The 138214-nt window shown below is 32.2% G+C and overlaps 1 protein-coding gene across 3 annotated transcripts; it reads left to right on the top strand.

Moving 5' to 3' along the window:
* Positions 1 to 38847: 38847 nt before the first annotated feature.
* Positions 38848 to 101676, top strand: LOC124543176 (homeobox protein caupolican). Of its 3 annotated transcripts, none has more exons than XM_047121255.1 (5): positions 38848 to 38982; positions 61049 to 61359; positions 67189 to 67298; positions 98821 to 99122; positions 99273 to 101676. In XM_047121255.1, the coding sequence occupies exons 2-5, from the start codon at positions 61081 to 61083 to the stop codon at positions 99782 to 99784; spliced, it is 1203 nt and encodes a 400-aa protein (XP_046977211.1). In that variant the 5' UTR covers positions 38848 to 38982; positions 61049 to 61080; the 3' UTR covers positions 99785 to 101676. The 3 variants fall into 3 exon arrangements, with proteins under 3 accessions (XP_046977211.1, XP_046977210.1, XP_046977208.1); XM_047121254.1 differs by having other exon boundaries at positions 38849 to 38982; positions 61033 to 61359; positions 98824 to 99122; XM_047121252.1 differs by having other exon boundaries at positions 38849 to 38982; positions 61033 to 61359.
* Positions 101677 to 138214: the final 36538 nt, after the last annotated feature.

The raw sequence follows: 138214 nt of genomic DNA, 5'->3' as shown, positions 1-138214 counted from the left end.
GTTAAATCTTAATAATTTAGTAAATGTCACTGTCAATAATCCTCTTTATTTTTCTTCGACATAACTTCACTTCAAAATAACACTACAACCGATATTTTATGTGAAACTATCGTCCCATAATGACTGGAACAAAAATTGGTTTACTTAATATATAAAGATCTAAAACGATGTAAATGACAACAATGACAATATAAATTACAATTATTAAAAAAAATAATGCTGGAAAATAAATTCTAAATAACTTTGACTTAAAACAACTAAAAAAAAAAAAAATTCACAAAATTACCGAAATATATTCTGACGGACCGGTGAGACAAAAATTGAAACAAATCGAATCTAAGCAACGGAAATAACATTTTCATTCATTCATTCATTCATTATTTATTATTAAGACGAACATTTAAATCAAAATATAAATGGAAGGTAGATAAAATTGTTACTTTTTTAAATGAGATACTAATTGATAGACATGGCTAAGATAACTATGAATTTTTATTATTGTCTAAGAAATGATTTATTATCTTTACGGAGTCAATCAGACACATTCTGTATTCAATTTAACAAGTACCTCTGCACTTAAAACCCGTAACTATACACTTATTTCGAGCCTTGACGGTCCAGTTCAGCATTCTTGATGGAAAGGAAATATCACAACATTTTTAACGTTAACGTGCTTAACGTATATATAATTGAATCTGCATTACAATACTACATAGGTATTTTAAAATGAAGACCCAGAGTCCTGGACTAGAGCCAGACAATTCACTCCAACCAATGATACAAAAAGAAACAATACGAAAGCAACAAGCTTACTCATGGCTCTTTGTCAGCCTGATCAACAACAGCCTGTAAATTTCCCTCTACTTGGCTAAGACCTTCATTTGAGGAGAATATTTGGAACATATCCCACCACGCTATTCCAATGCGGGTTGGTGGAATACACATGTGTTGAAATTTCTATGAAATTAGACATATGCAGGTTTCCTCGCGATGTTTCCTTCACCAGGCAAGACTAAATATTCATGCATATGAATATTTAGTCTTGCCTGATCATCTTGATAGTAGAGCTAAAATCCAATCACACACTCAGTGGGTCTTCTATGACGAGGGGAGAGGCTCCACTTTGCACCATAAAATCTCACTGATTGCATCTAGTAATTAATTGTTTCCTCAAAGAAAACAGCAAATCAAATTGTATTGTTGTCGTCCTTTAAGAGGTCGTGATCAGAAACAACGGCTTTACATTCTTTTCGAGGCATGGGAGCATACACCCTTCCAGATTTAGAGGTGTTATTGAGATTTACTTACAGCCTGATCTAGGCCGTTTGAATCAAGATCCGCAACACAGCCCATAGGCAATAAAAGCAATAAAATTACAAAAAAATAGCAACGATACAACTTTTCAAGGAACAAGGAAAATGGAATATAGTAATGATTCATTATTTAGTGATTAGCAACAAAAGAACAAACAATACGTACATTTATGTAATTGCATAAAGATGATAATATATTTTTTATAAAAAAAAATTGAATATTTTAATAATACAATATGCATATTATATTCAAATGTTACAGTCTCGTTTGTTACACCTAGTACCGACGTTATTGGTTGTAAGAAATCCGTTGTAACAAGCAAAATGGAATTTGAACAACAGTTCAGTGCTTCGGTAAGGAAACTAGTTTAGTTACAAGGGACGTAATGCCTTACATATATTGAGAGTTTAATTGTCTATGTTGTAGAGTAGAGACCGCGTATCGGCAAACGTAGTGAAGGACGTCCTCAGGCACGGTGGAGTGATGATTTGCGCAAGAGCTGTCAGGAGCTGGAAACGAGAAGCCGAAGGAAGATGACAGTGTCGTGGAATTGTAGAGGCCAATATCCAGCAGTGAACGTATGACCTGCTGAAGACTGTCTATGGGTTGTGGACTTCCAATCTGGTGTATCATTTGTCAGTCTGATTATCTATTCATAAATAAATTAAAAACTCCGACGAGATATTATTCGAAATTCGAAAATAGTTCTATAAGTTATAGAACTATTGAAAAAAACTTATAGTTGTAAGTTCGTATTCCGTAAAAACTCAACGGTTACATATGATTTAAAAAAAAGTTGCCTCCTCATATACGTCATTCTTAACATTTCAATATCAAATCAAAATTGAATTTCATGATATGAGTATATTATGTAAAAGTATATTTTTTTATTTATTTGATCAACACAGTTTATAATTAGGTACAATGTGGTGTACGATAGCCGAGAAGTAACGTAGAAGCTGGGTATCATGGTATGGGTATGTTTTGCGGAGGAGTCAGAAAGGTCTTGAGTATAAACCTGGATGGATATAGAGGAAAGGGAAGACTAATAAAACGACAGACGGATTGCGTGAAACCTGATATGGCTGGAAAGGTGTTACTTGTGAGATGACGTCAGAAATAGAAATATTGAAGATCCAACGTGCTGCGCTGATGAAGGATGATGATAGATATTCGAAACTAAGAAATATTAACTAATTTACACGACCAACTCTTCGGCATCTTTGTAATCTAAGATGTTACATCCATTTATAAACTGTAACTCCTATAAGTAAGGCTCACAACAATCTATAACCCGACACAAAGTGATAATTTGACTCAATTTTAAGTGTGACGAGAAATGCAAGGCCTTACTAACATTTATTTGTGAATGTAGGGAATTGTGTTGTGAATAAACTCTACCAAAAATACTAATAATATTTTACCTTGACAAATATATGTATATATAAATGTTGCTAGAACTCAAAAATGACAGCTCCTGTTTAAATAATAGTAACAAAAACATAATTAAAGTTTATTTTTATATTTCATATTGTAGTTAATAACGATGGATGGACTGTGTGAAAGACGATATGGTTAGAAAGAATGTTACTTGTGAGATGTCGTCTGACAGAGAAGTATGGAAGGAGAAGACATGCTGCGCCGACCCCAAATAAAAATGGGAAAAGGGCAGGAGGATGATGATGAGTTAATAAGAAATATGAAAATAGACACCTTTATTGTGTGTATATTATGTAGAAATGGGGAAATTAATAAGGTTTTTTTTTATTCAGTTCACAACTTATTGTCAACTAATTTAAAAACTATTGTTATTATTTTCTTAATAGAATAAAGTGTTTAAGTTGTATATGTATTTTAATAAGGTAAATAATTGTGTATTATTTTATTATTAATCAATATATTATAAATGCGAATGTAACTCTGTTTCTTTGTTGGTGTTCCATTCTGCTACTCTTTACGGCCAAACCACTCAACCTCTAACTCCATGGAAGGTCAGACCTAACTCTTGAAGGCCGCTCCATCCATCTATAGGGGTAAAGGGATCGAAGCCGCTGGCGACTACAAGTATTACACAAATATTATATTAAGAATAAGAGATACAAGCAAGAATATAATATTTCATACATATCATTTTCTATCTATTTTTTCATAAATAAAAAAATAACTTGATGTTATATTGGTTTTCTAGGTGTACTTTCTAGTACATCAAATCACAATTTACTTGAAATAAGTAGGCTTGTTTAAGTATTTTTGAATCACAATATTAAAGGAGTGAATAAGAAATTTACGCTATTTTTTATTTATTTGGAAGGAAGCAAAATTGAACAAGGAAGGCGTTTTTTGCTTTTTTTACTTGTCGACCACCTTCCAAATTCCAATTCACAGCCACAACTTATATATAAATATGATTTAATGATAATTAATTATAAAGTTTTATGCAGTTTGGTGTTCGGTACACGAGTCAGATTTTTGTCCAAAACGTACATAGTGTCTCACGATGTTCATTCGTTACTCGGATTTTCTTACCACTAGTCGTAAGACTACCAAATATTATTAAAATGATATCATTTAGACATAATACGTTACAGTTTTTCATAGAACAAATATTATATTTAAAAAGTTTGACATCTAATAATATAATAAAAATGTTATATTAGAAAGTTATTCCCATTTTCAAAAATAAAATGAATATTAGATAAAGAGCCAAGCGAAGCCGAGAGGCGCGACCTGTTGTAGTGATGTCTCCATTTTAAATAGATCCGAGTATTCCCCATGCATGAGCGTTCATTTGTTTGTCGAGTTCAGTGTATATAAATAATAAAACCACAGGCGGAGTCGTGATGTCCCGTTCTCGGTAATGGAGCCCTGACGCTAAGTTTGTACTGAGACCTAATCAAGATCGCTCTCTCTTTTTATTGGTCAAAGTACATCTCATTTATTGTCATTCCCAGCTTTCGTGAACACTCTACGCTACGCTGGTAAGGTTTCTAAGTTTCAGTCCATTTGTGTTTATGTGTGAGTTTGCATGTGAAATTGTAAATGAGTATGTGTTGCGCTTGTATTAGTGAGCCTCGTAAACACACACTACGATATTTATACTTGTGCCTTGTCTTTTTAATTGATTTATATTTATTCTCAATAACATGTGCATATATTACACGCGGTCCAATAATTTGCGATAATAATCACATTTCATAGGTACAAGGTTAACGATAGAGACAAATGTATTCGTTTAGAACGTTATTCTTAAAATAAATAATAATAAACACGATATAAAAGTTCAAGCAATGCGGCAGCCACACATGCAAAATCAAAATTTACAACCGTAAGAATATCACGCACTTGTGATCGTATCAATACGCAAAGTTGTCAATATTTAAAACTATGTCCAATATTTCAAAGTTCGCTTATAATATGTGACTTATGTTTATAGTAACTACGTGAAAAGTAAGTAGAGTTTTGTAAAGGTATATGTCCCACTGCAGGGCTAAGGTATCCCCTCCATTTGAGGAGATGGTTTGCAGGTAATTCCTCAGTTCTTTAATGTTTTTTGAGATGAGGCTAGATTGAATCCAATAGGCTTTTTTACTCATAATTTCTGTCGACCAACATCTAAAGTCCTATGGAAGAAGTGGACAACGACAATTAATATATAAATTAAATGACAAGAAAAATAAATATAAAGTATAACTATATTTTCATATGTATCGTACATTTAAAACACAAAAGTATGTGACAACCTGCTTCAATGTTCTTAAATACACGCGTGGTAGAATTTCAAAAACTCATTAGGGTGGATCCTACTGAGTTATCATGAGCGTTTGAAATTTCAATCATTGTTTAAAATACAGGCATTCTAATAACTGGACTATACCAAAAATAACCCAAATGCACGCATTTTCTAGTTGAAATTGAAAATTATTATTGAGCCTGAATATAGACAACAATTTCATAGCTCGTCTATTCAGTTTTTCTAGAAGGTTGTATGCGCCATTTCATGTATAATGTAAATCTATAGAATGAAATAATCGAGCTGAGATAGTCCAGTGTATATGCGACCTTAACAGAGGATCCCTGGTTCTATTATAGGTTCTTAGTTTTCACGTTTCATGGTTAATCCTTCACAATTATTAATCCGATCTCATTAGTATTCAATACATACATATTAAATCATGGTTAAGAGAACAGTAGTCTATTCGATCAGTGACACATATAAGAACTGCTAAATAAATCCTTTTTGCTCATCAATGAAGTCATGAAGCCATTAATAATTTCAACAGTATCATATCTAAAAGCATGAAGTACGTTCATTCATTTGAAAAAGTTAATTATCATTCAAGAACGACATACGATTTTCGAAACAATCGTCTGCGTACGTCCTAATGCATATCACTGAACCCGTGCACTCAGCGTCGTACAAACTGTCGATTAAGATTAACCCCATCAATTTTAGATAAGGCCTGCTTATACCGTACCCTGTGTGGTCAGAGATACCTACACTTTGTATCTATGAATGAACCAGTTACTATAAATGGTAATTTAAGCGTTCGATTGGATGGAATCGGGATACTATTTTTTTTTTATTTTAATATTATTTGTTTAAGAACGCTTACGTTCAAGTTTATTTTGTATTCGTACATTTTGCACATTTAAATTTAATTTGATATGGTTATAAACACGTTATTGTATCTTGTGACTGTTTAAAATAGTCTCATTAATTTTCTTATCGTTTCTTTTGAGTAGGTTATACGTTTCGATACGGTTACGATAGTTCAACATTACAACAACAATACAACACCAGCCTGTAAATTCTCACTGCTGGGATAAAGGCATACTCTCCCTTTGAGGAGAAGGTTTGAAACATATTCCACCACGCTGTTCCAATGCGGGTTGGTTCAACATTACTTTGTACTATCTGTGCCTGCGACATAATACGCGTTTGAATATAACAAAAACGTTATTTTTTGGTTTTTATGTTTTAGTATAATATATTAATTATGTATTAGGCGGCTTTTGTGATATTAAGTCGTTGGTATGACGCGACGGTGGAGTGATGGCATGCGCCAGTGACAGTTTTTTGATTATTATTTTATAACAAAAAATATTGAAATAAATGTAACCTAAGTTACTGCTTATGATATCAGCTTTATATCAGTGAAATTTCCGTCAAAATCGGTCAACCGGAACAAACATACAGACAGTTAAAAATTGTACAAAATATTGCTTTGGTACTTAAATAGTTATCAATGTTTATGTTTTCAACTATTAACAGATGTCCTTAAATTTATTTTTCTTTAAATTTCAATTTAATTTAATACTTATGTAATCTGTCACATGCAATAATGTACTGATTTAAATTTTATTCAATGCTTTTATATATTGTTACTTGTTCGTAATTCTGAATAAATAAATTAATATGTTATATTTATACATATACATGTTAGATGTTATTACCCATTCTTTAATTTCGTATATAGTTAAAAATAGTCGTATAAACAAAAAAAAAATACTAAGAACTAATGTTTGATTTCTGCGACAACGTCTGTCAGAGAGGCTTGAAGCGTTACTTCCATTTTGTAGAACGTAGGAATTGTTCATCTGAAAATAGCTGTGAATGTTTGACTGTCACTTAAGATTGACTCAATTCCCCATAATAAACGTGCTTAATATATTCAAAAAGTCTATGTATATTTATGATTCACTCTTTGTAAAATATAAATTCTTGTATCTCTTAGTTTTTAGGAACATAAGAATAACGTAGAACTAAACGGGCTTAAGTGACAAAATAAAACGAGTTGACTCTAGTTTGTCAAAAATGTTTTATTTTTCAGGAGAGGTTACCTTAGTTTAAGGATTGAGATTAAGCCTGCACATTTAGCTTCAATTGTGTACAACGTGGAATAATCTCCAAGTCGTCTCCTACAGGAGAAGAGAAATTTACATGGATATTCCTCGCCCACGGAGGAATTAAAGACCTGTAACTTATTCTTTATATTCTGAAATGTTGCCATACTAATAATACTACTCTCATGCTTCTAATATTATTAAACAGTTACATGTCTTTTTTTCCTTTAAGAATTCTCAAATACATCAAAGATAAGCAAATATGTACTTTAAAATAATCAACCCATGCGATGTGTTCTATACCAGCACCCTTCCGCTGACAATTTCAATCCATAGTGTTCGCTTCGCGTGATCAGAAAAAGTTAGTAGGACTCAACTTCGACTTGTTACCCTAATTTCATTTTAACGTTTTTCGTTTTCTTTCATTTTGCATTCGTTACAGTGATTTATAACGTACCTTTCGAGCCCCGCTTTGTACCGCAACGTGTCTTTGACTATTTTTTGTAACGGTTAGTAATAAAATTGAAAGGTTATTACCCCTGATATTACTGAAGTTTGAATGTCTTTTTGTCCGTGGTATTTCAGCCGCTTATCAGATATATTCAAGATTTAGACATTTGTATATGATTTAATATCAATAAAAATACTTGATTAATTAACGAACGACTATCTATTTACTTTTTTGTTTATTATTATTATTACAAAACTTTTAATGCGCAAGATAAAAGAGATCGACAATATTCGAGTTGATTTTTATGAAAAACAATACATATATAAAAATATAATATATAATTGATGTATTTATGAAGTTTAGAAGGTTGAAAAAAGAGTAACTGTAGAATCCTATTCAGATTGTTTTCGAGATAATCTACGGTCTGAACTGATATTGTTCATTCATGATTCTTTGCTTGGAAAAGTTTTCGTTTGCTAACGGATTTATTAATTTATTTTTGATTTCAGTTGTTTTATCATTATCGCAAGTATAAAATTTTATATAAACTTATAATGTTAAGTGTGCAATATACTGGTTTTAATGTGTCGTTAAAACGTCAACAATTAATTGAAAATGGTTACTGAAATAATGATTTTAAATAAAAATAGATAAGATTCAGCAATTATGTTAAAAGAATGTTAAATCGGTCTTTAACTATAGATAAATTTTTGAGATTGCCCAAAGGGAATCTAAAAACGACAAATCTTAGCGATCTGCCGCAACTCTCCCACGTAAACGGTCCGCCATTATAACGTCGAACATTCTTGCCGAAAGTGGCTGTAAAATTTCTTACTGTTGCCATTTTATTACGCTGCCAACTTCCACTCTAATATGCGGCAAAAAAATGTTTACAAAAAACAGGCGCCACCAAAGAGAATCTCGAGATGAACGGGCGTCGACAAGCTCCAACTCAAATTTTGCATATACTGTTTATACTATTTTCGCGTTAGCCATCATGCAATAAAGTCTACAATAGCGTGCACGCGTTTGAGTTATGGATGCCATTGTTCCACAGTTCGGCAGTCGGATGCTTATATTATCGTGTAGCGTATTTTTTACGTGTACCTTTTGTAGTTTTGGGTTTGTGTTAAAATACACACCTAAGTACCATTAGCTATAAACACAGTCCTTTGTGTCTACCAATGGAAGAAATAAGGGCAATAAAGTGGGAAGATTGAGGTACCGAGCGGATATAACGTTAGTGTGGAGTGCGCTTGTCTTTGCACGGATAATATATAATAGCAAACGATACACATACAATAAACAAGGATGTCTATGATTTGTGTACAGATTATTATTTTCATTCGTGTATTTTAATAAAGGGGAAATGGTCAATCGTTGAATTATGTGAGTTGCAATCAAAATATGGAGATTGTAATGTGCATACATTGACTTTTCACGCAGCAATTAATATAGGCTAGGAAGATATCGTAAGTAGACCTGCATTCGGGGTATTGGCTTGGATGGACTCCACTGACTACTGTACATTATAGCAGCTAATAATGTTCTCAACAGGAATGAAAGCTCATGCCCCGCAGTGGAATATTACATGATAGTTTTCATTCTTTCCCAAAAGTAATACAATCCCAAGTGTTTCCAAGCTACTCATCAGAAGCATACCTCTTTCAATGATAACAGTGATATTAATTTTCATTTTCAATCAATTAAATCATGAATACGAATAATCGATATAAGTTTATTTGTAGTAAAAGAAAAAGGATCATTCTAAATACGTTCATCTCGTTTTCACTCATATAATAATCTGTAAAAAGAATAGACTAACGAAACAGATAGACATAAAACAAATGACAATCCAATAACAAGCGGCAAATATAAATATTTACTCATAAACAATGACGTTTCACACGCAAACGCAACATGAAGTGCAACTTCGAATTGGATACAAAAACTTAAACTAAAACAAACACGAAGAAGCCGATTCTATAGTTCCTTAAATCCGGACAAAGTGGCAGCGCCTACGCAGCCCGAGAGCCCCCCGCCCCGCAGCCCCCGAGTTCACTGTGGCGCCTTATTATGTTAGCTTTGTTTTCAAATTTAATTGGCCCCTCACAGATAAGCTATCTTGATAATAAACGACTACCAATAAACCGGGGTACGGGAACAAGCGACTGCTGAAGATAAGATTACCTCTGAATGACATTTAATAGTAGCGTAGAACATACCTGAATTGATAGCGGTATAGATGTAATTCATATCATCCTACCTGCCTTCATTCCATGGGTACTGTACTCGGTACTGTTTCCCAACTAACTGGCCTGTTTGAAGTCTGAACACATTCATATACCTACAACACACTAAATCAATATGGTTTCTTAAAGTACGTAATAGTGGTCTTTTGTAATTTCAGTTCAGACATTAATTATTGTTTGTATAAATTTCAAGATACTTCGAAATTCAAATTGGATCAAACAAATCGTTGGTCCTTTTTTATTTATTAATATGGCGTATTGTCGTTTATACAATACTTGATCGTTGAAAATTAGATGATGAGTTTAAGATTTCAGATTGTGAAGAAGAGAAGTGCGGTTATGAAACATTTAATTATTCAATTTATATTATACATGCTCCTAACTTTTGCCTTTCTAAAGGGTAGTTCTTCAAACCCAAAAAGATTCCACATCAGCCGATTTTCCCCTTCTTTTTTTGAGTTTTATTTTTTCAATAAAAATAATTTATTGTGTCTTACTTAGGCACTAAAATTCAAAAAACCATAATTAGATGTAATTTTGAATATTCATATAAACACCTACTAATAAAACTAACATTTATTTGATATTATGTCAAAAATAATGATATGTATCAATTAATTATTTTATTTTATCATTAATAAAATATCATAAATCATATTTGTGATTACCCTAGCTGGATATAGTTTGAGTAAAACAACTTACAAATAGCAACATCATTACGAAAATATGAATTACTTTAATATAATGTATTTAAAAGAAAACATTTAGGAAAATTCATCAAAATTATCAAAATAACCAGGTTCACTGTCCCCGCGAAAATGAAAATAATCTCAATTTATACGGCTGTAGTACGGTTTATACGATAAATTTAAAAAGCAACTCAATACGGGAATTCTTAATTAGACAGTAAGTAAAGAGTAGTAAAGAGTAATTTTTAAATTATTCTAAAAAAAATACCAATTATTGATGTTAATTTATAACACACGGAAAAGATTTGTAACTCTTTATTTTATACCAGTGCTTCCTCATTTTCCTTTGTCATAATGAGTTTATTAATTTCAATCAGATTAGCATTTTTATCAAACTTACATTAAAGATTAATGTATAATTAATACATTACAATAAACTAAAAAGGTAAGAAAAAAATATGCCAGTTGATTCGAAAATCGACGATCCCTAAAATTTTTCAGTTGTTTTCTGACTTTACTTTTCATTGATTAAAAGTTTTTGGCAATTTTGACATGTTCGTACGTTACCATTACATTCATTTACATTTTAAAATGTAAAAAAGTTATCACCTTCTCATTATATTTATAATAACATCCAAGCTATACTGATTCCGCGATCTACATATAATAATAAAAACAATACTATTGTTTTATTCATAATTAAATAGGTACATATAAGAAAGAACTGAGATGGCCCAGTGGTTAGAACGCGTGCATCTTAACCGATGATTGCGGGTTCAAACCCAGGCAAGCACCACTATATATTTGTGCGTAATTTGTTTTTATATATCTCGTGCTCGGCGGTGAAAAAAAACATCCTGAGGAAACTTGCACGTGTCTAATTTCATAGAAATTATGTCCTATGTATATTCCACTAACCCGCATTTGTATAGTGTTATGGAAAATGTTCCAAACCTTCACAAAGGGAGATCAGGCTTTAGCCCAGCAGTGGGAAATTTACCGGCCATTGTTGTTGTATAACAAAATCAAACAATGGCTAATATACTATACATTGTTACTTACAGATAAAATATATAAATAAATATAGAATATGCATTTATGCAAGTCTTGGTTTTGCTATGAGTATGAAAACTAGATATGACAAATTCAGGTTAAGTTACTTGAATTCTCAGAAGATATATTAAGACGTTTTTACATACATTTCTCACGAAACTCGATTCTAACTAACGTTTGTTCTTGCTAAGGTTTTTTATTAAAGACCCACCAATACCAAGAAGTTGTGAAACGATTCTTTTTTTAATTAGTTCCTCATTCTAATTAAATTTAAAATAAAGAAACAACCATAGATATTCATTTTTAAATCATAATAGACAAGAATAGTAAATGTTTATTATAGTATGTGAATATTATCTGTGGTAATATAATAATATATTCCATAGTAACTCTGCTTCTTTCGTTTTACTCTTTTACAGCCGAACCCCTGAATTAAATTTTGGACCTCTGAATTAATATAGACTTAGGCTATTTTAACAGACTTCTAAAAAAGGAGATTATCAGTTCGATATGGGTCTATGAAACATTGTTACAACTTAATTATATTTGCGTATGATTGATCCATTAGGTATAAAATCACTTATGATTAATTTCGTGTTTTAATCTTAATTAATTAAGTGTATATTTGTATGTATGCTTGTCCAGGAAATTCTCAAAAAACTAAAAGGCGTATGGAGAAAATCATTTTCAATCTAAGTTAGGTACACTTCAAGTTAGGGTACAGTGTAAGTTTTACTAAAATCGGTCTAGTAGGTTTATAGATATAATTTTTATCTTTAGTTAACTAGCAGTTTCTAATTTTAAAGTCGATTTATTTTTTTCTATATTACTATGTTCTTACAAATTAAATGAGAGCAAAAACTCGAGTGATTATACCTAATAAAAAAAAAAGATTTTCTTGATCATATACATAAATATTTACATATAATACAAACAGCCTGGCTAACGATAATTATTTAAATGTTTAAATCATTGTATATAAAAAACAGAAACACTTATTACGGCTTATTAAATATTACGGTGTAATTAATTATATATTTTATTAGATTCGTTCTTTGAGAAGGTCGCTTCATGGAAACGGGTTCTATGAAACTAATACTACATAATTAAAAAATTGGGTAAGTATATACAAAGAATGAATGAATTTATTTACTTGAAAGTGACTTAACGTGTCACTTCAGTTCACCAGACACTGGTCCTCTGAAAAGTTTATGGTGGAAGATGGAACCTTGTGCCTGTTATTAGACTGGCTGTGAGCTAACGTAAATTTTAGGTACAGGCTTGCAGAAAATTGAACTTTTCTATTGTAGTTTGATAGATTTTTTCATCGACGCGTGCAAGATTCTTTCATCGTCAAGCAAATCGATAAAGTAGACAACGTCACAGTACACGAAAAATCAGTGCATGCACGGGATCGAATCCTCAATCTTCGATTATAAATGTACCTAAATTCACAGCTACGTCAACCTCGTTACTGAAAAATATAATTTTAAGATAATTAAATACAGTAACATGAATAGAGCATCATCATCATTTCAGCCGAAGGACTTCCACTGCTGGACTTAGGCCTCCCCCAAAGATCGCCACAACGCCCGGTTTTGCGGCTAAATAGATCATATGTGTGTAATAATTATCACGTTACAGAAATGACAACAAATCGTAATTTAATTATTATTTTTATTATTTAAATAACATAATATTCTTATGTTAGCAACCATGATATTAATGTTAAGATAATATTTTTAAATCGATTTAAAAAACTAAAGACAATCGTTCGCAAAAAAATGACGCTGTTAATATATTGGTATAAAAAGAATAAATAAATTCGCATTACAAAAAAAATCGATTTCCAAGTTCAATGTAATACTAAATATTCCGTTCGAGTTACATTATGTTTGTTAGATTTCTTAATTTGTATAATTTCATTGCTTCTTCGTTTCATTTAAATCGTAAAGAGGTCGCAGTGTCACCGGTCCGACGATTTCCTGGCCTTAAACAATGCCATCATTAAAATTATCAAGTACATTCGATTGTTACGAATAACTCAATAACATTGGCCTTTTACAAAGAGTTGCACCTTGAACTTGACAGGATTGTTACCGGGACAAAAAGATATCGTATGAAACCTCTTTGTGTGTAAAATTACATATTAAAATAAATATATATGGAGCAAATTGACTTTTGAAAATAAAAGTTATTTTTTTTGTTATTGGTACTAAATGTATCCATATTATGAAGCCTGCGTATTTTAGTGTTCTAAAATAAATCTCAAGAATTTTCATGATAATGCTTGAAATTTTTTCTTGACAAAATTGGACTGTCTGAACTGAAACAGAATCCACTGATCAAAGTTGTTAAGATTTAAAATAATAAAAAAGAAAAGCAGAATGATTTTGACAGCACCTTGTTAAATTCTATATGTAGATAGATAGGTACATAACGACAATACTATTTCATAATTTTTTCTTTAACTCTTAACAGATATTAATATTTCTATAGATTTGCTACATAACTAAACAAGATATTTATCTATATTTTAAAAAAAATCGAAAAGAAAAAATATCACACACATTTAAAACTTATTTGTTCTGCAAACGGTACAAACCTAAAAGAATGATCAACAGGATTGATTAATTAATCTGAAACGAGGGGAGCTCACGCTTTAGGAAACGATTCTTAATTTAAAAATGTTTAACGAACATTTTCTTCTCATCACTTGATATGTAAAAATCTAACACGTTATATGGAATTAAAAATAAAAAAAAATCTTCTGAAAATTATGACGTTTTTCCAATAAGTTTCTTGTGAAGCGTTTTCAACAGATACGTCCAAGTCTTCCAACAATGGCGGATGATGAAGGTGATTATAATGATGACTTGAAATCTGTATGTATATTGAAAATAGTAAGCACTCTAAGGAGCCGAGATAGCCCAGTTGGAACGGGTGCATATTAATCCATGATTTTCGGTTCAAACCCAGGCAAGCACCACTACATATATATATATATATATATATATATATATATATATATATATATATATACATATATGTTCTTAATTTGTGTTTATAATTCATCTCGTGCTCGGCGGTGAAGGAGGACATCTTGAGGAAACCTGCATGTGACTAATTTCATCGAAATTCAGCCACATGTGCATTCCATCAACGCGCATTGGAACAGCGTGGTGGAGTATGTTCCTCTCCTTAATGGAAGAGGAGGCCTTAGCCCAGCAGTGGGTAATTTATAGGCTGTTACCAAGCACTCTAATATTACAATCATATCATTAATGTCATCGGAAATCTTTGAACAATCCCTTGCTCATCAAAGTTGCTTTTGTTTACAATTTAACTAATGGTCCTAAAACAAAATTGAGTGCCTTCAATTGAAATAAATATATCGTTATGAAACTACTCGTACTTTATTCGAGTTCTTTTACGTAATTATTATCTTTACTCAAACAAACATACATAAGTAAATCTCTAATTATCAATAACAAGACATTACAGACGCTTAGCAAATTCGCGTACGAATCGTTAAAATAAAAAACGTTTTACTTAAAGACGACCTCAACACTGACTTTGACCTTTTATTCTAAACACGTGCAAGCTTACTTTAAATTAAAAAAAAAAAACTTAAAAAAGTAGGTTTACACTTTTTTTTATAATTTTGGCAGGTTTACACTTATGCAAGATTATTTTAAATTTCGTTTTCTCTCAAGTAATGAGATCACGTGGTATTCACCAGTAAACCAGTCTAGAGACCCAATGTAAACTTTCCGCGTCTGGTAAAATATATTGAAAAGTTAAGGGTCAGCCCCGCTAACATTTATACTGGGAGTATAACGAATTAAAACATGCTCGCCTGTAATTGGGTAAAAAGTGCGGAGTCGCCTCGTTTAGTTGACGTACATCAAATGCTTCGGAGTTAACTTCGCTAACAAGCCGAGAGTAGTTCCGAACAGGCTTTTTGTGGTCGAGCTGGAAAATACTTGGAACTTCATATACGCAATTTTATATCAACTGCAATAGAGTCCAGCGAAATGTTGATGTGAATAAAAATATCTACGTACATACCGCTATAGTTAGACGCTATTCCATAATTGTAGTGATAACTCGGTGATACAAAGTCAGATATTTATCATCAAAATCACTAATAAAATTGTGTTTTTTAAACAGGACATAGATTGATAGCGAAAAAGATTTGTCGATTTTCTATTGTTCGTAATTCCTCTTACGTCACGTGACAAATGATTTAGATCCTCAAAAAGTACTTCTCGTTTACCCAGTATCATCCAAAGATCAAGATTTTCAACTTCCAAATTGTACAATAGAAAATGACCAATACAAATCTACAGTCAATTAAATAATTCCATACATAATTTATGACCATTAAATAAGACAAAGAAAAGTATTATTACAACGAAGTTCGTATTTGACCGCGTCCAATCGATGTCACCGGCCTAAATATTCAAAAGTGATAATGTTTTAACACACAAACAATGTTATGTACTGTTCCCGGTTAATATTAAGTTGTTATGAGTGCCGAAAGGGTCAGCGATCCGACCCAAATGTAGGGCTGCCATCTACGTAATTAGTTTTGGGATAATATATCTCGGATTATAACCCGGAAACCAAGGCGGTTTCGTCACGATTATAAATTTTAACAGGTTTTATCATTTTATCTAGAAGGGACTATAAACCGGAATACGGTAGGTATTATTTAATTTAATCACCAGCATAGCTTGACATTTGATAATTTTATTCACTCTTTGCCGAGATCTCAGCTCTCATATTACTAAGTACTAGCTAACGGTCAAACAGTAGCCAGCTTATGTCACCATATATTTATACAACTTAAAACATCTAAACCAAATTTAATGAATAATAAAATCATCACTTCATTTAATCTGTGACGTTCAAAAACCGAAAATCTCACTCACAAAAAAAGGTTATCATAAAAAGTATTCAGCACTTCCGTTTCGTATTTCACAATATCTAAACATGGCGACCCTACTTAAACAAAATACTCATTTAAATTTCGAACGATGAAAATTATGAATATTTGCATTGTTATTAATCCAAAGGTATCTATTTAGTGCTGTATAATTTAAAGTTCCTACGAACAATGGTTGTCGGGTAAATTTGCGGTCATCAACATTTAAATTATTTTTAGATGAAGGTAGCCTAGCATATGACACAACCTTTCCCTTTTAAGTAAGGCCCAGTGTAATATAATTGAAGGATTGTATGAAGTGGATTGATTCACTATAATAAACCGACTTAATTTAAATTTATTACATATTTATCCTTTAAATAAACCGCTCAGTGATTTGAACGCATAAATCTTAATCGACGATTCCGAGAATCCCGACAAGAGCTGCATTTTCATGTGCTTAAATTGTGTCTATAATTCATCTCATGTGTATAATGGAAAACCTCATGAAGAAACCTTCATGAGATGAAGCTCTCTCATATGTCTCCACCAATTCACATTGAAGAAGTATGGTGGAGTAAACTCTAAACCTTTTCCTTAAAAATTCTAAACATCTCTATTAGACCAAAACGCCCAACAATTGCAGCCATTTATTAAACTCGTATTACATAATTTAAGTAACGAAAATATTTTGTGCACATCACGATATTTTTATGTAAATAAAAGTAAAGTAAAGTAACAGTCTGTAAATTTCCCACTGCCCGGATAAGGCCTCATCTTCCATAAAGGAGAGGGTTTGGAACATATTCCACCACGCTGTTCCAATGCGGGTTGGTGGAATGCACATGTGGCAGAATTTTGATGAAATTAGACACATGCAGACTCACGATGTTTTCCTTCACCGCGGAGCACTAAGTGAATTATAAACACAAATTAAGCACATATAATTAGTGGTGCTTGCCTGGCTTTGAACTCGCAATCATCGGTAAGGTGCACGCGTTCTAACCACTGCGTCATCTCAGCTCTCTACATTCATATGTATATATCATAGTTTTATTATCTTAAATATATTACAAGCACCGTACATAGCATATAGATGCTATAAAAATATTTATCATTAAACTATGCTTAATGAGAATGATGAAAGAGCAAGATTAAATTTAAAAAAAAAGGTTTTCTATTCGGATTGTAGATGCAAGACAAGATCTATTGAGAAACTCAGTAGTTACACTTTTATACTAATCAATTATGTTACGTCGATTTGTAATGTTATACATATTCATAGTAATAATTAATTATATTTATCTTTTATTTAAATTAACATGTGACTTTAAATTGTAGCCAAAAGAAGCAACAATTAAAATAAATAAATACAATAATACTCTTACAAATGAAACCGAATAAGTGTTGTGATAACATGATTGATTTACATGCTGGTAAGAAGCTGCTAGCAAGCCTTTACTGGGTAAGCTTTCGTGCCTGTGTATCTTTGATTGTAATATATTCTATTGCCAAACAGCAAAACTTGGTATTGTTTTGTTGCGGCTTGAAGGGTGAAAGCCACTACAAACAAGAGGGACATAACGTCTCAGTAATTAAGTTTGGTGGCGTATCAGCGAATATTTCTAATAGCACCAATAGAGATTGGAGATTATTAGTTGCAATCAAGTGTAACATTTTTCAGTTTGTCTAACAGATTTATAGAAAACTCAATTCACTTCTGCAAACGTTATTTACAGCCAGATATTAGCCGGAACATATAAACAGACAGACAAAAATTGTAAAAGAAATATTGTTGTACATGTACCGTGTATAAACTTAAAAAAACGGTCATCTTAATATAACAAACAGACGCTCCAATTTTATTATATGTATAATGGTGTGCTATATAACATTGGCAAATCAATTTTATCCTTTTGAAGTTTTGGCACCATAATTTTATCTCCAAATTCTCGTCATTCATTCTACATTCACCGTGTTCTAATCAATTAATTGTTCAATAATAAGGTTTTATTAAAAGCAAATAAGACTGACAATGCTGGCAGTGGCGGATTTACCAATAGACTAAGTAGGCGAGCCTAGGGTGGCAAATTTAGCCCAAATTTATCTTACAGAAATTAAAAAAAAATCTTATAATTATATGTATACACATTACGTCCGTAATCCTTATACTCGTCACTACATAGCTGGTTGGAAAAATAATCTAGTAACTGACAGAAATATCACCTAGTTTATTATCTTAATGTAATGAGGACGATAGAACGTAAAATCATAAATGTTGCAAAAATAAGTCGGGGCGGCAAAAATTTAATAGCCTACTAGCCGACTAGCGGCAGATTTGTAAATCCGCCATTGAATGCTGGAATCATATTTGACCAGTTCATTATCACAGATGAGATTAATCGTAAAACAAACTCTTAAACTCTACTTTCAAAACTGAAATGGTTGGGTACAACTAGTCCAAAATTTACTTGCATTACTTAGTCGACACAGACAGGTGAATTTAAATAAAATGATAATGTATGATAAGCCCTTAAAGGCTTCAGTTTCCCTAGTTTAGAGAAAGAGGCGCGAATGTATATTATCTACAACGCTGTTTTAGTACAAGTTAAATACCTTATTTAGTTAGGGATAACTTGCATGAAAATAATTGTAAAAATAATTTTATATTACATCACAAATAGTTAGCCTTGAAATTATTTTCAATTAACAACAATCAAACATCAATAATTTTAATACTGAATAAAAATATTTATTGTTAAAATTTATCAAGTAGTAATTAAGATTATCGATATTAGTTAAAGGCGTCTGTGATTAGACAGACAATAAATGATTGTTACACTGAAGTTGGTAGCCTTAAGTGATATCAAAAAGTAATACATACCAGTATAGGTAACATTAACCGCGTATGTAGTTTGTCTTAAATAAAAGTAGCAATTTATGTTTTTAGATCGATATACACATTTTGATTTGAAGTTATTACAATATGAAATACTGAGATTGGCCAAATTCGAACCTTTCATTCATATACACTGCTTATGAATAAAAAAAAACAAAATTTCAATTTTCAATTTCTTCATTGTAGGCTTCTGTGTACATACCAAGTACTCATTTGATATTCTACCGCCAAATAGCAGTACTCGGTATTGTTGTGTTGTGAGTGAGCTAGTGTAACTATAAGCACAAGGGACATAACATCTTATTTATCAAGGTCGGTGGCGTATTGGTGATGTAAGAAGTGGTTAATGGTTTACAGCGCTTGTTATGGGAGCTGGTGACACATAGAGGCTCATTTGCTTGACAACCAATCTATACAATAAAATAAAACTCAACTTCAAATAATGTTATATAATATTTAATAACGAGTACATATAATTATATAAGACATTATTTAACTTTGTAAATTGGCTCCGACTTCCGCTCAACCGCTGTCAAGGTTGCAGTGCGGTACAAGTGTAACAATAGTAAGTAAATAAATAGTTTACATTAGTATGTAATACATTATATTTGTTACAAATAATTATTTAGTTAGAGGAAAAGAAGAAAGTCTAAAGCGACAATATGGTACTTTTGGGATATAAGTTTTAAAGTAAAGTTAGTAAACCTCATTTCCCAAAAGCACCATTTTGGCACTTCAGCCTTTTTACCTTTCCACTGATAATAATATGATAAATATTTATGAGATGTTTTTAACAATCTTGATTTTTAAATGTATTAAGTCCATGGAGGTTTTTTGATGTGGACTCATCGAAAATCTTTTCAGGAGAAGTGTGTTTTGTGTTAGGATTGCCCCAGCATATAGATAAGTGCACAAAAAGTGTTTCAAACTGTACTAATAGTATCGAAAAAAATCTTGATCCACGAAAGAGGTTTTAATTAATTTTCATATATCTACTTGCGTCATAAACCTTTATTTGATTACATTTATTTTTATTTAATATTTTACAAATTTGGATTTTAAAAAAGAATTAAAGAAAGCAAACCTCTTTGTTCTGTTTTTAATATATATTTTTTTGTAATAAACATTGTGAAATTCTCTAGTAGGCTAATATTCAATTCTTCCTACTGGCTTACTTCCTCTGATATAAGATCTACGTGGCTTACACATATTGTGAGGAATAGTGGTTTCACTTGTCAATTATTATCCCACTAAAACCTCATTGAATGCAATCAAATGCATTCCGGTTTGTAAGTAAACACAAGAGAAATGCACTACAGTACAGGCGGCAACTGCAACATGCTGGCGGTACTAATAGGGTATTTTTAAATAAAAATATTATACATTTATCGAAGCTAAAGAGGAACCAGAATGTGTCTCGCAAGCAAGGTAACAACGTTTCGCTGTGAGCCTGAGGCTCCAATAACACTAGCGTAGGCGGAGACTGCACGACTAGACAGCGGACGTCGGAGTGCCTCTTATATACTTACTTATATACCTTATAATGTCTCATATTAAATTTGCAATTCTACAAAACTAGACAAATATCTCATTATTATAAACCCGGTTAGTATTTGTGCCACATTATAATATAATTAGATCCAATATATAAATATATCTCCACAATGATCTGTTTCACTAATTTCTTATAATTTACGAATTTATATTTCTATAAGCAAGTCTACGTCTATATATTACACAAACCTTTGCACAACGATTCAAATGAAAGCTAGTTAAAACCTGATGTAAAGTATACCTCAGTGAATGACTCTGCTACTTCTGTCCAATCTTCAAAGTCCAGGCTTCGATCCAATCCTCTTGAGAACAGAATTATATAGACCAAACTACTCATATGTAGGTGAACTAATATGTAACAGGATTTCGTCTGACACATGTAGCTTTACTTCACACACGATTATAAACTCAAGAAAAAACTTCTGAATCTTTCATAAAATGAGGCTGTATGCTTCTCTGGGACTGAAACGATATCCATACCAAACTTAAGAAGAGGTTTACAGGGTTTTATAATACTAGTATAAATTATATATATTTCTTTGTTTTAATGTACCAAATGCTTTTAAAACTAACAATATCCCAGCAGCATCAAAATCTAAGTTTCAGGATTCAAAATATATAAAATCAAGTATGCATAAATGCGTTCGTTATTTAAATTGAATTCAGCAACATCAAGTTTTATGATTTTGGAAGTTATACAAATTAAAATTACGTTAATTGCAAGCTTTTGTTAACAATGTAGTAACTGTTTGGAAACGCAACGTTATACGGCAATGCGATAGGAGCCTTAGTCGAGGAGTGGGCGTATAACATCGAGTATAGAGAGCGCTAAATACACTAGTTTCGTTTAAGCAGAACGTTGAGTGAATGAGTGAATGAATGACAATGTGATATGCAATTCTTGCTGACCACTTAAATGTGTTGTAGACATCTGATATTGACACCGTATAGCTTATAACAGGACATATTATCTATATCATATAAATGAATACAAAAAATTCGTAAATGTAAAGCAACCTGTTATTTCCTTGCTGATTAAGGCATCCCCTCACGTGGAATAGTTTTAGAGAACATTCCGCCTCGCTGATCCAATGCGGATTGGTGTGTTCATATGTGGCAGAATTTCGTTTTAATTAGACACATGCAGGTTTACTCAAGATTTTCTTTACGAGCAAAATATGAATTATAAACACAAATTAAGCATAAGAAAATCCAGTGGTGCTTACCTGGTTTTGAACCCGCAATCGTCGGTTAAGATATATGTATAAGTTCATTGGCTCATCTCAGCTCTTCTCTTGATTAAAACCTTGGAATATATTTTATCACAGCTAGAACTATAGATGATTCATACTTAATGGTATTCATCTCTGATGAGACTCTGCCATCCGATGGTAAATGGTCACCACCATCACCACAATAGACATTCGCGCTATAAGAAATATTATCCATACATCGCTGATTTTCTCCCAACCGTAGCAACTAAGATATTCCCTTTTAACAGAGGCTGGGATTTTAAGCAGCAGTTCTTTAATTTAAGTTCCTAACAATTACTTGCTCTACCATAAGAAATAAGGTCAAATACTGGAAGTAGATATGGTAAGTTTGTGTGTGAAATCGTTTTTCATACATTTCCCCCAAAAGTATTCCCCAATCAACTTACGTTTGACTGAAAAACAGTGTTTTGTGTTGCTCGAAACATGTGTGTTTAGTATATCTCAATTAACGCCTGGCTAAGCGCACAATGAATTATTTAACATCTATCCTGCTATCTAGACACGTCATGACTAATGTTTTTGTTTTAAAATCTCATTTTTTTTTACACACCAATTATATTCTCGAAAACTTCTAAAGAATCACCGAGCGAAATGTTTTTATATGCAATGCATAAGATAAAATGGCATTCATTTAAATTCAACAAATACATTCGCGTCATTTCAGCGAAACGGTGACGCAAAAAAAAAAAACAACAACCGAAATGGATTGCTGCGTAAAGAGAAATCACTTTAATACCTTCGGAAGTGGTATCGACGGAGCAAAACAACGACAGACAGACAGGGGAACGTTTAATCAGTCTATGTAGCAGACACGAGGGGAATACCTTCTACTAAATGACCAACCCTCTGTTAACCCGGGCCACCGTATCCACAAACAGTATACTCGGTAAGTACCACAAACGATCGAGACATCGAATTGTATAGACACGGCACATTTGTTTACCGAATATATATGTCATTTTATTTGCTGTAAATATTTCACTGCTGGTCATAGGCTTATATAATATATGTGATGAAGGTTTAGGCGCCGTCAATATACACTGTTTTCATACGGTTTTCCTCTTTCGAAGATAAAACTTACTATAAATTATAGTTTGAGTGCTCTATCACCAGCCAATTTTAAGTGTTACGCCACTGAACTGACTCCGATCACAGCTCACAATTTTTTAATAATGATAACTATAATAGGCTCGGTCTTTTGTCGGTCATATATCACATTTCTATTACCCCATTTATCATATATAACGTAGTATTATAACAATCATAATATAATATATTTATAATTGCAATCAATTATACATAATTCTACAAAGATCTTCAGTATCATAATAGTTATATCGAATCGAAATCAATACAAAAATAGTCAAAATATTTAAAAAAAAAACTGCTATTTGTCTACTTTTTGGCAAAATTCAGATTGCGAATTGTATACCAGATAATTTAATCTTGTAAAATGATAATTAAATCGTGCTTCTACGATAGCAACATTAATTATCTGTCTAATTCTAATTTCGCTTTAAATATATAAATTTTAAGTATGCCACATTTAAGTGTCAATAATCCTAAAATATATCAAATAATTACTACCAAAAATAGAATCTTATAACATGATAAAAAAAAAACGAATATTTATTTATCTGATAAATTTGCGTGTTTATATAAAACAAAAAATATACTCGTATTATTCCTTCCTATTATGTTTTCAACACGCGCCAAAAGATTTTTCGTGGTGATTATTTCAATATTATCTGGAAGTTATTTTATTTTTCAATTCACTAAAGAATCTGAGATAAATCATATCATTAAATGACTACAGTAAACTGAACGAGAAATTAACAAATGAAATAAATACTTATTAATAAAAACATAATGTACAGAATACGGATTTGACGTTACATTTTAATATGTATACATTTAATTATTCTAATTCCGTAACTAGCATAGAACGACTATAATAGATTATTTATCTCTGTTTCGATAAATAAATCAGATAAAAAAGATAAGGAAATAATTATCAAGATTTTAAAGATAACATAGAAATCTATTAGCACTTAAGTCATTTGATAAATGTCAAAAAAAAACAACATGCTTTATATATTTTTAACGTGCCTACGTTTTCTTGGAATTCATTTCACTGGTTATTTCGAGTTATTGATTATGTATTTACGCTTAAAACTATCCGTCGATCTGTTTATTTGAGACATTACAATTAAGAGTAAAACAGTGTACACCAAATTTCAATTACAATGTTACTTTATATATACCAGTGGTTAACGTTTCTTAAGGTTCTAAAATCTCTGCAAGCTACCTCACTGGTTGCTCCTGAATTTTGCCTAAATCTATACTACCATCTAAATCTGTAGAGTCTGTATGTACATCCATTTTTTTGTCGAATTTCACAAACATTTCTTTTATGACTGATCAGTTTTCCAATTTCTGAAATTTTCGTCTGTCTGTCTGAATAAAGCTGTCTCTAGAACGGTTGAACCGATGTTAATAAAAATGGGTATACGGTAATTGTGCCCAATAATACTAACTAGCTCAACCAAAGTAACAAATTAACTACGAATCGAACACTCAATTAAAAAAAAAACAACATCAAAGTAATCTAGATAAATGCGATAAAGCCTAATTAAGGCGATGCAAGCAAACACGCTGACAAAAAGTTATTTTCAATTTAAAATAGAATATATTCTAATGACATTAATACATTTAACAACTAATGCTTTTATTGATCATTAAATTACATATTCTAAAAACATACAAGTTTCAATTATAACTAAATGACTGTCCAACACCTTATGTTAATTTATTTATATTAATTATATTTACAAAATCGAATATCGTTTTAAGTTTATTTTATTGAAATTCGTTTTACGTTTCTTTTACCGTTATTTCTAACACGTGTGTTTTATTTTTAATTAACGAACTATCCGTTTAGTCTTTTTCAGACTATCAATATGGCGTGAAAGAAGTATTTAGTGTTTTAATGTTGTCGTTATCGTACATAAACATTTGCATCGAAATGTTAACCATGTGCCCTTGCAATCAATAAACTAGATAATTTGTCCTTCAAACCGAAACATATCCATACGAATTGGTGGTGGTGGTTTGGTGGCATAATACAAGGAATCTACTTCGTTAGGCCTTCCCGTTACAAATTTACCAGAACTATAATATATATGATCAAATGTTTTTGTTTTATTTAAACTGGTGGCTAGCTCAGGAAATTTCGTTTCCAAAAGATTTTTTAGGATTTTCATACGAATATTTTTCTCTTTAAATATATTTTTTGTTAAATTGTAACAATTTAGTCAATTTCAATCAATAATACTCTTTTTGCAATTATATGGCTGAAGCTCTTCTAATTGAGACTACAGCCGATTTTTGATACTTAGCTATTGTCCCATAACAACTGTGGCATAAATTGTCTTACGTATATATTTTTTAATCTTACTTTGTTATAGAGAGTTTGATCAAACTTGATCACACCCTCATTGGAACACACACTAATAATACAAGTTTATACAACGTTTGTTTCTTTACCGATTGAGAAAAAGCAAAAATATACATTTTTCAACCTCATATAAATTTAGATATATAATCTTCGAATTTGAAAATACGCAGTTGAATCAATAAACGTACTTGTCTAACCGTTCGACGGTCTACGGTTCGCCTCCTATGTTGTTACCGTGCCCTCTCCGCCTCCCCGAGCATCACCCGCCCTCCCAGATTCATTTCTGGTTTTCGCTACTCTTTTTTGTCTTAAATTGTTTTTGTAACTTGTCCCCTCCTTCACGGAGAAAATGTTTTTCTACTTATATCAATGATTCCCGTCTCTATCTTTGCTGATAAAATTACGATTTTATTTTCTTAGTTTTTGTTTTGTAAATTACATTTTACTAAATACTATTTTTTATGTTATAGATTCCGTATCAAATGATTAAAACGTCTATTACATATAAAACAATACTTTTTTAAGAACATTAATTATTTATTAGTTTTTAAAGTAAGTATTGTTAATTAATTAATGCGTTATATTACAAATGACACTCGAAGTGTAAAAATGACCGCTTAGTGAGTTTCTTGTCTACTATTTTCATTAAATTAATCTTGTTAATTGTCGATTCAAAATTAAAAAAGCTTTGTTCGGATGTTTAAAGAATATTTCTTATGATTTTTGATAACGCTGCTTTAAATACGCATTTTTCATTATACATCGGTATTAATTTTAAAGTAACATTTGTTAGTATATTTAGTATGTTTTCTTTAAACACAACATTGCTTGCCTTATTTACGCCTCAAGGTAATTGTAAAATTCGTAGTGTTATATTAATCTTTATATTTACACGGAATATGTCTCAATTTTCAAGTATATTATAGATAATCTAATCTCCAATATTGTTAAATAAAAAATATTTAAATTTTCTCGTAAACTCTTTGTATAAATGGTTATAGTTAATTAAAAGATTTTAATTTAATTTATTAAGAACAAAAATTTAACATTGTACTCCTTGTCGGGTTCTATAAGTCTGTGAACTAGTACCAACGTACGTAGACTTTTTTCAATGTAAAGAGTTAAAACGAACAAACGATTTTAATCCTTATCGCAACATATTATGATTGATTTTCCCGTCATAATTGATAATACAATTGTTCTTTAGCACAGAATAGGTATTTAAAAACTAATGTGATACATTAGGTACGGGCATTGTGAGGAGGCAATTAGTACATTAACGTATAATTACAAATTGACGATTAAGTTGCCGTTTTCATACATCACAGATAATTTAAATTACAATAATTTATGCGGGGAAATTTTACTCAAGACCAACTATATCGAAGACGTATGGCGTATCAAACAATGAAAATAAAGGAGGTTTTTTAACTAATTTTATTAAAAAAAAATTACAGTAAACAAAGAAAATTTCAAAATTATCAAATAATGTTTATAATGTTTGTAATACGCAATTTTGTAACGTGTATCCTTATTATTATTTTAGTCAATTTCGCTAATTACATCTAGTACAAGTACAGTCTAGTATTAAGAATCGTACTTCGCAATAAGTTCTGAGTACCTTCTTCCAGAATCACCACACATAATGCTTTCCTATGCTCCACATTTCTTCCTCTTCCATTCATAAATATTATTGTATTTATTATTTGGTACAATATACGTACATAAAAACAAAAACACTGCATTCTTACAATTCTTTAATCACGACCTAATAATTACTATAGATAATTATAATTATTATAATTGAAGCTTGATAAATCATTACCGTTTAATCAATTATACGTTGACCAAATAAAAATGTCAATTTTGTAGCACCAGATATAAGTCTAACAAATAATATTGTATTTATCACGAAACGCTCTACATTCTAAATAATGTACTAAAATCGTAATATTACATTATATATCATATTTAGTATATTATTAGAATCTCGTTCGTTTTCGAAAGGAATCTTCCAGGAGGCTGATGAAAATCTGTTCGCATTCAAGCAGCGTGGAATCATCTCCAATCCTTTCATACAATAAGAGAGCTTTGCCCACCAGTTTTATTAATATGAAGTTTACTTTGTAAGTGTCATTGATTGATATAATTATATTAAATAGTTTCAACTAATTATAAAGTTGCCTAATTAAACGCGAACTTATTCATTTTTGGTTTTGGTCAGAATTTCATCTGACACTTTTGACATATCACTTGACATAATAGTAACAATGATTCTTGCGTTTAAATGTTTAATATCAAAACGCTGTCTCTAGAAATGTTATATTGCTATACTAGTGCCGCCCCTGCTTCGCGCGGTTGCAATGCTGATGCTAAATACACCACAGAATATGTTATTACGACATCACATTAGAAACTTCTAAAACCGTCAGCGTTTTTTTCCTATATTTTTCATGTATTATATACAAAAACCTTCCTCTCGAATCACTCTATCTATTAAAAAAACCGCATCAAAAGCCGTTGTGTGATTTTAAAGATCTAAGCATACATAGGGACAGACAGCGATCAGCGACGTTGTTTTATACTCTGTGATTCAGTGATATATTATATACGTTGACAACTTAATAACAATTTAAAAATAAACTTAATAACTATAAAATAAATAGACATTGATTACTTCTTGAATTAAACTTTATTTTTTATTTTATTTGTAAACATTATCTAATACAAAGCACACTCTACACAGCAACCATTGACAATATTCCAGAAAAATTAACGCAAGTTCAATTTAATATTTGTCTATAGTCTATACCTACTTTATATAGACTCTATCTTTTCGATGTGTGAACGCACACAAATAAACAGCAGCAGCATCTAATGACTTCTATTTATATGAGAGTGTAAGAATTACGTCTATCGTAGTGTGGGTTACATTTAGTTAAAAAACAACGTAAGTGCCAAAGCATAGACATCAGTTCTCTAATGTCTAATGTAACAAAAGGGGTCGTAATTTGATCGTTGTATGTTCATATGTTCCCGTGTAACTCCTAAGCTTATTATAAATTGAATTTAGTGTTTCGTTAGCTTCGTCTTAAATTTTCGCGACGTAAGCTATGTGATATCATAAATAATCTAATATGGCGGATTAGATGTTAACACGCCAAGCAACGAATATCAGACAAATTAGTCGAATTTTGTATCAAATATAAATAGAAAACAAACTACCAAGTATATATAAAAAAGTGGTAAAATATACAGGCATATCAAAACCATAGATCGACATTTGATTCTTACTCGAGCAAAACAATAAATAAAAATAGTATAGTGGTATATTGGTCGAAATCAGACTTTAATCAATTCAATAAAAATACAGAAAAAATTAGGCTCAACTACACAAAAACTTATTGCTATTCGAATTTAAAAAAAAAGACAAAGTTATGTCTAAAATTGCGAAGTTTGTCATGAAGAGCGTTTACAATTTTCATTAGTTTTATGAACGAAAACTAACTATGTTTAAATTTATATTTGAAACAAAAGTAACCCTCTGCAATGCTAATTTCACACTCCATCAACATGATAAAAAAAACGAAAGTATTCTTTTCGCGTAATGATATATACGAGTATTTGTGGGCTAATTGAGCCAAAATTATTTCGTTAATTTTGATTGGACACTGATAAACTAGAACATTGATGAGGCGTTCTTCACCTTCAACTTGATTCAAGACATTCATTCATTCATTCATTCCATGATTACTTCTATGACACCGAGATACATTACAATCATGTATGTTTTGGGATATATTTATTGCACGGAACTTACCAACGGGAATAACTAGTTTTTTTTTCAATGTTCTCGTCGATTCCCTTATTTGTGGTGCTTAGTTGTGTAATGTTAAGTGATCTGGTTTCACTAGCGGCTCCTATCGAGAAATCCTCGATATGTTCCAGGAAGACTGCAGTTCCCATCATCGTAGTGTACTAATTAAAAGTTATAACATTGTAAATAAATAGTAAAGTAAAAAGAAAAGTAACAGCCTGTACATTTCCCACTGCTGAGATAAGGCCTCCTCTTACATTAAGGAGAGGGTTTGGAACATATTCCACCACGCTGTTCCAATGCGGGTTGGTGGAATGCACATGTGGCAGAATTTCGATGAAATTAGATACATGCAGGTTTCCTCACGATGTTTTCCTTCACCACCGAGTACGAGATGAATTATAAACATAAATTAAGCACACATATATATATATATATATTATATGTATAGTGGTGCTTGCCTGGGTTTGAATCCGCAATCATCGGTTAAGATGCACGCGTTCTAACCACTGGGCCGTCTCAGCTCTTGTAAATGAATACCGAACATCTATTAATAAGTATATTATATCAAATACTAGTAATCGCTCGGTGCTTCGCTCGCCTTTAAGGGTTGATTGCCATATGTTAGGCAAGAAAGTAGCCTATGTGCTTTCTTGGAGTCCGAGTTTTCAGCATACCAAATTTCATCAAATTCGATTAAAAGACAAGACAAAAGAGAGACAAACAGAGTTTCTTTCACATTTATAATATTAATATAGATCATTGAGTTATATTCTTTTATATATGTCTAGGTGCTAAAGTATAATAATTTTAGCAAAATAAACTGTGGCGCTTATTAATGTCAAACATTGACCCCCATAACCGCAATGAGCAATGTACATTCCTATGCACATCCAGAGCGTGCTCCGACGAACAAGTCTATTGGCTAGGCGACTAAATCGACTTACCCCGCCGAGTAGGTCCTCGGTATCTGCGCTCACCTTGCTACCAGCAATAATACGAGGTCCGCCCGCGCCCCGCTCAAACAGAACCACATCTCGGTAGCCTCATTTCGTATGCAATTTTATTCATTATTTGTAATCTACTTCAATGGAATAGCTACCCTATATAGTCGAATCACTTTTAGCGTTTACCGTAGGACGTATGTAGATCGACGCTTTCAGTATATTTAGTACGTCTTTGAGACGTTATTAACGCCTGACGTTCGGAAACTCATTTGCCTAAAGCAAATATCGTTGGTCCCTTTTTTATTTTCGAATGCGATCCTTTTAAGATGCCGAGTTTTATCTCGATCTGTCGTTGAGGTAATACCGTGTCTGTAGCGTGCCCACATGTGTGATATTAAAAAAAGATCAAAGACTTTCATTAAAATCATTGAATAATAACGACACTACGTCATCTGCGAGCATTTATCGCTATTAATAATAATATTTGTTTAAAGTATTCATTTGACTTTATAAACTCATAATGACGTCATAATGATATGACGGCCCGACAGGAACGTTTTTATAACGATGTAGAAATAAACTGTTTAAAAATAAAGTTGTTTGTAATTATATTACTTTCTGATCCGAAATGGTTCAATGATAGAATCAAGGGTGCCTTACGAAATATTAAAGATTTTCAACAACGGAAGTCGACAGTGGTAGGTAAGTGTATTACCTCAGAAAGTACGTGCTGCGTTTAGTTCGCGCTTGAAATCTTTCCAGCTGACGGGTTTTACTGTACCATCGGTTTATTAGTATGGGAATCGAAAGAGCACTTCTGCTTGCAACGATCCTCACACACATACTGTGTAATTAGTCTCCCTTGAAAAAGACCACTGTTTCCAAAATAATGAAGTTGAAAGTATTATTTAGGTATAATTATTCGTGTGTACTTAGATTACACACACACATATATATACGTATATATACATATACGTATACGTACTTATTCTCATTTTCCATTGGTTCCGTAATGTGGTGTGTTTAGGGTTTATATATTAAAACATCAATAATTTTGTCCATGGCATGATTTTGAAATTAGCTAATGTAACGGAGTAATATCCTTCTCCTATAATCACCCATCCCTTGGCCGTGTTTTTCGAGTATGTGAGAACCAAGGGAGAGCTCCCAAGAAGAAAGTGTTTTCAAAAGTAGAGGCTAGGTAACAACTCCGCTTTTTTAAATAATACTAGTCGGTCAGGGGTAGACTACCCGTGACCACAAACGCTGTAAAGTGCTCGAAACGTCGGGATGTCAAAAATAATTAATATACGCGATTCAAATCCGTTATAACTAAGTAGTTTCATTTAAATTTGTAATAATCGCGAAAATTTAAGACAACTTTACTCCGCTTTTTACTCTACTAAATACAGTCCATTTATCTCTCCCGTGTACACATAATAAATATAATATATAAATAATTAGTTAATAAATTTATATGTATGATATTGATAAGTGAATATACATACAAAGTTAGAAAATACTGAGAGAGAATATTTAGTATACGCAGGTTCAGAAAGACTGCTTTTTTATATAAGATAGAGTATAATAAAACAAATATATGTTATAAGATTACTGTCTCAAATCCCGACGAACTCCACTGGCTTACTTTGCGTATTTTTTTTCTAAAAATTCGATATTTAAATAAAATACTCATAAAGTGTATTAATTATATATTTTAAATTGACCATACTTTTAAGGAAACAAAGTATTCAACTGGCTATAAATAAACTTACTACGTATAAACTGAAATAATGTTTGATTAATTAATTCACGTTCGATCTTTGAAAATTTAGATACTGAAATCATTAGGGAACTTTTGGAACTATTTTTATCAAACTAATTAAAAGTTTGGACATATATATTTAATTACATATATGGCATATATATTTAATTTACCAAATTCCTCATTTTATTTACATTTCACAAATCTTTTATTAATTAATAAAAGCATTAAATCAAAATTAACTTCCTTTTACCAGAATAAAGCAAAGCCAAAACCGTTAAGATTGTGGCAGCGTGTTCGGTTTTCCCCCCGTAACTCCTAATCTGTAGTATGACAATGAATCAGTACTAGCTAAAAAAATGTTATAATCATCAGTTTTCGCATAAACCGTTTGTATTGTTGTACAGAAAACTAACAATTATAATAGTAAGTTTTTTTATGGCATGTGTTGCGAGCATAAGGGTCACCTGATGGTAAGTGATCACCACCGCCCATAAACATTGATGCCGTAAGAATTATTGACCATTCCTCGCTTTATCGACATCGCCAATGCTCAACCAACTTTGAGAATTGAGACGTTATGTCCCTTGTGTTTGTTACACTAGCTCACTAACCCTTAAAACTGGAAGACAACAATACTTAGTAAAGTACCCTATATTGATAAGTGTACTATGAAAAACTATATTTAACCATATCTGATATTTAAATCAGCTAAATATCCTTTTTCCTTATTACTTATAAAGTTATAAACGCATCTGGTGTAGCGAATTCGAAAGCAATTAGAAAAAATCAATACTCACATAGATTTAAGAGATAAAGTTAATCGGTAACAACTTACAATTTTACACTTATATCCCAGAACATGAACAAGATCAGAAGAGTTATTCTGTAAGAAGAAACTCGAAACTCACCGCAGAACTCGAAAGTGAATTATCAGAATGTAATATGCGACTTGATTTGATACACGTATCAATATGGCGTAACACAAAATCAAAATCAAGTTTATTCAAATAGGCTTTTACAAGCACTTTTGAATCGTCATTTAAAAATTAAGTGAAGCTACCACCGGTTCGGAAAGTAGAATCTACCGAGAAGAACCGGCAAGAAACTCAGTACTTACTCTTTCTCAACATTTAAAAGATACAGTCATGTTATGTTAGTTAAATAGAATTATATTTAACTATATATGTATGCAATATATCTTGCGTGGAATTCAACAGGTATTAACTCCACGCTTTTTTGTCATCTATAAAATCTTGTATCGAATATTATGCTCAGTCGGTTTTCGATATTAGACGGGTGAGATACGAAGTGAATTCTCACAGAAAAGCACTGCATGAGCAAGGGAACACATTATTATTGTACTTTATGTAGGCCCGTGGTTTCCAGGATTACCAACTTGACATCGCAAATAAATTTTAAACATCGAAGGAAAAATCGAACGCTAACCGAAACGAGATAAAAAATTATACATTCGAAAATCATGAATTAAATTCATCCGATAATCACTAAGGTTACTTCGATGTTGTTATATTATTTTCGATTATAATGTTGGTACTGGAAACTGGTTAATGTACTGTGAGATAAGGTTATATTTTTATTTCGTAATCATAATTATGATATTTCTTTGAGTTTACATGTTTAGTTTTTTTTTTTTTTTTGTAGCAATGTAAGGTGCAATGCGTCTCGGGTGCAATGCCACAACTTACATTTGGAAGTTATTTTTATAAGCTGTTTTAATAATTCTGTTTTCTTTTCTGTTTTAATTTAAGAAGTACTTATCGATTATGTAAACAGTTTGATTATTATATTTTATCTAATGTATATTTTTTTACATCAAATAATATTAGAGGTATTTTAATAACTTTTAAAGTTACATTATCAGTTTGGATCATTTTGAAATAATTATATTATATTAAAGTGGGACTAATATACTTTTATTAAAGTAGGACTAAATTGAGTTATGAATTGAAAACTACTCTTTCGAACCAACAGTTTTTTTTCTATTTTTATTTTGTATTATAAGGCACAGAAAAAAGGAACATTTGCAGGATGACTTAATCAAACTCCGTCGTAACAATATTTAAACTTAGACAATATTACAGTTATAAAAGATAGTCTAGTAACATTGATTTTAACAGATATTAATAAATTCTTCTTTATATATCTATTATATCCGTAATATTATAACAAATTATTTTATTAAAAAAATACACTACGTATTTACTAATTAGAAAAAATATAATTTTTTTTTTTAAATAATACTGTGTGAAAAATTAAGCTCCGTACTTTTCTAAATATTGGTATTAGATTTTGACTTTTTGACTGACTTTTTGTAACTTGTCATTTAAATCTTTAGAAAAAATTAAGTCAGTGATTGTTTTTATATTTTAAATATCTACTTTTAAGTAGCATTTTCGTGATTTTATTATTATTTATGAAAATCGATAATTACACAATTTAGGTATCAATCATTTGTCACTCTACCACAAAAAGGCCACTGTTTTTAGTATTCGTTGAGTCCAGAAAGACAATTAAATTAAATTAACAAGAGATAGCAACATTATGGCAACAAACAGCAAAAAGCAACAACAAAAGTAATAGAAATCCCAAAGAATATGTACATAAAACAAATAAAATAAAAATATAATTAATTAAATTATTATATAAAAAAAATCATAATTGTACTTTACATAAGTAATTACGTATCTTATAAAATAAAGCGTTTATCAAACTTCGTAATTTTTAAACACAAATTAACTAAATAATCAGTTAAGCTTAAGACCAAAACCAAAGCAACATTTAAATAAAATATATTCGTAATCTGTATAAATATTTAAAAATCGAACGATTAAGACTCGCCTTTTATAATTTTAAATTGATAAATACCGAAATAGTAATTAAAGGTTATATCAAAATTACCAATATTAGCATAATTTTCTTTACAAAAAATTATCAACATAAGTTAATGAACTCTACGTACAAGAAATCAAATTAGAGAAAATAAGTTCAAGTATCAACTACGGAACCCTTGCTGGAATCTAATAAGATAACTAACAGATTGTTATTATGCGAAAATAATATAAGTATGTACAGCTAATTGTTAAGACTTTTTTAAGAGAGATGATTGAATTACATTATTAATATTTAAATTATTATAAATACTCATACTTAAGGGAGATTAATGTGTTTCTGTATTAATACAGCCAGTGAACTACAGGAACAAGGAACATAACATCTTAGTTCCCAGAGTTGGTGACATATTGACGATGTAAGAATAGTTTAGTTTTCTTACAGCTTCATTGTCTATGGGTAATGGTGATCACTTACCATCAGGTGGCACATATGCTCGTCCGCCAACCTATTCCATAAAAAAAAGAAATAATAAATAAGCCGTATATAAACCACGACTGGGCTAGAAATTCCTTTCGTTTCAAGCGAAGTTTTAAATACTTATTGTTATAATAAGAATTATACAAAAAAAACATTATTTATTTTGCATATGATTCTTTTTTTAAATTTCAAGATGTTTATAGATTTTAAATTCTTATTGTAATATATAGAAGTATTATAGATACTCTCCCGATAACTGTAATAACTGATCTATTTATTATGTAAATAATTATAGTTTTCAAGGTACACGGGGTATTACAACATAGATCCAATCTATAAACCACTTACTATTTCTTGGACCATTTGATCAGTGGCTTTCTTAAAATAAATTAAAAAAAAACACCAACATTGACAAATGCAAAAAAGAAACAAAAAATATATTAAATATAAATACATCAAAAGGAACTTAACAGTATATTTTAATGGAATTGTTTATTATTTTATTAATATTAATTTGCGATCTTTGCATTAACAAGATCTATAAACTCGATAACCGTAAATTTAACTCAAGTTTTTTAATTAATTATATTTACCTAAATTGTAATTATGATCAATTTCAACTTGTTCTGGGATTTGGTTGTAATGTCTTATATACTTAACGGTGTAACTAGCCTTATCTACTAGTCAGTTCATATTTTTATAATTCCAATTATAAATATGTACACTACTGGCAAGACTATTTTAAATTTGAATCTTAATCTTTCAGCTTGAAAAATATTTCTGACAATTCATTTTATTTGTTACGTCATAGTTATATTATCTGTATACGCCGGAAAAAGTTTTGGGTTACATCTGCCAGTCCGCAAATGTTAAAATAAGCCCCTAATTCTTCATAGAATCGACAAAGAGGCCCTTGTTATCTGGCTGAATAATAACTCTATTTGAAAGCGTTAATATAAAAAAAAAAGTTAAAACAATAAAAAATTGATATTCGTAAATTTAAATTTGGAATGTTTTAATTCGATCAAATTAAGAAGTAATTTTGTTAGTTTAACTATTTCGATACGGGCCGCCTTAATTAACTACGTTTGATTTCAAATCGATATTGAAGACTAAAATAACCATAATGAATTAAATGAGCATAATGTATTTATGCTCTGTTCAATGCGCTTAATCCCATCGGAATCAATTAATTCAATCTAAAACTTCAATAGCTGCAGTGCTTACAGATAAAAACCCGTTGAAATTTATAATATTATAGATTACATTTTGTGTATAATTATACAAATATTAGTGTCATCACGTTTTGTGTGTCTCATTAAATGCTGATAATTGAAAGGAGATCGTAAGTATTATTTAAAAAAAAAAAAACATTCCTTTTTTTGTTATGTTTTCAATGTCATTGCAAGGTGGTTGCTGTATTACATACTAATGTGTGTGTTCTAATTGTAAAAAGAATTGAGCGTTTTAATTATAGTTAATTCAAATTAAAATCCGATGGTTTGTTAAGGCTAAAAATAAGAAATGTTGGGAACGTGCGGCGTTGGCGGGAGCTGCGCGTCGAGTGAGCCGGTAGAGCCGCGCGCCGCGCTATCCAATTGGTCGTTCGGCGCGGCCCGCCCAAGGGAGGGGGCCACGCACACAAACAAAACGCTCACCTAAGATAATTTATTTTATGTTATACCGTTTGAATATTTTATATTTGTGTGAGTTTTTTGCGTTCAGTGTGAAATATTCGCGCGATAAGAAAGAAGAGGGGAACAGATCGATCGGGTACGTTGCGCTTTTTATTTCGACACTCAGTTGCCTTATTGTACGAGTTTAATTGTAGTGCATCTTCGGTTAGGTTCTATTAAAGCTTCGTAGTTGACACCCTGTTTATAGTATAATTCGCTCGAGGCTCTCAGCAGCTGACACTCTCGTGACTTTGTAGAGTCGTTCTATGCAATAAATAATGTTGATCTTATTCAGACTATTTAATGGGGACATAAATAATATCAACATATTCATTAATATTTAACTCTTGACAAAAAAACTCCAACAGCCATCATATATTTAGTTTTTAATAGCATTTCACTTACTCATAACATTTAGTATTCAACTTACAAATTGCTAACTTGTTAAAGAATACTGATGATGTATAAGGCTTTGACAAAAAAAGTTTTTATTTCAATATTTTTCAATTCTTAATCGTTATAATTTTAAATGCTATTAAATTGAAACAACGCGGTATACAAAATGCTAAAAGGCTCTCGATTCTGCTACTTTATAACCGTGCTAATAATATTTTATATATGAATATAGCAAACATTGAAACTTATGTGTCGCATTTGTTATTTCGTTGTTTATAGAAATCGTTTCGAGCTGAAACAAAAAATACGGTGCATGTTGTCGAACAAAAATCGAGAATCAAAAGGGTAGTTAGTAGCATTTAAATATAACGGCGTATGCAATACAGATACAGTCGGGACGAACACACTGGGAGACCGTTTAATGCTGTCACCGCTAACACGCTTCAACCAGTAGAGCGACCCGGTAATATAACCCATCGAGTACACAACAGACCACAACAGCGGACTCCACGAGCGCCGTATAGCTATCCTAGTTCAGCGTTATTGGAAAATAAAAATTACAAATGTCGTGGTTACCTTTAATCACATGCAAAGCTATCATTAAGTCGACTACGGCGAAGGCGCTCGTCGTGCGCGTCGTCACTGTTAATTATCACAATATATAAGTATAAAATGAAATAAAAGGGACCGCTCCATACCGACACCGGCGTAAAAAATACGAGAAAAGAAAGAGAAGCTTTTAAAAAAGAAAGGAGTGCATCTACCCCCACCTCCGGTGCCCCCACCGAGCGGGGCCGCCCCTGCGGCGGGCGCCACCCATCGCACCGCAAAAATCGAGAGCGTCGGCTGCGGCGCGGGGTCAAACGGCGACGCGAGCGTGAAAAGAAGGAGCGGTGTGCGAGCAGCGACCGACACACACAGACGCGAGTGTGCGTGTGCGCGCCGAGAGGGACGGCCGAGGCGAGAGAGGGACGGCGGCGCCAATTACTATCACCTGGCGGGCAGCTACCGCATTACCCACTGCCGCCGCGCGCGCGACCACGCGCCGCTCAGCACGCGGTCGCTCCGGAACGCTCCGTGTCGGTCCGCGGCCATCCGCCGGCTCCGGCTGCGACTCGATCGATTCTCTCGACGCCTGAACGCCTGACGCCTGCACCCCGTCCTCGCGTCATGCACCGGACTCGCCCCGGACTAGTGCCCGCGAATATGAAACTGTGAAGTGAGTGCGGACTGTGACGAGAACTTTACGTGTTTATTCAAGTTCAACGATCAATTTTTAAAAGTGAAAAATGACGTCTCAATTCGCCTTCCGAGGATCTCCTCCGAATCAGGTAAATTTCTTTCTCGTGTTTCATACGTTTATTGTATTGTACAATAATTAATATTGTCATGTTTTGCAGAGCGATTTTTTTTTTTTTGAAAAATTTTATTACTATATTTTAATGTTGTGTATAGTTATTTGTTGACAATTTTTATATGACGGTATGCTTACGTAGCTCTCCATTCAGTAAAAATCGGGTTTTATTGGCAATTTTCCAAGACTATTAAAACCCTATTATTGGGTGTTTACGCTGGCCGCGAAACTGCAATAAGAGAAAAATTCTTCCGCGCCGTTTTTTACTTTTTAATCTCAAAACCTTTTAGCATTTTTTTCTTTTAATATTCGGGACGTAAATAAATTTATTTCGAAAGACGATGACAAATGAATACGTAGAGTCAATTTGATAAATAGTTTAAGCATCAAGTTGGTTGTTTTATCCGAGTAGACTGACATGTGTTGCGGAGTCGGGGCGTACACAATCAGTGACTGATTTGATTACAAATGTACGAACTTAATCAACTCTACATAACGTGCCATCCACCAGGACTCTCTTCAAACTATTCGCTATACATAACACACCAAAATCATCTAACATATAATACATTACATATATCTGTGTATTTGTATTTATTTGTAATTTATTTTATTTATCTTAAATAAAATTTTATTCACAAGTTATATTATAAATGTATGTCAGTTGTGCTTACACAGTTTTATTTATATATATTTGTATTTATTTCTTCTCCTTTTATTACAATGCGTAAAACTTTTAATTTTCTTATCGTGTTCACAATATTTTACGATGAAAATATACAGTTTTATAATATCTTACATATATTGTGATTCAATATTTTAAATTCACATTTTAATGATGAATTCATATCATCTAAATAATTATTTTTAATAATTTCATAAATGATAAATACATAATCTTTTAGCTATATCTAATTATATATTTAATACAAGTGTTATAATTAACTTTAATTTTTACTAAACACATTGATAGCTTTATATATTTTTAATGATACGCTTTTAAATAATTTCTAATATTCGATACTCAAATCAAGTCTTGTTTTATCCGTTCAAAAAATTTTAGGAATAAAAACAAAAAATATATTTTAAAATTGTTTTTATAAAACTTTACAAAGACTTATTTTTCTACTTGTATAATTTTAAAGTAATGTCATCTACATGTTATTGCCGTCACAAAATTGCATTTAAATCATGGCTTATTATAAACAATAAATGGTAGCTAAAAAAAGTGTTGTATTGTTTATTAGAAATTTCTTGTACAAAGTAATACTTTAATATAAGAATTATTATTCGCATACAGATTAATATAAATTTTACAGCTTAAATAATACAAAGTTGTGTCCGGTAAAATGGCCTCCTTATAAATGATGTATAATCATAATATGCTTAATTAAATTTGGCTTTTAAATGCAACGTTTGATAGTTGATAGATATTTCATAAGACTACTAAAACTATCACGGTTTGAAAAGTAGAGTTTGCCGAGAAATACCGACAAGAAACCCAATAACATCTAATTTATACGGTTTATAATCGATACAATAAGTAATTGGAATATTTATAGAACGTCTATTTTAGGCTGAGTATCTTAAGTCTTAGCATTACTTGAAAACCATTTAAAAATTTCTGCATCGAGTAAAACGTTCGGATACCTTGACAATACCGATATACTTTTGTGTAACAAATACAGGTACAAAATAATATATAAAATTGTGTTATAAAATGAAGCAGTTTAGGTCTGAGATTTGATCATTATCTCAACCTGTTTAAAATAATTTAAGGACTATTAATATGTATTTTACGATAAGGTTTTTAATAATATTAAAAGTCTGTCCAAAATTTATGAAGACGATATTCTTTTTCAGAAGTAATTAAAAATAATGTCTTTAGTAACTCTTTATTCAGAAATAAATACAATTAATAACAATAAAATTACAATTTATTTACTACCATACTCTTTATTGAAATTTAGATACTATAGAAACAAATCATTTTTTAAATGTAACACACATATGAATATTATAAAAGTCTAATGTAAATTCAAACGGGCACTATAACATTGGATATTAGCCACGTTATACTACGCATTAAAAAAAAAAAGAAAATATGTTTAATTTAGTACAATAATATATAGTACATTTAGTACTATTTTAGATTCATATAAATCCGTTTGACATTTTAGTGTAACAGTTTAACATTAAAATATATGTTATATGTAGAGTCATATATGATAGAGTTTGTATATATGTAACACTAACTGTTCGAAGTTCAAATATCATATTCGAACACCTTGCTATAATTTGAGCAATAGCTAGCTAGTAATTAAAGTCAGTATATTATCCTTATAAACGATTCAATGTCAAATATAAATAAAATTAAAAAGTTTTACAAAGAGCTATTCTTCATATATCATTTTAATGATAATATTACTGTATACACGCTTACTGTTAATTACTCGTGTATATTGTACGTTGAAATAATAAACAGCTATTGAACGAATCGCTATTTTTTTTATTAGCTTGTAAATTGTAAGCAAAGGTAAAATTATATTAGTTACAATTTTGACTAATGTTGCTTTTAAGTTTATTTATACGAAAGCTTAATATCGTAATTTATACTGCTTACTTTAACATCATTTTTATTATCAATTAATTTATCATGAATAAAGATATTGGAATAAATTCATATAAGAATATTCGAAACAAACTTAACTTCAGCTTTTATTTCTGATGTGAAGAAATATTTATAAAACCAAATTATTAAAATACGTAGAAAACAAAATAGTTTAATTTACGGCTTTATAATCTATTACCTTTACAACAATTGTCAAGAATAGATGAAAAATATGTTATTTAAATCGAAACGCACTAAAAAATTTAAAAATAGAAGCCATTCTATAACTGTCAACTTTAATATTAAAATACCCCGGAGCAAGTCAGCGTTACTTATAAGATTTGACGCGAATTGATAAATTCACATAAATCATTGCTTACTCATACTTTATCTTTATAACTTTTTTACCAAATTTTGTAACAATAAAATCCTTTTTTAGAACATTTATAGCTCTAACTATTGAAATGTTTAATTAGCTATTAAGAATCGACGGAATCTAATAAGCACATGAACATATATATTTATTAATTAGCAGTTTTGGGTTCCACGTTTGTATAGCCTTTACAGGATTAAAAATTTATCACCGAGTTTATTGATGAAGTTTCCACATAACATATATTAACATATACTACAAGCAATTCATTATGTATCAATTACCGTTCTTATTAAAATAGTACAGCAAATTATGAAAAGTAAAACACTTATAATTTAAAACAATTGAATCAAATTGATATTATGTAAATATTTTGATATATTCCCTGTTAATGGACATTATAGATTCTAATATAACAAAAAAGGCTTGTATATCAGTATTTCACACAACAATAAATCTATCAAAATTATTGTAAACGTTGTAACTTTTGAATAATAAATAAGGTATATTGATTTAATTTATTGCATTTCTTTTAAACGATAGTTGTTATTTATTTCGATTATTTATTGTTGTCGCTATCCGGATATTTCAACGATTAAGTCATACAAGACAGAGGAACAAATTAATAATCGACAAAGGACATAAAAAGGTAATAAAACCACTCATTTCAAGTCAATAGATTCCGAGTAATACTTCAAAAGCTACGAACTTCTTTATATCACGGACAGCGCATACTTGCGTAGTTATTCCGAGCAGGACTTTTGTTGTCGTATAAATCTACAACAATTTTCTTGTCTCGACCCATTAAAAGAGTTTTTTCGAATCGAGCGCTGTAATTGCGCAGGGTTTGCATAAAAGGGATATAATTAATATACTAGACTTAATTTGGTCTCGAGTAAGCAGTTGGTTTTTGTACTATTACACCGGACATACAAAGGAGCCGCGGTATAAACCACTGTCGAAGTTATTTACTGACTCGTCTAAAGGCCAGCGCAAACATAAGTCAAAACGCATGTAATGTTTTCACATTAATATAAAACTACAATAACACACACATGTATATCTGTTTATGATAACCGTTTTCAATAAATTCATATCAATGACATGTTTTGAAAAAATAATTTAAAAATTTGTAACTCGATTGGTTGGATATCCTTTGTGCGTTTAATATAACACATAATTTAAACTGAAAGATAAAAGTACTAAGTATTCCTGTTTAGTGGAAGAATATTTTATGAGTAGCTTATAGCTATCCGGCTTGCACAAAGCCCTAACAATAAGTAAATTTTTCACTACGTATGTTATATGTATACATGTAATTAACGACCTTGACTTTCTTACAATAAATGATAGCAAAACATACGTCACACACTTTCCTTTAACTATAATATTATATTATACTTGGATAAAATTTATTACAACTCATTTTATACATATTTTAACTAATTTTGTTCTAACTAAGACAAATACAATTAAAAGACTAAATATAAATGCCTCAAACTGTAAACCTGTGTGGGCTTGCAGTCAAAGCAAATTTACCGTACCGAAATAAAAAAGTAATTCTCGAATGAGACCTTAAATTATTATCATCATAACACTCAAAGAGGTTTCACTTTAATCATCAACACTTTGATAACGTAACTGTTCATACATCATGTCACTTGCTGATATAGTGCAGTACGAAGTCTAGTCTCCAGTCTACGCTGTCGTCGTACTGACAGTTTTTGCTTCATATATTTAGCCTATTTGTCGCCGCGGTACTGGACGGGACCGAGCTATGACGTAAGTGGGTTCATTATTTAAAGATCACTCTATCTCTGAGTGCAATCCGTCAATAATATATTAAACAGAGTCAAGTTTATTTGCTCTGCGATATCGGTTTATTAAATTTCGCGGTTGTCATATTAATAACAGAGTTATCTCAGATTTTGCCATATTGGAACGTTGAATGGTAAGTTAATAAAGATAAAATTATGGTGTAGGGGGCCGCGTGCGTGGCGCGCTGTCTAGTTTCGCTATCTCAACGATAAGGGGCCCGAGCGAGGGCCCTCGTTCGGAGGGATTATCCTCATTATTTCTTATTTTCGAGCTTCACTCCGAGTACCTTATGTCGTCACGTTGTGCGGTCAGTCTTATTTCGTCTAGCGTCTAAATGCGCCTAAGCCAGCGATAAAAGCACTCGCACTCAATTATAGAGCCTTTTTAATTTGTAGTCCACCACATAAGCGTGAGCAACGAGATGCTCTCTTATTGTTCTTCTCGTACACTCGAGAGCAATGTAGCTTAATGTACCATCTAAGAACTTTTATTGCTGGGCAATTCATTAGCAGTATTTACTCGCACTGCTATATTTAATATCCCTCACATATGTGTTACGATAACGTTGCCAAATGTTAAGTTATATTTTAACGTTATAACGCCTTAGCATTTTATTTATCGTTACAAAATAATACAAAGAAATAACGATACAGCGTTACGTTTTTATGATGTAATTAGTACCGTCGAGGCGTAAGTAACATGAACCAAAACTAATTAAACATTATTTTCGTTACATAAAAAAAACTTCCACAAAATGGTTGGTATATTGTCCACGCGTATTGAATAACGGTATCGTTATATTCGGATACCTGTAACATGCACGATTATAGATGGAGCCTGAACTCGATGTAGTCTCAATATACTTAGCGTTATAATTTTGTCAAGATATTAAAAACAAAAAACGATTTGAGACTTTGAAAATTGATACGAAATGTTATAAAGACACTTTTATTTCAACGGCCCTGGATAACAGGCTTTTTAGTTTTAACAGTTTCTAATTAAATGTGTGCTAAATTTGGTTTAAACTAGTTTAATGCAGATTCACCCGCATGGATCTAGTTTTCATGTACGACGTAACTACAGTTACATGTAAATAATATATAAATTTAACGAACATTCAGAGTTACTGACGTAAAACAAAGAGTTTACTTATAACATACAAAAGGTTGAACGATAATTATATCTTTTAATCGTTGAATTAACTAAGGGCAAATAAAAAACCTACATACATATAAAAAAAATACCTTTTTGATAAGTCATTGACGGACACCATAATTTTTCCTATCTCTAACGCTTCCGTTTTCGATGAAACTCTACAAAAAATATCACTTAACTTTTGGATATTTTTAACTGATAAAAGTGATATGTGATACGTAGGCACTCATCGCCTGGCAAAGGAGGTCAATTAAATTCTTTTATTACAAGTTAGGGTAATTACCTTTAGCATATCTTATACTTGATTAAAAAAACATGTTATAATTGTTTAATTATCTGTCCCGATCTAAACACAAGGATTTTAAGTTAATCCAATGAAATGATAATGGCTACACTAACTACGCACTCAAATTATTTTTAGATAAATATTTATACAGAACCCACTATTACCTAAAAGTACGGCTATAAAGTATCAAATTTTGTTTAAGAGGCGATATGAGCAGGTATTAACCACCAAAAATTAATACAGTGTTATATCAAACTCGGATGTTATCAGCAATCACGACTCAACTTTATTCGATCAACTGCTAAATCGAAAAGCGACTTGAATTTAACTGATTTTCGATCAAAAATTAATTTGGGAGCGATTCGATCAGTCTGCCTTGCCGAAATGGAAAATTCGAAATTTGAACAGAAATTCAAATGAACCAACGACAAGCGACAGATAATTTAACAACAATAATTAATGGACGGATCAATAAATTTAATTTAACTTTCAGAATATAATATAAACAATTTCAAAAATAGAATTTTGTTAACTTTTTAAAAAACGAACATTTTTAAATTACATATTCCAAAACTAAAACATAACACGTACAATAAAATTACTAATCGAGAGATACAAGTGACATTCAAAGGTAAGAATTATTGTTTTTTTATTAAATATATTAAATAAAAAAGGTTGTATAAGTATGCGTTATACCAACCTCATTGTTCATCTGCTGTCTCACTCTAAAACATATATGTTAGATAAGGAAATATAATGTAACTGATGGTTTCAAGAACTTACTGGCTATAAAAATAATTCAAAGTACTCAGCTTTGGTATGCAATAACTATAACGATATTAAATGTTGAATTAACCACAGAGCACGTAGTATATAAAAAATGTCATATGTACACTGTGTTCCTCATTGCAACTTTAAACGATCTCATAGAAATAAATACTCATAAGGAAAAATATTTTCTTCATTTAAAATATTACGTAAAATATGATATTTTCTTTGAAAAGAAAATGGGTACACGGTTAAAGTCGATCGGTCTAGTGCGTAGCACTTTTGCAATTTTACTTGATCTATGACGTTCACGGTACGTTTTTATTTAAACACCAATTAAGAACAAGAATGGGTTGTAAATTTTTATGCTGCCTACGCTTTAAGAGGACTCAGGATTTGATGGTGTTTATATCGACTTTAGACCTTATAGCGTTCGTAATAAGAGAGTTTGAATGTCGTTAATGTATAATTGTGTCGTACTCTCAAAATAAACCGTAGGTATTGAGTTTTATTTTGATACGATTCTTGTTCTATGGCTATTAATTTGCCTCACTATAGTATTGTACTTTGTAATTATCATTAACTGCCCACACTTTGACTGAGCTTTATTTAAATTTTAACATAAATAACTCACAACACAATGCTCTATCGGTATGTCTGTTAATTACATCACACAAAACTTATTAACAGATTTAGTTCTTTTTAAAGATGGCAATTACTGTTTCTTATCTGTGGTCAAGATAATATATTAGATCAGAAAATGACACTGAAAAACCAGCTCAACTGTAACGTCCTTATCAGTTTATCAATCTTATTCACGGCGGCGAATGTTTGAAAATCGAATGCTCAGGATATTTATAGTACACAAAGGTAGATTTTCAGCAGCGCCTTCTATCTTGCCTTGCTAACTCATTAGCCCCTTGTCCTTACACTGGCTCACTCGCCCTTTCGAACGGGACGATTAATACAAAGTATCCTTGCTTTACAGTGTACTTGGTATTATACAACAATGTTGTAAACATACATAGCTATTTATATGATTTTTTTTTTCAATCGCAAAAATCCTTTTCAAAAGACGGTTTAAAAGTCAACAGATACAAATCATAGTGTAATTAAGCTCAAATGATTGATAAATTACAATGCTATCTCCCCTTCGCTATCACACTAACCAAATATCAACTGGAATTAATGTTTCATTGGAATATCAATCTTACGTCATTGTGATACGTTCTAAAATCGTCAGTTTACAAAACAAGAGGGTAGAAATCCCAACGTTACCTAATGTCTACATTAAACAGCATCGGAGTTTCATGGAGGCATTCATTGTTTCCTAACTGAATTGTTATTTTTATTTATTACGCTTTTATTATTAAATTTTGGCCAAACAACGCTTTTGACACAGCGTCGGATAAAGGACTTCAGATAATTTATTATGTATATAATAGTTTGTTGTACGATATGTTTCCTTTGAGATGTTTTATTCGAAACCTATATTGGATTTATAAAAGTGTATTTACATTCGGTGACCATATTTATAGGAAATCGCGGACACTTGTACTTATTTATTCGAATTTAATTACGTTTAAACGCAAATTACAGTTATTTGGTAAATTGAAACGGCATATAATTAAAATAAAGTACCTTTTATATGCTTTAGTTTCATGTCTATAATTACATGAAATAGAGACATAATTATTTCATCTTGATTCAAGCAAATATAAAGTCATTCGTTAAAGTAACTTGAGCATTAAACACATGACGGTTTCTTGAAACAACGAAGGCATTTCTAAACAAAACTCAAGTGGATCCAGGGCAATAACCAAGTTCGTAATAAGCCATCAAAAATCCTTCATTCCCAGCCGTCTTGACCTCTTTTTCTCACGCACAATTTAACTTTTAGTGTTTGCCATTCGACGGTTCTGAAAAAAAAAATAAGGAATTGTAATTAAGTAAACGTACCTTCCATTGTTCTGTACGAGAGCCTTATTTTTTTATCGTTAATATGTATAAATATAAATGGATTCATTTAAATGTTCCTTTCTCTCCAGAAATTAATACACTCTAATTGCTATTATTGTTCGTTACTATTAATATCACCAATAAAGACAGCAATATTAATAAATAAATATTTATATAAAACGTTACGATGGAAAATAAAAATGATAATGTTATAAAAAACTTATCGATATTTGCATTAGCAGTGTACAAAATTGTTTTACATGTTCCACATATGCGATAACAATGTTCAAACAATTTGAATAATTAGATTCTAATGTGAAAACGATAATCCACGTAAAAACATTGTTTCAAAAATATATCATCGATATTATATAATCGGTATCGAGAGTAATGTATCGAGAAAAATCGCATATTTTTTCGATAGCCGAATGGTATTAACATTAAACCGATATCGAATATCGATTACGATAATGGTCCGTGAACAGGATCTCGGCTACCCCTAATCTGATAGGCTTTCGGGGAATCTTAAATTAATTTCTCCGAAACGAAGCGTGTGCGTAAGAGTGACCGTGTCTCGTTACATCCACGTATTGCGGCGATTCGGGCGCGGGCGCAACCGGATTTATGCATGTGTGCAAGCTATAAGCATTACCTTCATATCCGTATCGCGATTGTAACTCTTACACTTTGAATATAGAGTACATTTTCCTTCGACTGCACTTGTTATGAATTATAAATAGGTACTTAATTTTTTCGCACTCCATACTCGTGTTGTTTTGTTGTTATTATCTCTTAAAAACACATATGTTCTAGACTACTATCAGTTATGTTGTAATAATTTATTTATTAATTAAAAGCGTATTCGAAATGCTTTTACAATTTTTATACGAAGAAAGTAATTTCGAATAACAATATCATGAAAGAAACAATACATTCTTATAAATTGGTTAACTGAAAAGTTTAAACTTAAGAGTTGTCGTAAGATCGTTTGCGGGGAGATAAACTCGTCCGAGTAATCCATAGATCTATCGACGCTCCAGATTCACAATCACCGACAGAATTGAGTCGGGAGACAGTATTATGTGTACTAAAATACACGTGTTTGACAATTAGTGGTGTTGTATCGCCCACGACCCCGCGACATCAGCACTCGTCGAATCATCGCGGCAGCCGCGTTATATACTCTGTTTATACATAACATTGTACACACAGACCGCAATTTATGTTAATGTCATACGCGATAATATATTAATTTCGTATTAATTTTAACAAACTCAATAGCACCGATTTTAATATGATTTACAGGTAGTACAGATAAGATCCCAACTGATATAGTTCTAATCATATAAAATCAACTCCTGCATTTTGTATTACCGCCTGCAATCAAAGTAGGATAGCGAAGATTCTTACGATATGGGAACTTCAAAAGAAATTTAATTAGCCGATTATTGTCTTTATCTGCTACCATTACGTGGTACCTTCAGAGGTGTATCGCCGCTTTGATGAATCTCAGATTATATATCAATCGATAAAATTGAATCGGAGATATATAAGATAATAGTTTTGTTTTAACGATATTTTATCAAATAACATTGCTTACAAGTGCGGTACTCGACTCTGAGAGTGGATTAAATCGACGCATTCGTTACTTGATCGATAATATAATCGATTTAGAATAAATTTCCATTGAATGTAGTGTAGTCTGATACACGTTGAATTATTTAATTTCGGACCTACAAGTGCTTATGTATATTATTAATATTAAAATAAAATAAAGGCGACGGAACGAGAGAGCAAACGAAAAAGCCATTGCGAATATCCGTAACGAATCGCTGCGATTGTACACATCGTATGTTAGTGGCCTTATTGCGTTTGGTATTTGCAGTTATTTTAGTAATAGTGGTCGATTAGTAGGTAACGACAGGGAGCGATAAAGTCTTAGAAATCGCACGGGATGTTTTGAATCGGTAACGCTTTAATGACGGCCATATTCGATGATTCAATATTCGCTAGTGTACATTCAGACATGTGTACGAAACATTGTTTTATTGTAACGTTTCATTTCGTAACTATTAATTTTAAAATAGGAATTAAAACGCATTTGTTAAATCGATTAATTGTTAATATTTAGATTAGATGACGCTATATCGATTTTTTGTGACTGTATTGTACGAAATTCGAATTGATTTACAAAATTTACAACTCGTAAAAATACATAGATAATATTACGTGTATACAAGTTCGTATCGTAAATAACAATGAAAAAAAAAATCATTCGCGTAAAAGTAAATTCTATAATTTTATTCATGAAGCATGTGTTATACAAAAATAGTGATAAGCTAAAATCCAAATTCAAAATTGGAATCGTATAAATATTCAAACAAGATTCCTATTTACTTTTTTTAATCAGATCCAAGTATTGGAATACTGTTACAGATAAATAATCAAACAAATTTTAAATTAGGAATATTAAAATAGATTATTAATTGCAAGTCGAATAACATTTGGCTACACTTAGATTCGAAATTTAAACTATCTATATTTAGTTATAATCCTTAATTTTTAATGTTCATAGATAAAAAAATACCATCTTCATTGTGGTTTAAGTATTTTTAAGGTGCAATTATTTGAATTATGTAACATTGCATAAATCAAATAATCATTAACGTTCTTATGCATTACATAATCTGAACTTAAATTGAAGCAATTGATTAAATATTTTATCGATAGTCTGAAAAATTTGAACGAATTTAAATTGATGTTAAATGAAACAGTTTTCTCGTGTACATGTGTGTGTAGGTCCGTATGTATGTGTGGAACATAAACACTAAACCTCCGTACGGAATGTAGGAATATTAAGAACTGAAACGTTTAATATTAGCATCGACCGACACGTGTTTATTTCGCATAAGAGACCAATAAATACCGCGGACAATCTGAACAAGTTCATTAGAACAAGTTTACAATGAGCGCGAATGATCGAACGCTCTCATGATTGATGGTACGTTTCTATCACGACATTCGGATATAGCTTTTGTTTTATTAGCACCGTGTATCGATTACTTTAATCGGATTGTTTCATTCGAATAATTTTCGCGATGTCATTGCGAGATAATTTGTATTTGACTCGAGTTGTGATCGATTTTTTCATGACTACCATTCGTTCATTAAACGTCTGTGTTCGATTTGCGATAGTTTGGTTAATATTTGGGATTTTACTTTGAAATATAACCTACCCCATAAACCTAAGAACGCCATATTTCCTACATATATATGAGAAGTTTTGGAGAAATCAAAACATCTCAACAATGTATATAACATTGCTCATTGAATATAAAGGTTGTATCGTAATTGTACTAGAGTTTGCAGCACTTATATATATATAGATAGCAAGCGACGCCTTTATCACGCATACCCTGCTAAAAGCAACTTTATCATATTAAACACAAATAAAATAAAATTATATTGTCATAAAAATTCTATCTATAGTAGGATTTTAAATTGACTGTCGTATTTCGTAATTTAATAGAACACATAATTAATGCAAGCCAATTTCAAGCGCAATGTACACGTACCATATTCAGAAATAACGCTTAAGTTTATAAATAAATGTTTAAGTATTTAAATTTGAATCTTTACGTGAATGCTTGGATAGGTCACATAGGTTACACCGAGAATCTTTTCAATAGTTTAATCTGTATTTGAAACCACATCCTTTGCTGCATAATTAATCTTCGTAATTAATATTTTAGTGATCGAACTAAATATTATTTTCCCCCAAAAGAGTACGTCGCTCGGACTTGCTGAGCCTTATTCCTGTTAATCTCATGAACAAAATACAGATGTCAGATGAAATGGGCATTTAACTCTGTAATGTAACATTTTAATCCCATAAATGTTTCTGATTATGATGAAGTCACATCTCCGGTTGCTGAGAAATCGCAATTTTATGAATGAGTTGTTTGAATGGAATACAATAAAGTACGCTTCGATTACGAACCGACCAGGAAAGCCTTCGTCAAGTAACTTTTAATAAAACTCTGTAATGGATTATAAACTTAATTTTTAAGTCATTACAGTTCATTTTAGTATGGACGCGTTTATTCGGGAACGCATTCAAAAAAGGTATTAAAAGAATTGGGACCGACATTAAAGATTTCAGCTCTCCATAAAACACGTCTTAATAAAATATATCAATTTACACCACAGCTCGCTTCTATAACACGTTCTCATTTTTTTCAATACTTTTCGATTATGATACGTTTCAAATATAAAAAAAGGCAACGACATCTTGACCATACATTTTAAGTTGGTATAGTAATATATCTAGAAGAAAAATATATTTAACGCACTCCTTTTTAATCATAACTAAGCATCTTCCCAATATTATTATAAGAATTTAGAGCTTCTACTTCTTCTTTTTGATTCTTGATGGCCTCTACCAAGAAGAACCGGCAAGATACACCGACCATTTCAATTAGATTTAAATCAGATAAATCCATATATTCTGCCTTAAAATCGACTACTACTACAATTTTACTTTCGGCATATTCTACTACAATTTTGTACATGTCCTAAATTTACAATGAACTTTCTCTTGAACACAATATGATATCGTTGATGTCCTCAGAACCGATTTCGGTCATTGCACAGGACACACTGTAGTACTCAAATTTGTGCACAAACACAGGTGCACTTACATAATTCGATGAGACGGCTATCCGACACGACCAGAGTACTGGCAGGACCAACGGCCTTATGTGTTTTCTGAGGCCCGGGACTGTTAACAATGCCGTGATTTGAACATCGGCCTGCTATTGAGAACATGTTGATTTTGAACTTATATAATACCCAAAAAAAATGGTATGGCAACACAGTTTATATAAAGAACACACCGTCCTAAAGACTTTCCTGTAGTACCAGAACCCTGGCACTATATTCTCTCTGAATAACCAGGCATCTTAATCTCATAGGTTTCCAGAAGTATGGAATGGTTTCTTGCAAAGGTATTCTATTACTATGTTTACGATCTGTGGGTCTGTTATAAGCAGATATATTCAATAACTTTTTAATTGCATGGGGATAGATAAGTTAGAGTTAGTCGATATAGAAAAAAACTATTAGTTTTCTATGTTGTCTTGGGTCTGGATGTTTGTGGTACCGTCGTTTCTTGTGATTTTCCATAACACAAGTGCTTTAGCTACTTACATTGGGATCAGAGTAATGTATGTGATGTTGTCCAATATTTATTTATTTTTAAAAACTGCAAAAGCAACGATTTATTTAATACGATAACTCCTTTTAAAAAGTCCAATGCGTCAAAGTTTGTAACGTAATTAGTAACTATTGAAAAATATGAAACAGAGTGTCGAACTTTATGTCAAAATATTCTTCGTCCAATTAGTCTTTTGCGATTATTATTTTCACGAATTTAATTTCAACTGTAGTTTCATAATTCAGACTCGTTTAAACAACCACAAGAAACTCGCTAACACTTTTTAACTTAATTAGTTGTTTGAAGTTATTTAATTTTAACACGAGCGTATACAAGCTCTACATATATATAGGTATATAAGTATTCATTTAAAAACATTTATCTTAACATACATCTAACAAATAAATGTTCAAAACAAATCTTGAGAATTGCTTGATATGCGCTATTAATAATGGTATCAAAATCGATAGACATTTGATTTATTCGAAATATAAATACGAATTTAAAAAAGGAACTCGATTTACATCGACATTAATCAATCGCTATCGTGATATTGGGAAGATATTTTTACTCTGTAATTATAAAATCATCCGGAACCGGTGGAAATTGGTCGAATACAAATTAATTATAGAATGCATTTCACAAAACGCCCGCTTTATATAGTGGTTAACCAAAGCTGTACGGAAGTTTCGAACGTTGTCTGTCCGACGGTACTGACAAACAATTTAAAACTTTAAAACCAAACTTTGAGGTTCAATTTCGCGCGAACACACATCGTGTTTATTAATTTACGTAGTTAAGGACTAAGAGATTTTTTTGTTAGTTACGTTTTCACACGAATAACTTCGCACTTAAAAACGTTATAATATTATAATCATTTCATTGTCCGTTTCGACACCGCTCCGAAGTATTAAAGATTACATTGTCGGTGCTTTTAACTGACTTTGTTTTTGTATGATTTAGATTTATATTGAGATTTCTTTTCTTAATATTATTCATTAAGATCTTTGCATTGATAGATGACACTATAAAAAAGGCTATTTAAGAGTTATAATACGTTTTTCATTGCCATAATTCCGAGAATATCCATCATCCGACATGAATCATCAACCAGCTGTAATTATTACAGAATAATAATCAAATCAAAATAAAACTGTTTATTAAAATAAACGTAACAAAAATTACAAACACATGAATATTTAAACAAGTGAAACGGTTCGGCGCGGGCGATCCTATTAATATACGTTATTATCATTATACACTATTATTAGGTACATACTTATCTTTACATTGCCGGGCATTAGAACGAACTTCCTTCAATATTTATTTATCCCTAATTCGAGCTTAATTAGGAAAGGTGTGAATACATTAAGAAAGGTTTACATCTGAGGGCGGTCTGTTATCGGGTCGTATATCTCCGACAGGATACGCCAGAGGTCGACGAAATGACGATGCCGGTAATTGTCCAATTTGAAACGAAATTTTATGTTAATAAAATGATATAGTCGAACGCGAAAGGTGTACGCGGTGATTATTGAAAACGATTCTTATTTCTATTCGATCGATTGTTGCCTTATCTCGATTATGAATCTAGACGGGGGGGGGGGATAATAAGTGAAAGCTCTGAACTAACAAAGATAAAATACTGAGGCCGATTGCTTCCTACGCAATTATAGGCCTACGTGTAAAACCACCTTTATTAACCGCCAAACATCAATTTAAAACTTTATAATATTGTTCCGGTCTAAAGGGTCAGTAAGTAAGTAAAGTAACAGCCTGTAAGTTTCACACTGCTGGGCTAAGGCCTCCATTTGATTTCTCGCATTATTTGGTTTGGAACATATTCCACCACGCTGTTCCAATGGTCCGTGGAATAAAGGGGTGAGTGACCCAGTGGAATTAAAAGAAATAACCACACTATTATTTTACACTCGTGTGTTTCTTTTATCTAATGTATGATTTATTTAAAGTAGACCATGAATGTATGGTATATAATTCGTGCTTTCATTGTCAATAATCTGGTGAGCAGGTGGCACCCTTCATTACCTAACCTTCGTTTAAGTTTAACCTATCAATTTAATCTAATAATAAACACCTCGTTCAGATTAAATTACGTAGTTTAAACAATTATTTAAAAAAGGGGTCTTCGGTTTTAACAGTATTTATAAACAGTTACATGATTGAACTACGACCAAAGCATCAATGTATTGTCATAGTCATCAAAAGGAACACGGACCAAGTACTAGTTATCCTAGCTAGGCTAATTAAATGACCTAGCTAGGCCAATTAAGAAACAATCCTCCCTCGGAAAGTTGAAATATTTAAAATACATTAAGCATCACCTCATCATCATAAGCCTATGTTTGTTCACTGCTGGATATATGCCTCTCCAAATGCACGCCACTTTGGTCTTTCTTTGGCTACTCGCGCCCAGATCCTGCCTGCCGTCTTGCGTAAATCTTCACTCCACCGTGCCTGAGAAAGTATCACATTTACATAGTTAACTGAAGCTATTGTTAAGTTCAATAGTGGCTATAAGAACTCTAAATCTTATGTTAATATAGTATCATAAAGCGTTCGACAAATACGTTTCATAATTTGCATTTCATTCGATAAAACTAAAACAATATTATCTAAATATTCGTCTTGTCTTCGTAATAGTGATGGATGGATTCGAATCCACGACTCTTTAATGTCCTCAAGCGAATCGATCATCGATTTTTGAACATTGATTTTAATTTTAAACTAGATTTAATGAATATGGATAATGTTAAATACTTTGAAGAAGTATTATAGTATACAATTTTATATCGATTAAACAGGAATCGATTTTGGATGCAAAAAAGATTTTAAAGAGAATCGTAAATAATATTATATTAAAGAGTTAACAAAACTCAGACAATTATGCAGTTAGTTCTCAAAACTCAATAGATAGTGTAGTCGACCTCAAAAAATCACTAATTTACAATTAATATCAGTTGAACTTGTATTTGTTACATTAAATGTTTTTTGGTATATAATTTCGAGGCTTATTGTACTCTAAGACACCAGTCATGGTTATCACTAAACCCGAATGAGATTAGTCTAACTGAGTTATTACTTTAAACTCGAAAGGATTGCGGGTGATATCTATGACTATCTAACTTAAATTATATTCTGTTAGTAATTTTATATTAACAAAAAAAATCGTTACGATATTTTGGAAATAATACTTCACTATCGATATGATATTAGGATTTATAAAACTAGTCCTTTAGCACTCCGATAAGTTAAAAAAAAGTAAAATAACTGTTCAATTAAGAACAGAAAACGTTCGAAAATCAAATTAAACGATTTTACATATGCCAATTATTCGATTTATATTTAATGTAAATTAAAAAAAAAAATACTGAAAACCGTGTGTTAGAGCAAAATTAACGTAATTACATTCAACATATAATCTCAATTCGTTTGATCTATCTATAAGACGTTTCAAAACTGTCAACAAAATCGAAAAATATATTTTGAATTTCGAACACTTTAAAATTCGAAGAAACTTAGCAATGTTAATTCGCACTTGATCTTTCCTGACCGTTTCAAATCCTTTATCAGGGACGAACGCTATCGTGTTTTATATCACAACATAGTTTGCATAAATTAAGTCTAGTTTTTTGGTTGTGAAACTATTTTTATGACTCACATCGGTCTATCGTTCGCATAATAATATATGTTGCGCAAAATTTACGCTTTTGTAATCGTACTTTGATTATTATTTATGTTTTTGTAATTGATACAAAACATGAAACCGTTTCAATCGGTTCTAAATTATTTGCCATGTTATTATCGAGTACTGGAAAAAAAATTGGCTACTAGGAAAAGCAATCCGTTACAGAATTAAACTTAGTTTAATATATCATCAGTTATTGGTTATTATTAATAGTTATATTGTTTATATGAAATGTTTTATGAACGGAAAGAGAGAATGATGATATTTTTATATATGTTGTTTGTTAGGTCTCGTTACATTTTATTAAATTTTTAGTTATTCATTGATATTTAGAAGTTATCGTAAATTATACAAGTAAAGGTCCGATGACGAGACAGTTTCTTCCGCGATAAGTCTCAGGAACAGGCACATGTAACATGTAAATAAAAACATGTGCGTGCCACACGAGCATTAATTAACATTGTTTTTATTTTGAATGTAATAAAATTTTATCTGAAAGTATTTTTAATTGGAAACGTCTATGAAGGGCAACATTGAAGCGTTTGTTTTCATCGTGCCAACATTATTTTGCACTTACGTGTAATTATGTATTTAATGAACCTACCTACGTTTATATTATCATCGTTTCAATAGAATTTATACAAAGAAACGTCAAAATAATCTTACATTTCCACTTAATTTATTAATTTACAAACGTATACTTTTTGTTCTTTATTTGAAGTATGAAAATATACGTTTCTTTTTTTTTTAAATTGAACCTACAAAATGAGTTCTTAGTCTGGGTTATACATATAGAATATGAAAGAAAAAAAAAAGTGCTTCGAAACAAAATGCATGTTCGATATTTGAACAGTTTAAGAATTAGCCTTACTGAATGATATCTCGGTAGACTTAGCGTTATCGTAAATTTAATTCTTTAATGATGCAGAGGCCGACTTTAGTAAAAACCCTTCAATACCTGCGCGGACGTCACCGCTCACAGTGCACGTCAAAGTTTTTGCCGCTTGATATCTTCAACGAAATTCATGTCATTGGGTCCGATTTCTCTAAGATTAAACCTTTTTTACATTATTTAACAAATAGATCGAACCCTTACACGCTCGAATATTCAGTTACAAGGTTTAACACTTAAAAGAACTTAACGACTACACACATCCTGTGGGCTACAATAAAAAAAGGAATGACAAAAAGACACATCATGTTTGTTTTTTAAAAGATGTCTGCCTGAGATTAGCCAGCGGCACTTTAATCCTTGAACCGTCCGATATTTTAAAAGGATATGATGACAACTTTTTTGTTCTGGTTATCTAACGTACTTATATATGTGCGTAACGGTTAGGGCATTACCGGAGTGAAGTGATAAAGAAACACATTCCCTTATCAGACGTTTTGCTGTACCAGAAACATACGTCTTCTGTTCGATAAACTTAACTTATACACAGTTCGAACGTTCACGAACGAATCAATCACTGCAGATAGATCCGACTTTTATTAATAGACAAATGGAACTTAGAATTACTTTAAAAGTAAATAACAATAAACATCAATCAAATTACTTTTCTTAAAAATATATTATTATCTAAAAAAAAAATACAAAATCCCAATCCAATATATCGAGTCGTTCTTTTTTTAAAAATCTAATAATAACTCGCACAGCTTAAAAAATGTGATGCTTATTAAAAATGTGCTATAAAAACATGGCAGTAAGTTTTAATTTGAAAAACATCAATCGAAGTGAGAAATCTGGCAGATCGTAGTCCCAAGAGCGTTAATTTCCTTGAAAAGTGATGGAGTCCCTTAAGTGCAAAGCTGTAAAATGTCAACGTTCATCAGATGTTTAGATTATTACCGCTAAGCACCCTTAGTATTGATACTTGAAACAAGACAGACATAAGATACGACACATTCGAGTCTAAGAATCAACATTAAAAAAAAAACATTTATGATGTTCTATTTTTAAAATATCGAATTCTATTTATTAAAATGAAAAAGATTTTAACACGATCTAATTGTATGGATTCTTAGTTCCTTATTTTATATATTACGATGATAACCTACATAACAAACCGTATAATAATTAAGATTCTAAATTCAAAAAAGTAACAGATTAATCGAAAACGCTAAATAGTTCTAACGGTGATAATATTTTACGCGTCTATTCCTTCGACACTAATTTAACGTCACGACATTTTTGACTAACGCCTGCAATGAATGCTTCTGGCGTTGAATTATAAGAAAATATTTAGAAAAATAACGTTAATTATACATAATATACTATTTGTTTTCGGTTAGTAAAAATAGCTGAGTGAAAATTTTGATTCACATTCTTTCCGTAGAAAGCGTAACATTAGCTTGTAGAAAGTTTAAATATTTTCAACATTAAAAACTACTAAAAACATACATATAAGACGTACGCGTTATATGTAATTAATTAAATTTCATAATTATGTTAATTGTTGTTATTATATCATAAACACTATATGTGACATGTTTATGCTTCGAATAATATCTAGTTAATGTTCTTGGAATGAAATAGTCGATATTAGTTAACGATATATTACTAAAACATATATTGTGATCACGTTCGGAAACGTTCGTAAATTATATATTTTATTTGTACAATAATTATTGATCTTAGTTCTATATATTTATTTATATTTTTATAACATACATACGATAAGCAATATTATATAACTTTCATATCTAGTACATTGTTAAGCTATCGTTACACTAAAACAAAAGAAAAACACAAAGATTTTATAAACCAACACCACACGTAGCCAATAAAAAAACACGTTTAATTATAGAATCATTTTCAATGGCGGAATAAATAACGCATGACGTAATACAGGTACTCCGTCGCTTCAACCAACAAATGCTCGTATCATTCGAACGAACCGTATCCCCTATAAGCACCGGCGTCGATTTCATCCGCATACCACTTCGCACTCATTATCCTCCCTACTCCGACGACATAAGGTCGATTCCACAAGAAGCTAAACGATACAGCCCTCGAACCCGCGGTATACGTATTGCTGGCAAGGATTAAATAACTATGCTGGGTATGTAATGTAGATAATACAGGGATCCGACATTTAACGGCTTCGGGATTACTTCAATAATTCCCTCGGCACAATAAATGTTTTCAGCCGGGTGGTAACGCGGCCCTCCCATAGGTGATTTTCCGATTTAAAATGGCGGATACGTTTAGGGCGACTGAAGCCATAGCATGGCCAGCTCGTATCCTATAGCACACGGGACACTACGCTTACCTACACCGGTTTACATAGCCAGGGGTTACAGGGACCAAACGCACACATGCTCGAAAGAAAACGAATAATAACTTGTCATCCAAAACGTCAACGATATATCACAGACCTTATTACGACACAAAGATTTATCCCCAAACATAATTTATTTTATCCGGAAACATCCTATAATAACACAGAATGGACACAAAGAGATTTAATTCATGTTTTCTTCCCGATGTCAGGGACTCGTATCACGAGCGGTCGGGTGGCATTTTTCGGTCTCTAATCCCATTGAGTGAACAGAGCCTTTGGGCCGTAGACCATATTTCATTCGAATGACAAATATTTAGAAAGTTATTTATCCACGTATGAATTCGCAGCGCTCAATTAAGAAGACCGAGCGGCTCGGGTCGCGTCTTCCTCTTTGTTCTCGGACAACGGACGGATGTTTGCTCTGCGACCGCGCTATCGATTCAGGTAGTCCCTCGAATAAATCTATTACGACAACAATATGCCCGGCCGGTGCCATTGTCGTGCTCGGCATCCATGTATCGCATCGCGCTAATGCGACTACGAGTAATCTAATTCCTTCGCACAATGCACCGAAAGGGTTTCGCGAGCGTGTCCGATTTGCCTACGAGCTGACGAGCGACAGTCACGCCCATGCGCCCCTCGCACTCGTTAAATGCACATTTATAACACATCGAACGTTCTCATTTTTCACATGCATCAATACCCGTCGGGGCTGATGGATAGCCATGTGAGCATACCGTCTTGCGATGCGAACCAGCTGTGCGCACGGAGGCCTCCAATTTGTTATGCAGTTCCGCACCAGCGAATGTGAAAACGCGCCATAAAGGCATTTTAAAAATTTACAACTTACAGAGCACCATATCGACAGCCTCCAACAGTCCGCCGCCGACGCAGGCGGGGATGAGCGGTGGGGCGGGCGGCGCGAGCGGCGCGGCGCGGCCGAGTTCGCCCGCCCCCGCAAGCCGCTGCTGCGACACCGGCCGTCCTATATTCCAGGACCCCATCACGGGACAGACTGTGTGCTCGTGTCAATACGAGTTTCTTAACTACCAGCGCCTCGCGTCCGGCGTGCCGCTGTCCATGTACAGCGCCCCATACCCCGACGCAGCTACAGCAGCCGGCATGGCCGCCTACTTCCCAGCTCTCGCCGCGGATCAGCCCCCGTTCTACGCGAACACAGTAAGTATTCGGTTTGCGGTAACATCGTTTACACGAAAGTTCTATTTTTAATGGTATAATGTTTCATATAAATTATAATAAAGTTGATAAAAATACAAAAGCATTTGTGTTGCTATCGTGAATTTTATTATTTAAGTCGACGTATAAATACAGATAAAATACGCAGTGTGATACGAAAAACGAAGTGACCACGAATGAGGCTCACGAAATGTCGTCGGCGCGGTTTGACCTACTTTATAAATAATTAATCATGGGTTATGCTAATCAACACATAGGTGTTAATAACTAGTTACTGAACTTATACTTACGCGAAAGTACCTGTCGCGGACATGTAATAAATTCGACTCAATGAATATTTACAAATGACATGTTAAAATATAAAAATTACATTAATTTAATGAATAACTCGAAAAAAATGAATACTCACAATAATAGCCGTGATGATGTTTCGCAAATAATTAAATAAATTTTACATCAAACACCTGTTAAAACACACAACGCACCATAAAAACTGCTGGAAATATGTAATAAAGATAAATAAAAATTAATGTAAATCAAGTCGTAAAATATCAAAGATTATTTGTTTTCCTTTGAAACGGCAGATTATAATCACTGCGATTTCTAAAACACACGCAAAAAATCGAGGTAGCGAGGTAGCTGGCTGAGGAGTAGCTATTTTTTTAAACCGACTTACTTAAAACAAAAATTTTATCGCTATTTTAATTTATGAATACACTTAATCAATTTTGTAATAAAACCTTTAACATATAAAATGCCTTGAAATATTTTTTAATCGTCAAGTGAAAAGAGGCTAGTGTAGTTTTAATCCGTAGATATCTAGATAAACCCAAAGTTGTTTATGGTAGTTGGACTTCTCGGAAACTACACTTTTACGCATTTTAAACAAGTATTTAACATGTTTCTGCACTATCTCGCCATTATCAGCCAATCTCTGATTATATATTTACTTAAAATATCGGTAAAGTCAAAGATCTTTATCAATTGTAAGCTTTATCTAATTCTATTTTGCATTATTAATAAATATGCATGTTATTTCGATTTGCCTCTTGTTTGGGCGGTTAGGACCTTTTCTTATTTTATCTAGATATATTACAACACTAATTATAAGTCATTTTGTATGTTGAGTAGTTTTTGATATTAATTAATTCAAATAACAATGATGTTTCAACGTCGATCAGATTATATATATTAAAGATTGTGAAGTGTTTATTATAGAACATTATAGATATATCATGTATTAGAAGTCATGGGTATTTATTCTTTGTTTTATTGAAAGATAATATTATTATTAAAAAAACATTAATCGTATTGTTCTAAAACCTTTCACCTCTCGTCCTTCTCAAGTCTTCGTAGTTCATAAATTAACTTATTGATATTTTCTACGCCTTAAAGGGCGATACGTTAGCTTAAATTTATTCAATAGGTATCAATACAGAAAGAAATAGAAAATAATATTATTTATCATGCCTTGACATTGAACGATAATTTTTTAATAGCGCGACCGAACAGTTTTGATATTTACTTCGAACTTTTCGAAATAGGTTCTTTACCCAATATTTGTCAATATAATAAAAAAAAAACAGTTAATATTATTATGTTCAATTTAAACATACGATATATTATGAACATAATTTAATATGCTAAGAGTTCTCACTTCATCTTAGGATCAGCATAAATTTAAAAAAACATACACAATACAAAATGCTACGGACGTTCGCGAGAATTTTGTTCATTAATAATTTCAAATCGGTCACAAATAACGTGATTACCGATCAAATTAAAAAAAAAAACGACTATAAAATGCTGATATCATTATGGCTGAATTAAAAACGGATGCCTTAAATAATTTGTGTCTCACTAAAACATATGACATACTAATGTTAAATCTATTCGATTGCATACATAATATAAACAGATAAACTATGCCCGCGACCTTGTACGCGTTTGAATTTAACCAAAAAAAAAATAACCTAAGTTACTCCTTATTATATTTAAATTTGATGGGACTTTTACTGGCTATCTATCTGCCTATCTGCCAGTGAAAGTACCTTCAAAATCGGTCCAGCCTTTCACGAGATTAGCCGGAACAACCAGACAGACAAAAATTGTAAAAAATGTTATTTTGGTACATGTACCGTGAATACACACATATGCATTGTAAAAAAAGGCTATTTTGATATTACAAACAGACACTCCAATATTATTACATGTATAGATTAATAATGATAATAGAGTTTTAGTGACAAAGCCTTAAGGAATTATTTCGGAGATGATTATTGTACATCCGAGAGGATTAAACTCACCGCAGCTACCTATTCTATGTGAAAGGCATTAAGTTAAAATAATTAGTGGCACATGTCAAAACAGTCGTGAATGTAAGAAACGACGTTGTTAAATAGACGCCAGAAGTCCGTGTGTAAAGAATAAATTAGTTTGTTAATCCAATGATGTATGTATCGTTGTATGTCGTAACAAAAACTTATATTCCGACTCGGACAGATTTAATATCATAATTCGTTTAGCAGGTAAGTTCTCGATCCGTCCCATGCATGATACGTGTATCGATGGTGTTCGATAACACAGGGCGTTCCGATTCATTCACATTCACAAAGTTAAAAATATTGCTTTGAAATTGTTAGTTATTTTCGTAATCGAAAACAGACTCGCGATAAAAGTGACGTATTAAGGCGTCGTAGTTTGAGGTACGCCGCTGCCGCGTGGGTGATTTTGAATGATAATGATCATAACAACATAAAAGTAGCCAAAGCACGTAATATATGACGTGTAGTAAAACTTCGAGGAAGGTGTTAAAAGGGCCGTGAACGTGTCCCGGTAGATGATTCAATCATTCATGTAGGAATGCTCGTTTATCATCCGTAGCGAAAGTGTTAACGCCGACCCGCCTTCAATGGATCTACTTTTTTTACACGCCTTTTATTTCATCTACAATTTATTATACCGTTTTGACTGCGTAAGAATAGTCGTGTTCGAGCGATCTTTGTTTAGTTTGAAATTTAGATGTCGGGTTATGACAGCGCTTCTTTATCGAACAGACAAACAAATATTTAAGTTTTTGTCTGTTTCTCGAGGATTTTACCCTTTTCCACGGCACACGAGGAATGTACTATATAGTTCTGTTGAATATATGTTTGTATATTTGAATAGCTCGTGTGAACGGTATTTTGGATATAATACACGTATATATTTTTTGTATTAACTTCAGTTTATTTTGTATTATTTGACAGAAGATATAAGGTTCATATGTATTTGTAAGATTGTGTATTTTTTTATCAATATATGCTTAGGTTTCTCAAATGTTATATTATATGAGACATAATAAAATAAAAATTCAATTATTATGTAAAAAAACTCAATATAGTTTTATAGAGACTAAATTACAAGCGCTATAACATTCATTGGGGTGATTTTTTGTTAAATACAAAGATAAGTAATATTTATATAAAACCTATAACATTTACAACCAGTTTTTGTTCGCAAGTTCATTAAAAATTAATTTCAAAATGCTAAATATACGAATTAATAATCCTATTGATCACGCAATGAGTCGAAAAGCCTAAGTCAATCTTAAGACAAGTTTTTTGCTTGCAATCGCCCTAACATCTCGAAAATCTAAATGAAATAAACATTATGTAATTTAACTTTTCAGAAAGTAAATTTTCTTTTATATTTTCAATTGTTTTTTTATTCCTCATAAACTTTTCCTTCTTATAATTTCATTTTAAGTCGGAAGTTAAAAAAAAACTTAAAATACAAATATTATTCAATACCAATGGATTACAAAGTTCGTATAAAATTCGTGAAATTACGACATTTTGTTTGTAAACAGTTTCATTTCGACATCGTTCGAAATAAAATGAAAACAAAACTTCAAAATTCTACCACCATTTGAGATTGTTTTTCTTAGGAAGACTTTTAAAAGTACGATGTCAAAAAGTGTTCTCGTAAAGTTGACCAAACACTCGAGTCTTTTAAGTCGTCTTAAGACAGTCGTGTCTTGAGTCTGTGAGCAGCCTAAGAGCTTCGCGAGCCCCGTTTGCGTGTCAGCGGGACCGTTCAGCGGATTATGAAACTATTCGTCCCATAAAAATATTCCTAGTTGAACATATTATTAACGTTAATGGGATTATAGACGGATCCATTAAACTTATAGTGTTGCTACCAATAAAGATTATGACCGAGTTTTTTTTCAATCCGCACGCCTCACAGAACATTCTTGATTATTCATTAGTCACGTTACTTGTACAAATGTATTTGCAACATATTATATATTTTAGCCGATAATGCGCGAATGCATTACGTGTACAATGACTTGAATATATCATAGGATTGGAGCTGAAGTCACGGCTCGGCGCGGTCGCACCGATGTCGCACGCTGCCGATTCCGCCGAGCGCACATAAATCGGCGCCGCGGTATGAAACCAATAAATCCGAGCAAATGCAGATCCGAGTCGGCTTAGCTCGATTATTATTTGAAGTAACAGAAAACGGAATTATATCGGAGAGGTCGGAGCAACAAAGGGCGACAGCGCGACTGGATTACGCTGTCGTACTTGAGTAAAATTTATTATCGGATTTTCGATTCGGCCACCAATGAAGTTGTTGGACAACAAAATCTTTTGATAGATTTATCCTGGCTGACCGCATTAAGACGAGCTCCCGGGTTATTTTTAATGCATCGCTATAAATTTTTTGGACCCGCGCATCTCGACGGGCCGTTTCTTTGCTTTTTACGCGATTTTAAAACGTATATCCTATTAATAACTCGGGACGTACATGAAATTCATCATTATAAATGTCTGCTTTCGAAATTTTTTAATGAAATATTAAAGATCATTCCGCTTTTCGTTGTTCGATGTTCGATCGTTGAATAATTATAGCGTTGTTAGCTTGTACGAAAGTATAATATCAATGTTTATATTCGACACAAATGCGTTTTGTCTGATGTAAAAAATATTGTCTTAGTTTGTATTGAGATTTACTGACTTTCAATGATGTGAGGAACAGAGAATAAATTCTTATAATCCTTGGATAGGTTTTTATTAGTATTCCAATGCCTAACATGTCATTGTAAAATATCCATTTAGAAGAGCATTTTGCTAAGAATTAAAACAATCTACAATAACTTCAATGCCAAAGTCGATTTCCCTCTTCGTATAATTTAACTCATATTGTCAAAAGTAAGACTTATAAAATATACCATATCAAATGCATACAATATATTAACCCTAATATTAAACAAACGAAGCTTAATAATACAAAGAATCCGTCCAAGAATCTCTATTAAAATTTGTCAGAGATGATTGATGTACAGACTCCAATCAACCCATTAAATAATAATAATAGTTGAGACGAACCATCGCATCGATCCATCAAGAAATCAATAAAACTCGCTTCAATAATAGATTTAGTTAAAGCTACCGTGAATGTGATACCGGAACGTCGTTCGACAAGTTCTAGGTAGATAAAGATTTAAGATCTACCGCAGACGAAAACGGCCAAATTTTATCGTATATTTAACTCTATTTACATGAAGCATAAAGACTATAATTCAAATAATGAACCATAAAAATATTTAAATGATCCGAAATCTTAGATACAACAAAGAGGCTTTAAAGCAAAATTAAGATTATCTGAAATTTAAACAAAAAAAAGTGACAAATGTAAAAAAGTCAATGCTCAAAATATTATCAATTAATTAAAAAGCGAAATGTAAATATATGTATCATTTACTAAAGATAGTAAAAACTAATTTGTGCAACTAATAAAATACATTACTTTTCCAATCAGGCGGCAGGAATCGAGCTGAAAGAGAATCTCGCAGCTAGTGCTGCGAGCTGGCCCTACCCTACAGTCTATCATCCCTACGATGCAGCCTTCGCTGGATATCCATTTAATGGGTAAGTCTTTAGAAGTTTATTGATCATCGCACATCATTCAACACCATAGATAAGCTCTAGACGACTATTTACATCAGCAGTTGCTTATTTAAGATCAAGTTAATCAACGTCTAAAACTAGAAGTGATCCGTTTCCATCATTCGTATAATTTTCTCTCTTAGAAAATAAGTTTCGAAACACATTCGTTAATAGTTATTGATAGATACTTTTCGAAAAGTTATTGATAACTAGGATTGATAGTCTCTGATGCTGTGGTTGAAATATGATCAAAGTTAGATAGATCAAGAACTAGAAATTTTTCAATGAAGAAAAATCTTAGAAGTTAGGCCCTCAACTTTTAATGACCTAAATGACAATAGGTTGAATATTCAATAATTTCAAATGATAAAAAACATTGAGTGTTTGCTTGAACAAACGAAAGAAAAGGAAACGATATATTGAAATCAGATGAAACTATTAACTACCAATAATATATATTCTTTACCACAATATTTAAGATAGCATATTTAAGATTGGGTCTCTCTAGTGACCATGTCAAATAGTTTCCAAAGATATGCACCACATTTGTCAAGTATGGGTAGTTTTTATTTTGACTTGTTTATGCTTCCGTATTAAATAGTGAAAAATAATTTGATTTTAAGTTAATAAGACAAAGTCGTAGCTATCATTTTACTCAAATATCGATAAAATCTTTAAAGTTATATCTTTACATACAGTTTTATTAAAGTTTTAAATAGGGTAATACTTAGGCTTAAACACGATCTACTGTACACAGATTTGATTTCCCCTGACCTAGATTGTCATGAATACTATTATTGTATATTACAAATATCTGTCTGTGGGTAAGCTTTCAAACACATATTATATTACAATTCGTACAAAACGTAAACAAGGCCATTACTATGAAAACATCGAAATGTTTCGAAATATTATGTTTTCGTGCAGATTCCGTTTCGAGTCCCATTTCAATATTATCTAATAATATTTTATATTTAGTATATTTTGATATTAAGTTCCTGTATTCTATAATAAAAGCCACTAGAATTATTTGATTGGACATAAAATTTCAAATATATATTTTTTTGTTATATTAGCCGAAAATATTATAGACTACGTGATAATCTTGGTCATTTTCTTCTTCGTATGAAATAATAGATACAAACAGAGCTAGTAAAAATACAGATAACAAAATAAAATTACAAATGTTCAAAATGCATTGTTCGCTCTACATCACAGCCGTTACATTATATTCGGCTAATAGAAGGTAACCGCTACTATAATTGGTAAATTCAAGTCTTTATCAGTACAAACGCGACCGAACACAAACTTAAAGACACATACAAGAAACATCGTTCTTATGTAAACTGATAGCGGCATATTGGAAAGGATACTGAACATGAGTTTATTTGATATGAGTTGTGTAGCGATTACCGACGCCTAGTTGTTTGTCGGCGTTAGGGCCCAACGTTAGCGTCGTACAAAAAAAAATGCAACTTCGATTGCGAATATTAACATTTATATTATAATTTGAATTATTTTCCTTTTAAACTGAAATGGTTTTAGTTGATGTATTGAAAGAAAATCACTTTTTTTAATTGACATTTTCCCTCTGATCTGTGTTTGTTAAAATGATGCTTAAAATGAAGAATCAAATAAGATAATACATGATTTTGTTCATTGCACTCAACTTATCAAATCATGTATAGTTTTCACAGTCAGTCAGATTTCATTTATTATACGAAAGACCCATCATATGAGATTGTCTGTCTTCAATTTGTAAAGATAGCGATATGTCTTTTTATAACAACAACGCTTTAAGACCTCAAACACTGTCTAACTCTTAAATAAAAAATATACACATATCAAGCATTTTTTTAATGCTTTACAAAATTTAAAACGAAACGATGCTGTCACATGTACCACGTTAAAGAAAATGATTCGACGATAAATAATTTAAAGGTATCGCTTAAATTTCAAAACAGATGTACTTTGGAACACTAATTTATTACATCTGCAATTAATTACGAATTAATAATAATGTCGAGAGAAACATATAAATGTTTAATTATAAACAAACTTAACAAATGTAATGCAAAGGAAATAAAAATAAATACTTATTAAATATCTCGTATTTTTCATAAGTGTCCAATCAAAGTTTATTCAACCGAGCAATACTGAGCCATTATTAAGTATAATCTGCCTCATTAGTATATATAAGTCATAAAGCCGCAGACTCTAGATTTAACCACGGCTTAAGACATTAAAAAGGTACTGAGTTTATCGTCTATAAATTCTTAGCCAATATTGCATCTGAAATGTTTCCGGTCGAGTCCGATTTGCTGTCATAATTAGGAAGTAATGATAGAGTTTGCTTGTGCTTGCGCATGCACATAAAGCAGTCTGCCCACAACACCATCGTAACATGGTCGAGTTATATCTGATACGGAAATAAGGATGAAACATACAATATACCAACCGTATCAGATGTTCACCTGCGTGGCCTACAATTTCGCCTCGTACTTTTTAATACCGATTAACCGTTCAAAAAAAGGTGTTTTTCAATTCGATTTTTTTTTCTGACGGTACCCTAGCACGCTGTAAGATGACGTCCAATAGAGCAGACTCAAGTTCTACGCAGGTGTTTTCCAAGATAATCTATAATCTGAATTCAAAGTAACCACACAACAACATCATCCAAATTAGAAAGATAATGTTTAACAATTAATTATTATAAATATACACCAATAAAAGATACATCGTTTTAATAAATTTTCTTGTCAAAACGAGTATTCGATATGTATTCGCATTGTAACGCTTCTGATTGACAACTATTGTGTCATATTTATTGCAAAACGAACGAATGATTGATCGAGTTGAACGATGTCAACTGTTTTTTAAATTATTAAATTTACTAGCTTCGATGGTAAAGCCACAGAGAATATCGAAACGTCTTTGCATAATGCTGGTAAATTTCATATACATGTCATGTCATACATACTGCAGTGAAATAAAGTACATTTACTGAACACTTAGTTATGTGCCTGATGTGAATGGAAAGTCCGTTATTTCTTAATTGTTAAAATATATTTTCAAAAAAGGAACATACATAGTCTAAAATTCTCGGATTAAAAATCGAAAACATAGATAGATAAACTGTTCATTGCAAATCACAGAACACAGAGTTTAAACAAAGTAGCTTTATTTATAAACTCGCAAAACATAAAACGAAATGTCCGTAAAGTGTTTTGATATCAGGAGTCATCAGTCATCATTCATTTATATAAATCGAGGATCGAAATGAACAAACCATTTATTTCAGTGACCTCCTAGAATCATCAGACAATCTCATCAGAAAGAAAATGTGCATTATTATTATTATATAAATAAAGGCGAGTGTGGAAGCACTTTAAATAGTGTAGATCGACTCAGGATACCTCGTTTAGATCTATCGCAAATCACTATATTATGACGGCGATCGTTTTATCCATAATTAACGTTAACGATCAGTGATGATAATATCGAACTGCTTATAAGTAGCCGCTTTTGATACGACAATAATAACAATAATTACCTATTTATATAGAACGAACAATCTACATACTAATGATAATCGATGTGTATTTCTGTTGAACTACAAATTAAATTTAAAAAAAAGGTTTTATATGTTCTTTACGTCAGAATTACGATATAGAGACATTAATAATTATTTCATACATGAAATACATAGTTTATATATACACAGCAAAAACTTTTTATTTTTAGTAATATTCGTTCATAGGAGTTTATAACCGTCAATTCTCAAAAAAAAATTTGAATGAAATATTTGATCAATTTGGTAATACAACCAAATTCCAAATCCATATACTGAGTCTATCAGCCTATTATAATGCAGGTTTATAAGCAATTTAATTTATACTACAGTCAGAACTTTGTTGACAATGAAGGTACCATAACTTCTTATTTTATATAAGTTAGATAATATTTGATTTGTCTGGTGTCTGTTAGCATCACAAATATCAAAGGGTAGCATGGATACAAAAATCAAAGCAAACTTAGTTTAAAATTAAAAGCAAGAGTTCGTAATGTTACTACTGATAAATACATGTAAAGGTATTAATAAAATACAAGTATCAGGAAACGATACAACTAATGGCACTATATTACAAACAATAAAATACTGACATACATAAACTAACATAAAAAATATTAATAAAAACTTATCTTGATTCCGATAATAAAAATGGATAAAACATATGCATACAAGGATTATTTTATCAATACAAGAATAATTACCCGAAGCTATTTTATTTATTCGCCAATGTGATATTTAATGAGTAATGTAATTATTTTGTACGTAACTTATCACACACGAAATATATTTGTCAACGATTTTATGTCACTTGTTTTTTTTTTTAATGACCGTCAAAGGAAAAACTTTTGACGTATCTCATGAAAAAAAAAATAGTTTTCTTTTTAATTAACGTTGACATAAACAATAAATGTTTTTACATTAGTTTTGCGATTTCGTATATATTTAGTTCAACTGAAAGCTAGATAAGCCAATGATTATCACGTTTGTTCAACTCGCCTACATTTGCCTTTTCGTTTATAGGATTAAGGCCTGTTTTAGGGAATAACGGGAATCAATACTAATTCAATACGTCATGCTTTCAATCTGTGTACCGGAATCAGATCCATTACATCATGAAACGAATTACTTTAAAATTAACATTAAATCCTACCAGTTATGCAGTGTTAACGAGTAATATTAAAATCTCAGTGATTATACATCGACGTTTTAACAGTACAGAGTTACATCTGCATTAGAAGTAAAAGAGCAATGTTAGTAATACAAATAAAAATCTACGCAGTTATTACTTTTCAAAATTTATACATTAGTAAATAATAAAGTCAACTTCAGGTGCAAAGTATTTTTACTTCTGAAATGGATAGCGTTTGTAACAATATTACTTATTTGGTGTTACCGTTGAAATGTATAGCAAAAGAATTTTAATTTCAATTCTACATATGGCAACACATAAAACCATGAAATATTACAAACGAACAAACGGTTAACACGTTTTTCTAGCTTTATCTGTTCTCTTCATTAACGCTACGTAGTACAGTGGTGCTCGAATATTTTATAACTGGCTGTAAAAAATATTACTCAATAAAATAAACAAAAGTAAATTAAAAAAAAAAAGTTTCTCTTATGACGCTTTATATGTGTGTTTATTCAACGTGCGTACAATTCGCGCTTGTTATAAATATTCAGACTCGACATGAATCTGATCGAAATGCATTAATATTAAAATTTTATTTTGTAAATATAACTGAACTGAAAATTTAAATAGACTGATTCGAAGCTATAGTTGAAATATAGTTTGAATGTTTCGATAGCAGATCGGTCGTTGGTCAAAGATTTGAAGCCGTAAGTTAAGTTTGTTAATCCGCTCTGACTATTGCATAAAATCAAAATAACTTACATAAGTTTCCTTGACTATTAATAATCTCACAAGCCACTCAGATTTAACTTAAATCAGACTCAGATGCATCGTCACGACGATACAAAATATTTCAAGCGTTATATTCGCGTGGAAATGGTTCGACTTTTTTTTTGTTCGGAATAAAAATCAGCCTGTGTCCAGTTCCATATATAAACAAAAACTTTATGTCGAACTTCATGAACACAACAGTGAGAAATGAAAGCAACGCATCCTAGAACTCACTTTCAGATTACAGTTATTTCATCCAACTGTGATAATAATTCCATTTGAAAAAGATATCTTATATGTAAAAATAAATCATCAATCGTATATATATTTTATGAAAAAGGTTTTTATCCTATCAACTGTTTTGTAAGTCGTCTTTTGAACGCTGTTGCATAACAACTTACGTACCGTTTAATCGATCGCCGTCACAATAACTGGTACATATACACAACACACACTATACTTGGTGGTAGGACTTGCTAATCTGCGTTGAGACCACAGATCGCATCTTACTTAGATTTACTTTAGATTACTGCCTTTTCCGGTTTGGGATGTCTTTGAGAATAGTAACCACTTACCACTAGTACACCCATTTACGCAACTGCTTACCTGTTGCATAAAACACAGATTCTTTGAAAAAGTTATCATAAATTTATAAAAACAAATAATTTTCGATACAGAAATATATTTGACTCAATAATTCGATTGTCACTGTACATGCAGTTTTTGCTCTGTTAATTACAAACAGACGTCGGCTACAACATTGATCACGATAGGAAAACCATTAACATCATATAAATTCCCATGGTCGATAGTTAGTTGATCATCATCCTATTGTTTACTTCTTCGACTTATATTTTAAAACTAACGCATTTATGTAAGAAAGGTCAACAAAACATGTTCGTTTTTTTTTAATTAAGTCGACAAATGTTTGTTAAATGTGATATTTATTAACGAAAGACAAAAAAGTATTTTGCCTTTTTACATCACCGCATACATAACGCTTTTTTTTCTATTTCAAGGTTTAGTTTAAACAATGTCATATTACGAAAACAGAGCGTGTAGAGGCGGTCTTATTAATTAGTGACACGGGGGCATTTCATTCAGCTTGTATTTGTTGACATTTAGCTAATGCTCAACTCCATAAGGTCGAAGTATTAAGTTATGTAAAGTCAGGGAGCACGTTTGTTGCGCGTCGATGATCGCTAATACGTTTATATGACGAGTGGTAAGGCGCAGCGTACATAACCCTTGGTTGGGGTCCGGAATATGGACATGAAGGTACTTTGTCTATAAGCGGTCTATCAAACAATTTACAAAAAATCTATTTGACAGTTTCTAAATACATGCGATATAACAAACGTTATAATATGAATGAAAAATAAAACGTTGTAACAATTTTAGAATTAAATATATTTAAATTATATCCTAATAAATAACTTTATTTATCAGTATTTTAGGCAAATGGACTACCTGAGGCTAAGTGGTCACCATCGCCCATATACAATGTAGGTAATATTACCCATTGCTGACATCGCCAATGCACCCCCAACCTTGAGAAGGTGTTATGTCCCTTTGTGCCTGTTAGTTTCTCCCTTCAAAATGGAACACAACAATACTGACTAATGCTATTTTTCGGATTAACTTTTATATTAAAAAATAACGCCTAGTGTTAGTATTTCAACTGAAATAGCATACATTTTTAATATACAATTGGACAAATATTTGCGCCAATGGTTCTCTCCAGCATTAGTCTCTGGCAACACTTGCCATTGATTCCCTAACATGAGACATGATATCCCAAAACCTGTCCTCATTCCCAAGTATAGGAGTTATCTCTGTTTCCAGAGAACCAGGGTCAGAGTCATTATGACTTTATTATGACTAATTCCAGAGAGCTCAATAGGAGCAAGAACGTCGCTGGTGGCAAGCGCCTTTTTTGTAATATTATTACTGAGTCTATCTACCTTTCCATATGGATATCTGTGCTTAAAGCACAGCAGTATTCCCAGCCGGAGACCTATTGTTATGCCAAAACCTTCGTCATCATTTTATGGGTATCTATTGCGAGTAGGATCTATTCACTTGTTTAATTTTGATCCAGATACTTTGTGTATTAGAAACCAAAGCTACATCCATTATAATTATTCGAAAATCAATTTATTCACTTTATTTAATTCGATTTTTAATACTGTTAAACGTGGAAAATATTTTTAATAACGTCTTTTTATTAATATTGACATGTCCTTTCCACGGGGCCATCGCGGTTGGTGTACTCGTACATTAAGAATATAAATAAAATAAAGCATGATTCACATCGATACGACTTCTGGAAGTTGTAACGAAACATAACATAAAAGTGGCCGGCGAAGGAAGTCGCCCATATACAAGGCTCACGTACAAAGTCGGGCTCACCATATAGCTGTGAATAATAATGTTATTAGCTAGTTGTTTCTCGTAATTTTACTCGCATTATATTACTAGTTTATGTATCTATCTATAAATGGTCTTCCGGCAGTCATCCTGGTATGAAAAATTACGATCAACGCGTTTATTAGGAAAGTTATAGGATGTGTTCGAATTTCAAAAATTCCTTTTCTTTAATTTTTAATTTGTGTTTAAGATTCTCATATATTTCCTAATGTCATTGTTAAACATTAATACCATTAATACATTCATGTATATATTAAATCACTAATTTAATTCTGGCCTAATACATAGCCGAGTTAGTCTTTAACATAATAGATGTCAATAACATTATAAAAAAAAAAAAAAAACAATGTTACATGTACAGTAGGTACTATTATAGTATCATAAAAATTTAATTCTTAGTTACAGCTAAAAAAAAAACAGTAAAACCTTTTTATTATTAATTAAAAAACGACATTCCGGTCTAAATTCCATTTAATGATTAACGTCGAGTAAACTATCACCGCCAATAAATTCTTAACTTCAACTACGATTAAAATAAATGTGTGTAATTATACTTTTTTTATTACCGCACCTATGAGAATAATTCGGTGCAATTGTATGTCGTCTTCACATAAATACTCCTTGGATCGTGCTTACATATCTAATTGTATTTTATACGATAAAATCGTTTGAAATCACTTATTCAAAATTTTATGCTATAAATGTAATAATATATTATTATTGCTACACTGATTTCAATTACAGTGGCCAATCTCCAAGTCATCTGCTCCATAGATATCATAGTGTACGAGTGAGTGCGCAAACGCAACAATGTAATTGAAATTATGCTTTTGATGTTCGTTAAATCACCACAACGAATAAATCACACTGTCAGACCGTCGGAGACGGCTAAATAAGGGCTATTAAATAACCAATTAATATGTTATAAAACGCAGGGTGGCTTCACTAATAACGGTGTAATAGGCGTTCAGAATAAAGGCAGGTGTGGCAAGATGGCTGGCGATATCTGACACTATCTCTAACTTTAATCATTCGTCGACAATCACTATTATTGAATAAACACAAAAGTTGTTGTAATTATATATATATTTTTTACTAACAACCGACCGTAACGGTTGAACTCTAACAGGTAATATTCAGTCGAGCTTTCGACGACTTTTTAAATAACATCACTTCGAATGATTAATGACCTAAGCTTTATTCATGATATTGGTATATTTGAATATCGTGGTAAATCAATAATATATTTTAATAATGTTGATGTTTATGTATATTCGAAATTTCTAAATATAACTTAAGAAGGATTTATGTTATTTAGATATACATTTATTACCTTGTGTATTATGTCCTTATGTGTTCTGTACTCACTTTAACTGCTTTTTTTAATTACTTTGTTATATTAAGTATCTAAATTCTTACATACATACATCTTTTGACATTAGTTGACTAATATATTTTAGAAATCAAAATTTAACTATTTTACTATTTAAGGCTAATGTCACACATTTCCTCACGACCATAAGTTCTTTAATTATTAGCTTATAACGTTAAATAAAATAGTTTGAATCAATTCATAACACATATCTATTATAATTAGTTAATAATTGAATCAATATGTGATTTAATCTAATGAATACAGCTAGCACCGATAGCTATAGAGCTTCAGAGCTACAATTAGCAAGAGGTCGGAGGTAACGAAGAGTGACAGCCTCACTGAGAATAATTCACAGCGTCCCGTCCCTCAGCACTAACCGGTCAATCATTCAGAGAAAACGCTGACCCTTACTCGGGTTGAGCTCGGTTTGAGCTCGTTAACTTAGCTCAATCTCACTTAACAACTCGACCAAATCCACTAGTGATGTACGTTTCAATTAAATTACTTCACTTATTTCACCGAAATAATATTTAAATTTATTTGACAAAATTTCATATTTATAGTTCGCAATTTCTTTTCATGGGAGCACTCAAAACAGTTTTTAGTAACTCTATCTTAATTTAAATAGTTACAGTAATTAAAACATAAAATAGATTTATGTATAAACACGAACAATCCCTTCTTTTTTTGAAGTTAAATGTAGTAGTGCTTATTCCAGTATTCTTAAATGCAAATTGTCGCTACACATGGACTATGGAGCATAGGATTTAAGATATAGGGTCGATTTGTTTATATTAAGCAGTTGTTCGCTCCTAATTCGTATACAATTCAACCGAAAATCTTACCCGTGAAGATCAAATTTTCAGTTTCCGTCGCGAAAGAAATAACTTTACTTAATTACCGATTTGTTTTATAGATTATACGTAAATCATGTTTTTCCTAGTTTTTCTAACAAAAAATAGTGTAAGACGTTAATGTTTACTTAAAAGCAATAATAAAGTGTTCAATGCGAAATCGTTATCAGTAAACTTAGTTAATTCCTATTTAATATACCATGACATGGCGCTAATTATGTACTGTGTTATTATTTATGTGCATACAAGTGTGGTCTTTGAAACACCCTATATTTATTTACTGAAAACATAAAATTCTCTATTATATTTATACCAATACTATTAATGCAAAGAACTCGGTCTGTCTGACTGTTGCTGTTTCACGATCAAACCACTTAACCAAATTTAATGGAATGCGATATGAAGTACTCATGAATTTCAAAGAACCTCTTAAACACAAGCGAAGTCACAGCCGAATAGTATTTTTTTATGGAATAGGTTGGCGCACGAGCATATGTTCCACCTGATAGTAAGTGGTCACCATACCCCATTGACAATGACGCTGTAAGAAATATTAACTATTCCTTATATCGTCAATGCGCCACTTACCTTGGGAACTAAGATATTATGTCCCTTGTGCCTGTAGTTACACTGGCTCACATACCCTACAAACCGGAACACAACAATACTGAGAACTGTTGTTTGCGGGCTTGCACAAAGCCCTACCACCAAGTGAAGTATATAAGTCTTATTATCTTAAAATATTTATAATTTCAGAAGTACAGATATAAATTGTCGAAACATACCCCTAATGATAGCGGTATTATTTATATAAAGTATAATTGCGTATTTTTTCTCGATCCGACATATCGTTAACGTCGCGTCGTCCCGACGTTACGAAGGCTAATAATAATTTACAGAGTTTATTCGGACGCACCGTGTCGGTGCCTTTGGTCTCGTTATTAAAAATTTGAACGGACCGAATGGCGGAAAATCAACAAAAACTTCGTTTACATTCTCAATTAAAATAAGATTAAAGAGTCTCGGAGTTATTCTCTTTTGTATTATAATTACAATTTAATCTAAATCCACTTCAAGATACAAAACTTTTCAATTGGTAATCTTTTATTTTTATACTTAGTTTCAAATCAACCATCCAATTGTACAAAAAAAAATATAATATTATTAAAACCTATTGAGAGTTTATAGAAATATTTTTTATATATTGGGTTGGCAGACCGGCCCTCTCAGAAAGGAGGCCCTAGGCCCTGTGGTAAAGAGGGTAATGCCTTCAAAACAGAACGGCAATGCCAGGTATTGCTGCCTACAACTGAATCCTACCAAGTATCTAGACAAATTTTGACAAAAGATCATGCATATTGGCATCTTGAGAATAATACCTAAATGTTATGTATTACTTGGCATACTTATATAAGCTGGTGATTAGATAGATTCACACTGCAGGTCGTGAGTTCAAATTCGGTTATGAATATTTGAATTTTCAAGAGATTGAATGAAGATGTCTCAAGACACTATTAGACTTGTCTAAGGTCTGTTTATGTAAATGAGGCTGAGTCGTTGCTGTTATGGCTGACTTATAATTCAGGAGGTCCAATAACTTGGGTTCTATACCCAGACCGAGTCTTTACAAAGTTATGTGACTTATCTGTCAAGTAGCTCTACTCACACTGGCAGTAGGTTTAGTTATTCACAGTTCCCAACTTCCCCCCGGCCAAAGTCTACCAGGTGACATTCAAAAATCAATTAATTACTTTACAAAGGATTCGTTTCATATTATTTAATTATTATGGAACTTATAAATAGTAATTCATTTTATATAGATAATAATATTGTGTATTGTGAAGCCTATATATTCTATAAGTGTATACGTATAGTTACACTATCTGTCAAAACACAAATTGCCTTGTAGCAGAAATTATGATAGATAGAATATGTTGTATGTGTATATAGATAGAAAAACTAAAATGTATAATATATGATGTAAACAAAAGTGAAACAAATATAATACGACTTCTAAACTAATGGTTCAATTATTTCGCGTTACAATAACGCAATGGGAAAGCATTCGCTTCCCCGCTTTGTACGGAACCAGTTCCAATGATATTTTAAAAGCGATTACGGACAAAGATTGTCTAGGAATTCTGAGGAACGCTGAAAAGCTTGAATATTCGACATAGCCATCCTCCTGTGGAAGGTATCTCATTTATCTGTTTCGTGATAATGTACAAGACATTCGCAATAGACATTATTTCAAATAACGTAGTAGCTGTATACGGTAATAAAATAACTTCATGTAATATAATGTGACGTTGTTTAATTATAGTCTCTATGTTTAAAGGTGTAAGATTTATATTTCCATTGTTCGTATGACGGGTTAGGATATTCCGTGGTTGTTGGGGATCAAAGGTTGATTAAGTACAAGGATCACTTGGATTTGATTTAACACGGCGTCGTGTTTCGTATAGGTTTTTAATTTTAATAGACTTTTTGATATCTTAATACTAAAAATTTCCTTAATATTCAATCCTAGAAAAAATTGTCTTAGCTAGAATTCTTAGTTTGATTATTATTAGTATTATAGCCGTTTAATCTACTTGAGATCAAGAACACAGCCACATTGAAAGATAATGTAGTTAACATATATTTTCATTAGCTATCTGTATAAAATTTAAATTGATATATAAAAAAGAACAGCCTTTAAATGACCCATGGTTGGAAATAGGCGTATCGTTATTCCATATATAGTGTATAACTACAATAACTTATACATTTGTTATGAAAATTTTTTAAAACAATTTGAATAATGTTTAGTTTAAATCTGATAGAATTACGATCTTAGAAAGGCTCCCTGAGAAACTCACTAAGACATAACGACACTTGACTGTTTACGAGGCCTATTGTGCATTTAAATAGAGGTCGATTCAATTCTTTCGAGATTATTTCGAAAATACGGACACACTCTTCGTGCTTGTAATTCTTAATGCCCCGAACACACGAAAAGGCAATGCGAATAATTTAAATTTGTAATTGTTGCGGCAAATCAAATAATTTTCAACTGAATATATCATTAATACTGTCGTTTTAGTAATGGTCCCTTGGTACAGTCGCGCCGAAGTCCATACTCGGACACGAACCCGTTACCCGTTGGTCGTCAACCGCGCCGTGACCGGTGTACCAACGCGTACCACCACTTCCGCTCTGCCGGCATAATTATAAGCGGAAAATTCAACACCACCCGACTTAGAAGAAATTTGACGAACCGCTCGCATGTCATAACCACGTAAATTTATTCCTTATTATTATAGCACATAGGATGAAAATTGCCTCGAACTAATCTAGATAGGTCCGTCGGTAAAAGAAACGAGAATCGACTGGTTATATACAACGAATATCTGCATAACAAAATGATGCTTAAAGTGTTAAGAACAAGAGCGAATTTCCCGTCAAGTAAAACGGCTAGCGCTGTCAACAGAAGCTCTGTGGATTCAAAGCACGTATCAGTCTATTTGGCCCCCAACGATTCGATATTGTGATCACAAAGTAACGATTACTCATACTAAAGTTTATTTAAGACAGGAAGAAATTGCAATTGTATTCCCTTAATGTTTATAACTTCCCAATAAGACTGTTTTTGTTTGCACAAATCGTAATTAAAGGCTTGTTTATTACGAGATTGAATCTTAATGAATTTAGCAAGTCGGCGTGAAATATTAAATCGTGTTTACGGAAAGTTTTATACAAAGTCTTTGTGGTCAGTTATATTCTTTTAGCGATCGAGTTTTTACAAGCGAACTGAAGCGGTCTGTTTAATAATAATCAAGTTAAAATAATGAAGAAACAATTTTTTTTTTTTTTAACAAAACGTGCTAATGGAACGAGGATTTTGATCCTGTTTTTATGATTATTATTTTTATAACATTACCCTTCAATAGTATTGTAACTTTTTATTAATTTTATATATATTTAACAAATCGACACAAATCAAAAGTAATATAAATAAAGATGTTACATATTTTTTAATAGTCAATACCTTTATATAAAACTAGCGACCCGCCGGGCTTCGTACGTGTGCAAAGCTGCAAATAAATATACTGCAGATTTTGCTTATCTCTTTGCTTTATTGTCCATGTGTTATATACAGAAAACTTTTCCCCGAATCACTCTATCTATTACAAATACCGCATCAAAATCCATTGCGCATTTTAATTTCAAGCATACATAAGGCCAGACAGCGACTTTGTTTTAAACTGTGTAATGTTAATGAAGAAAATTTTAATAGATTTCCAGTTTAACAATTGAAAATCAACAGCGATGTAGGCCATTATCCTCTATTAAATATTACCAAGAGATTATAATGTTAATAAAAATGTATATATTTTTATAATAGATTCAAGCAACGACAGGGCGACATAGCAGTGACGTAGAATACTAAGAAGTGTGTTCGATTGTTTTGTATGACAACTGTCATTAACTATAGTATTGTATTGTGACCACCGCGTTAGTTAACTGGCTTGCTTGTAAAATACAGGCGAAATTAATCATCTTTACTTTTTCATATAATTTTGGAACTTCAGTTGACCCTGATTTCTTTTGCTTAAACATTATTTATAGCTATTAGATAGAATTCGAAAAGCACCCTAGCAGATTCTGATAAAGGATCTGATGAATACTCTGAAATAATCCAGCGTCGATAAACGTGCTTTTGAAATGAGTTAAGAGTGACTTAGGAATTAGATTAAATAAATGTAAAACATAATATTTTCATGTAAACGAATGCAATCATTATCTTGAGTATATCGTTGGTTCTGCTAATCTATTCTACATATTCTATTGATATGTATACTTACTTTAGTTCCGACAAATCATCATTCATAATATTGTAACAGTTTTCCAGTTATTATTAATTAACCAATCAGCAACGTTTGCTTCTTCGAATAAACGTAATATAAATTGCATTTAATTTCATTGTATACAATCTCTAAGCTGAACGTATTAAATACTATCATAATATTGCTATCTCTTTCTTACCTATGATGGTCAAAAAGATATCAAATTGGCAAATAAATAAATATAACAACAAAAGCACTTTTAAATAAAATGCTTTTTGATTTGCATTAATTAAGTAAAATGTAAGTCCCATGTAGTAAAGTGTGTTTGAAGTGAGAACAATTATAACCTAAAATAAAAGATACCACGTGGCATAGTCTGTCAGACGCCATTAAAAACTTAAATATATTTACTAGAATAAATTTGTATATAATTTATTTAATTGTATTATGTCACATTGAAATAGTAATTATTATAATTAGGGATTCAAAAATAGAATGGTACGCGAAATAGGTTTAGAGATGCTAACTGCAATGGTTGTCAATGATTGGACTACGTGTATTTCGAAATATAAAGTAAATGAAGTTACGATCAGATTAAATTAATTTCAAACAAGAATACTAGCGACAGAATAAACAGACAGCGTGAAACTCGGTTTAATGCAAATGAATGGCGAGATTTCTTCGAAGACAACATGGCGATACAGTAAGGCTCGTACTGGATGATGCGTCACCTGGAACGTCGGAGCGCGCGCCTATAAAGTCGAAACGGAGGCTCACGTTCCGTGTCGCTCGCGGACATGATGTCACCGGTGCTAGCGGCGTGTACCGACACGCTCCTCCGATACAGCACACAGTTAATCGAGGATACGTGTACGGACAACGATTTACAGCACAAAGTGCCAGTCCACCCGTGTATTACCAATCTATGGAACAATAAAGAGTACGCGGCGTTGCATGACAATGAGTACGGCGTATGCAGGCAGCGCCGCGCGTGCCATTAGTAAGCGGCACTCGGTTCGAAGTAATTGACCGACGGGCTAATTTCATTCTAGCCGCATTGGTGGCTTCCTCTTTCCTCTTTCCTATCGGTCAGCGGCGGCCACGAGGCGGCCACGAGGCGGCTCGGACATGATCTGTTACATACGTAATTCAATTTCTGGGTTACCTTTTTAATAAAACCTCCGACGACTTTGAATCGGTGAGGCTTTTATTCGGGATTCAATTAAAGATAAGGATCAAAAATCAACGCTTGTATGCACTTGTCGGATCGTCCCCTAATAGAGAAGATAACAGGGTACATAATAGAATGATCTTATTTCATTCAACCGATTTTTAAGCCCCAGCGCTTAAAGACTTAACGCGATTAAATGCGCCAGAGAGTGGCCTTATTTTTAATAGATAGATTTATTTTGACGAGGAGCTGATCACTTATTATTTCAAAATTAAATAACATCTTGAAATATAACTAAAAATAAATCATTATAAACTTATTATAATAGGATGAGATTTTATTTGAAATTGTCTTACTTAAATACGATTGATATCTGACATTTTATTAGATAATCTAAACTATGAAATATGCCTGTATGGAAGGACTATATTTCGTCATTGATTTTATGAAATACTCAAAGGGATATTTCAATTTACAATTATAACACACGAGTCGTTCTGTGTTTAAAAGGGTGTGTTTGATAATTTGTTTTTAATCAACAGACCCGCAGTTGATTCAAATCCATAACAGTTGTATTTAAGTATTATTTCATTTCGAATGAATTTTTGACACTCTAAATTTGTATTTACAATTCATCTCATCGTGAATTACAAACTTGGATGAATATCCATCAACGCGTATTTAGCCAGCGTCGTGGAATAAGCTCCAATTTCCCAAAGAAAAAGTTAAGTGGGGTTACGTTTTTGTAAAGGATCCCATACGTTTAAAAGCATATAACTTACCTCAGTGCTCGTATCTGTAGTCAATAGTAACATGCTATCTAGTAGTCTTAGTACACATACCAAACATCTGCAATTTGGGGTGACCACAGCCTAATAACCGTTCATCGTGTAGATTGGTCAGTCAACTCATGTATTACACCTAGGTAGCTGGCAAATGACAAATTAGTGGTCGCGCCTGATCACTATAAAGCTATTTACATAAATGAAGATAGTTATGGCGCATGCTGAAATTGTTATCAGCTTAAACGCGAAATAACTGTTAATATGTATTACGGTATTAGTGTCAAATTATGTTGGATAAATTGACTATTTATTTTAAAGTCGTTGCAGTTTGAAAATGGAACTGTTTCTTTTTATTTTTTATTTGTAGGCTAACCGAGTATTAAATTTTAAAAGTGCTTTTTTTTAAATTACAACATAAATTCAAAATAAGAACAGTATTAAATATCACTATTTAAACATGGCAACTCTAGAGTTTTATTATAATTGTACAATTAGTATTTACTACTTACTATCCCAAAACGAACGCACACAAATTTTTCATAAGAAAAAAAAACCTAACTATATATACCCCAAGGCACTCAGTTATTCATCCTTAATTTATTTAGCAAAGCAATAAAATTTATGACGAATACGTAACTAATTAGCTTCAAATATAACACTAAAATACCCTAATTATAACTGTGTTAATGTTTGTGAGAAGTCTTAAATGTATTTTAACATTCGAATTACAATCCAAATAATAGTTACGTTAAAATCATTCAATCAAACATTAATCAATTATTTATTGATTTGATACTAAAATATACATTTGAAACTAGTGCCGCGGCTTCGCTTGCTTTCAGGTGTTGTTTATAAGGCAGAAATTTCATCAAATTCGATTCAGTGTTTACACAACATAGTGACAGATGTACAGTTACATTCTCATTAATAAAATAAGTATAGTGTCTGCCAAATTTCATATTGTGTTCGTTCGTGTATAGTAAAGTAAGTAAAATAACAGCCTGTAAATTTCCCACTGCTGGGCTAAGACCTCCTCTTCTATTCAGGAGAGGGTTTAGAACACACGAAGGCGGGTTGATGGAATGCTCACGTGGCAGAATTACGTTATAAACGTTCGTGTATATAGTAAAATATTCGTGGTCGTAGTGTCACATAACAGCTTACATTTTTCTGCTAAAACAACACAAAAAGACATGTTCGCATCACGCTTGGCCTCTATTCGATTAGTGAAAACGTACTTAGCTTCGACCCTGTTGTTTAAGTATATAATCCAATTTCTTGTAACATGACCTAAGTTGAGAATGAGCGTCAGAAATTTGTTTGTAACGAAATCTAATTATAATGGACACATTATTTCGATACTTGATATATAAAAAGAAAATTCCGAACAAGACTGCGCAACGCATACTGCGTTAAATTATAATTCAAAAATATATATTACAAGGTATTTAAAATTGTAAGAACAAATAATGTTTTGTTAATTTACAAAGTAATGCGTTCAATATAAGCAGAGACTTGGTATTAGTATCTAACTATATTAGCCACGTAAATATTAGTTAAAACCTCATTCTACTTACGACGATTTTTCTTAGTGTTGTACTGTTGTCACAAAGTCACTATACTATAAATAGTTGCAACATAAACTGTTCAGTATCACAATTACAAAGAATCGGTTGGTCAATGCTATCATCGAGAATATAAATCGAATTGTGTAACAATGCGTTCGAGCTTCATAAAATTCTTCGATATTAATAATATGTCAGCAATAAAATAAGACGTGACCCATGATAACAAATGAACCGTGATCGCGACACTTAATTTTCACTAGTTTATACGTTCCATATTGAACGACTTGTGAGGTCCAGGAACTATCGGCGAATCTTGGCGCCGGAACGTCGTAAGACTGACGAGATCTTAGACGGAACACGCATTTCAAACTCGACAACACCACTCACTTCACTTATTGGGTTTCATTCCATCAAATATTCTCTATATAAAAATTAAAAAAAAAAAAAAACATGTGTACCTACTGATGATGACGATCGCCTCCTGGCTATTTCTAATCATATACTACTATGTATCTTATTAATTTGACAAAAAAAAGACCCGCTGAGTTTCTTTCGCCGGTTCTTCTCAGGTCAGGGTGTTTCTTTTTCCGAACCGGTGGTAGTGTTTATTTGACAATCAATAAGTAAGTGTAATGTTTCTATATTGAATAAAGGAATTTGAGTTAGAATTTGAGTTTGAAGTTACCTCTATTTTGCTTTAAGAAATATATTTATCATTACATAGTTTAAACAAAGTAACTTACCGTCGTCTGTCCCTATCTATTAAACTTCAATGCGGTTATTTTTAATAGAAAAATTTATTCCAAAAAGTTTTTGTATAATACACGGACAATATAGTAATGAAACACTGATAATTTCCATTGTGATTTCGATAAACAAATTTATATTATTTAATTATTATATTATAAGCAGAAAAGTTTATGATTATAGGATTTATTGTCAATCTATAAAGTCTTGTCCTAAGAATAGGCGAGTGTAGTTGCTGGCTTTATCCGCTGCAAATAACTTTGTACAGCACTTTAAGCGGCTGATAGTGTAAGTTAAGAAATGGCGCTTATAGGTACGAAATACATTTTTCAATGTATCAACGTTATTGATTCCACGTTATATACAGTTTATAGTTGAGAAACTTTGAACTAAACTTAGCTACGTAGTCTATTGTTGGAAACAATGTTGTCTGATATTAATGCGAACAGAAATATGTCTTTTATCATTATAATATGACGTCTTGTGAGGTCTTGAAATTACAAATGATAACGCTCAATGCTTACAAGCAAAATTTACAATTGATTTATTTTAAAATAAAAAAAATATAATCGAACATTTAAGTATTTACAATATACAATATTGATAAAGATATATTATACAGTATTTACAATATAATATATATTTATCCTAACTTTAGTAAACCATATAGTTAAGTGAAAATGGACAAAGGAGGTCTTATGGCGTTAAAATTAAGTAAATTAAAACAAACCTCCTTCGGCCATTTTTTTAAGACCACGTCAATTCACATATACTTCCTAAAAATATAATTTAATGGAATAAAAAATCACTATAACACATATTGTAAATCAGTCCAAATAATTATTTGAATTGCTTTAAAGATATATTTTTAGCAACTTTTAATAACATTATACAAAAATATATATACATATTGTAAAGTGCAATTACTTACATATCTTGTAAATACAAGTCTTAATAAAACATGTAATCTTAAAAATTTAGACGACAATTTCTTATACTAACATAAGCATAATTATCGTTATTAGCGATAAAAATAAATCATACAATTTAATAATAAATAGTTATTATTCAAATTAAAATACTTTCAAAATTACAGTAGATATTAATAAAATTTTAAATTTGGAATATTTTTAATAATCCCTACTGTAAAAATCGTGATTAAAATAAGCCAGACGAACTAAATTAGTTAAAAATTTAAACATAAAATCACGCTAAATCGAGAACTACTAAAATATGACGTTCCAATTTACTACTAGAAATTCGTTCTACGTCATTCGAAATAAAACTGCTTCTAAAACCTCGAAACTAAAAAAAAAATTTCAATATTTATGTAATAGAATTTATGATTTTGTATTGTTGTTATTTTGTTATTTATTATCTTTTATTCTAGCTACTTGTAGTCCAATCACTTGAGGCATAATTGGCGAATAAGAGGCGTGATCATCTTCGTTTTAGTTGATCTAAGATTATACACTAAAAAGAAAAAAAATCATTGATTTTTTTGTTACATTACATTTGCATAACACAAAGTCTTGTAATGTGGAAGCGATATACATTATGTATGCTTACATTATTTATATATTAATAGCGTCAATAGTCCAAATTTAACGCTAAATAATTATGTGCTAAAAACTTATGCGAAATCTTCTTAGCACAGATTAAAAATAAGCTTCTATCTATTTTACTTTATTAACTACTGTTACGGGTATTTTAGTCATTGTAATTTTAATAAAACATAAAACCTTTCAAAAATACCCGATCTTTTGTTTAGACAATCAATCAATTATCGATGATGAAATGCTCTATACAAAACTTTATAGTCTCTATATTTGTAAGTACACATTTTTGTCACTAAAATGGAACATCATATTATTAAAATCAAATTATTAAATATAGTGACACAATTCTAACTCGGTATCGTTGCAAACAATGTTTGATAACGTTTCACGTCTTCAAATACTAAGACATCTCCAGTCCTTCTCTTTAATAAAAAAAAAAAAAAACAAATCAATAAACAATCATCCAAAATATATAAATATCATCCATCCTTAATTGGAATATTCTTGAATATGTTCACTGTATATAAATAATGAAACGATTTCAATCGAATCGTAAACGTCTCTAATGAAATCGATTTACATAAAGTTTGTAAAGAATTACCTTTTTAGCTATATTGCGACTGCAAAACAAATATATCCCTTTATTTTTATACTAGTTCGCGTACATGCGCGTTCGAGGCGGGTGCAGGTGGTACCATGTGATCTTTTGATTGCCGCTGACAACTCGTATGCATAACAGGCTCATCGGTTTAGTATTTAAGACTTAAATGAGAAACGAACTCACTTTCACCTATTTTATATTAAGTGGCATTATTATAGTGAATTAACGATCGATTCAACAAAATCGATATGAAATATACAATATTTTCGAATATAATACAATCCAGTGTAATTATTATTTCCCCTAAGGCTATATATTTAATACATGTTTGTTTAATAATGTATTTTCCTCAATAAGTTCTTCTAATCGTATTTTAACAGCTGTAATAATGCACACAGTCTTGTACATGACTAGGTTGCTTTTTTTTTCGATATATTTCATTTATTATAACGATTAATTTTAATGGTATCTGTGCTTTGATGTAAAATGTCACGCGCGATAAAGAATACACGTAGAAAACAGTTCGATTTAATTTAGTAGTTTTAGTCGTTTATATAATATACAACAACTATTTGTATATATTTTTCTAAGATGCCTTGATTGATTAATATACATCTAAAAAGCTTTTACATAATTATTATATAAATACATGAATGATAATAATGAAATCGCATTGTTTATTTCATAATAAATTTAATTAATCAACAAATATCAAGACATTGTGTATTAATGAGAACAAGACAAGGCTTGTACATACGGATCGTCAACGATTCTTTTATTATTAAAATTGTTATGAGCCATAAAAAAGGTATTAAAATAAATAGTTGTTGAACACAGCGAATCATATGTACATTATTTTTATCTGCATATGTTATTGTAAACATATTTTTATATCCGAACGGATATATTTATCTTGATTATATTTATAAAACTTTTAATCAATCTCACGCTGTTATTTTTAACGTATCATCTTTATATGTTTTTGAAAGCGGAGAAAATAATGAAATTATTTAACATATATTCAATGGCATCAAAAATGCTTTCTTATAATATATTTATCTAATGAAAGCCAGCCACAGATAACCGATGCATTTTCGCATGCCATATTTATAGGGTAAAAAAACTACCATTGTTATTATGGTAATACAATAAAAAAAATGATCAGATTAAATTTGATGGATTATATCGGTAAACTGATTGCAATTACTAAGTGACTACGGTGAAATTGTTTTTTTTTTTCAATGGCAAAGAAGGCGTTAGTAAACCTTGTCGACCACTGTGCAACGTTACTTATAACGCTTGTTTATTTTCCTCAGCCATATAAGGTAACGTAATATGCCAGTGACAATGTATCGACCCTTGTAACATTATTAAACAGCTCACCTGAGCGTTAAGATGCTAATTCACCATCATATTAGCTAGTCTGTCATAACCAGTCATAACTGGTTAAAACCAGATAACTTGTAACTATTCACGTTACATATTGGAAGTATTTCTAATTGTAAACTCAAAATTATGCCTACTAGAATAAATAATGTGAGCCGATTACACCCAAAAAATACTCTAATAGATAATTATCTAAGAATTTAACAAATTGTTTTTAACACATAAAAGATAAACCTTTTATTAAAATTGACCTTTAAATTTGGTAAAATCAATATCTCATTCTTGTTATAGAGAGAAAATTAATGGTCAATGTCGATTCGTAGCTTAAAATATCGAGCACTTTAATATGCATTCGAAAATAAATTAACTTGACCTGAGCCCAAAAAGTATAGCCTATACTATAAACACCAATAGCCTCATTTCTGAATTTAGATTAGTCGATAAACTATTTACGAGAGAGGTGATACTGGTTGTATATAGCATAGCACTGTATAGCATTAGAACCCGTAGTTTGTTACCCTAATCGTTTTTTGATCCCTGTGAACGTAAAACAAAGAACCGCTATGAGATAAAAATTAATACATTGTTGATTAAACTAAAGAGATTAATTGAAGTTACAAGCCGCTTCAAACACTGTACGTATCTATTTAAAGGCTTTTTTACACGCGAATAAACCAGAGATATTTACCGATTTAGTTTTAATTAAACCTTTTTTAATAGGAAATTAAAAAAAAAAGTGTTCGAAAATCGAATTGTGTTTATTTTACGAAATGTTGTAAATGTGCTTCTAGTTTAATTAGCTAGATACTAAAACGCCTATCAAAGTAAATTTGTGTTTAATCTGAATGATCATTGGTTGTTGACAGCTGATGACGTAATACGCGACCAATGAGCGATCAGTATTTAGTAAAGCGCTTTGCTAATGATTTCATGAGTTTTTAATGAAACATAATGACGATATAAGAAGTGCTTATAAGAAAATATTTAAATTAATTGCCCTTAGCTTTGTAATTAACGAATTATTTAATTTTAAAATTATTATTATTACATAAAATAAGAATAACTGTGTTACAACTGGACGTTTTGTGCTTATTCCCTCTTGATATTATGTTTAAATTATATGTAAAGACAATAATTAAACACTCGTGTGGACATTGGTCGTAAAGCGTAATCATTGAGCGACGTACCTACCGCATTATTATCGCATTCTGTTATTGTTAAATTAATTAATGTTCTATATATGTATAGACATCTTTATCACTCTTGGGGTCAAATGCGAGTTAAACAGAAAAATAATTTGCCACAGATAATGTAACAGCGATGCTTCTTGTTTTCGTTAATCGGAACACACAGATTGTTTTATGTTTTATTTTTTATAATCGACTAGTTTTTTGACACGGTGTCACTCGTGTGTTACATATAAGTTTTCATCATAATAAAAAGACAAACAGAGTTACTTTCTCAATTCTAATTTTAGTAAAGATTATTATAAACGCGATCGAATTTTCATCTTACGTATTTCTCATGTCCTATTTTCTCGTACTCAAGATCATCTCGTTCAGCTTTCACTGAAACAATCTGATCTCTGTATTATGAGCGCTTAAATAGGTAAACGGTTTTAATATTGATTCGTAAAATAAGGCGCCTTACAAACAATAGTAAGTTACATCTAATTTTATATCAGTTTTTTTTTTTATTTAAATTATTCGTGTCTGTTTTTCAATGAGGGTTAAAATGGTAGTTCGGTTTTGAATTATACTTCTACAACAATTTAACACAAAAAATATAGCTCAAAAAATGATTTGACTAGATTACAAATATATTCTTATTCGATAAAACAATAACAAGTAACTCTACGTCAATCAAAAGGAAAATGTACAACATTATAGACAACTATATACATATATATGTTATGTAGTTGTTTACGTGTTCTTGAAATAATAAAGCGTGTACGCTAAAAGTACGCGTGTACACTATAATCAAGAATGTAATCTATAAAAAACTAACAATTGCTTAAATTGTAGAGTATTAACGTGCAGCTCAGTTAACACAGCGCATTATTGATAGCGAGAGGGAATTTCGTTTACACACGCAACACACACGGAAATCGCACCGAATAACAAAGAGACACCCTTAAAATAAAAACCAGTATGGGTGTTGACAGCCGGTGGTGGGTTAACGGTTGGCTTCGCACGAAACGCGCCGCCCAGTCCTGATAACACGCCCTTCTCAAAAACGTACCAACTTACCCATTGGCCCATTTACATGCGTCCGAAAATATTATACGGATTGCAGGTTCGTATTACAATCCTACTATTAAGGGTATGAGCGGGCCATAAGTCGTGTGTATCATATACGGGATACGTACTCGTGCGGTGGGCCGTAACAGCGCGTCGTTGGCTCGTTATGTGATTTTGTGCGGCGCGCCCAAACCGCGATATCTACCCGACAATATTTACTACCTGTGTACTGCCTTTTAAACCTCCCCCATAACCCGAGATTGGCCTTTGCGTGAGCTCATTTCGATATTACGACGACGAATAATTAGCTTTATCGGATACCATTTTTACGAACCGAATTATTTATTGTCGCCTGAAAGGCAATGTGAGTTATTCGTTTTGGGAAATTGTGTTCGCTGTTTCGGTTCGGTTAGTCGAAGGGATATTTTTTCCGAGTCGATGATTAAAAAATAGCATTTAGATTTTCACCATAGACGGCCTCGTAACATGATGTCTAGCCGAACAAGTAACTCGATCTTCTTTACGATCTCCGACAAATTCTTAACACGAGCCTGTCAACGACAGTTAGGACGAGTCTTTAATTTCATAGGCCGTGTGTCATCGGACTGATAAACCCGTTGGAGTGGAAGGAAAAGGTGTACGTCTATTACCTCACAAAATATCTTGTCGTGTAGTTTTATATGGGTGCCGACGATGTCAATGGTAATTTCAAATTGTAAGGGTAACCCAATATGCTGGGGCGGTTTCGTTCTGCCTACGTGAGTCGGCAATGCGGCACTCGCTACTAGAAGGTGTACAGTTACATTGAACTTGTTCGTATCTTTTTCATTTATGCTAAATGACACAATGTGTCGCCATGACTTTTATCGCCGGCAGCGTTTTTAATTGCATGCTCTTTTTTCTATTTAAAAACACATTATGGGTAATTTTAGTAGCGCTGTGAAGATTACATGATTTGTTGTATTAAAATAGCTTACATATAAACATTTAATTTTACAAAATGTAATGTATGTGATACTTTTTATGATAAAGTCTTAAATTTAATATATTCAAGATATGACAAGAATCAAACCCATTAAACACGCATGGTTAAAACTTAACTATTTTACTCATTGCTTTACTATTTTAGTATAATGTGCATTAGATACAATTTCCTTTAAACTCAATATAAATATTCCCTGGATGTCACTCGAACGATATTATTTACACAACCTACAATTCAACACATCAAACTAAAATAACATAATATAAATTCTGAATAAACTTCATTGAACATAAATAAACTACTGAAGCGTAGCTTCGAAAGATTGTTGAAAATTTTTAGTTATTTAATAATAAGCAGAACGAAGAGTTTTCTTTCAATAAACTTTGAATATAAATAAATTTATTGAACAAATAAATTTATAATGAAAAATATGTCCAGTCAAGGCAAATCAAAGTTTTGTAATTCACCACTTTTAATGTCAATACATATACATATGTATACACTACAATGTATAAAAATCGACTTTAGGGTGACCATTATATTATAACTTACGAACCGATTTTGGGAAAACTTTTCTGAAATAAAACCAGTGATGAAAACTAACCGGAGATACGAAAGCAGAACTCTCTAACGAAGCTTTAGAAGTAATTAGTTTTTAATTAAAAGTTGAATTCACTTTTAATTTTTAAGAAAACATTAGCAGACTGAAAATTGAGGGTGGTATGTTATTCGACCTCATTTGTGATACTTTTGTATAACTCGCTATATGTATTTGAAAATTATGTAACTTAAAGTAACTTATATTGTTTTCGCATAAACAATTGGTTACAATCAGCTGCTCTATAGATGGTTCCGAATGTAAGGAGATGACTTCCAGAGACTTACATCAGCATTAAATAAACAATAGGCAAAGTTTCCATTGGATTCCTTTTTCAAACATTGTTACAGAATGTCTTGTAACTTGTAATTTGTCAAAACTAAATCTTATCACATTGGAATTTAGTTCAAAATGCGTTATCTTCGCATCGAAACAAGCTTGTATTACAGTGCCTCGAGGCTGAATTCTACCCACTTGCCACTTACGACTCAAGTCATACAACAATCTTTCGTCAACAACGCTTTTAATTTCATCAGTGTAAAGTTGAAATTCGCTTGTCGAATTGTATTTATTATTATAATTTGTCCGCAACTACAATCATGTGGTCACTGCAAAATAGACGCACATTTATTGACCATTCCATTTACTTTCCGTTATAAAAGTGATAAATACGGAAGATATGAAATAATAATTTAATTTGTTAATTGACAGTTATTGTTTTTATCTATTTTAATTCAAATCCAAACCAACGTGAAAAGTTTAGCATTAATTCAAAAATGATGTTGGTGATGAATAAGAGGCTGTGAATAAATAAGAGGCATCTTAATTGATAGTGGATACTACCACGGCGGCTTATCATAAGGTTGACAACTATGAAAGCCATACAATAATGTCTAAGTGCGTGCCCAAATATAATGCAATCACTAGTAAAATCTAATTAATTCAGGATCAATTCTGTTACCTTCTTTCCAAAGCAAGGGAGTGTATAGAACTCCAAATTCTAGACGTTCTACTACTGAGGATTTTTGACTGAAAATCTCAATAATTTTCTATCAGCACAACCTAAGCTTTGACCCCAAGACAAGAAGTTATGATAGGCCAACTGCAATCAACCACACTGCTTGAATGCACCCTGTTGTCCTTCGCCACTGAGAACGAGATAAATACCGTTCATACTGCTTGCCCGGATTTGAACCTACAACCTTCAATTATTAAGTCTGGTACTCCATAAATGAAATCATGTCATGTATATCAAATCAAATGAAATCAAAATCAAATCAATTTTATTCAAGTAATATTCACAATGAAGCGTTTTTGAATCGTCATTAATTAAATACTACCACCGTTTCGGAAAGTAGCTTCTAGCAAGAAAAAACGGCAAGATACTCGCATAGTTGCTCTTTTCAAATAAACACATTTACAATGCTGTTATTTACAGTAATTAGTGTCCTATGATGGAACCCGAGCCTAACTCCACGCGTTTCTTTCTAAAAAGTACTCTTTTAATGAATAATATGATTTATTTATTAATTTAGTAAAATAGTATAATTTTTGTTATTAGTTTAATCAATAATCATGTTGCAGTAGGCACGTGTAGGAGATCGGTCCAGTGGCTGCACTTCAAACTATTTTCTATACACAATCCGTCATAGTCAATCATCAATTTCAGTTTTCAAGGAACGAACTAATAGTCTGGCTTTCATATAAAAACTTTATAAAAATCACAACCGCGTTGAATTTGCAGCACATGTACAAAAACCGATCATATAAATACAATTTAAGTGACATGAGCTGATGATTAGTAATATTCTCGAGTTCAAACTCAATAAACTTAAGTTGAAAAGTCCTATAAATTAAACAAACAAAACACTTTTCTTTCTCAAACCTTAATTAATACTCTAATATATTACAGCTATTAGTAAATAATAGTTGTTTTATATTTCGCGTTAATTCTTAACAGTATTAGCACAATGTAGAGTTTTTTTTAGTTACAAAAACAAAATGGTAAAGGTGGTAGAACAAATAAAGTTCACGGTTCCCCGAACATCGTTGATACAGTCTTCTATCATAGTCTAGATATAACAACAACTATAACTTCATATAAAAATTCTCCATTTAAATATATAACAATAAACATATAGATATTACGACCGTTATATGTAAATGGTTACTTTCTTATATTTTTATATAAAATTATAATTTTGATTTTTTTATACATTTTTAATGTAATGCAATTAACTTTTTTTAATAGTCAACTCTCTGTTTTTTTTCTGATATAGTTTGTCTATGCCATATATGTTCTATTCTAGAAAATACATATATAGAACCAATCGTTTTAATAAGCTTAATGGTGCAATATTTTTAGCTAACCACTCAAAATTCGAGCTGAGATAGCCCAGTGGTTAGAACGCATGCATCTTAACCGATGATTTCGGGTTCAATCCACACAAAGATCCCTATATCTATATGGGTAATTTATGTTCATCATCTTGTGCTCGGCGGTGAATAAAAACATCGTGAGAAAATCTGCATGTGTCTAATTTCATCAAAATTCTGTTACATTTACATTCCACCAACCCGCTTTGAAACAGCGTGGTGGAATATGTTCCAAACCCTCTGCTTAATGGGAAAGGAGGGGTTTTTATTCTAAATTCCAGCAGCACTTTTATTCTAAATTCGAATTTGTGACCTCATGATGTAACCGTACAAATGAATTACCAGACCAATGAAACAGTTATAGTTATAATAAAATCACAACCAGTAACCGCTGTATCTCTGCGTAGCTAAAAAAATAAATACATCTTGATCGCGAGTAAACACACTTATCCAATTCAAGACAGCCTAATTATATTCCTCGTATGAAAACTTAATACTGGCGTGTTCGATTTAAATTCATAACTTCTTTCTTAAACAAAAAAATTCGCGCGGAAAATATAATATATTTTCTGTTTAACACTTCATTTTACTAAAAAATACAAAGTAACTCTACACTTTTTGTACGACACAAGTTCTTGCAAACACTTTTTTCATGATATAACATTGTCTTTGCTGGTATTAATCTAGAAAGATAGGAAACTATAAAAAAATATTTCAACACGCAATTGATAACAGAACTGTTCTTTTTAAAATTTGATTGACGTTTGAACTTTTCAAAATGTAAATCTTATTGATAATAATGAATTGATCGGTCATGCAATTATCAAAAGTAATTACGAAGTTTGCAATGTAAGCAGGATATTACATAGAAAGTATTACTGAAATTCATTAAACAATGATAACAAAACAAGGCGACCTTTAATTCTCAACTTTTTCCTCAATCTTCCCCCGCGATCGATCCGTTGCCGTGTCAAGATCATTGAAACTGTAGCGCGTTGATTTCGCAATAACGGCGATAGGTGAGAATGATATTTTTATGTTTATCTCATTTTTATGACTTCAAGTAGGAAGCGAGAGGTGGCGAGCTACATAGACGTTTAATTGAAGGCATAGGGGCGAGGGTGAAACACCCCCTGAAGGCGAAATAATAAAAAAATGAAGCCGAGCCATCCCCGCGAGCGCGGATGCCATGAAAGTGGCACGCCGTGGATAAATGAAGGTTTTTTTGTTTGTGGAGTACGCCTAAGCTCCGTCGCTCCACTTTCGCATTGTCGTTTCAATTCTGTGAATGTTAGTTCATTCATAGCCCGTGAGTCATTAAGTGAAGCTCGAGCGTTGTTTTATCCACAAATCATCGTATAGCAGCCGCCTCTTTAATTACTGTTAACGCTGAACCGTCTGTCGCGGTTCGATGGCTGAGGCTTATTAAATCCGGCCACTTGATAATGGAGCGCCAACGAAAAAGATATACCATTCCATATTTATTTACGAGTATCTCATCCGATGGAGGGCGAGAATTAAGTCAACAACAAACTTAACAAAAGAGGCCGAGTTCATTTCGTCCGATCGAACTTTGGAAATACGTCGTTATGTCAACCCGACAGAGCTCATAGTCGCGTGCAGCATTTCGAGGCGAGGGGCGCAGCCTGTCACTTCTGCGATTTAAGTGACAGTTTTATTAATTTCCCATAGTACTCATCCCTATTTTCCACCCTTCTCGGCTACAAACAATGCTGCATTGGCGGCATATGGACGGCAGTGTTTGCGCTAATCTTCACCGAGTAATATAAAATTCAAACGAACCGTGGAATAATGTCTTAAACCAGTAATCGCTTTGTTAATTAACTTCTTATTTATGGAGCGTTATATTGCATTAAATCATTGCGACTAAGACGCTCGATCATGTTCCGAGACGGACAAAAAAATAACGTTCACATCTCGCCTCTCGATCGTTTTCACTTAATCAATTTCTCAAAAAGTGTAATTCAACCGATTTCCTTCATCGTGAACATTAATCTTAATAGAATAATGATACGGGCTTTGCATCGTAATAAAGATAGTAGTCGGTATATGGGTGCGTGGTCTGCGAGCGAATGCGTACGGGGCTAACAGATAAGCTGCAGCTTAACGCCAGGACAGCAGCCGATGGCTTATCTCGATTTCAATTATCATGGCGCTTTCATTGGCCCGCCGGTGGGAGGGCGAGGCGTGCGGAGGGCGGTCACGACCCAAGTTATCTCAAATCTCTTCCAAATCGGACTACGCCATTTACGCTTGTGCCCACCTTAAACTTTAGTTACGCTGCGTCGTCTAGATGCTAAATAATTGTGGTTTGATGATCACGTAATGTTAATGAACGTGCTTCCATTTACTAAACAGATCGACAAATCTCTTTTGCCATAAAGCTGTGCATTGTTTATTGTTTCATTTGGAATAAATCTATTCCATTGTTTATTTTTGATACAGTTGTGTTTAATTTTTTTTAATGTTTAATTAGACTTTTCTAATGAGATCGTTTGTCAGCAGATACGGAATGGATTTGAACGGCGCAAGGAGGAAAAATGCAACCAGAGAAACCACGAGCACGCTCAAAGCATGGCTCAACGAGCATAAGAAAAATCCGTACCCGACTAAGGGCGAAAAGATAATGCTAGCCATCATCACGAAGATGACTCTAACACAAGTGTCCACATGGTTCGCGAATGCGCGCCGACGTCTCAAGAAGGAGAACAAGATGACCTGGGAGCCGAGGAACAGGGTTGACGATGATGACAATAATAATGACGACGATGACCACAAAAGTAATGACGGAAAGGATGCTTTGGGTAGGTTTCCCCTTTAGATAAATAGTTATTAATAGCACAATGTTTCTTATATTAATTTAATCCACAGTACATTAGAAATAACAGTTTGAATTTTAAATATAAGATGTTACTTTATGTTTCAATATTATTAATTAAAAATCTTTTTTATAGATGGAAAAGACTCCGGCACTGGATCCAGCGAGGATGGCGATAGACCCCAGCAAAGGCTAGATCTGTTGGGGCAACGAACGGAATCTGAATGGTCAGAATCACGTGCAGATAGTGGACCGGAATCGCCTGAGCCATACGAAAGACCTATTCACCCAGCATACCAGCATTTACCATCACGCGCACCACCTGGAAGTACACCAGCCTCAGCTAAGCCCAGAATATGGTCACTCGCTGACATGGCCAGCAAAGACGGGGAAGCGCCAGCACCACCGTCGGCTGCGTCTGCTTTCTACCAGTCCGCAGCGGCGGCGGCGGCGGCCCGGCTTGCACACCCCTACAGCCGACCGGAACTGTACCGAGGCCTCTACCCGCCGACTCACCCCGCTGACGCGCTGCTGGAGTACTCGCGCTCCCTCGCTCTCGCCGCACCCGCGCCCGCTCCCCCCGCCCCCTCCCCGTCCTCGTCCTCGACCTCGTCGCTTGCCGAGCCGCCGCCCCCGTCCCGCGCCTGACCGCCTGCTCTTCGCCCGCCGCTGGCGCACCGACAATAATCACGATCTCGGCCGACGAGCGCCGCAACGGCTTTGACGGCATCACGTCTGTAAATATCGACCTATAAATATAAATATATATATATACATACGTATATACGTGATAATAAATAATTTATGCACCGGTAGAGAAGCTTAGATTTGTGATAGTGGACACGTGAGGTTGACATCTCGCTTACGTCGACGCTGCGTCCGCGCCGACCGACCGACAATACTAGGTGCTATTACGAGTTGGACCTTGCGACACGTTGCGTAGTTATTACTGGAAGTGGTTAAACGAAGTGATTTCATAAAAAAAATAGGTATTAATATGTGTTATGTTTCCTCTAGGTAAACGACACTGTTTTAGATTATTATTTCATATGTAGAGTGTAAATTATTATTTTTTTCGAAACGTTCTCCTTATATTTAGTGCCTAATTACGTCCAGTTTATCTCTTGTTTGATAGTTTGGTAAATATCTAACGATTCGAATTTTAATATTTATTGGTACGAGGTCAGTAGCTGTAACATGTTTCGTTTAATGTACTATTCTAATATAAGAAATACTGATGGCAGATTGTGAGATATCTGTATAGATTCATTTCTAGTCAGAAGACTATGATCGTCTATGATAAACATATGATTAAAAACGTCATTATAGAAGGAAGCATTTTAATTTATAAGTCATTTTTTAGCTACGAAAACAGTTTTATCTGGCGTATTGAATCTCCTTTGGAACAAATAAAAAATATGAAAATTTAATTAATAATCCAAAATTGTTTACTATAAATAAATCACTTATTATAATAGTTATTATTGACGATTCGAATTCGCATTTCGTCATCGTTTGAATTTATCACGAAGCAAAATGTTAGCGGAGTAAAGCAATAGCAAGCATTGTATTGTGAATAAATTTAGATACAGTATCACACTCAATAAATGTAAGAGATTAATAGCGAGTAATGAAACATTGTAAAAATCTACTTTTAAAACGAATACCGTATAATTGTTCTTATAATATAAATATCAACGAATATTTAAAGTTGTCATAGACCCGTTTGTCCTGAAAAAAAAATACAAATGACCTTGTATATTTGTAACAAAATATTGTATAGGTATAATCACGGTTTGTTCCCGACACTGTAAAATATGTTTGTTTTTTTTTCAATAATGTAGAGACTGAAAGTCCAAAATTGAGTCTATAATTTTGTACATACATACGTCACTGTTGTAAGTATATACTGGTAACATAAATATTTAAGAAAGGTAAACGCAATAATTTTTCTGTATTAGCAATCCTTTTGATGTATATAAAAAGCGGAAGAATGGAATAGATTATAAAACGTATGTCAGCACTTGCACGATAACACTTCGACAGTCACGACATATGTATAAATCACTCAGTAACATACGAAGCTGTACCTTAGTTACTACTGGATATCGTGACGCGGTCGCATCGATGTCGCGTCGTGAATTATAATAGGACTTACAGGAATAGACTCGTTTAGGATGTACGATTGTACGCCACAATTATTTCAGTGTAAAGTTTTGTGCAAAGCACCGAGTTACGACTAACGTGCAAGTGTAGGCATCGGCGTACAGCTCTCATGTGCACGATATGTGGAATGATGAAGTTACTTTCTTCTACGTTACGTATAACAATGATAGTTCTGTGTGTTAGAATAATATCGAGTATTAATCGACGTTTTACGTTTATTTCAATGTTAACTATTATATGAATCCTGATACCTACGCAAATTAAGTTATTTAGGATATGTATTGTTTGTAATTGTATTTTGTTAGCTTCATTGTCCTTGACCGTTCTTCCGAAAGGTGTGTGAATAGATGCAATAAAATTTAATACAGAAATAATACCAGATTTTCATTGTCGTCGAAACCTCGAACCTCCACACGATATGTTATTAGTTTAAGAAGGATGTATCTTGTAATATTAAATCATAAAACAGTTACAACACAAATCATATTTAATTTCTTTATTTCCTTTATGATTAAGTTATTTTAATTTATCACATATATAAAAAATAAGACACAACTACAGTACTTAAAAAAATAACACAAAATCAAGAACAAACTTATATATGACAAAACTAAAGTTATTGGAACAAAAAAATTAAAGACTCGAAAAAGCCGATCCACGAATCCATTTCCATTCGCATACACATCGAATAAATTAAATTAATTAAAATAGTTCCAAGTACCGTCACAAAAATAAAACACTGTAAACACAGACATGATAACAACAGGATGAGAAGTCGCATGGAAATATTAGTAATTACTGCATGTATCCTTGGCTCTGCTGTTGTAAATCAGTCGTCAATTATATCGTCTAAGTAAATTCCTTGTGCCCAATTAGACATCAAAGTCGGCTCTGCTTCGAGTATTTATTATGAGAATACACAAATTTTCCCACTTATAACTAAGCCGACAAACAAATACATATAAATCATAGCGCACGTTTGATGTGACTGTCCGGCTGACGTCAACAGGGCTGATATGTCGTTCGTCACTCGCTATATATCCCGACTTTGTTTGTTGATATAAGAACAGACAAATCGATTGGATAAATACTTACTAAAGTTTAACTGACACTGAATCTTATAAATATCTAATACTTATTAGAAATATAATCTGTATCCTATATTCTTCGTAAATGCCACAATTTATATGTCACATATAATAAGTTAAAATATTATAATTTATTTAGTAATATTATTCTGAATTCAGACGAATATACCGTGACAAAACATACTTTAATTCGCCGAGACAATATTCATTGAATACACATCAATTCGATAATAAATAATATTTGGTCACGTAGAGCAGATGAAAGGCATTTGTTATATAAATAAACAAATCGTGTGAAACCCGGCCTGTGATAGTGTTGAAGGGCGTGATGGAATTATACTGGAATTCATCAGAACTGCTCTATAACCTTCATCCGTCCTGTTTTAACGCTTGTGTGATTTTAATGATCGATTTATAAGTTATAAAGAAAGAATACCGTTTATTTATAATTCAACTAAGTATATCTTATACATAAACAGTGTAAGCATATTTTTGTCCAAGTGATTATGGAACAATAGTCACACATAAAGAAATTGGTAAAATGTTTTTGGCCTCATTTGTGCAGAATCAAATGTGCAGAAAATTAAAGAGGATTCCTGTTTACAATTTAACAAAGATATAATTTAATTGAGATAAAAATATTTTCGCTGAATAACTACTAATATTTATTAAAACTACTTTGAACACAAATTCATTTGTCAATAGCTAACTAGACGTTGAGTCTAGTTATCGATCTACATTGAAACTTAGATTTTCAAGATGGCGACATATGTTAAGAAAAATGCAACGCGTACATACATGCTAAAACTCAAGTAAGTAACAAAAACATTAATGAAGTAGTACACATTAAATATTAATTACATCTTAAGCGGTAATGAAATAAGTCTAAATCCGCAAAATGGTATTTTAAAAAATGAGACTTAATATAAAAACTTTAAGCCTCTTTTTTAAATAGAACCATTTGGCGCTTTGGCTTTTCTTCCACTCAACCGACGATATGTATCTTTTGTAACAAATGTATAACTGTTTTTCACTGTGAATGATTGTACTGAATCAAAAAACAACTCACATTACATTAAACATTCTTAGAAGGTGTTAATTAATAATATTAATAAGAAGGTTGGATACAATGATTTCACTGAATAGAATATATTATTAAAATACTTGTTTTGCACCAATTTTATTGTGTCCAGTGATCTTATATGTAGTTAGAATAAATTACGACACCAATGAGGTTGCATTACCAAAATTTACGTTCATAATTAATCTCCTAATCTATCTGATGAATCTATTTCTTAGACCAGCAGTAGGACATTTACATACATTTACGGTGAGGTATGTTTTAATCTTGATATTAAATGACAAAAACACCAAAAATTATAATCATTCTTAGTTTTTTGCTGTCTCCATAGTTAAATACAAATATAGTAATTTGATAGGACGCGTCCGCTTCATTGAACGTTTATTTATCATTTCTTACACAAATTTACACATCTACACAGTACACGAATTAATTTGCCATCCTTTCGACCTCTTGTACGCAATGACGTAGCACATAGCGAACAATTCATTCCGATCGTGATTATTGACTGACGAAGGCGCGCCCTTCCACGTTTAAATTATCGGTGTGCGTTAGTAGGAGTGACGCTCGTACTTACAAGATGGCTTCTTCATGTGTGCGTGACAAGACTGTACAGACAGCAAAAAAATATAATTAATGTTATCTTTAATAATAATTAGAATTGGGGGGGCAAGCCTTCGTGACTGAATAGAATAATGAAGACCTAAACCTATACGAACTTATTGTATATATCATTTCAACTAGCGAATCAGCTTAATCCGAGGCAATGACTAATTTATTAATAAACTAAAAATTCATGTTTCGAAATGCATTTAAAGTCGCGATACGCCTACAGTACAAATGACAGCATACTATTTTATTATTAATCATATCTCTATATATCTTTCGAAATAAACACAACTAACTCTCTTCGAAGCGTATTTAAGAACGCAATATAATATTTCATACGTAAATAGATCCAATGATTTCTAAGTAGCTGTTTTCTGTATCGAATGTCTTGAAATCTTGTATGTCGGTTTATACAACACGGCTAAAGAAGTTACAAGAGCGGTCAGCGAGCCGTGGGAAGTTATATCTTCGAAAAATAAGCCAACGACTGTCGGTACACTATTTGAGTGCCGGCCGCTATTGATCGAATCTGTGCAATATGAATGGGGCATCGAAGGCCAATCAACATTTTTAGATGATGACTCATTCGTACATGTTTAAGTTCTCATTTCAATTACAAACTCTCACACCAATCACGTGTCATTGTCACCTCGAGACGCTTGTATTGTTACCACCACTCCGTACCATTCGTCCGTCATTCACTCGTAATAAAGCCATCGAACGTTCCGTATTAAAAGCAAATCTAACGTCGCTAGTGACTTGAACATTTTATTCATTTGAACACTGACCGAAACTCGATAAAGGTCGGTTTTATTTCTAAAAAAAGGCGTCCGAACGACGTGTTGTGTAAATAGTCCAACATGTTTCTGTAACAAAGAAATCTTAATAGCCGATGACGGGCAAGAGTCAATATCACAATAAACGACTTGATTGCTCATAATTTCCACAGCGCACATGTCGCTGGAGGCTCCTGCAGTATCATTCCGACTTTACACGTTCGAAAATTTGTAAGTTATGCTCATGTTTGTGGAATTAGTATAAAATACTGTTATCTATTGCATACTTGCTTACTAAAACGTTGTCTGAACGTCTCGATACGGTCTCTGTTGAGACGATTACGTTGCATTGTGAACTCTATAATTGTATAATATATAGACTGTTTTTCAGTCGATTATCGCGGGAATCCTTGAGTAAGGAATTCCGATTCCGTACCGGCGAATGCTATGCGATCTAAAATATTGGACATCTCCATCTTGAATGGTGTTTTGCTCTTTCTTTTGATGCAAACAATGAGACGGGACCGTCAGGGGAATGTGTGCATACTTTTAAATATGCTAAAACTTCTCCCACATTAATATCATTTAAAATACAATATATCTAATAAAACTACAAATCTATACAAGTTTTAGTATTCATTTCAAATGTATTATTTGACAATGTACGCGGTGCAAAATAGTTGACAAAACAGATGTCGATTTTTATCAGATAGCAAAAAATCTCATAAAAAAAATTGCATGGAATTCATAATTTCAAAATTCATTAATATTATTATTTTATATTATCAACTGAGTTTAATGTCACTTATTTTGAACTAACCCTCATCCCTACATATTGATAATGCTGGACTACAAAAACACTGTGAAAAGTCTTTTGAATAAACATTTAAATTTGATTGGTTCGATTTCAAATCCTGATGAGTATCTTTGGACCCTAACTTAGCAAGAAGCATTGAAGTAATCGAAGAGAAAAACGTCGTATCTAAAAATTTTATTCGATTTGATAGCGACAAAAAGTCTTAAGATATGTTTTTAAATTATTAACATAAATTCTTTAAAAAATACTTACCATAGAAGCTATTGAAGGAAAAATATGAGTTTCAATTCGTTTTTACTCTGTGCTCTTATGTGTTATACGACCTTTAACATCAAAATATGCCTGTTCCTTATTAATCATCATGGAAAACAATTTTAATAATACGAAAGATTATATCATATTATTTGTCAAATAATGATTCTACTTTCTAAAACGGAATTTCAGTAAGACCAATATCATCCACCAGTGCAAATTTATATATATGTGGCTATATAGTGTATACTGACTACATACCTTCAACTAATTTAACTAAGTACTAACTAAGTACAGACGAGCAATATTAAATCACCAATAACATATTTCGAAATAGCTTAATAATTAGATAGTATTTTGACCAGATTGGTACACTGGCAAACGCTCTACGAAATAAACTATACGTTGCCAATGCTGTGCTGGCCTTGAGGATGTTATGTCCCCTGTGATTGTAGATCCATTGGCTTACTGAACATTTAATCGGACACAATACTAAACATTGTTGTTTATCGATACGATATCCGATGAGTGGGATTCTTGGGTACCACCCACTCGTTTTTATAAGTATCTATTTATACAAATGAATTTTCCTTTTTACAACAAATATTTTATTTCTTATGTTTTTAAAACTTACAGCAGAACAAGATCGTTGAATATCATAAATGTATTTAATATCGCATATTATTCTACTGTCTTGTTATAATTACAAATTTTAAACATTCAAAGGATACACAACTAAGAAACGTTTTCTTAGAATCTCTTCCAATGACCTTACTTATACCGAAAACACATATTTAAGACAAAACGTATGTTCTGTTCTGTTATGTATTTCTTGGTGGTAGGGCTTTGTGCAAGCCCGTCTGGGTAGGTACCACCCACTCATCAGTTATTCTACCGCCAAACAACAGTACTCAGTATTGTTGTGTTCCGGTCTGAAGGGTGAGTGAGCCAGTGTAACTACAGGCACAAGGGACATAACATCTTAGTTCCTAAGGTTGGTGGCACTTTGACGATGTAAGGAATAGTTAATATTTCTTCCAGCGTCATTGTCATGGGCGATGGTGACCACTTACCCTCAGGTGGCCCATATGCTCGTCCGCCAACCTATACCATAAAAAAAAGTATTCAAGACCACGTTACTCATAATTTGTACTAAATTTATATTATTTTTTATATAATTTATTTATTACAAATGCAGCTGTATTAATATATCAAAACATATTGATAAGATGATAATGTCCTTTTAATACAATAGATAAATAAATTAGAGATTAAATTTTGTATAAACATACATTTTATAATCGTATTTTGTCGTGTCTGCGTCGTGATTCGCTAAGGTTGGCAAAAACGATGCAACTATATTGAACATGCATAATTTAAATTGTACGTCTGTGTCTACATGGTTATCGTATTAGCGAAACCAAGCTTTTAATAAATGTATACATTTTTAGGGTTGCAGTCGATACAATGAGATATTATTATAAAAATGTTAAATGATTTGAATGTTACAACTTATACATAATTATAATTTAGATTTTTCATTTTACTGTGACATCATATTCGTATAGAAAAAACAGATGAAGTACGATTTAATATAATAAGCCTGTGTATGAGTTACAATAGCAGCAATTATATTACATTTATATATTAAAATATTTTTCCAAGCAGTACCTACCCGTAATCTAGGTACAGTACATGCCATTACAGTAGCACAAGGACGTAAAGCACAATTACCAAGCTAAATGCTTACAGAAACAAAAATAATAGGAACCACATCTATTTCACGCAACTGGTTCTAAGATGACTTGCTTCTAAGCTAGTAAATTGTCATATATTATAAAATACTAACTAAACGCATGAACGCTATTTAAAGAAATCGTAAGCTTGATCTTTGGGAATACAAAACCAGATTTTTAATGAAACTCTAATCTAAATCCAAGACATTCGCTTAAATTGTTGTAAACCATCCATCCATGTTGTAATGAGCGCAAAAAAAGACAAAATAGACAAAAAAATGTCAAACTAAACAGAAAGATTTTTTTTACAATAGAAAAAAAAGATTAGTTATAGAAAAGGATACTTTTCTGATGGAAATTTGAGCTTTATTTAATTGCTAGGAAAAATGCAATGAAGGGATTTAGCTTCCAGATTTTTTTGTTGTGATTCTTAATGTTTATTTTATTTCACATATAAAAATGCGTAGATCAAAACTTTTGACTGAATTTTTAACCAGTTTTATGCAATCTATTGAGGTGTAATTCTGCATTAATATTGGCTAAGGTGACAAAGTACTAAGTAAAAAATAAATTGATAGATAATTTATATATGTCAACCTATTTTAGTAATGGAAATTAATTATCCTAGATTCTAAGGATCATTGAAAATTACCGTTTATCGATTAATTAAAGATGGAGTCGATGACCAATAACTCATGGTAGAGTTACACCAAATACATAAAATAGAAACAAAATAATTGATTCATGAATTTTCACATTTAAGTATCAATAACAATTATAATTAGTGCATCGTCGGTATAGTTTTATATTGTGTCTTTTACAACGCTCGCCAAGCTTCGAAGCACTGTACTGGTTATCACTAGTTATATCTAAACCAATCTAGATATTAATAATCATACATCATTAACGTTTATTGAGTTGTCTTCATTTTAAATAGTAAATCAACCTTATAGAAATTATCGGCTTATAACATTTTAATTCTCATTTCTCACTTAATCGATGTCCTACCACCAAAGAATATAAAATATGTATATTTAAACATAGTCAATTACCTACGACATACAATTCATTCTACGAATAATACACAACTCTCTCAAAGTAACGTTCTCTAATAGAATTAGTATTTGAGGCGTTATGGTGGTAGCATTAGGTTTTGAATTATGGACAAATATTTTATTTAGGGCATCGAAATCGTATGAACAAAATATATCTTGGAATAATCGGAATATCCGAGGCAGCCTCAGCCCTGTCCCTCCCACCCAATTCTACTGGCCATCTGAATGATAGCTTGTATTATTTTTTGCGGACATACCATGTCATCGGAACGATTGTAGTCGGTTCCCTATGATTTATCGACGTCCATATTACAAATACGACACAATATTATGCGACTCTTTATTTCTTCTTTAAGCCATATTAGTATTCCGAAAACAATCCTGACCAGAGTTCGTTTTGTCATTCCGACTAAATGTTATTTTGTTTGAATTTCAAATTCAAATATACATTTGTTTGTGTTTTCTTTTTTGATCCATAATACAATTAATTCCGTGCTTCAATCAGCGGTGATACGGACTGGCGTATTCAGAACTCTCATGAATTAATAATGTTGCATTATGTTTTGTTACAGGCTCGGAGCGAGCGACGTCTTAATTTGTACATTGTAATTAAAACAATTAGGAGCGGCAACGCTTCATTAAGCAGTATCTCGTATCGGTTATATTTTTTTGATATGATTGCATTATTAAAAATCTTAAAACTCGTTGTCGATCGATGGCAATCTGATCGCTTTTCGAGATGCTGTTAAATTTTTGGACATGCGTCTGATTGATTCACATTACTTGTCTTAATCGCTCCGCTAAAAACCATCGAGATAGCATGAGATCCGTCATTTTATTCTCACGCATATATATTCCAATAAAATCCATAAAACAAAAGTTGTTAATAATTCTGTTTGGAGAAATATAATCAAATGTGCTAAAAGCATTGATTGTACAAAAATTATACCTACTGGGTTTATGAAAATAAAACAAATATATTATGAACGCGATTTCCATCGAGCGCAAGCTTATTAAGGTCGAAACATGTTTTCAATGTTGGAAAAATTGACATATTTTATATACATATAAAAAGGTAACGAAATAACTCGGCTCAAAATTGGACAAAGATGATTAATTTCATAGACAATCTCTTAAATACATTCATACCCGAATGAGTCCAGAATCAGATAAATTTATTTAAGACACAGGAAGCCATTGGACAAATCAATAACCCGATCGATACACAGGGCATCCTAAGCACCCCATGGAAGTTGCCTTTACACATGTCGAATCAGTGGATTTGAACCCACAACTTTCGTACAACATCCTAATAGCTAGAAGACTAAGTTAGTACGAGTATATTAATAAAACGCACGCACAAGTAACGCGATAATTGAATAATATCATGTGAATCCCAACAAGTTACTGCGACAAATCTTTTTCAGCACGCATGGGATTTAATTGGCCGATCCTCATACCAGTTTATGGGTTGAGTCTGCTTTATAGTCTTCGGTCAAGCGGCTATTCAGCGCAGTGGCGATTGCAACCAATCACTTTATCCAGAGTGCGGGAACCTGATTTCAAAAGCTTTGGGCTTATCCGTGACTTGGAATTGGTATTGCGTAGGAAATTTTGACAATTTGTGTTATTTTACTTACTTATATTAATTATAGAACGCTTCCTTAATTGTACCAGTACCATAGTAGAATGATGGGGTATTGTTTTCGTAATTTTAGTAATAATAAGATATTTTTATTAGAATTTATACTTTAGACTCTAATATTAAAAAAAATTACAGTCCTGCAGGGTTCCAATGCATTAATTTGCTAAACAATTACCAAGAGGGTAACATTCAACACGTTATAAAATTCGTACATATTGAATATTCAATTATTATCAAAAATATAAGTATACCATCAATATTAACTTCTGTATAAAGCAATTATAAATAAACAAAATAAAAAGCCATTTCCTTCTCACCAATCCAATTATAATATTAAGCAAGATTTAATCTTTATTCCACATCTTAATTCTCTATACTTCATATTCCTTCAAAGTTAAAGCTGCTTCTAGATTTTCGTCGATACAAAAGCAAACAGGTCAGATATTAATTGCCCCAAGACACAATCGATGATATGGTCGCTGCATCGGTCGGTGATAGAATACGTTCACTGGAAAACATTTTAAAATTGGCTTAGGTGATCCAATCGACGGAGATAGCTTATATTGTTTAATCTAGGTTTTACTTGATATCGCTTTGTTCTATCCCATCTTGGGAAGTACCGTTTCACCTTTCTCATATGCTACCGTCAAACAGCCACTAAGCTGATTTAAGCCAATCTAACTTAAGGCTCAAGGGCTGTTATGTCTTTGTTCTCAACGATAGTATTTTCTATGTATTGATATGTTTCTTCCATTAAAAACACTTTGCAGGTGACTTACGGCACTTTGGATTGCATTAGATCATACTGTTATATAAAATACATAATTGGTAAAACTAACCCTTATCCATGTAAGTGACTTGGAGATACTTATTACATATTATAGTTATAGTTTACAGATAAAACTGGTGTTCACGCAAAATTCGCTGTACGTCCGTTATAAATATAAAATAAATATTAGACAACATCAGATACATTACTCTGATCCCAATGTAAGCAGCTAAAACACTTGTGTTGTGGAAAGTCAGGAGTAACGAAGGTGCCACAAACACCCAGACCCGAGACGACATAGAAAACTTTTTCCACATGTACTCAGTCGGAAATCGAACCAGGGACCTCAGAATGTCGTACCCATGAAAATCGACACACTATTCAACCACGGAGGTCGTCGATTATTGAAATAAAACGAATTTAAAATAGCCTTCACTTAGGAATAACAAAAATATGATATCAAAATCAATTACTACCGAAGCGAGAATAACTCTTGTCCAACTCTGACGTCACTGGAATAAAATATAATAAACTTTTTCATTTATTTCCATTCCAAGCTCGAATCGGATATAACAGAAAACGTTAATGCAATATACCCTGAGCTAAATCACTCAAGTAGGTCAAGAGATAATTGTTCTGAGCCTAGAAACCTTTTAAATCTAGCTTCAGTTTTAAGATCTCATTAAAAAATCATATAGAAGCCAAGAAATACTTATATAACATAGTGAAGTTACTTATATTAAGATGAGGCGATAACAACGGAACATCTTGTACATACCACCTACTTATTCATCAGATATAAATCCCCCAAATTGCAAGATATCGTCTTGTTATGAACAGGCCATTTCAACAGTCATAAGGGTCATAACATCTTAATTGCCAAGGTTACCTGCAAATATAAAAAAAGAATCTATGTAGAATGCTTTAATTGAAACAAAAATGACATGCTATTCATAATATCAAGTCTCCACTTCACTTCCTCTGTGTTATGTAAATACGTACATTTATTTTGAAGTTAATTATGAGATATTAACTAGCAAGGTTTTTGTGTTAAACATATCGCATATATATATTTAAATCAAAAATCTTTTATTGCAGGTTGGTAGATACACTAATTGCAGAATTCCACCTGGCCCATACATCCTTCATCTCAATTTTTTTCTCACCAATACAAGATGAATAATAAACGCAAACTTTGAACACGTGATAATGCATGCATGTCCGGATTTGAACCTTTGACCTTCGATGAAGATTCTCACATTCCACCAAGATTTCCATAAACAAAATCATTCCGGCTTCTAATTGAAACGTAAAATTATAATTACTATAAAACAATATCGGTATTAAAAAAAGCTTCAAAGCTTTATATTGATGGATCAGACGAAGCTTTTACTCTTATCCAGGAAGCTGGCAAAGGTTTAATGGCGCAATAGATCATAGATTTCGAATACAAACAGCTAAGATCAGCTAGATTAGCCGGCACGGCAGCTGTCGGTTCTCACGGACTCGGTAATTTTTCGGTATTGACAGTGCAAAGTTTCTCGTTAATATGCAAATTGAGATTCATCTGCGAGCCCGCAATTTAGGGTCACTTTCGTATAAGCGAACTGTGAAATGAAAATTCACTTCACGCCCTGGTTACCAGCCGTTCGCAAATTTTATACGTCGCTATATCTCGTTTATCGCCGCGTTCATACATTATAATATTATTAGCGAACAAAATAAACGTAAAGAGTTCTTTTATAATGTGTTAGCGCGCTTAGTTAACTCGAGTGCGCCATAAAGGAACACATTAAGTGTTTTATTGTTGAAATTATTAAGATAACAAATATTTTAAGTTAAATTTTTATGAATTCGAAATAGGTACACAGTCGTAAAAGTGATATTTTTATTTTAATTAGACAATAGATCCGCTGACGTTCGCCTCTCTCTTTTAAATTATATGAAATGTTTAATGTAAATTTTAGGGTCCCGTAATAAAAATGCTAATGGCGTTACGTGTAGGAAGACTCCTTCGTTTCTCTATTTTGTCGAGCACTTGTTTTACTTTAAGGCTACACCGGCTTGTAGGCCGAGGAATTGTTAAACTTGATTTCATCCCAAATTATTTCAACGTAAAATAAACATTTACCCAATTCTGCATTTCGAATTAACTATTCACCTTACCCACTAAGATTATTATCCAAAGTATGTAATTTACTATTATAAAAACGTTGCCAAGCTGACACATTACATTATTTAATTATATTCCGAATGATTCTTGATGGCTTAACAACATTTAAACACAAACGATGGCTGTTTCACGTGAAATGGCGAATCATTTAGCGCTTATAGTCAAATGTCAGACTTATGCGTATTTATAGGCTTATCGAATGAATTGAACTACTGAAATAACGCGGTGTCGCTCACTCAGAACATAACGTACGAGGCAATAGACCCACAACATTAAACTTGAGACTTCTTTTAAAGAGAAGTTTTTATGAAGTCTCAAATTTTAATGTTCATATTTAACGTTTCTGCTGCAACAGCATTTGCTTCGCTTGCTGTTTCATTTCGTGTGCCTACTGAGCAAACATTTCATTCATTCATTCATACTTCTAAATGAATATACTTCATAAATACAATAACGCTAAATTAAAAATTCAACGTACAAATATCGGAAACGTGTTTAATTTTATGTATAGATAATACACACGTTATTTGAACATATTAGTAATATACCGTTAAACGTGTAATTAACTTAGTAACAACTAAGTTATAAAAGGTCTATGCCAGCTTATAAGTTTATATCAACTTAATTTACTTTGCTTATAAAAGTAAAAAGAACGTTATTACATTTTAACATATGAGAGGTTTGGATTCACAACTTGTACTATAAGCTCTTTTTCTTAATATGTAATTTTATAGCGGAATAATCGAAGAAATAGATTTTTTTTTATAAATGCTTAAATATATTGACTCTAAACTAAAATCATAAAAAATAATATTAGCAGTTATATCTAAAACCTTTTTTTTGTATCGATTGTAATTTACAACGTCAACTTTTTGATGCTTCTTTCTGTGTACCTACCTACTGATCGCAAAAGGTAAACCAATCGGAAACGAGACCTGGGGAATACAGGTGACATATATTTTATTATAGTATAGATAATAAGCCATCTGATGGTAAATGGTTACCACTATAATATGCCACCAGGGAAGATAACATATCCCTTGAGTTTCTCGCGTCACCCCTCCAACCGGAACCCAACAATACAAGTATGGCTGATGATGGTAGAATATCCTAGCCAGACATGCTTCCAGCCAAATTCTTAACCGTTTTGTGTTATTTAATAACATTTTTAATTATTAAATTATCTATACATATAATAAAATAGGAGTGTCTGTTTGTAATATTAAGATAAACATTTTTTTTAATTGTTACCATTTTTTTCTGTCTTTCTGTTTTTACCGGCTAATATCTGCAACGAGTGGAACTCATTTTGATGGGACTTTCACTGGCAGATAGCTGATATAACAACGAGTACCATAGCCTACAACAATAACTTTTAACAAGAAGTCGCGGGCACAGCTATTTCAATGCAAAATTAAATAGTCACCAAAAGGTTTTTCAACTTTACAAAATTTTACTTTATCAGGCCCCCAAGTAGGCCTGAATATATTGTCACTCAAAGTTACTCTGTGAAATCGAGCAGCACGAATAATATCCATTTAACATTAATTTTGAAAATCATACGTAAAGCATTTCATTTATTTAAGTTTTTCGTAACTAGAGATTTACGTCGGAGAAATAATGCCGGTGTTTGTAAGCGATATCAACAGTGAGAGAGATGGCATTTTAAACTTAAATGAATAATAACAAAATACTATATTTTACACAATAAAACACAGTAACAAGATAGAGCTGTAAAAATATGTTATATGTAATTAGAGGCTCAAGGGATATAACCTCTTAATTCCCAAGGTAATATTTCTTACATCACCATTGTATATGCGTAGTGACCACTTACCATTAGGTTGCCATTTTGACAAATCCGTACTGATCAAAAATATGCAATAGTCAACTCAAACAAATTATCAAGGAGTTGAAAGTAAAATAAAAATTCAGCAATTACTCCTTATAACAACTTAAAAAGTATCGTAATTATAGTTATTTTTATTGCATAGATTGATAGGTATTAAGCTTATAATCTGTATAATAATTCTTTGAATATTATGTTAAGTCGTTCCAAATATGCTACAAGGCGCTATTGTACAGTCAAAGTAAGAAAATCTTCGTCAGTTTTTAAATTGATTCCTTTATCAAAGTTTAAACTCTTAGTACCTTTTGAATCTAAACACCAAATGCTTGTTGCAACGCAACATGTCATTCTCAATCGGTAAAGCTGATTATCGCTCATAGTGAGCACACGATAATAGATCTTAAGGTGACGAACCTTTTCTTACCCCGACTGTACAATCGCATGCATCTCATAATGGAACCTAGAAGAGAAACATGTCAAAATACTATTCTTAAAATGTTTCGCTGTGTCCTCTCAGAATATTTAACACATTTCAGATTTGTGAAATATCTAAATTTAACGCTCCATAAACGCCATTCTTGCAAGCCATTAGCCAATTGTATACGTTAGAATATCACTAGCATAAAACAAAGTCGCTTTCTCTGTCCCTATGTCTCTTTGTATGCTTAAATTTTTAAAACAACGTAACGGAATTTGATGCAGTTTTTTTTAATAGATAGAGTTATTTGCGAGGAAGGTATTTGTATATAATACATGGACAATATAGTAAATAAACGCTGATAATTTTAAAACTTTGTAATGTGATGTCGTGAATAAACAAAATCTATAGTACGTTTAGTGCCAGTATTGTACCCGTGCAAAGCCTGGAGGGTCGCTAGTACACTGTAAGACATATATTTTTACATCGTCGAAAAGTCCATAATTTTAAATGACTTATACTCAAATTAAAATCATCAATGTCATCGTTTGATATCAAATATTTAATTACAACGAAACTTTGAAACGAACGCAGTCAATAACATAATTAGCACATAAATAAATATTTAAAATGGTCGTGGAAATAATTATTATCTACAAAAATCAGCGAAATTAACTTCAAGTTTCTTAATTACGCGAAACTAATACTTCATACAAAAGTGCCTGGAACGAATGCTCCGACTTATTTAATCACACTCAACGCTGTATGACCGCGGTGACCACACATACGAACAATTGCAAAAATGTCCTGACATTTAATCTAAATTGGAAACACATTGTCTCAGATATTATTATGGTATCTTAGGAACGACAAGTCTGATTTGAATGAAAACTGTACTAAGAGGCACAAACCTCGCACTAACTTGGAGGGATCTACTTGGTTGTACAGTTTTGACCTAGGTCGTCTAGATAGATACTAAATTATTTTTTATAACGTCAAAATAAATTATATAATCTCTCCTCAATAATATATATGTATATACATACAAATTGGCAGTTAAACGTACATAATTATGGTAGGACTGTCCTGACTTATACCATGAAAGTGTGGTCACTGTATATATGAATGGAGTAAATGTTTATAGTAATGAGGCAAGTCGCGGGCTACACTCATATTCGTATATTTCATAAATCAGTCACGAGGTTCGTATATCACGTATTTAATATTTGTATATTGTACTTTTTCTTTCCGTTAATAACTTTTGCATTCGCTAAAAATGTAAGTAATGAGATGTTAGTAATGTACAATTAAACCGGGATAACTGGTTAGAACAGGGAAATCTTAAAGGAAGATTCCAGGTTCATATCCGGGCAAGAACTACTGAATTTTCATGAGCTCAATTTGTGCTTATAATTCATTTCGCGGTGGGTGCTGACAATACCATCATGATTAAAATTTAAATGTCAAATAAAATAGAGAGAGGAAAATGAGCCTAGCAGACAATTTAAAGGCTTTACTTTTAAGTAAAACGAATCTATCTTTAAATCGAAAACTTAAACTATGAAAATTTTATCATTACTATATATTCTCATGTTGTATCGATATTCACTCACGAAGGCGCGCCCCTCCATATTAAATTATTATCAGCGTGCATTAGTATGAGTGAATCGTCGTGTGACGTCTATGAGTAGGGATAGCAAAAAAAATACAAATTAGAATATTTTTCTAAAATCTACTTTAGTTATAATAATTATAATATAATATATACTATATTTTTAAATAATTTAGTGTCGTAATACTTATGTATGTATAAATGTCTATTCTAAAGCCAACTAAAAGCTATTTTTCCTGTTACTATCAGTGTAATAAATTTTATTTCATACTGACTAAATTTTGATTGAAAATCGATTTTAATCATCATGAAAATATCCTAGTTATATCATATTTTAAAAACAGGATGTCAAATTATATAGCAAACGATAAATAAATCACAACGCCTAACTTATCGATATCTGAGCACGTCACTATACTCCCATAAAGAACTCTGAAAATATAAAATTAAAATCACATTCAAAATAGATTTTTCGAATTCCCCTTAAATGTTTAAAATCAAACAAACGCACAATTAAGACAACAAACAACCGAAACGTAACAAACCACCCTATATATTAAGATCATTAGATGTTTAAGCTCATGCGACAGCTCTATAAATACACCAGCTTATACGCTGACGTTGCGGTGTATAAAAATTGTATTTATTTTAAGTAAAGTCAAGGAATTTACTTCGGGAGTTAACATCTGTTTATTTACAAATTTAATTAATGAAACGATATTTTGAAATATGTATAACATCACTAATCAAAAATAAACAGATTTTTCAATTTATAACACTTTTATTACGTATTGCCAACGAATATGACACTGACAGTTTTGAACCCGTGGGTCTAACGCGTCAGATATCTATAAAGATTATCAATAAATGAACTATGAAACTCACAGAGATTCCGAAGATTCTGCTTTGATTTTAGCGTATTCCAATAAACATAAACTCTACTCACAAAACAGCCCCATATTACTACGTCATATTAACTAAATAAAAAATAAAATTATAATTGTTGGTGTATTCATTACGATATTCAAGAAAAATAAAAAAGAATCTCTAACATTTCTTATTTTAATTAATCAAAAAACAATTGACGAAAGGCAATCATCTTCGCGTATAGAAGCGTCGCTAGACTAGCTGACGTTCCTGATTTGGCGTCGGTTAAACCTACCAGGACGCACTAAACGCGCTCGATGCGATTCCCCGATGACAAATATAATCTTTAAGCCGAGTCGACTTGACACTGATGTTGTTCTCAGAAAACGAGATTTATTTTTACCCAAAGATCTAAATACTAAGGTGAAAGATATCTCATTTGTTCCGTAGAACGTTAAATCTTTCGACGGCTCGTGTAATCGTGGAAGTTATGTCGAAAAATTTGCCGCTTACTATTTGATATTCGCATCAAAGAAATAATAATAAGTGTATCCGACGTACGAGGAAATTAACACATCTGTATATGAAGCTTACGAGTTTCAACGCTCCAATAATTCGTTCGAGTTTAATTATGTGATTAAGATTCAAATCATTTTTTGAAATCTTTTTGATCCTGATAAGCGACCGTCTAATGAACTGCGTTTGATGTGAGTGGAGTTAGCTACATCGTTTAGCAGCCGTTTTATATTAATTTTATGTCCCTTAGATCGACTACGTCTGACTGTCATCAAGTCTACGCAATTGTTTTAGAGTTGTATACAGCCCATAGAAACTGTAATACGATCATCCTCAAAGTGGAGTACCTACTGACAACCGCCCATAAACACTGTCGTTTTAAGATACAGACCATTCCTTACATCGTCAATGCACCACCAACCTTGAGAAGTAATAAATTGTGACCCTAGTGTTTTTAGCTTACACTGGGTTACTCACTCATCACACTGGCACACGATACTAAATATTGCTGATTGGTGGTAGAATATATCATGAGTGGGTGTCTGACCCATGCGTAACATACTCTACCACCAATGATTTAATGATGAAGCGTAGCACATGAACTCTATATGGTCTATAAGATTCCTTATAAGGACTCAAAAAATCCTACGTGGCAAATACATACGACAAATTGAAACAAAATATATCGTTGTAAATATATGACTTAAAATAACATAACAATTACCAAAAAAAAAATCTAAAAGACTGTTGAAATTTGTACATAAATATTGCAAGTATTTGTTCAACAAAGTAGAGATACCGTGTTCCATATAAGGTAATGTAACTTTCCTACTCGTATACACATTTACTGCAGCGACAGAATTCCACAGTCCAAGTCATTATCAATAAGGCTGTGTCATTTCATTAACAAAAATAACAGAAATGTGAAGATTCGTTGGTATCATTGACCACTTTGACCAGTATTAATTTTGTTTCCTATACTCATATCATAAATGGGAATGAAACTCTATCTATCTCTCTTTCACTATCAAGCCAATGGACCTAATTTGACAGAATTCGCTATGAAGCAACCTTGAATTGTAAGGAAGGGCATACTTAAACTCTAAGGAAGGACATAGCCTAGTTTTTTGCCTAACACATGACAATCAACTCATTAAACGCATGTGAAGCCGCGGACGAGACCCAGTCTCGCTATAAATATATTCCTACACTTATTAAGTCATCTTTATTATGAATGACTTTTAAAGACTTATTCTAGAATCCCATACAGCGTCCGATGATGTAAATACGAATCACATATTGAAATCATATATCATATATCAATATCAACTTAACTAGATAATGACAGTCCACGTACATAACAATTTACATTCCCAAATATTAATTATTAGAAGATTGTACAAAACGACCACAATACAATATATAAATGTTGCTAGCTATAAATATAATTGATAAAATACTAATTCTGTGAAATCATAATGCTAGAAGTTGTGACAAAAAATTGACGCTCATTATCAAAAGGTGATAAGCGACTATAATTATATTAATTTTATTTTATTATTATATTTAAAGGATACAAAATCGTGGTAACGAGCCTTAGGCGTATCTTACCACACTGTTGGACGAATACGTGATTCTGAAGCAACGTAAACGTAATTCAACCAAACTGTACAGTATTTTTATGTTCCGGTTTGAAGGGTGAGTGAGCTAGTGTAACAAGAAACATAACGTCGGTGACACATTGGCTATGACATTGGTTTAGACACAACATCGTAGTCCCCAAGGTTGGTGGCGCATTGGTAATATTTCGCATACAACACAAATTGACTATAAGCGGTGGTGACCACTTACCATCAACCCATTTGCTCAACCGCCTATTTATATAATTACAAAACATATAAAAAGCTAGTTAACCAATGCTTGTTACCTCCGCTCACTTAGCTGTACAAATAAAGATTAACGTTTTTTTATTAAAACAATCTGCTTCCTTATTCACATTTTATACATTATATTTAATATACAGCGCTAATTAAGAGCAAGTTCTTTATTACGCTGAGAGAAATATTTGTGACGTTAATCGCCATTGTCTCTTTTATTAGGGTTCTGTAAGATTTTGAATTGCGTTTTTTTTAATCGTCACATATATGAGACCTTTGTTTGAGCTTATCTTCAAAGTACTACTTTCGTTAGAAGTAATAACTTGAATTTAACAAAACAAAATATAATTGTAGCCTAAGTTACTCCTTATTATATAAGTTATCTACTAGTGGAAGTCCCATCAAAATCGGTCCAGCCGTTCTACAGATTAGCCGGAACAAACAGACAGACAAAAATTGTTAAAAATGTTATTTTGGTATATGTACCGTGTATATAGATAGATATATATTGAGTAAACAAGGGCTATTAATATTACAAACAGACGCTCCAATTTTTTTATATATATAGATGGTATACTGTACGCATATGACATTTGTTGTAGACAGAGTATAAGGGTGTAAACTATTAGGTGGACAGTTGGTCACGAAATACGCAGACTATTTTATCTCCAGTAACCATACCATTAAATTAATCTGTTTTGTTTTTTTTATTTAGTTTTATTAGACAGACAAACATATGGCTTACCTGATGGCAAAGAAGCCACCGTCCCTCAAAAATACAAAGTAAAAAAAAATACACCGACGAATGCTATCAACGACAAGATATAACATATTTATATTAGATATATCTAATCAGTAATTACACTGGCTCACTCATACTTTCAACTCGTAGGTAACAGCACGCTAGGTTTAGAATAAATTGAATGTATTACTTATATAAATGAAATCCTATAGCATAAAACAAAATATATTATAGCTTTCCAATCATATACATAATAAGTTTTAAGGCATTCGGCCTGAGCATATAGCTCGCCTACCCCAGTTTTTATATCTAAAAACATTTTTTATATTTTGTATCTTAACTGTGACTAATCAAAAGCACTTAGTTCATTAAGAGATATAAAAAGCATTGTTTTATATCATCTCGAGTATAAACAACCCCAGCGTGTTAGGGTCATTAAAAAAATTATTGATATGTCGAGTATTTCGTTTACATGACGCTACAATTATGGTGACCACCCGACCGCATCGCTGACAAGACGAAGCACAGGCCACGAGACAGGCCTTACACCGGAAACATAATGATTTCACAGGCCTCAGATATTTACAGAGATATATCTGTACCTACAATGAGATACATGTTACATTACATATAATAAAAATGTAATGATACCGTGTTTTAACAAAAAAAAATGTGTTCTATGATTTAAAATATAATGTTAAGAATATAATCCTTTCTTTTGTAAATTTATTAACAGCTAACATGTGAAATTTATTTAACGAAATGATTAGTGACCAGTTTGTTTAGAGCAGACTACTGGATCAAGGTTTGTACGTGTTTTACATGGGATGATAGTGCCATGGCGACGGGAATTTTTAAACATCATGCTGGTGCAAATTATTTCTCGTAAGCTTGTATTGATGCTACCGAGGATGATTTTTTTTGTTATTTTAATATCTAAGAAATTTAGTTGTTTTATTTATGATAAAGAACGTAATTAACTAAAGTCTACACTGACCTCACGTGATGTCATCACAAACGCAACTCAATAGGAACACAACCAATGTAAACGTCTTCAAAAATAATCTCAAATAAATAAATGAAATCACTTTTTGTGTGAACAGTATTATAACAAGCAACTATGTGAAATGATATACATATACTTTTAATTCTCAATTCCTTCTATATCCCCACAGAGAGTAACCACCAAAATACATTTCATTGCAGAACACATGAGTATTCATACCAACGTAAGGAAATATATGTAAGTAAGGAAACTTAGAAAAGTTCCCTTACTTATATTTCCTTATAAGAGAGGGATAGTGCACAGCGTATCTACCAAGACTCGAGGTGTTACGACATTTTCATATTGAAATACATTTCATATTGTATACAACAAACAACAACAACAACAGCCTGTAAATTCCCACTGCTGGGCTAAAGGCCTCCTCTCCCTTTAAGGAGAAGGTTTGGAACATATTCCACCACGCTGTTCCAATGCGAGTTGGGGGAATACACATGTGGTAGAATTTCTATGAAATTTGTCACATGCAGGTTTCCTCACGATGTTTTCTTCCGCTGAGCACGAGATGAATTATAAAGACAAATTAAGCACATGAATCAGCGGTGCTTGCCTGGGTTTGAACCCACAATCATCGGTTAAGATGCACGCGTTTTAACCACTGGGCCATCTCTGCGATATATATTGAAATATAATTGACATTTGACCCGAACTGGGATTGCAACCAGTGCTCTGCTCCAGAACATCCACACCTACAAGCTACCTAAATAAACATTGTTATGATTTTTAAGATAAGCGAAGAGCGCGAAACTTAACTTTAGTCCCATCAAGACAGAGCTAGCTGACACAGGGATGTAAGACTGGTTGTAATATCTAACCGACACTGGCAAGTAGTCCATACATATAGTAAAATTGGCTTATCAGTTAGTGATATTAAAATAACTGCATTTTACTAAACACATATGTATACATGGTACCCATACCAAAATAACATTTTTACAATTTTTGTATGTCTGTCTAATAGTTCAGTCTAATCTCTGGAACGGCTAGAATGCTTTTTACTGGACTTTAACTAGCAGATAGTTAATATAATAAAGAGTGACTTGGGCTAAAACAATAACTTTTATGTTAAATTCAAATGCACATGAAGTAGCGGGCACAACCAGTAAAATATATTTGATGAAAATGTATTTGATTGTATCAATTAAAAAAAAATAATAGAAATTTAAACTACGAGTGTAGATAATTTATTAAAATAGATAACGTTATGTAGGTTACTGTATCAAAGCTCGATCGCCTAAATCAGCATAATATCTAATAACGGACCATCTGGCTGATTTATAAATCAGATATAATTCGAGATAAATAAAATACCTCTATATTATTTATTTATATTATTCTTTAAAAGAAAATATTTCATCCTTTCATACGCCTAATAGATAGGAGTAGTCTCAGTATCGGCATTTAAGTAAGTAAGTAAGGTTTGTTGTAATACCAATATTCAAAATACACTAATATTTACCCTCTTTCAAATAGGAACTACATTTTAACCCCAGGAAGCGATAATGAGCGATTGATTAAAAATCAATAGTGTAACTATTACCTTATAACAAAATATACCGTTATCATAATTACATAGAATTATTTCAGAACGTCGACGCCTCAACTTCCCTTCCCTGATTAATGTTGTTTCAATCACAGAAAACCCCAACAGCACTCACATAAATTAACCATAATTAGTCACTTAAATTTCATTTATCTGATGATCCAATCAGTCCTTTATCGGTGTGTCGTTAAGATATAGGCCATCGTTATAGAGATGCTATCTTATATACAGAAGTTACTACACAACGCCTCTCGAAGCGAATGTATTCTCAAACGACGCATTTAAGAAATTTCCTAGCGAATGATAAGCGAAGTGCTCAATTAATACCATCAATAAGGGACGAGGCGACACAATAAATAGAAAACAAGTACGGATTATACGTTACACAATAGCCAATAAACATTCATTCAGTGCTTCAATAATATAATCAAACGCCTAATTAAAAATTCTCGAAGATGTGTCAGCGACGTTGTCTACGAACAACATAAAAATAGTCAGAGGAAGCGGCAAGCATGTAACGACAAGTCATATCCCCGTATACGAGTTTAATGTATTCCGACATAGGCCAAACAATGCGAGTATTATAAAATGCGTATTAAACATATAACCGAACCAGGCTTAGGTCGTTCACATCACGCTGAGACCACGTCGCCGCTCCCTCGGCGCTGTTTAACATTTTTTCTTATTCACGCGTAGAAGTATTCAGAAAATGAGAGCTTTTCGACCTTTAAACGTTCGAATAATGTTTACTCGAGAGCGAACGATGCGAATATAATTAAAAAAGTAACGGCAGAGAAAAAATATATGTCTCCGTAAGTAGGTAGTCGAGAGCGCTGTACCATTTATAAACTGTGGATCCGTCTTAGAAAAACTGGCGTTCGGAATTATTAATGATTTGTTTGAATGCGTCACAGAGTTCATTGTTGGCGCACACTCCGTCCGGATGCGACCGCTGACACTAATTATTCCCATGCTTCTCGAATGATAGATTGCTGTGGACAAATCACTGCTAGGTTGAAACGCGGCGAGCAATAAAAAAGCGATGTGATTAGTTTTAAGAGACGATTGTTCGAGTGGGCCGGACTGTTCCGAGGTAATATGTTACCGTGGAGAGATGAGATGCTATCGTGGACCACTGTCAGATTAACTCCGGCCTGATCCCATTCAAAATTACGTGCCTACATGATAGAAGCAAGCTTAATTGTTCAACCTCCTACTGCATTTCGTATTTAAGACAAATTTGACGTTTTAAAATATTGCTTAAAAATATGTCATGCATGTGAGTAACATTGTCGTTTCTTTATTTTGTTTGTTAACTTTTTCTTAGCAACTTTCATAAATCGGTACTGTGAATTTGATTGTAACTAAATATTTCGGATAAATCAAATATATTAAATAATACTTGTAGATTACATAATATGTATATGTATAATTTTATTAACAAAATACAGCAGGGATTTGAGCTATGATAGCAAATTTTGTACATACTTATGTAATACTTTTTGCTACCTTATAAACGATATTTGTATGTATTTTTTTTTTAAGAAATTTTGTCTTCAGAAATAAATCTAATCTCAGATGGAAGGTCTAGGTCCTGTACCGTTTAATAAGTTTGGTTAATTCAATTTAAATCTTCTTTGCTTGAAAGATTTATATTTTGGCCCTGAGAAGTACCGGCGGAAGAAAATTACAGATTTTTAAAATGCTTATCTTTTAACAAAATATATAAAAAACTGGTATAGATCGTTTTATTTGCTAAATAAATCTTAGGTTCTGAAATATTTCTAAACAAAAACCGAACCATTACACTTTTCTAGGATTCTTTTGTAAAACCAAATCTATTTGTACAACCAATTAGTTTAAAGGAATACATACGAATTTACTTTCTAATATCATTTCGTAGAGTATATTACAAGTTAATAATAGTACCTTTCACTATCAGTACGTAACAATTTCTCAAAAAAAAATTGATAATTTAACGAAGAGTTAAAGGTAAATTTATCAATAAACAAAAACTTACAAACAAACAACCAATCAGATTACTCGTAACTGTAATAATCTTTTATCAATGTTTATTGCATTCAAAACAATTAGAATTACTTCATGGACTTAACATGAGTTCGTGAAAGATAATTTAAGCTCTTAATCGTGCCGAGGTTAACGACTTTTAATGCGTTTTTAATTAATCATAATATAATTTTAATCTGTACTTAAAACATTAAGCAGTGTTAAAAAACCTAATAATGAATGTTAAAAAAAAAAAAAAACAGTAAAGCTAGATCAAGATTTTTTTTAATGTATACGTAGTTTTTTTTAGTTTTATATTATTATACTATCACATTATTTTAAATCAAATTTAAAATCCTGTAACATTTGAAAATAGAGAAGAGATCCGTAGTAGGTTCGAGGCCTTTTCTCCGGAGAAGAAGTGTAAGAGCTTATGGTCACGTGGCTCTTCTTAAGGTTTGCGGGTAAATGTCTTGGAATTACATTCAATAGATGCAGGTTTCCTCACAATGTGTAGCTTATCTCTATATTACAGTTGGACTTTAAACAAAATATAATAACAAATCACTGAGGTTTGTTGGGGTTTGAACCCATAATCTTCACTTAAATCTTCCACTTATGACTCTCAATAATGTATTAGCATAATACTTAAATATAAAACAGACTAATTTTATAAAAATAGAAACTTTATTTAAAAAAAATAAAATTATAATATTTATTAATACAAAAAAATCATATAACGAATAATTATATTATAATAACATAATTACATAAAGCGGAAGATTTTGAGATTACATTTTTAAGAAGCATTTTCATTGTACGGTTAGTATATTAATTTGGGCGGTGAATTTAGTGATCACCGCTTCCCATTGATATTGGCGCCATAAGAGCTTTTAACGATTACTAACAATTTCAACCACCTTGAGAACTAAGTTGTTATATCCCTTGTACTTAAACTGGCTCAGTCACCCTTCAAACCGGAACACAACAATACATAACAAAATATTTCTGCTGACGGTAGAATATATGATGAGTCGGTGACAGTATTTCTAACATTCAACTACTAATGATGTCCTTAGTAGTTGAACGTTGGTAACACTGCTTTTAAATTAACCTTAGTTAGCTGTCATTTTGGTTTCTAATGTTTGATAACGAAAGGTATTAAATGGCAGGTCAAAGCGAAGTCTTTAATGCAATTAAAAATTGGTAAATAGAAGGTCCTAAAATGATGTCTTCATTCCATCCATGTGTCAGACTAAAAGATTTCCTACTGAATGACTTACCAGTTGTTTTTAGCCGGACATGTTCAATTTAGTCCTACTCGAGTGATCCTATCTTTTGATTTTTAATGCTGATCTCGGAATGTCATTGTCATAATAGTAACCACTGAGTTTCATAAAGACTCTTCTGGTGGTCATTTTACATTTAATACAATTCTGTAAAATGACAATTTAAAAGTGTTTGTAAAAGCCTATTTGAATAAAGAAATTTCGATTTGATTTGAGCGCTATCAAATTACAGCGCTACCGTGATAACGGACTCCGTAATATTATTTACCGTACAAACGTAACTGGTAACAAGATCTATATAGTGAGACATATAAATGGAAATATAGCTAATATGTTCAACATGTAACCATGTAAAAATTATTTCATATCCAGTGAGTATTCATCTGATATATGTAGAATTACACTAGACTAGGTCTAGTTAAAATGGTGAGCATTTTAACAGACAACAGAAAGCGAAAAAATATTTATGCTATAATATACACAATATGTGATTCAAATCCCAACCCATCTCTCCTAATTTATGTTCCCAAACCACGAACAGTTTCAAATTATCAAACAATTTATTATACACATGGATTTATTGTGTACAATATTACATAGCCGTTATATTATCAAATAATTTGACATTAAGGTGTCTAGAAAATCTTAAAAGATACACGATATGCGTCAAGCAATAACAAACCGTAAAGCTTAGTGCATAGCGTCTAAATTACAACGATGTTGTTGGCGTTGCAAGCAGGTGGGCGCCTAATTTAGTACTTACCGACTTAAAGCCAGTTAATTAGGTGCGTACTCACTAAGATCGTCCGATACGATGGGTGTGTTAAAAGATTTACTTCACTCTACATATTTTTCTTTTCTTTTTGTGTTTTACTATCGAACACACAAACACTTTTATTACATCCGATTTATAATTAATAGATTTCGGCTAAGGATAAATAACATATGTCAGATTTTTGTTTAAGTCTAACGGAAATAAGCCTTCGGTAAGTGTAAGTCACTTCTCACACCATCAATGCTATGTGAGATCGAAACATTGTACCCTGTCACTTGAATTGATACACTAAAATTTTACACCAGACTATATCAATATTATTAACGATTGGTAAGGACGAGTCTGATAAAAGTCCGAATCACATGAAATTATATTTTAAATCCCAAAGAATATGTTCCGAACCCTCACCTTAATAAAAAAGGAGGCCTTAGCCCTTTACTTTAGTATATTTTAAAACAATTAATAAAACGAGTCTGATAGGACTCCAAATCACATGAAATGAGATTTTAAATTAATTAATAATTAATTACTGAAAACTTTAAAACATTTAAGTAATTGTTATAATTATTTTTACTCCATCCGTACACTATTGCACTATGGACGTTCCCAATTTAACACCTTCGAAAGTGATAGTCATGAAACATGAAAAAAAATCTTAATGTAAACATTTTCCTATTTAGTCTAATCTAATTATATTATGTATGTAGCTGAAATGGCCCAGTGCATCTTAACCAATGATTTCAGGTTCAAACCCAGGCAAGCACTACTATATATATGTGCTTAATTTAAGTTTGTTATTCATCTCATGCTCGGCGGTGAAAGAAAACATCGTGAGGAAACCTGCATGTGTCTAATTTCATCGAAATTCTACCACACGTGCATTCCACCAAACCGCATTTGAACAGCGTCGTGGAATATGTTCCAAACCCTCTCCTTAATATGAGAGAAGGCCTTAGTCCAGCAGTGGGAAATTTACAGGCTGTTAATTTACTTACTTTACTTTATATTATGTATAGCGTTACGTGAAATACATCATAAATATAATCTACCAAAATCTAACTTAGATTATCATACTATATAACGCTGATAGCAATTCGACGTATTAAAATAAATTTGTTTTTGTATGTTGAAATCCACCATACTATACCCGCTTATATTATTTTAAAGTAAACTATGAATGAAAACTCTGACAACAAAGACTTATAGTGTCAATTCAAATCGAAGGATGAGTACGCTAAAAGTGCTTAATCCTGTTGATGGGCATCAGCTGGACGAAAGCTTCTTCTCCCTTTAATACTTGCGCCTAAAACTGACGGACGCATTCAGAATTTCCCCTGACATACGAGTTATCTCAAGATGTCTGCACCATCTATAGAATAAATCCTATATACCATAATTAGCATATGTTTCAATTGACGCGTTTGTTTTATTTTATTATATTTCGTACTGTAAATGATTGCCATTTAGTTTTGTAGACCTTTGAAAATTTTTTTTTTATTGTAAATCTACACGATCTACTTATTACTAAACCCTTAAAGTATTATTAAATATAGGTCACATTCATGGTGATACATATTTTTAGATGTAAACTATACACATCAACACCGTCTAGGGATATTTTGTATAAAATTCTTAAACTCAAAAAATCATTTCCAGTTTTAAAATTTTTTGATGAAAGACTATTTTGTAAACCTTCTTGTACAATTCTAAATTTGAATTTGAAAAAAATAAATAAAAATAAAATTTTTACGCGACATAATGTTAGCGATGGCCAAAGGTTTCGTTTACCTACCGTCATATTAAGATATTTTTTTGTGTCCAATTTAAGTTTTATAACAAGTTATGGATTAATTTCGAGTTAAACCTATTGTGTGCATCATGCATCGGTGCCATTTAATGAGAGAAGAAATGCTAAGGGCAGGAGGCATGCTCCAAGCTGGGGCTACTCAACTGAGTATTGCTGAGGAGATTGGAACAAGACAAAACGTTATATCTAGGTTATGGTCACGCTACCGTGCTACTGGTAAAGTGACTGAAAGATATCCAGGTGGGAAGCGCATAACCAATCAACGACAAGACCGATATTTGCAAGTTGCCGCGAAGAGAACCAAATGTTACGGCACTTCAATTGGTTCAGAGGCTCCAGCCAGAGGACCAGTTATCTGTGAGTGACCAAACTGTAAGGAGAAATCTGCATAAAGCTAAACTTCATGCTCGCAGACCGCTTTGTACTCCAGCACTACGCCGAGGAAATCGTGGGCGACGACTAGAGTGGGTTCGTGTAATTTGTTCTCGGAAGATAACCAGTGGTCTGTAGTGCTGTTTACCGATGAGCCCCGGTTCGGTTTCCATCCCGATACACGTAGCGTACGTGTTTGGCGATTCCCTGGTCATGATAGCCGTTTGCAGCATCTTCAGAAAGTCCATTCATACCACGGCGGCATAATTTTGGTTTGTGCGAGAATTTATCTTGGTAGAAGAACAGACCTCGTTTGGATCAGAAACACCATGGCGGCCGAAAAATGCCGTAACGAGATGCTTGTGCCGATAACTTAGCCCCATAGACTAAAAATCGGCCAAGAATTCACGCTCATGCACGATAGCACCCGTCCGCACACAGCGGGAGTGGTGACGAGATGGTTGTAGGAACAAGACGTATCGGTCTTAGGCTGTCCCACTCAATCACCTGACCTAAACCCCATAGAGCACGTGTGGGACATACTCCAAAGAAGGGCTTCGAGGAATTTCCCTGCAAATATTGCGACGGATGAGCCACTTTTTTGTATCTTAGTCGAACCTGGGACAATATACCGCAGCAAGACTTGGATAACTTAATCCAAAGTATAAAAAATTGTTGCAGAACGTTATAAATGTCCTGGGTAGTTTTACAGACTACTGATTTTTCATATGACTGTTAAAAACTATAACTTTTCTACATTTTTCACATTTTCTTGAGACAAACATTAATTATTAGTTTTACCATTGTTTTACGTTTTTTCTTTATTTAAGGATAAAATTGTTTTCGCAAAATAATATGGTTTATTTTTTATTCTGGAGTATAGTCAGATAAATGGGCTTTATAAAAATATAAACATGTTGCATGTTATCTTTAATAAATTTTGAAATAATTGAGTAAATTCAAAATATCCCTAGACAATGTTGATGTGCTAAACCTGAGCTGAGTCTGAGCCTGAGCTCCCGTTATACCAAAAGGAAAGTCTTGATTCTTTAAAGTGTCCTTGTGTAATTCGACCTTGAAAGTTATCCAATATAATAAATCCAGTAAACAACTATCCCCTATGGAGCTGTTCTTGGCTGCAATTAGTCAAAAAATTTTTGCATATCAAAATTTACGTAATAGATTTGTTCTTAACTTAAATAACGATTCTATATTCAGAATGATCGATGTGAAATTTCGTATTTCCTCCGAAATTACGTAAAGGATACACGTGAGTCTTCACGGCGAGTCCCGTGACCGTGAGGTCTCCAACTTCCGCTTTTGAGTCACGTGTTTTATGAAACCAAAGTAAGGAACCTTTAAAGAAATTCCGACAAATGTATATCAGTCATTGATTACGGAATACGTTTTAAATACTTCCATTCGATAACAGGTAAACGAGATCTTTCTACAGAATGAGGGGGGGTCACTAATCATTATCCGATTATGAACTTCCTATTATTCCTTTTCTTTGATAGTTTGAAATTGATTATTAATATTAAATCTTTATATAATATAAAAAGAAACATAGATGTATAACATGAACATAGACAAGACTCTAAGATATTTGATCTTTTGATGTGACATATTTATTATTGGTATTTGGGATTAAGACGGACCTGCACCCTTGGAACAGCCGGCTCTAATGGAAATAAAAAAATGTACATTTTTATTTGTGTCCGTATTAACTTGGTGGTAGGGCTTTGTGCAAGTATCACCAAATTATCAGATATTCTACTGTTCTCAGTGCTGTTGTGTTCCAGTTTGAAGAGCGAGTGAACCAGAATCACAGGCACAAGGGACATAACTTCTTAGTTCTCAAAGTTGGTGACGCATTTGTGATGAGTGTGTGTGTGTGTGAAGGAATGGTCAATATTTCTTACAGCAGTATTGTCTATGGACGTTGGTGACCACTTACAATTAGGCCCATTTTCTCGTCTACCGATAATACCGATGACATAAATAAAACAAACTTACTCATTGGTTTTCTTGAATTGTAATCATCAATTTCGATGTTTGAAATCTACTGGTCGTCTTGTGACAGCCATGTTGTTTATGGATATTGTTAGTGAAAGAAAGAGATATAAACTGTCATGGAGTAAATACTCCATGGTGGGTTATACATTTCAATATGTTACGAATTGTGACTGTCATACTTTGGATATTCTTTTCATAGAATTTATTACGTCCGAAATGTTTCATGTTTTAAAAACAAACGCAATGAGTTTTTTTTTCTCAGAAACTGTCTCGTAAATTTAATTATATTGATGTTTTTTAAAATCTTTTATCGAAAAATAGTCTATTTGAGTATACTTTTCATTGATATCATTGTAATGTTATCAACTAACCAAATATACTGCAGGATTTGTTTGTTATTATACATTACATTAGACACTTCTAAAATTATCAGTGTTTGTTAACGATATTCTTCCTGTATTATTTACAAAAACATCCCATTTGAAACACTCTATGTATTAAAAAAAACCGCATCTAAATCCGCTGTGTAATTTTAAAGATCTAACCATACATAGGGACAGACAGCTGTAAGCCACTTTGTTTTGTACCATCTAATGTCCATGGTCTATTTAGATTCTTGGAGCTAGAGACTCTCTTCGGGATGTTTTTAACAAAGTAGAAATACTCACCATTACGTCACAATATATTTACAACAATATTATGTATATTCACAGTGACATTGATCACTTCGATAAAATCAGTGATAATCATTGTATATGCACTAGAAGTAAGGATAAGCTTATAACGCCAAGTTTCCGACTCCGCAAAGTCGATAAATCCTTCTCGGGGCAAGGTACCTATCCGTTTCTATAATAAAATTCCGCAGACATTTTTAACTTTGCCCTTTCTTAAATTCAAATCATTTATAAAAAATACATTGGTAAAAAAGACATATTATTCGATACAACATTTTATAGATGATAAAAAAGCGTGGAGTTAAAACCTGTTGACTTCATTCCGAATGTTGAAAAAAAGTAACTACTGCGTTTCTTGCCGGTTCTTCTCGGTAGAATCTACTTTCCGAACCGGTGGTAGCTTCACTTAATTGTTAAATGACGAATTCAAAGTGCTTGTAAAAGCCTATTTGAATAAAGTTTATTTTGATTTTGAATGATGACTGATGATATGGTCTATGTGGTATACACACAAGGTCAAGACAAGGTTACCGTCAACTATGGAATAATATAATCTTCTGATTTTATAAACATGAAGGTAACGTTGTATGTCTGTATGTTTATCACTCTTCCACGGAAAAATCTCTGAACAGATTTTGAACAAAACTGAGGGAACAGAGTCACGCGCGACAAATAGTATTAAGTTTTGGTTTGGTGTAAACTCACCCGGGTAGGACCCCATCTCACCATAATATATTCTCCCACTAAAACGCCAATGCTTAGTAAAGTCCGGTTTGAAGAATAAGTGAGTCAACAAAACTAACCATTGAGTATTCTCAAGATTTTTTATCTCAAGAATATTTACGAATACTTTTAGATTATTTTTTCTATTACGTTAAGAGCCTACATAAAACATATTATTAATAGTGATGTTACCTACATCCTTATTTAGGTTTACATAAATATAAAGTTACTAATGTAACAATACTAATAATTATGCCTACAACACCGCGAATTGATAAAATTCGCGTCGAATCAATCACCTTCATCGTTAGGAACACCCGCGACTTCGTAACAAAACACGTGGGCGATTTAAACTCGAAATTTATCAAAATCATCTATAATATTAATGTACTTGAGTAAAACTGACGGAACCCGCTCGAATTCAGTAACGGTTTTTCTCATAATCGTCGTTGGTAGCCGTATTAAATTATCTAATTGATCTATGTATCGGTAGAGCTGTTTTGTGCATTTGATAAATTTGATTGTTTAAACTTACAATAGATAGCGTATTTTTAGGAGACGCGGGCCCGAGCGGCGCGCTGTCGCCGCGCCGGGCCCTGACGTTTACAAATTATATACGCCGCCAACTATTTGAAACAATATACCGGTTACCGTTTAACTTATCTCGGAAGTTTTCGTCTCTTAGATAAAAGGTTGTATTACTTAAATGTCATTATGCTCGGGGGCCGGTACTTGTACGGCGCACGGGATAATATTTCATTGGGCGCGGCTGAGACGATATCTTTTTAGACGGTCCTAGCCGATTTGTACGTTTATCTGTTCTTGTGGGGTTGATAGGTCACCTCCAAGGTATCTCACGGGTCTACTTGTGTACGATTGTTGAACTGGCGACGTTCGCTGTCGAACGTTTCTGGTTTTCAATAAATACGAAGTCGGTGATTTATTGAGCTTGTCTCTGATTGTTTGCACGAGAACGGTATTACGTTAAATTTAGTTTTTCTATTAGTTCAGCTGCGTATTGTCTTGCTATTGTTACTTGAATTTAATTTCGGTTTTATTATTAACAGCGAAATCATGCACGTTTTATGTGACTACTATTTGAAATTAATTTAAATTGCGCCTCAAATATCCAATACCCGGACCTACTACTCGGACTACCTACTCTTAGAAGGGAATATTGCAGTTGTTTCCTCTACGCTACCCTACCGATTTGAACCGTTGCGTTACATGATTCAAAATTTTATCCAACATATATTTTCTCCTTCTTTTCTTCATAATAATACAGAACGCGATATTACACTCGTATTTTACTAATAGCAATACTTCAAATTAAGTAACACATATCACTTCTAGCAGCTATTTAATGTTCTGTGGTATGTACATTGTTGAATAATAATTAAAAACTGCCTTAATAATATCAACATGCCCTTAATAAATTCGTTGTTATACACCCCTCGTGATAACCAACAGCTAAAATCTATATATAAAAATGTAATAACTTTTGTATGTCGTTTTGATTATTATTAATTAATTTAAAATGTTTTTTTTTTGTTTAAAATTCCGTTCTTATATTTATGCAACAATAATCGGCAATAGTTTTAATATAAATATAAAAAAAAAAAAACAAAATATTTGATCGGAATAAATTATTAATTATAGTTTCTAATACGAGTTATGACTTATGGCAACACTAGAGAACCACGATGTAACAGATAATACAAGCGACCATAAATATAAATTTATAAAAGAGAAGTGACGCTAAAAATTACTTTTCTTTTACTAATGAAATTGATTTCAATACCGAAGATAAAATAATAACAACAGCAGCGCTTAATGTATATTATAATACCCCCTCTTGTTTCAGATAAAGTTATAAAAACGAACAGAGTCGAGGTAAACAATTATACCGAAATAAATGAATTAAAGTCGAATTGAGTATCGTTACGAGATTAGCCGATTTGGCAGATTATCTGAATGTGTTAAACGTCGGTGTTGGATCGTAATGGAGGGGAGGATTTGGCCCATTGTTTAATTATAGATAGTGCACCCGAACCGCACGGGGTCCGGCTTTATCGTTATCAGAAAGGCTTCGTGAATAAAAATGTTTTAATAATACTAATATTAAGATAGTCGTTTCCGTTTCACGCAATATTTAAGTATCAAATTGTTACGTCATTTTTAAATTGGGATTGTTAATACATCAATTTGGACCATATGCTGTTTAAATATATGTTGGTTATTATTAACAACGTCAGCTATAACTATATATGACAATGTAAAAAAAAATAACATAAATATACTAACATCTATAAAAGTATCGTTACCAACCCGATACTAAAACTTTTGTTGATTATTAGGTTGTTGTTTGTTGCATAGACAATTTAAAAATATTAAAGAAATATATTATGGCAACATCATATTAATAAATTAAACCAATCGCAGTGATAATCGCAAATAAAGAAAGGAACGCGGGTTATGTAATGTAAAGGGCTGAACACACCTGCACGACCAAGCGAAGCGCGGGCGGCCTTGAAGTGTGATTCTTTGTAATGGATCAAACACACCTGAGCGACCAAGCGAAGCGAACTATTCTATAAACCTACGGCAACATATTTACAATGTATAGACAATACTACCGAACCGCCCAGGCTTGCCATATCATATAAAGATCACAGTAGAAACATCTAAAATCATCAGTATTTCTTTGGTAAATTGTCCATGTATTATATACAATAACTTTCCTCTCGAAACACTCTTTCTGTTAAAACCGCTTCAAAATTGTGTAACTTTACGGATCGAAACCTACGGCCATGTATTAACAATGTATAAACGATACTACCAACTCGCCCAGGCTTGCCACGGGTGCAATGACATCATATAAACATCACAGTAGAAACTTCTAAAATCATCAGTATTTCTTTGGTAAATTGTCCATGTATTATATACAATAACTTTCCTCTCGAAACACTCTTTCTATTAAAACCGCTTCAAAATTGTGTAATTTTACGGATCTAAACATACATAGGGATAGACAGCGATAAGCGACTTTTTTATACTATGTAATGATGTATGTCCCTCGTCGTTCAACATCGCAGTCTCTTCTCTATTCTCTTAGGTATATCTTTACCTTAAGCGCGCTTCGCTTGATAGCACGAGAATGTTCAAACCTGGTAGATTACCTAACCGTTAATTTTCGAAGTATTTCTCAAGTTTTCCTTCAGAGCTTTAAATAAGGGAAACCTCGTAATTTACGCAAGCTGATAGAACAAAAGAACGCGACGAAAACATCACCGTGACGGGGTTACACAACGTAAAACAAAACACCGCGACATAATGGCCCTTCACTTATTATGAAGAAAAAAGTCCAGTCGGTGTAGATATAATCATATCTGAATTTATATACAAAGTAGCTGTGCCTCGTACGCGTTTGTATTTAGCAAAAATGTTATTGGTGTAGCCTAAATTACTCCTTATTACATCAGCTGTGAAAGTACCGTCACAATCGTTCCAGCCGTTCCAGAAATTAGACTAAGAAAAAAAAGAGACTAAGAAAAATAAGAACAATAATTTTGAAATTGTAAAGTTGGCATATGTACACATGCATACGTATGCAGTCTGTAAAAAGCGGTTATTTCTATATTACAAAAAGACACCTCAACTTTATTATACCTACGTACATATAAAATGAAATAAAATAAAAAGGAGTTTCGTATAATTACTTATTTTTAATGTATACTGAACTCGAATTTAGCAAGTTCTAATATCGAAAACTTTTACAAACAGTTATTAAATTCTATACTTATTTTAGAATCTCTCAATGATAATTTTGATATTATTATTTTAGGGTTATTTTAAACAGCTCTTATTAAGTTGTGCACCTTTTCATTTTAGCCGTCAATCAGTCGCTTCTCATTTTATCCCTCTCTAATTTGCGTTGAAGTCCGTAAATGTTAAGTTATGTCACCAATGATATTCTAATAAACAGATATGTTATACCCATACTAAACAACAGAAAAAAGTGTGCCGCGCCGGGGACCGTTTATTTTACATTTCGTTACAAGTAAAAAGGATAGCTTGATAAAAACAATAAGTAAAAGGGATAACTAGATGTTTTAATTACGCAAAACGTATTACTACGTAATTATGATGTATTACAACGTATTACTGGCATAATTATGATGAAAACGACTAAAGGCAAACGTCCCAATTAGGACGTTTTCTAGTCTTCACTTTTTGCGCGTGACATATCTGTTTACTAGAACATCATTGTATGTCACTAATCCTTCATACCTAACGGTATCCTAAATAAATATTAATACTAGCTGTGCCCCCAATTTCGTGCACGTTTGAATTTAACAAATAAGTTATTGTTGTAGTCTTACTTACTCCTTATTACACCAGCTATCTGCCAGTGAAAGACCCGTCATAATGATCATGTCATTCCAGAGATCAACCGGAAGAAATATACAGACAGACATACACAAACAAAAAAACATTTTTCGTATATATACCATGTATACTTACATATACATTTAGTAAAACTTGATTTGATTTGACAAACAGATGCTTCAATTTCTCATTGAAGATTGTCGAAATAAATATGTAACTGAAAACAATAATATAGGTAACATATTTTATATACAATAGTGTCAGTATATTAGGTTTTAAATTAGAGTTATAAGATATGTATTTTGGTTTAGACAACAATATCAAGTATACTGGTGAATTTGGACTTACACTTTATTGTTGACGGTGAAAATA

Source organism: Vanessa cardui, chromosome Z, assembly GCF_905220365.1.
Source record: "Vanessa cardui chromosome Z, ilVanCard2.1, whole genome shotgun sequence".
Taxonomy (NCBI): domain Eukaryota; kingdom Metazoa; phylum Arthropoda; class Insecta; order Lepidoptera; family Nymphalidae; genus Vanessa; species Vanessa cardui.
This window is presented reverse-complemented; position numbering and strand designations above follow the sequence as displayed.

Coding starts and splice junctions, on each gene's coding strand:
- LOC124543176 (XM_047121252.1), top strand. CDS start 38,941: ATGACGTCTCAATTCGCCTTCCGAGGATCTCCTCCGAATCAG. Junction 67,299..98,820: donor GCTGGATATCCATTTAATGG/GTAAGTCTTTAG, acceptor ATCGTTTGTCAG/CAGATACGGAATGGATTTGA. Junction 99,123..99,272: donor TGACGGAAAGGATGCTTTGG/GTAGGTTTCCCC, acceptor TCTTTTTTATAG/ATGGAAAAGACTCCGGCACT.